Raw genomic sequence first — 129,235 nt, 5'->3', positions numbered from 1 at the left:
ATGTCCTTGTTGTCAGACTGGAGGGCTTAGTGTGTGCTAGACTGGGTCATCGGCCCTTTCGGTTAAGGATTGTCCTTTCCTCTCAGGGTATCGACCAGGCAGCTTGGAGAGCCATAGGCATGCGTCCAGTGACAGCTCACCTCAGGGCCTGAAGGGTAAGTTGTCTTTCCTTCTGGGCACTTTCCAGTGCCCTTGGATCTCGGCTCTGGGCTTTGTTTTATTTGTGTGATTTAAAGAAGACAATTAGCAAGTTCTTCACAGCATGATGCGTTTGCCTCCATAGGGCACATCATGCAGTTTCAGGCTCAGACCTGGGAGTTTCCAAGGATTTGGGTTCAGATCCCTTCTTCTCACTGACCAGCTCTGGGTACCTGGGCGAGCCACCCATCCTCCAAGTCTGGGTTCCTGCAGCTTCTGGATGGGGACAGGGCCGGGAGTTCCGGTCCATCGTGGTCAGAGGACACGGGTGAGTGTGATTCCTTTACAGCGTTTAAGTTTGTTAATGGTGCAGAAGATGGTCTGTCTATGCTGTCCCAAGGGCTATGGAGGGAGTTGCCTCACAGCTGTTGCTAATTTCAGCTTTAGCAGGAGCTCTGCACTTCCCTCCCACTTTATTTTGTTTTTAAACCCCACTGTGAACTTCTAGAGAATCCCAGCATGTCCTTGACATCCCAGTGCCAGCCTGGGAGAAGTGTGCTCTGGGTTCCCCAGCAGGGCTCCCTGTGTTCCGTGAGCCGGAGGCAGCACAGAGCCCACTGGAGGTAGGTGAGCGAGAGTGAGAGACTGACGTGTGTCCCTCTGTGTCCCCTCGCCCTGACACCAGGTTCCTCCGACCCGGCCTACTCCACCACAAACCCAAGAGCAGTGAGGACCTGATGCCCAGCAGGGACACAGCACTCTGCCCCGCCCCGCGATGCCAGCACCCCAGGCCACACTACCCTCAGCCTCCAGGAGTACCCGCCACCCAGGATGGGCCTCTCCACCAGGAAGCATCCAGTAGAGGGGTGTGGCCCAGCCCCAGGCCTGGGGGCAGCCCTGGGTCCCCCAGAGCAGAGGATGGTCACCCTGGGGGAGTTCCTGGAGGAGCCTGACTGGGTTCCCCCTACGCTGTGTGAGGCCTGGGAGTGCTCTTTCCTCTCTCTCCCCTCAGATGGACCTGGACCAGAGGGGAGACCTGGACAGCAAAGTCACAGAGAGGGATGGGGTGGGGCTGGCACCACCTGGCTGCAGAGCTGGCTTGGATGGGGAACATAACCACTAGCCAGAAAGTGACTGTGCTGGCAGCCCACCCAGACCTGGGAGGCTGTTCTCTCCATCCATGCAGGGAGCGGGCAGAAAGGCCAACATGGAGGGCTGAGCCATGCAGTCTCTGTGCAGTTACTCTACGCTGCCGCTGGGCAGGAGGCGGTCCTAGACCATCTGTCAATAAACGGAAAGGCTGTGCTCCAATGACATTTTACTTATGGACACTGTCCTTTGAATTCTATAGAGTTTTTACAAAAGTCTGTTCTTTAAAAATATTTTGTTTTAATCACTAAAAAATGTAAAGACTGCTTAGCTCACAGGCCATACAAAAATGAGTGGCAAGTCCTAGCCAGTTTGGATCAGTGGTTAGAGCATCAGCCTGTGGACTGTAGGGTCTCAAGTTCGATTCCAGTCAAGGGCATGTGCCTCAGTTGCAAGCTTGATCCACCAGTCTTGGTCAGGGCATGTGCAGGAGGCAACCAGTCATTGTGTCTCTCTCACACTGATGTTTCTCTCTCTCTGCCCCTCCATTAACCCCTTCCACTGTCTATAAAAATCAATGAAAAAAATATCCTTGGGTCAGGATTAACACAAACAAAAGAAGGGTGGCGAGCTGGAGTCGGCCTGCAGCACCAGTTTGCTGAGCGCTGCTCTGCAGCTCTGACCCCTGGACATCAGCGGCTTTAGGAAACCCTCCAGTCTCCATGTAGCTTTCCTGAACCTGCACGTGCACCTGTTACTGAGCTGTTGCCTCCGTGCACAGATGAAGGTCACTGCCTGACAGTTGAGACCCTTGGAGGATTTTAGTAATTGTCTCCTTCCCCTTAAGCATACACAGTGGAACTTTCTCCGGCCACATAGCGAATTCTCTGGCCTGCATTAGTGGAGCCTGGTGACATGGAATACAGACTATTTGTTCAGTAGATATGTACTGAGCGTGTACTCTGTGTTAGGCAGCACGCATGATGGCTGCTCCCCCCAAAAAACAAAGTAAACCAGGTGCCTAGTCAGGTGGGCAGTCCTGAAGGCAAAATGTACATGGTCTCTGCCTCTCATCATTTCTGTTTCTGTCTACAGAGCACTGTGCGCCGGGGCTGGAGAGAAACCAAAGCCCTGCCCTCAAGTTCATGGTCTGATGCGTGCTTCTCAGACTGCGGCCTGCCTCACGCTCACCTGGGCTGCCTGGACACAGGACGGACCCTGGGTTTCTGGCTCAGGGGCCGGGGGTGGGGCTCCCTGAGAGTCTGCATCACCACCAAGTGCCCAGAGGTCACCTGGTCCTTTTCAGCCTCAGTGAGACCAAAGCAGCCTCGCTGTAGGAGCTGGTTGTGGAAGCTGATACCCCCTCCTGAGAGCCACCTCCCTCCCTCTTCCCAGCGTGCTCACACCACTAACCTGACACCCCCGAGCAGGCCTGAAGAAGTGGAATTCACAACCGTGCCCCTGCCTCCACTCCCTGAGTGTTGATGCTGGGAGAGGGTGTCACAGTTGGGTCCTCTGGGTGGCTAGAGAGGGTGCACTCATGAAGATGGGTGTCAAAGATGTAGAACTGTGCAGAGAGGGGCCGGGTGGTGTGAAAGACGGCTGCAGAGCCGGGCAGCTCTGGGTTCAACCCCCACCTGCCACTCTCTAGATGTGAGACCTGCTGGACTGTGGCCTCACTGTTGAAGGTTGCCTTAATACAACCTTGCAAGATTGCTTTGATAATTGAATGAGTGGGGGCGGGGTGTTTTTATTTTGTTCTTTTGCAATTGCACCTGTAGTTTCTAGCATGGTGCCTGGCACATGGAAAGCAGGTGATACATGGTACCTATTGTATTAGTGACCGCAGGTCTTCCTGGACAAACTCCCAGGGTATATGACTCCTAACTGGCATGTGAAACAGCAGGCTGTGTCTCTGGCCAGTTGAGCATCCAGATGTCTTCATGGGCCAGGGAGTTGGTAGGTGGAGGTGTCTCCTAGGATGCTGAGCTATCCCACAGACTGATTCTGCCTGACACAGTCTGGTGGCCTGGGTCTTAACCCTGACTCACCTTTCACATGCCCTCCTTCCCTCTCCTCTTCTCCTGGTGGCCTCCACCTAGGAGATGCCTGTTACAGAAGACCGGAGAAGAACCAAGCAATGCTGAGAGAGATGGAGTTACATTTTTTATTATGCGCGGGCCCAGAGAAAAATGTCTCTAGAATTCTGGGCCCGCACGTAATAATAAATGTAACTCCATCTCTCTAAGCATTGCTTGGTTCTTCTCCAGTCTTCTGTAACATTATTGGTTCCCTGACCAAGAAAACCAACCCATGCTTGGCCTTTTGGCCTCCACTGATTGGACTAGGTTGGGGACCCAGGGGTGTCGGATAGGCCTCCGAGAGGCACACACACTGCTGATCTTAGCAGAATTAAACCTGGGGACTCTGAGCACTCCCGCACCTCAGCCCAGGACCTGGCCAGCATCTGGAGAGAGTGGACAGACACCTCTGGACCTGTCGACAGAATCAGTAAGGTAGGGGCCCCTATCAGTCAGGCCCACTCCAAGTGAGTGGAAGGGGGAGCTTGATCACCTCCCCGGAAGCCATTAATTGCCTACAGCTTCCTTAGCAGTTAATCAGGAATCAGATGGACTATTTAAACTCTGAGTAAATATCTGGTAAAGTAAAAAACTCGGATTGTCTGGTGTATAAATATAAGTGTGAAAGCCTGTGTAAAAGCGAAAGCTACTTTGATTTATTCTGCATTTCTGTTGATTCGTCTGGCTAAACGTTTGATTTATTAAAGGCTGAACCCGTGATAATCTGCAAAAGTCTTAAGCAGTGCTGCTGAGTTATTTTTCTCAGAGACGTTTGCTCTCTATCACGGAGGGAATCAGCCCACTTAGCTAATAAAAATTTCTGTCTAGTGGTTGCTCTTCCCTGAGTTGTGAATTTGCTGTATTAAATTGAAATTTTTGAAGTTCTGGGGTAAATTTAAAGGCTAAAACAAAGGCCAGCTAGGTTCCAAGATTGCTTGGTTCTGAGATTGCTTGTAAGAAAAGCAAGAGAGAAGTGTTTTCAAGTTAACTATTTGCAACAAAGTAGTAAACTTCAAAAAACAAAAACTTGTTATTTATGGCTTTTCTTATCTCTTTTGGTGGACAGAGACTTCCAGGGGCAGGGCTTACAGCTCCGCAGGGCAGAGAGATTTACGGGCCCTGTCCCTGCCTGTGACATCATAGTCCAACATGAGCCACCTGAGGCAGAACTAAGTCTGAAGTTATTATTAACTGTCTATGGACCCCATTAACCTTGGTTGTGTGTCTTGTGCAGTCTGTTGTCTTCGTGGTTGTGTGTTTTGTTTGACTTGCTGTTTTCAGTTACTTATTAGGCTCCTCATAGAGGACATAACCTGGTCTTTCCCTTCCTCCTTCATCCTGATTCTGACAACATCTATAACTGGATTAAAGATCTTTTCTTTCAGGAGGCCCTCCAGGCTTTCAGTTGCAAGAAATCTCCCTACACACCCTTATCCTCATCTGCTATCTTTCCAGGCTGACTAAAAGTCATTTTTCTCCACAGGTCGGACCCCAGCCTCCAGGAGGGAGGACTACTACAGTGGTAGTCTGTGGTTTTCTCCAAAACTCCCACTGTTTCTATTTCCCCCCTCTGTAGGAATTGTCTTCCTCTGACTCACAATAGGAGAGGGAGACAAGCAACGGGCCCTGGACTGGGGGACAAGGGGGGTGTCGGCTGTTAATTATGAAGCAGGGAGAGGTAGGTTTTTGTTGATTTTTACTGGCTGAAGACCACTCTGCTGGTGTAGGGGTCTGGTCCGTAGCCTACTAGGTGTCTTATCAGAACTTCACTAGATTCAAGGTCGCAAGTTTTCTGCAAGTACAATTAATCTTTCTCTGCCCCGGTTTATTATTTTTAACCCTTCCAATACTAAATTAGACCGATACAATATACTTTAAGTTCATAAATATTAATCTAAAAATGCTGACTAGGATGATGACACATTTGTAATTCCTTAACTAATAAAGAATTTAAAGATTTAAAAAAATAAATAAAAAAATAAATAAAAATGCTGACAATTCACTTTTGGTAATCATTAAAGGATTGAAATTTCTAAGAATAAAGAATTCTAATACATTAAAAAACAAAACAAAACAAAAATCAAAAACAAACAAAACAAAAACAAAACAGTAAATTCCCAGGAGCCAAGTGGAGGAGAAATGGAGCTGAAGTCCGCAGCTGCCCTGGTGATTTAGAACTGGTTGCTAGGCAGACTCAGCCCTGGAAAGCCAGGTGAAAGAAGCGGGGATAGGGGCTGGATTCGTGAGCTGCCTGCAGCAGCCCTGGAAGAAGCAGCAGCAGCTAGAAAAGCGGAGGACAGCAGACATTTACCTGACACTAGAGCTGCCCCACTGCCGCCCAGTGAGTAATGAGTGTTTTACAACAAGCAATACAACTTAGGCCTTTGGCTTGCTGGCTACAGCAGTTAAACCAGAAGCCAGTGACTGTTACTAGCCTTCCTGCAGCCCCAGGAATACAGCAGTGAGCTCAGGATCTGTGAAAGCAGCAGATAGAGCTAGTGAAAGCTCCCTGTTTGCAAATGTACTGAAAGGGTTCAGTACCTGTTGCTGCTGGAAGAAGAGGGGCTGATATCCCCTTACAGTGCACTCCCTTGGGAGAGGCCTGTTCGCTGCTATGCCACAAAGGTAACTGGTAGGAAGACAAGGGGCCTAATACCCAAGTCACTGCCACAGGAGTGTTTTGCAATATGCAAAGCTGTTTCTAACTGCAACTCTGGCTGTTTTGGACTGGCAGCTTAAAGTCAAAGGGCAAAGGAAAGACACTCTCCCTGGACTGTGGAGCCTTCAGGACTTTGAGATTCTCCAAGAGAGGAGGAGTCTGACTGAGGGACTGGCTGAGACCCCATTGGGTTAGGAGAACCGGAGTTTGCATATTGAACTTATAAACTACAGTTTCCTAGACAGAGATCCAGGCCCAGTTGTATAGTGGTTAAGCTGCCTGTGTGTAGCAAAACAACTCAGAATACATTTTAGGGAAATTGGACAGACTGTGTTTGTGGCTAGAGAAAAAAAGGAACTGGCCACCATACACATCCCTGACAGTAGCCTCCAGAAAACTGTATAATAGACTTCGATAATGCCTGCGTCTTCATGGACATGACTCCAGAGAGACAAGGACAGTTTTGCTTTGTGTGAGAAGGTCAAAAATAGAAGGTCACCTCCCTAAGATGTTTGTATAGCTCTACCATGTGTCATGTTAGTAGCAAAAGATTTAGCTGTCAGAAGTGGCCGCAGTGCCAATGTTATACTTCATTATGGGTATGTAAGACAAGGGGCATAGCCAAAGTGGTACTCACCCAAAGTCTCAGCCCCTAGAAAAGGCCAGTAACCTATTTGTCCAAAAGACTTGACCCCTTTACATTTGGGTGACCTACTTGCCTCTGGGCAGTAGCAGCCACAGCTATGCTTATCCAAAAAGCAAATAAGTTAACCATAGGGCAGGAACTAATGGCCCACATGCAGTCAAGGCTTTACTCCAGAACACACTGGAGCGCTAGATGTCAAACGCTCGAGTCACCCAGTTTCAGGTTCTCCAGTGGGCAAAAGAAAAATCAGTAACAATTTATAATGATAGCAGGTACTCATTGCAATGGCTCATGTACATAATGCTATTTACAAGGTAAGGAGACCCCACAGAAGCAAGAGGGAACCGGGCCACAGACAAAGCGGCCTGGGAGGCTGCCCTAAAACCACTGGGGCCTCGACAGATTCTAGTGACTCTTTCAGACGCTGACCTGCCCAATCTAGAAAAGCTGAAATCCATAACCAATCTTTTCTCGAGTTCTTGCAGGCTTTACAGTCCACCCAGAAAGCAGTCCAGAAGCACGTTCAACACGCTCTGCCTGTACCAAATTCTGATCTGGTCCATCCCTTCCAACCTGGTGACTCTGTTTAGATAAAGAAATCTGCCACCCAAGGACTGACTCCTACCTGAAAAGGACCACCCCCACGGCAATCAAGGTCGACGGGATCCTGAAGTGTCTTCATCACACCCGGCTTAAGACAGCCATGGAAAATAGAGAGTCCAGGACTCTTCAGACCCTCTAGAGATTATTCCTGGCCCTCATTCCAGGCCCTTATAAGCAAGCCCACTGACTTTATTTGGCAGAGAATTAATTCTATTAAGCTTATAGTCCTCAGGTGTCAATATAACTCCCTCCCCAACAATGACCCAAAAGAGTCAATGATTTGACTCGTGTATAGAAAACCAGTGGGGAATGAAGTATCCATCTTCCCCAGACAAAGTTATCAGTGCTGGCACCAGGTCAAGCCTTTGGTTGAGGTCTCAAAGACCCAGCACATAGGGGCTTTTTAAGAACTCGCAAAGGGGACCAGAAAACTCCATATTTGGGAGACAAAGAGGGTAAAAAGATACAAATACAGGAAACTTCCTGTGTGACTTCGCCCAGAATTCTAGAGGCATTTTTCTCTGGGCCCGCGCGTAATAATAAATGTAACTCCATCTCTCTAAGCGTTGCTTGGTTCTTCTCCGGTCTTCTGTAACACCTGCACTAGGCTGCTCCAGGCTGGGAGGTGCTGACAGAAGGTGGCAGTCCCCAGAGCAGGGTCAGAACTGGGCCTCCATGGGCTCTGCCCACCCCCCTTGTGGTGGGAAAGGACTGGTTGCATCGCCAAAGGGAAGCCCAGCTGGCACGCTGCTCAGCGGGGGGCAGCCTGAAGGGAAAAGTGGTGGGTGGCCATCCCCTGCATAGTCTTGGCCTTGAGTTCCCCTCACCTGCCTCACTCGTTCCCTCCCACCACCCCCTTTCCCAGATCAGGAGAAGGGTCTAGGTGGCTGCAAGGGTTTTGAGTGGGGCTGGTCTTCATGCATTTCTCTTCCTTGTGGCCTAAGATGAAACCCTCGCCAGGCGCCTGAGCTGGTGGACTGAGGACAGAGCACAGTCTGCCCAGTCAGCTCCGCCTCCCCCTCTACTGGGCGGGAAATGAGGAACAGAAGGAAACAGTGGGCTGTGCTCAGGCTTCCAGGTGTGACCTGCCCTGAGTGGATGAGTTTGTGGAAAGCCACTTCCCTCTCTGGGTCTGTTTTCTTGCTGGTGAAGTTAGGGGCTGCCTCGTGCCATCTGGCTTTTCTCCCTGACCCTGTGTTGCACCGGCCCCGCCATCCTCACCAAGGGCAGTGTGTGTGCTCTTGCCTCTCCCTTGCACAGCCCTGCACACTGGTCCCCAGGCCCCCGGGCAGAAGTCACCCATGGCCCACCAGTCGGCACGGTGGGAGGTACCCAGGGATCAGGGGCAGGCCAGTGCCCCAGGCATCCCCTCCCCCTGCTCCAAACCCCTAGACTGGGGGCATTGGCTGGGAGTCTCTTCCCCTCTGGCGCTTGTCTCCAGGAGCTTAGGAGACTGTGGTCCAGGCAGGTGGGCAGTGACCAGAGCCCTCCACACTGAAGCTCGTCCAGCCTCCAGGGCTCCCACCTCAGCCTGTGAAATACTCATCCCCAGAAATCAAGGTGCGGGCAGGGTGGGCTCCTTCTGGGCCACAAGAGAAAATCGGTCGAGGTCCACCCCAGCTGCTGGTGGCAGCCAGCTATCCTTGGTTCATGACTCGGAGACCCATCCCCCACCCACCCCTGAGTCCCAGTCACATGGCCTGTGAGTGAGTCCAAATTTCGTCTTAGAAGAACACCTGTCATTGCAGGTAAGGCCCACCCAATCCAAGCCCTCCTCTGAACTTAATTACATCTGCAAAGGCCCTATTCCAAATAAGGTCACGGTCACTATTCCCAAAGGCATGGGTTGGGGGACACTGTAGAACACACCCCAGGAGACGTATCACAGGCCACACGAAGGAGACAGAGGCCCAGGGTTGAGTCGAAACACAAGTCTCAGAGCAGCAAGTTGAGTATGAAATACCCCATAACTACTGGTAACACAAGCAGGAATAACTCGACACATTTTCCTATGGGTAGATGGGCATCCAGGTAGATGTGCCCACGTGTGAAAAGGTTCACGCCCTGCCGACGAGCAGGGTTCCTTCGGTGGCAGGTCCTGAAGAGGCCTCTTGTCCATAACCTGTAGGGACCTCCTGTACGAAGTGAGAACATATCCCTGCACTCACCACCAAGTCAGGGGACCATGTGTTCTGAGAGGAGACACATTGAGGCTGCTGAGCCTTTTCTGGCACTGCTGCCCTCCCGCCAACAGGGGGCGCCACCCCACCCCTCGCAGAGCGCTGCTCTCTACCTGGAAATCCTGCCCAGGCCAGAAGTCCACAGGCGAGGGAGCTTCTGCTGGTGGTTATGCACCACGTGGCCGCTGGAAGCCCAGAGGGGTCAGGGCCCTGAAGCGGCTAAGCCCACGGTGAGGAGTCCTTTCTGGGGCCTCCGAGGCCAGCCCTGCAGTGGAGCAGCGCCCATTGCAGGTGGTCCATTCCCTTCCCCCAGAAGGTGGCCAGGGCAGGCCGGGCTCATGTCCTCCCGTTGGGGCCCCCGCTCTGCGGGCACCAGCTGCTTAGGGAGCCGCCTTCTGAGGTCAGGGTTTCCCTTCATCCTCACCACAGCCAGGCCCGCTCCTCCCTGCAGAGTGTGACGGAGCCCAGCGCCTTCCTCGTGCCCTGTGCTGCCAGGACTCGGGGCTGTGCCAGGGTTTCCTAGTGCCCGCCCTCCCTCTCCCCCGCAGCCTGCACCCTTTCCAATCTGGGACCCCTCGGGGATTATCTGACTGCTGGTTTAGGCCTGATCCTGTAGTCAATCGCTGTAGGATCAGGCCTAAACCGGCAGTCAGACATCCCTCTCGCAATCCAGGACCACTGGCTCCTAACCGCTCACCTGCCTGCCTGCCTGATCGCCCCTAAGCACTCTGCCTGCCTGCTCACCCCCAACTGCCCCCTCCACTGGCCTTCTTGCCCCCAACCTCCCCCCCTTTGCCAGCCTGATTACCCCCACTGACCCCTGCAGGCCTGTTTTCCCCCAACTGCCCCCACACCAGCCTGCTCACCCCAACTGACCCCTGCCAGCCTGCTCACCCCCAACTGCCCTCCCCTTCTGGCCTGATCGCCCCTAACCGCCTCTGCCGCGGCTTCGCCACCATGGCTTTGTCTGGAAGGACTTCTGAAAGGTTTCCCGGAAGGTCCTGGTCTAATTAGCATATTACCCTTTATTAGTATAGAGGTCTGGTGCACAGGTGGGGGCTGGCTGCTGTGCCCTGTAGGGGGTCCCGCTTCAGGGTGGGGGTCCCTATGGGGGGGCGGGACCGGCCTGGGTGAGGGGCTGCCAAGGGTTTGCAGGCAGTCACACCCTGATGGGGGGGGGGGGGTCCCTGCTGGGGGGCGTGGCCTGCCTGGTTGAGTGGCTGAGGGCTGTTTGCAGACTGGCCATGCCCCCACTAGGGTGAGAGTACCTGCTTGGGGGCATGGCTGGCCTGGCGAGGAGCTGAGGGCCGTTTGGGGGTGGTTTGCAGGCTGGCCAAGCCCCCGGCTTTGTCTGGAAGGACATCCGGAAGGTCTCCGGAAGGTCTCCCAGTCTAATTAGCATATTACTCTTTCATTAGTATAGATGATTAAATACCAGTGAGCTAGATGTCAACTCAAAAGTTTAGAAAAAGAATATGAAAGAAACAAAGAAAGTAAAAGGAATGAAGTAGTAAAGGAACATCATGAAAGAAATAGAAAAAAATGAGAGGCTTGGCAAAGTTATTTATTGAATGAGAATAAGAAAATGGACAAATCTCTAGCAAATTGCTCAATTAGAAAAGAAAAGTTAAAAATCAATAGTAGTAATTTAAAATAAAATATTACTATAATTAAAAGGATAAAAAATAAGGAAATTCTATAAACAACATGGTGCCAGAAAATGTAAAAAGAAAAAATATACCATTTTCTGTAAACATATAACTTACCAAAATCCACTCAAGAAGAAATTGAGCCCTAACCGGTTCGACTCAGTGGATAGAGCATCGGCCTGCGGACTGAAAGGTCCCAGGTTCGATTCCGGTCAAGGGCATGTACCTTGGTTGCAGTCACATCCCCAGTGGGGGGTGTGCAGGAGGCAGCTGATCGATGTTTCTCTCTCATCGATGTTTCTAACTCTCTATCCTTCTCCCTTCCTCTCTGTTAAAAATCAATAAAATATTTTTTTAAAAAAAAAGAAGAAGAAATCGAAAACCTCCATATAACTAAAAATGTGTGGATGAAAGGGGTCACATGCTAACCTGACAAGCTCAGGGAAGGCCTGCTTGTCGGTCTTGCAAACTCAGACCTAAAGTCACCACAAAGGATGGTCTGAAATTAAACTTTAACTAAAACCAGTTATGGTGGGTAGTTACACCTAGGCCAGCCGAGGGCAAACTACGGTCCGCGGGCTGGATCCGGCCCATTTGAAATGAATAAAACTAAAAAAAAAAAAGACCGTACCCTTTTATGTAATGATGTTTACTTTGAATTTTTATTAGTTCACACAAACACTCCATCCATGCTTTTGTTCCGGCCCTCCGGTCCAGTTTAAGAACCCATTGTGGCCCTCGAGTCACAAAGTTTGCCCACCCCTGACTAGGCCCATATCTTCACTGACAAGGTCAACCTTTACCTTAAGTGAGCCTATGTGCCGTTGTGCATCTATAATAACTTACCCTTGAGATGTCTAGGTAACTTGTAACTTCTCTTTTCTGGACCCCTTGGGGCACAACCTAATGTGCTGGGCACCAGGACAGATACCAAAAATTCCTTCATTGTTATCACGTTAATTGTTTCTGCACCCACCTAAGTATGTGTCTATCATTTTACTTTTTATTCAATCCCAGGGGTTCCCGCCACCCCACCCCTTTGCTTTCTCCCGCCTCTCTAGTCTAGCACCAATGGATTTCATGTAACCCACCTACGTCCCTTTCCTTTGATTGCAATGTATAAATACAGATGTAACCCGCCATTCTCTGGAGCATTATCTCAATTCGTTGAGGTTCTGCTTCCCGGCATATGTCGACAGTTTGGCTCAAATAAACTCACAAAAATTCTTTACAAGTTTGAATGCTTTTTTATGTTAACAAATGTTTTTAAAATATTAAATCAGTATTTTAAAAGCCAATCGAACTCACCTAAGAGAGAAAAAAGAAAAGGAAAAAATGTACCCTGATAGCATGTAGAGGAATAGGAATAGGATCCCTGTCTTATATAAACTATTCCAAATTCATTTCATATAAAGCCATTACTTACCAACAGTGCTTCTGATTTTTTCTTTTTCTATACGCATCAATGTAAAAATTCTAAGTGAATCTTTAAATTAGTGGAACTAATATGAAGTCAGCAATATTGCTATGTACAAGATAACATTCCTACACTTTGTCAAGAAAAACTTAGATATTCTAACTTTTATAAATAGGAACGAAAACTATAACATTAACAGAAATAAATTTAATATATGTATGCAGCATTACAAAGAAAATCATAAAAATGTTATTGAAGAACATAGAGACAAAAAATGGGAAGATATAAATGTTCACTTAGGCAAAATCATTGATTGGAGGATTCAATATCCAAAGATGGCAGTTCTCTCCAAATTTACTTATAAATTCCATTCCACACTTCCTGTAGGGAAGCAAAAGACTGAGACTAGAGAAGATAGTGAAGGAGGAGGAAGTAGGTCAGGGGAAAGGAGAAGAGAATAGTAGGTAAAGAGTGAAGAGGAAAAAGATCTCACTGCCCAGCTGACATGGCTCAGTGGTTGAGTGTCAATCTATGAACCAGACGATCACAGTTTGATTCCTGGTAAGGTTATAGGTTCAGGTTGTGGGTTCCATCCCTAGTGTGGAGTGTGCAAAAGGCAGCCGATCAATGATTCTCTCTCATCATTGATGCTTCTATCTCTCTTCCTCTCTGAAATGAATAAAAATATATATTTTTTAAAAAGATCTCAGCTTTCCAGATTTAAGACCTAGTGTAAAATCATGGCCTTTAAGACATTTGGGTTTGACTTAAGGCGAGGCAAATAGACAAAAGGAATTGAATGAAGAGCCTAGGAATAGATTCACGAGCATGCATAGGAATCTGGCATATGACAGATTGAATTTTAAATCAGCAAGGAAAGGAATAACTGACAATTCAATGAAAGTTGGGTCAACTGGATTATCTATATAAAAAGAAATAAGATCTTCACCATGTTGTTTATAGAATTTCCTTATTTTTTAACCTCTTTTAATTGTAGTAAAATTAAAGTGTAGTAAAGTCAACATGCTAGAGATATGTCTATTTTATTATTATCATCCAATAAATAACTTTGTCAAGCCTCTTTATTTTTTCTATTTCTTTCATGATGTTCCTTTACTACTTCATTTCTTGTTCTGAGATGGGTCTCTTGTACACAGCATATAGTTGGGTCACATTTTTGTATCCATTCAGCTACCCCACAGAACAAAAGATACAGACAAGATGAGAGTAGTGGAATGATAGTAGAAATCAATCAGAGTATAAATAGCCAAAAGCAAACACATGAAGATTAAATAGCATGTTATTAAACAATGAATGGGTTATCAAGGAGATCAAGAAAGAAATCAAAAACTTCCTGAAACAAATGAAAATGAACACACAACAACCCAAAAATCTCTGGGACACAGCAAAAGCAGTTCTGAGAGGGATGTTCATAGTACTACAGGCATACCTCAAGAAACAAGAAAAATCAACACTAAACTATTTAACCCTGCAACTTAAAGAACTAGAAAGAAAACAAAAAGAAAAACCCTGAGTAAGTAGAAGGAATGAAATAATAAAGATTAGAGCAGAAGTAAATTAAATAGAGACAAAAAAAATCAATGAAACCTAGAGCTCGTTTTTTGAAAGGATAAACAAAATTGATGAACCATTAGCCAGACTCATCAAGAAAAAAAGAGAAAGGACCCAAATAAATAAAATCAGAAACAAAAGCAGAGAAGTAACCACTGACACCACAGAAATACAAAGGATTGTAACAAATATTATGAATAACTATATGCCAACAAGCTGGACAATGTGGGTGAAATGGACAAATTCATAGGAAAATACAATCTTCCAAAACTGAACCAGGAAGTATCAGAAAATCTGAATAGGCCAATAACAACTGATGAAATAGAAGCAGTAATGAAAAAATTCCCAGCAAACAAAAGCCCAGGTCCGGACAACTACACAGGGGAGTTTCTCCTAACATTCAAAGAAGAACTAACACCTATACTCCTCAAATTATTCCAAAAAGTCCAAGAGGAAGGAACACTATCAAGTTCTTTTAATGAGGCCAGGATTATCCTAATTCCAAAACCAGATAAAGATACTACAAAGAAAGAGAATTATAGGCCAATATCCCTGATGAACACAGATGCTGAAATCCTCAACAAAATATTAGCAAATCGGATCTAGCAGTACATTAAAAAGATCATACACCATGTCCAAGTGGAGTTTATTCCAGGAATGCAAGACTGGTACAATATTTTCAAATCAATAAACATGACACATCACATAAACAAATTGAAACAAAAATCACATGATATATCAATAGATGCAAAATAAGCATTTGACAAAATCCAACACCCATGTTTTATAAAAACTCTCAGCAAAGTAGAAAGAGCATATCTCAACATGATAAAGGCTATATATAAAAAAACCTACAGTGAACATCATACCCAAAGGGCAAAAACTAAAATCATTTCTCCAAAGAACAGGAACAAAACAGGGTTTTCTGCTTTCACCACTCTTATTCAACATAGTACTGGAAGTCCTAGCCACAGTGATCAGACAAGAAGAAGAAATAAAAGGCATCCAAATTGGAAAGGAGGAAGTAAAACTCTCATTATTTGCAGATGACATGATATTATGCAAAGAAAACCCTAAAGATGCCACCAAAAAACTACTAGATTTAATAAACGAATTTGGCAATGTAGCAGGATACAAAATCAATACTCAAAAATCGATGGCCTTTTTTATACATCAATAATTAATTCTTAGAAAGAGAAACTAAATAAGCAATCCCATTTACCATTGCAGCCAAAAAATTAAAATATTTAGGGTTAAACTTAACCAAGAAGGAAAAAGACTTGTACTTTGAAAACTATAGGACATTGAAAAATGAGATATAAGATATAAACAAGTGGAATAATATGTCGTGTTTATGGATTGGTAGAATAACATCATTGAAATGTCCATACTTCCCAAGGCAATTTACACATTCAATGCAATCCCTATTGAAATACCAATAGCATATTTTCACAGATCTGGAGCAAATACTCCAAAAATTTATATGGAATAAAAAAAGACACCGGGAGAAAAAAACAAGATGGCGGCATAGGTAAACACCGGAGATTGCTGCTTAGCACAACCACTTCAAGAATACAACTGAAAGACCGAACGGACATCATCCAGAACCACAGGAAGGCTGGCTGAGTGGAAATTCTACAACTAGAAAGAAAGAGAAAAGCATACTAAGACTCAGAGGAGCTGCGGAAGTAAAGTGCAGAGGTACGGAGGCGCACACGGAGAGGGCTGGCAGCTGAGGACATGATTGTCTTTTTCAATCAGTAGGGAGTCTCAAGCTCTGAGCTCCAGTTCCAGGCAAGTCTCTGGGGTCCCAGACTCATACGGGAGAAACTGGACTGTCTGGCATTGGTCGGAACTCAAGGGCAGCTTTCTCTCAGAGGCACTTGCAGCGATTGCCAGGACACTGAGAAACGGGGCCTCTGAGGGTAGCCATAGCTGCTTGCTCCGCCCAGTTGATCCCCTGGGACCCCGCCCTGCCCAAGCTGTGCGCCGGCTCTTGCATATGAAAGGCCTGGCCCTTTGCAATCTGAAAATTACCTAACAAACTGCAGCTGGCCCAAGGCCCCAGGGAAACTTGCATTGCTCCATAGCTGGGCTCCTGCTGGGTAGCCTCAGGAAGAGGCTAGATTAGCACCTCCTTAGAGACCCAGGAGCCAGTGTGCCTCGTGGTCAGAGTGGGACCATCCAGATTGCAGCTCCTCGGATCCATAAAGGACACACTCAGGGGGCAGACTCAGTGAGCACCAAAGCCCCATTGAAGCAAGTCTTGCCCGAGAGGGGTGTCTCCAGCACAGAAGTTCTCCCACTGCAGACACAGCTGATTCTCACAGCCAATTGGCCTGGAGGTCAATCCCTCCCAGTGATACCTACAACAATCAAGGCTTAACTACAACAAGACTGTGCACAAAGCCCACAAGGGGGTGCACCAAGAGTGTCCACCTCAGGTAATTGGGGAGGCTGAGCCACTGGGCCCTATAGGACACCTAGCACAGAAAACCACTCTATCAACACAGGGAAGCATAAAAAATGTGGAGACAAAGAAACAGGACACAAATGACAGAAATGGAGGAAAGCAAACTACTAGATATAGAGTTCAAAACCACACTTTTAAGGTTTTTCAAGAACTTTCTAGAAACTGCCAATAAATTTAGTAAGACCCTCAAAAAGTCTGGTGAGGCCGCCGATAAATGTAGTGAGATCCTCAAGAAATCTAGTGAGCCCCGCGAGGTTATGAAAAAGGACCAACTAGAAATTAAGCATACAATTACTGAAATAAAGGATATTATGCAGAGTTCCAACAGCAGACTAGAGGATCCCAAGAACCAAGTCAAAGATTTGAAATACAAAGAACCAAAAAACACCCAACTGGAAAAGCAAAATGAAAAAAGAATCCAAAAATACGAAGATAGTGTAAGGAGCCTTTGGGACAGCTTCAAGCGTACCAACATCTGAATTATAGGGGTGCCAGAAGAAGAGAGAGCGCAAGATATTGAAAACCTATTTGAAGAAATCATGACAGAAAACTTCCCCTACATCGTGAAAGAAATAGACTTACAAGTCCAGGAAGTGCAGAGAACCTCAAACAAAAGGAATCCAAAGAGGACCACACCAAGACACATCATAATTAAAATGCCAAGGGCAAAAGACAAAGAGAGAATATTAAAAGCAGCAAGAGAAAGACAGTCAGTTACCTACAAGGGAGTACCCATACGACTGTCAGCTGATTTCTCAACAGAAACTTTGCAGGCCAGAAGGGAGTGGAAAGAAATATTCAAAGTGATGAATGCCAAGAACCTACAACCAAGATTACTTTATCCAGCAAAGCTATCATTCAGAATTGAAGGTCCGATAAAGAGCTTCACAGATAAGAAAAAGCTAAAGGAGTTCATCACCACCAAACCAGTATTATATGAAATGCTGAAAGATATCCTTTAAGAAGAGTAAGAAGAAGAAAAAGGTAAAGATACAAATTATGAACAACAAATACACATCTATCAACAAGTGAATCTAAAAATCAAGTGAATAAATAATCTGATGAAAAGAATAAACTGGTGAATATAATAGAATCAGGGGCATAGAAAGGGAGTGGACTGACTATTCTTGGGGGGAAAGGGGTGTGGGGGATGCGGGAAGAGACTAGACAAAAATCGTGCACCTATGGATGAGGACAGTGGGCGGGGGGTGGGAGGGCTGAGGGCAGAGGGTGGTGGGGGAACCGGGTGGAGGGGAGCTATGGGGGGGGGGAGAGGAACAACTGTAATAATCTGAACAATAAAGATTTAATAATAAAAAAAAGACTCCGAATAGCTGCAGCAATCTTGAGAAAGAAGAACAAAGTTGGAGGAATCACAATATCAGAAAAGCCACCATAATCAAATCAGCCTGGTACTGGCACTAGAACAGGCAAATAGATCAATGGAATAGAACAGAGACTCCAGAAATCGACCCAAGCCATTATGCTCAATTAATATTTGACAAAGGAGGCAAGAGCATACAATGGAGTCAAGACAGTCTCTTCAATAAGTGGTGTTGGAATAATTGGACGGATACATGCCAAAAAATTAAACTAGACCATCAACTGTCACCATACACAAGAATAAACTCAAAATGATAAAAGACTTAAATGTAAGTGGCGAAACCACAAAAATCCTAGAAGAAACCATGGGCAGAAAAATCTCAGACATCTATCGTAGCAATATGTTTATGGATACATCTTCTAGGGCAAAGGAAACTAAGGAGAAAATAAACAAATGGGACTACATCAAAATAAAAAGCTTCTGCACAGCAAAAGAAACCATCAACAAAATGAACAAGTGTTTATGCAAGTACAAGGAGTCTCTTGGGCTTGTCATGGCAACCTGTTTTTGAGTGTTTTCGGTGTACTGGGCACTGTTCTGTGTGTTTTGTATATACTAACTTATTTAATTTCTAAGGCCAGCTTTATTGGGAAGATACTGATGCCTGTTTTACAAATGGGTACACAGAGCTACAAGGAGGTTACTTGTTGCGAGGCCCATAGCTAATAATGGTGGTGCTGGGATTTGCACTCTATTGACAAGCCCTTAATAGAAGAAAGGATGCGAAGGTGGTGTTTATTTTTGAGGATGGAGTTATACGTGTTGGGATCGTGTTTTAGATAATTTTATCTAGGGATGAAGATAGAGAGACCAGTTAGATTCCAAGTGTGCTGTTTGCATTAGTTTAAGAGGTGCAAAGGGAGACTGACCTAGGGCAGTACATTGGAAAGGAGGGGAGTGACACGAGAGGCCTGGAGAGGCGGGAAGACAGCGTTTGTCAGCTGGTTGGATTTGTGCTGTGCGGGGGACAGGTGCTGGGGAAGAGGCACCGAGTTCCCTGAGCAACCTGGGTGGATCCCCAGGCGGGCCAGGTTAGGAAGCCTGAGGAAAGCGGGCTGTGAGAGACATCTGAGAATGCAAAAAGGAATAAAGTTTCTTTCTCATTCACTTCTCAAGAAATACTTCATATGTGTTGTATCTATGATTTGTTTATATGTTGCTCTGCTATCCCAGTTCCAGAATGAAGGGATTCTTCAAAGCTTCACGATCCTCACTACAATGAGGATTGTACTTTCTTTCCACAGCTGGAACTTACATTCATTCTCTGAGAGACCCTGTCCGAAACAGAGTGACTCTAGCAAGTATATGTAGATTAGGTGGCTTTCTGGGAGATATGGCTGCTATTTCAAATTTGTCAGAATGCAGAATTTGTCTAGAAAATGAAAGCAAATATTTCTCATGATGTTTAAAATCTCTTGTAATGTGGGCCAACGAAGATAGCGGCATAGGTAAACACCTGAACTTGCTGCCTCACACAACCACATTAAAACTACACTAAAAGACAAAACGAATATCATCCAGAACCACGGGAAGGCTGGCTGAGTGGAAATTCTACAACTAGAAGGAAAGAGAAAAGTGCATTGAGTCCGGTAGGAGGTGCAGAGGTGTGAAGGTACAGAGGCGCGTGCGAAAGGGGCTGGCAGCTGGGTACGCTGTTGTCTTTTTCAATTGGGAAGGCGATATAAGGTCCCAACTGCTCTGAACTCCAGTTCCGGGTGAGATTTTGGGGACCCAGACTCATAGAGAGAGAAACTGGACTATCTCGCATCAGGCCGGAACGTGAGGGCGGCTTTCTCACAGAGGTGCTTGCAGTGGTCATTGTTCCTGCATGGGGCCATGGGACACAGACCCCGGGACCTCTCCAAGGCAGAGCAGACTGGCAGCCATTGCGGTTTGCTTCACCCTGGTGATTCCCTGAGGCTCAGCCCCACCCAATTTACAACCCCACCCAAGCTGTGTGCAGAAGCTTTTGCATATAAATGGCCTGGCCTTTCTCCACCTAAAAACCTGGGCAGACTCAGTGAGCACCAAAGCCCCACTGAAGCCAGTCCTGACCCATAAGAGTGTTTCCAGCACAAAAGTTCTCCCACTGTAGACACAACTGATCCTCACAGCCAATTGGCCTGGAGATCAATTCCTCCCAGTGATACCAACAGCAATCAAGGCTTAACTACAACAAGACTGTGCACACAGCCTACAAAGGGATGCACCAAGAGTGTCCACCTCAGGTGATTGGGGAGGCTGAGCCACTGGGCCCTATAGGACACCTAGCACAGAAAGCCACTCTATCAACACAGGGAAGCAGCCAAAATGTGGAGACAAAGAAACAGGTCACAAATGAAAGAAATGGAGGAAAGCAAATTACTGGATATAGAGTTCGAAACCACGGTTATAAGGTTACTCAGAATCTTCTAGAGCCGAAACCGGTTTGGCTCAGTGGATAGAGCGTCGGCCTGCAGACTGAGAGGTCCCGGGTTCAATTCCGGTAAAGGGCATGTACCTGGGTTGCAGGCACATCCCCAGTAGGAGATGTGCAGGAGGCAGCTGATCGATGTTTCTCTCTCATCGATGTTTCTAACTATCTCTCTCCCTTCCCCTCTGTAAAAAATCAATAAAATATATTTTTAAAAAAAGAATCTTCTAGAAACCTCTAAGAAATATAGTGAGATCCTCAAGGATATGAAAAAGGACCAATTAGAAATTAAGCATACACTGACTGAAATAAAGAATAATATACAGAAATCCAACATCAGACTAGAGGATCCCAAGAATCAAGTCAAAGATTTGAAATACAAAGAAGCAAAAAACACCCAACTGGAAAAGCAAAAGGAAAAAAGAACCCAAAAATATCAAGATAGTGTAAGGAGCCTCTGGGACAACTTCAAGCGTACCAACATCTGAATTATAGGGGTGCCAGAAGAAGAGAGAGAGCAAGATATTGAAAACCTATTTGAAGAAATCATGACAGAAAACTTCCCCTACCTGGTGAAAGAAATAGACTTACAAGTCCAGGAAGTGCAGAGAACCTCAAACAAAAGGAATCCAAAGAGGACCACACCAAGACACATCATAATTAAAATGCCAAGGGCAAAAGACAAAGAGAGAATATTAAAAGCAGCAAGAGAAAAACAGTTAGTTACCTACAAGGGAGTACCCATACAACTGTCAGCTGATTTCTCAACAGAAACTTTGCAGGCCAGAAGGGAATGGCAAGAAATATTCAAAGTGATGAAAAGCAAGAACCTACAACCAAGATTACTCTACCCAGCAAAGCTATCATTCAGAATTGAAGGTCAGATAAAGAGCTTCACAGATAAGAAAAAGCTAAAGGAGTTCATCACCACCAAACCAGTATTATATGAAATGCTGAAGGGTATTCTCTAAGAAGAGGAAGAAGAAGAAAAAGGTAAAGATACAAATTATGAACAACAAAGTGACAACAAATACATATCAACAAGTAAATACGATACATATCTAAAAATCAAGTGAATAAAAAATCTGATGAACAGAATAAACTGGTGAATAGACTAGAATCAGGGGCATAGAAAGGGAGTGGACTGACAATTCTCTGGGGGAAGAGGGTGTGGAGGGTGTGGGAAGAGACTGGACAAAAATCGTACACCTATGGCCGAAACCAGTTTGGCTCAGAGGATAGAGCGTCGGCCTGCGGACTGAAAGGTCCCCGGTTCGATTGCGGTCAAGGGCATGTACCTGGGTTGCGGGCACATCCCCAGTGGGGGGTGTGCAGGAGGCAGCTGATCGATGTTTCTTTCTCATTGATGTTTCTAACTATCTCTCTCCTTTCCTCTCTGTAAAAAAATCAATAAAATATTTTTAAAAATCGTACACCTATGGACAAGGACAGTGGCAGGGGTAAGGGCAGGGGGTGGGGTGGGAACCGGGTGGAGGGGAGCTATGGGTGGGGGAAAGAGGAACAACTGTAATAATCTGAAGAATATTTATTTTTTTTTAAAAAATCTCTTGTAATGTGTTATTTCTTTGGACTATTTGACTCTGAAGTAAGTCTCCCTCCTTATTAAAAGTTCCTATATTAAAAATTTATTGAGAACAAAACTTCTTCAATCAGTTGAATTTTATATTGATAAGAATTTTGTCTTTTCCTTAAAAGTCATCGGAGAGAAGAGTCCCCCTCCCTCAGCGTTCTGGTCACCTGTCTGGCTGCCACTGCCCTTGCTATTACTACGGTCACTAGCCTGCTGGGGCCGGGCGGGGAAGATGGAAAGCACACAAATAAGCAGGGTTTTCTGTGCGCTGGCTGTCGGGCTCGTTCCCATTCCCCACACCAGCAAGCGAGGCTTCGCCTGGAGATGTTGGTCCGTCTCCTGTGCAGTTCCCAGGCCCAGGCCGTCCCTGAGCCCGGAGGGAGGAGACTGGGACCTCCACCAGTTTGGTAGAGTTTGAGTCCTGGCTTCCTTCCCAAGCTCCCTGCTCCCATTTATTGCTCCGGGTCCTCAGATGCTGCCCAGGCCTCTGGCTGCCCTCAGAGGGAGGAGGAGGGGGAGGAGGCAGAGCCACCCTGTCTGACCAGAACCGGGCTGCCAGCCTGTTGTGATTCTCTGCACAGCACTGTCACCACCCAGTACCCCTGTCTATTGGTTCATCCGCTCTGTGTCCCCATCCCTGCCCCTCCCCAGGATGCTGGCTTCCAGAGAGCAGTCACTTGGTTCACAGCGAATACTGCCGGCACACAGTAGGCACTCAATTCATGCTTCAAATGATTGAATCTACGCTCTCAGGCATAGAGACTTTGGGACAACTGCCTTTATCTTTTATTACTCCTCCTCAAACTCTCTTCCCACCATCATTGCTTTACACACTTTTCAGAGAAGATTTCTTGGTCACCTGTTCAGGGGCAGGAGGCCAGGGGAAACCCTGAGGTGCCTGGGGGAGGAAGGGGCAGGTGTAGCCAGTGGGCGGCTTCCATTGAAGGTTAGAAGGACCCGTTCCGGTTAAGGAGGAGGGAACTTGCTACCTCGGGGGGCGGGGGCGTGCGGTTCAGAGGAATGTGGGCTCAGATGAAGCGGACCCAGTGATCACAGCGCCGCCAAGAACGTCCATCCTGTGTCCTCAGCTCTGCTCCTCACTGTCCCTGCAGTTGGCTTCATTCTCACCTCGCCCAGGGCTCCCCCCCACACAGGGCTGCCCAGAGGGTGGACTCGGAAGGTCACCCAGAGACGCCGACCTGGGAAGGGCTCGCAGAGCTGGGCGCCTGTCCTGCTTCCCCTTTGGAAAGGACAAAGTCTGCAAAGTAATCTTTGCTGGCAACGCCAGACACACGAACAGGTTAAGGTCCAGCCGCCTCCAGAGCCGGGAAAACGGCTACAAGACACAGGCCGGATCCTGAGGTTGAGCTGCGTCCACAGTGACTCCGCCTGGCATTGCGGCCACAGACACAGCTCTGCTCAGCCTGAGCCGCCGGAGTCGCAGCTCTGAGCCCTTCCCTCCTGGAGGCACAGCTCTTCCTCGGCCCTCACTCCCGACCGGAGGGAGTCGCGGGCGGGGAGGGGCCGCGGACGGGGAGGCACCGTGGACAGGAGGACCGTGGACGGGGAGGAATGCCCACTGTCGTGCGTGGCCGCCTACTCTGCGCAGGCCCAGGGCTAGGACATCCCAGGCCATAGCGCTGCTGGGTTTAATGTCACCGCAGCCACGAAAAGGCGATGACGGGCCCTGCAGTCGGCACCTGCCCTCTGGCTCCTTCCTCCGCGGTTCCTCTGTGGGTCCGTCCACCTGGGGCGCTGAGAGGACGGGAGCCTGTCCCCGCCACCCACCCCCTCCCCGCGCCCCTGCCTGGCGCTGTGCCAGGGCATCAGGTGCTCCGGGCACACGCCCAACAGGGGAGCGAGCAGCTCAGACGCCCGTGCGCAGGAAGCGGTGCTGCCGCTGACGCTGTTGTGAGGGAGCAACCCCACCCGCCAGGGCACAGCCGGCTGGACCCCCTCCGGACCCTCGGACGGACGTTCATCGCCGAGGAAGCTGAGCTGGCCATGCACAGGGCCTCCAGGGTGGCTGCCAACAGACAGACAGCCTCAGCCGGGACTCCCAGCTCCGCCCCTTTCATGCAGGCCCCAGGGGCTGCGGGTTCAGGCTCAAACCTGCTCCGCTGCCCTCTGTGGTGCGTTCTACACCTCAGCTGGCTCCTGTGAGCTCTGCCCGCATCTCACCTGAGACCATGAAACCATGAGGACAGAGGCTGTACCTGCTCTTTGGCACATGCATCCCCTCCGTCCCAGCACCCAGACCCGATAGACAGGACATGGCCAGGAGGTTGGGGAGAGTGGGCCCCTCGTTTACAGTTCAGAACCCCTGCCCTGACAGCTGGGCTGGCTCACTCCCCAATACCTGAACTTTGTTTTGTTTTGTTTTAATATATATTTTATTGATTTTTCACAGAGAGGAAGGGAGAGGGATAGAGAGTTAGAAGCATCGATGAGAGAGAAACATCGATCAGCTGCCTCCTGCACACCTCCTACTGGGGATGTGCCCGCAACGAAGGCACATGCCCTTGACCAGAATCGAACCTGGGACCTTTCAGTCCACAGGCCGACGCTCTATCCACTGAGCCAAACCGGCTATGGCTGAACTGTTTTTTGAAGGAGCACCTATTAAATGGACATGAAAAGACACAACTAGCTCCTTTCTTACATCTAATTAGGATAAATCACATTCAAATATTAGGCTGAGTGAAGTGGTTAACAACACAACTTTCTCAAATAGGTTGTGCTGATTTCCCCTTCATTTCACAACATCAATTTTATTAGCAATAATCATACATTTCTATATTCTGACTCTTACAAGACATATGACCTGGACATATCTCCTGCCATCCGCTGGGTTGTATAGTCACTTTCCTGAATAATCGTAATTCAGCTTTTGTTAAAAATCTTGCTTTTATACACATTTATAAATACAGTCAACTTACATTTGTTAGTTGGTTTTTGAAGAAATTTAAAATTAGATATAACTGTACTCCTTATAAAAACTTATTTATTAAAAGATTCACATGACCAGATGGGTATTTCTTATAGAATGTGGTCCACACAAGGACGAGTAAAGCTAAGTTCGACGAGACGGTTACTTCTGGCTGCACTTTATGGCGGGCAGCACGGTGGACCCGGAGGGCCGCGGGCCACCAGTCAGGCTGCTTTCTGTCTCATCTCACCCAGGAAGTCGTAGGTCTGCTCTGAAATGTCGAAAGGTTCATGGACACCCTCTGGTGACAGCAGAGCTGGGAGGGCGCCCTGGTTCTCTCGGGTTTGCTTCAGGAAGTCCGCGATGGCTTTCCACCGCGCGGCCTCGGCCTCTTCTTCTGCCCACCTGAACGGGGGCAGGAGTGTGGAGTGGAGAAGGGGCACCGCGCAGTCGTGGTAAACTAGGAGAAACGCAGCCTTCAGGAACTCTGTGTCTCTCTGGGAAAACACCACAAGTAACTGTGAGTGGATCCGCATCATTAAGCGTTAGATTCTGTGAACTCTGTTGACTAAAAGCCATTGCAGGTGGGCGGAGGCGCACGGTGCCTGGTGGGTCGGTCAGCGGCTCTGCACCAGGGACGCAGCAGGAAGCAGCCCCTCAGTGGAAAGGAGTCACTGAATCACGTGGAGCAGAGGGGCGGGCGACTCCTCGAGACCGGGGCTCTGCTAAGGCCACTGAGGTCTCACTTCCCACCAAGGAGAATGGGCGCTGAAGTCTAATTCTGGTGACAAGGGTGTGGGTCCAAGTAAATACAGCGAAAGCACACCGTGAAGCCAGCTGTGCCCCTCAATCCCATCACAGCACATCCGACGATTACGTGTACAAGGGAAGGGCCACAACCATGAAACCCAGAGAAAGGGCCCCAGCAGTAAGGACCCGCTGTCGGACTCTCCCCACCACAAGAGGACTGCAATGTAGACACTGCCATTCGGCTCCACCGGACAGGCTGGGTGGGAATCACAGGGCAGGGCACTCGGAAGGTGGAGGCGTCCACACACTGCGGAGTCTGCACAGAGATGTGCCCTCCAAGCACATCCTGCGCGCAAGGCAGTTTCCACAGGCCAACACCTTGTCCATGGCTACACCAGAATAGCATTAAGTCTCCACTTCTAGCCCTGCCCGTGACTCAGGGGTTGAGTGTCAACCCGTGAACCAGGAGGTTACAGTTCGATTCTCAGCCAGGCACATGCCTGGGTTTTGAGCTCATTCCCCAGTGTGGGACATGCAGGAGGCTGCCAATGGATAATTCTCTTATTATTTCTCTCTCTCTCTCTCCCTTTCCCTTCCTCTCTGAGGTCAATAAAAAAATATATTTTTTAAACTGCCAATTCTGGCAAAGGTCAAATAAGGATACAATATGGATACTTTTTTTAATGTTTAGGGTTTTTAGTTTGTAGATAATTAAGGCTTTAGAAGTCCAAACACCATGGCCCATGGGTCCATGTAGCCCCTGCTACTTTTTATAAACCAAGTTTTATAGAAGCAGCCACGCTCAGATGTTACAATGGCAAAGCTGAGTCACTGTGACAGAGAACATAGGGCCCACAAAGCCAAAAGTACCGACCAGGTGGCCCTGTCCAGGGCCAGGACCGTCTACTGGACCCTGGAGTGGACAGTCAGGGTGTTGCTCACTGACCGGGATGGTGCTGCTGGTGTGTGATGACCAGGCTTCTGTGGCAACGGGGCACACCTGCGTTTTCCAATGTCTGACATGGCTCAGCCGATTTTCCTTTTCCTTCTCCTTACCTGTTTTACACTTTGAGAGCAGGAGGAATTTTTTAAAAATAAGAGAAATTTGATAGTCAACTGGGAGCTTTGATTTAAAATCTCCCCTCAACTAAATGACACTCAGTGACCTGAAATGACTCTCAATCCAGCGTCGGTTCACATTAGGAATCGGCACCCAGACACTCCTGGAACGTGTCTTTACAAGCATAATGACACCATTTAAGAGAGTGGGAGGAGTATGACTATGGTTATTTTAGCAAAAAAAAGAGCCCATGTTAGAATGTGGGAGCAATGACACTGCGGATATTAAGTGCACGTGGAAAAGCACATTACCTTCTCCGATCTTTTTAATGTACTTTCTTTCTCAGCCCACGAGCTCTGAAAAGGAGACAAATGATATATTAATCTGAGGGTTCGCAAGTCTTTGCCACACGCCTGCAAGTTCACTGTAATTAAGCTGGTGGACGGGGTTGAACCCCGTCAGGACCACCGCCGTAAGAACGTCTGAGGGCGCCTGCTTCTAACCACGGAGCCAGACTGGCCAGGCGGGGAGGGACGCCCCAGAAGCCCGTGCTTCTTACACGTTAATCTAATTTACGATCGGAATCAGTGAAACGCGAACACTCACATTCAAACTGCACAGACACAGCACCTGAACAATAAAACACGAGCAAGCTTTGCAGGTGAGCCGGTGGAGACCTAGAAAACTGCCGATACCACACTTGTCTACAGTCTGCCTGGAAGATGACGATGGTCACGGGACACAAACGCAGTACAGCCTTGCAAGTCAATATTTCCACCTGCCCACGAGGCTTCACCAACGCTCTTTTACAGAAATAAAAACCCAGAGTTCAGGGAGCCCCACAGAGGTTGGGATTGAAGCCACTGGTGCCAGCTCAGCACACTGTACCCCAGGGGGTGCTCAGGCTCTAGCTGCTCGCTCCTGGGACTCACATGGTGCCTGTTGGCAGGTACCCTCCCACTGGCGCCTGGGTTCATGGTTTCTGTGGATGCATCGACTTACCTCAGTGGGGAGGCCCTGGGGTGAACATGACATGTGGCACCAAGAGAAGAGTGTCCATGAAACAAAGAAGCTCCCCACCGAGACCACAGAGGTGTGCGCCCCCCCCCCCCCCCCCCCCCCCGCCTTCCCTCTGCAGAACCCTCGCTGGCAGGAGCCACCCCCAGATGCTCACAGTTCCTCCCAGAAGAACTGCCTTAGGGGCTGTGCTCCTCCACTGCTGGCGGCTGTGCCTGGGGCCAGAGAGTTTGAAGCAGACCCTTGGAGGCCAGAGCGCGTCACTAACCAGATCAGGAGCCACCATCATCAAAGCGCCAACAACAAACTGAACTTGGCTAAGTTAATAGTAAGGGGCTCACACGTCACAAACTCTGTAAGGGATCTGACTTAACGCGAACGGCACTCAGCAACTTTAGACTCACGGCCGGAGTATGACCTTTGTAATGTATTGCTGGACCTGGTTTGATAATATTTTGTTGAGGAATCTAGCATCTGTATTCATCAGGCATATTGGCCTATAATTTTATTTCTTTGTAGTGTCTTTATCTGGTTTTGGAATTAGGATAATGCTGGCCTCGTAAGATGAGCTTGTCTTTTCCCCTTGAATTTTTGGGAATAGTTTGAGAAGGATACGTATTAGTTCTTTGAATGTTTGGTAAAAGTCACCTATGAAGCCATCCTGTCCAGAACTTTTGTTTGCTGAGAGTTTTTTTGTTTGTTTGTTTGTTTTACTGCTTCAATTTCATTAGTTGGTATTGGTCTATTCAGGTTTTCTGATTCTTCCTAATTCAGTTTTGGAAGATTGTATGTCTCTAGGAATTTATCCATTTCGCCCAGGTTGACCAATTTGTTGGTATACAGTTGTTCATAGTATTTTCTTACAGTCCTTTGTATTTATGTAATGTCGGTTGTTACTTCTCTTTCATTTGGATTTGGGTCCTCTCTCTTTTTTTCTTAATGAATCTGGTTAAGGGTTTGTCAACCTTGTTTATCTTTTCAAAGAATCAACTCCGAGTTTCATTAATCTTTTGTATTTTTTTTTGTATTTTTTTTTTTTAGTCTCTATGTGATTTATTTCCACTCTGATCATTATTATTTCCTTCCTTCTACTTACTCTGGGCTTTGTTTGTTGTTCTTTTTCTAGCTCTTTTAAATGTAGGGTTAAATTGAGATTTTTCTTGTTTCTTGGGGTAGGCCTTAATCCTGAGCTTTCCTCTCAGGACTGCTTTCACTGTGTCCCATAGGTTTTGGGTTGTTGTGTGCTCATTTCCATTTGATTCCAGGTAATTTTTTATTTCTTCCCTGATCTCACTGTTAACCCAGTCATTGTTTAATAACATACTATTTAGCCTACATGTGTTTGAATGTTTTTCAGGTTTTTTATTGTAATTTCTAGTTTCATACCATTGTGATCTGAAAAGATGCTTGATATGATTTCAATCTTCTTGAACTTGTAGAGACTTATTTTGTGTCCTAACATGTGCTCTTTGAGAATGTTGCATGGGTACTTGAGAAGAATGTATATTCTGCTTTTGGAATAAAATGTTCAGTAAATATCCATTAAATCAACCTGACCCAGTGTGCTGTTTCCTTGTTGTTATATTTTTGTCTGGACGATCCATCCATTGATGATAATGGGGGTGTTTAAAATCCCCTACTTTGACTGTATTGCTGTCAATCTTTCCCTTAATGTTCACCAAGATTTTCTTTACATATTTAGGTGCTCCTATTTTAGGTGCACATGTTTACAAGGATTATATCCTCTTGTTGGATCAATCCCTTTAGTATTATGTAGTAATATTCTTTGTCTCTTGTTATTACCTTGTTTGGAAGTATATTTTGTCAAATATAAATATTGCTACACAAGCTTTCTTTTTCCCTTCCATTTGCATGGAATAATTTTTTCCCATCCTTTCACTTTCAGTTATGTGACTATTTTGTTCTGAGGTGGGTCTCCTATAGACTGCATATACATGGGTCATGTTTTCTTATCCATTTTCAGCTACCCATGTCTTTTGGAGCATTTAATCTGTTTACATTGAAGGTTATTATTGATAAGCATTTATTTATTACATTTTATACTTTATACATATGTTCCTCTCTATATATATTTTTTCTTCTTACAGTAGGCCCTTTAACATTTCTTGCAATACTGGTTTAATGGTAATGAATTCCTTTAGCATTTTTTTTCTGGGAAGCTCCTTATTTCACCTTCAATTTTAAATGATAGACTTGCTGGATATAATAGTCTTGGTTGCAGGTCCCTGTTTTTCATCACTTTGAATATTTCATGCCAATCTTTCATGGCCTGATGTGTTTCTGTTGAGAAATCAGCTGACAGCCTTATGGGAGCTCACTTGTAGGTAACTGTCTCTTGATGCCTTTTTTTTTTCTTTTCTGTCTCTTGATGCCTTTAAGATTTTCTCTTTGCCTTTAACCTTTGCCACTTTAATTATAATATGTCTTGGTTTGGGTCTCTTAGGGTTTCCTGAATTTGATGGGGACTCTCTTTGTTTCCTGAACTTGTACAATTTTTTCCTCCACCAGGTTAAGAAAGTTTTCAGCCATTATTTCTTCAAACATTATTTCATGTCTATCCCTTGCTCTCTCTCTTCTCCTTCTGGTACCCCTATAATGTGGATGTTGTTATGCTTGATGCTGTTCCTGAGGTCCCTTAGACTGTCCTCATTTTTTTAATTCTCTCTTTTTTTTTTCTTTCTTTCTTTTTCTTATGCTCTGCTTGGGTGCTTACTGTAATCTTGTCCTCTAAATTGGTGATTTAATCCTCTGCTTTATCTAATATGCTATGGACTCCTTCTAGTGTATTCTTCATTTGAGATATTCTATTCTTCATTTCCAAATGGTTCTTTTTTTATGGTTTCTATGTCCTTTTTATTCCTTATTATCTCTTTAAGTTCTCACTGAGATCATCCATTCTCCCCCTAAAGTCCTTGAGCATCCTTATAACCATTGTTTTAAACTCTGCTTCTGGTATTTTGGTTGCTTCCATTTCATTTAATTCTTTTTCTGGGGATTTATCTTGTTTTTTCATTTGGGGCCTATTTATTTATCTCTCCGTTTTGTCTCTCTGCATTAGGTAGATCTGCTATGATTGCCAAACTTGTTATGATGTCTTTATGATGATGGTGTCTCATTGTGCTTAATGGAACAATCTTCTAGATCATCTGAGCTCCTTGCTCCAAAAATGTTTTGGGGTGTTTTTTTTTGTGGGCTATGTACACCCTCCTGTTGTAGTTGAGTCTTGAGTGCTGTTGGCCCTTTTGTAGATAGAGTTAATCTTTCAGCCTGGCTGACTATACAAGATGTTGTGTATGAGACACTGTTCAGAGGCTGCCCCTTGAGGCAGAGTTGTTTCTAGGAGGGTCTGGTGCTTGCTATAATTCCCCTTTGGGTGTGCAGCTTGTGTGGCTACTAGGGTTGAGCTCTGATCTGATCTGCAGCCCACCACTAGCTGAGTTGGTTCTGGGTCCACTTGGGCGGGGTTTAGGTACAGGTCACTGTCAGATGTTGTGTGTAACTGACTGTAGGCAACCTGTCTGGAGCTACCACTCTGTTCACTATTTGTGGCTGCATCTACTGGACCTGGGTGTGTGGAGGAGGGGTCAATTTCTATATAATGATCGGTTTCCGGGTTAGAGCTGGTGGCAGATCTGTAAAAGGACCAAGGCTCTCTGAGGTCCACCTCCACCTGTCAGCTACTCTGGCTCATCCTAAAGTTGCGTGGTCTTCCTCCAGCGCCTGCCAAAAAATGACTTTTGAGTGGGCCCAACAGGGTGGCCACAAACCACATCCCCTTCCACAGGTTGCAAGCTCAGTAGGGTGGGATAACTGGGGTTGGGAGGACAGGGCTAATGGGTCCCTACTTGGATCATGCAGTCAGGCACTCAATGAGGAAAAAGTGGCCCCTACTCCAGAGCCAAACCACTCAGTCTCTGTATGAGTCTCCAACTCTAATTCCCCCTGGAGGAGCTCACTGCAGGTTCAGGTTCAGTGCAGCCAGCTGTCCTCTCTGCAGGAGCAAGCTAAGCTGCCTCAGGTTCAGGCAGACATATCAAAGGAGTCTCTCATGGGGATGATGCCAGCACAGCCCACAGGAGGGAGCTAAGCACTTTGCCCCAGCCCCGGACAATAGCCTCCAAGGGACTTACACTTTTAATGTCCCAGCTCTGAGCTACTCTCCCTTCCCCTTACAGAACTGAGCCCAATGGGATGGGGTATCCAGAACTTGGCAGGGCTAATCCCAACAGTCTCCCAGTGGCGGGTGGGAGGATGCCCTGAAGTCTATAGGAGAGGGGACAGGCACATCTTCCCCTTCCTGGGTAGCAGAGACTGAAATCACTAGAAAGATAGGAGTAGCCACACACCCCAGCATCTGCCTGTCTGGTTCCTGGACAAAAGTTTCCCCAAGAGACTGGTCTGAAAGTCCCAGCTCTGCATAACACTCTGGTCCCCCTGCACCACTGAACTCAGCAGACCTGCTAAGTGATTCAACAAGTGGGGAAGGGGCGCTGGCTATGTGCTCAAGGTAGTGAGACCAGCATTCTTCCAAAAGTCACACAGTTTAGTCACTGTCTGAATCTTCACCAAAAGCCTTCCTAGAAAAAGAGGGCCCCAAAAGTTATTGCTGGGTACAGCCAGCAGATCCCTCCATAAGACCCAAGCATGACAGAGTGGTCTCACTAGCAGTGGGAGACCAGGTGGTGCACTCCCCAGACTGCTGCTGTTAACAATAGGATTGCTCATCCCTGTGAAGGTGGCATCTGGGTCTTTCAGGTGGACTGAAGACCCACTGATTTTCACCATCAGATGCTATGTGGGTTCCTGTTCCCATCTCTGATGCTCTGTGTTCTCTCTACATGGGGTTGAGACGCCATGATACTGGGGGGAGGAAGTTTTGTAGCCATAATATCCCTCCAGCTTCTCAGCCACTGCTGCACCTGGGTGTGGGGGCCAGCCCTTTCCACGTCTCCACTCTTCTTGCCAGTCTCTAAGTGGCTTCTTCTATAAATCCTTGGTATAATATTTCAGTTTAGCTAGCCTTCAGTTGGTTATTCAGGTTGACTGCTCTATAATTTAGCTGTAAACCCAGTTTGGGGTGGGGAGCAGATGAGTGTAGTTTCCATCTACTCTGTAGCCATCTTGGGATCTATTCTGTAATGTCTTTCACTCCCATCTCAGCATGTCAAAACCGGACTTGGCCCCAGCGTGTACTAGGTCCATCTCACCCAGGAGCTCTTTAATGGAACAGTCCTTGGTCCTCCTTTGCTGCCTTATTAAGTCTCCAAGGACCTGGTCATGCTTCCCCTGTGGCACATGCCATGGTATCTGAACATCTACCTTGTGGGCATACAGGTCTTCTAATGTTTTTGACCCTGTTATGATAAGTTGAACTTTATAAAATTGACATTTTGAAGGTCAAAAATGGCTGAAAATTGAAGAATTCATGTGGTTCAACCAGCTGCTATTTCGTGCAGCAGAAAGTATATGTTGAATTAAATAAAAAATGATATGTGTGCCCTGACTCTCCCCTGAGAACTCAGTTCATGTATATAACAAACCATTTTGGATTTTTGCTCTTAGGCCACAATTAGTGGCCATCTTAAGTTAACGAACAAAAAACAAATAAGAGATTGCAACAGTGTACATAGCATGCCCTTCACCTGCTTATTGGGTGCTGGGAAGCCTGGATAAGTAACACTCATGCTAAGAAAGGAAGGATGAGCCCAAGTCAGCTAAAAAGTGGACACAGATCAGGAGATGTCGTCCAAATAGGGGGGGGGGGGGGGGAGAATAGTTGTCAGAATGCACTAATGTTGTGTATTTAATTGCTTTCAGAACCCACCAGATTCCCATCATGATACTACCCACCCTGAGCGCATCCATCACGTCAGGCTGCTCCAAGAGCTTGGGGAAGGTGGCCAATACAGGATTACTGATTAAATCTGAAATACAAAGACCAAAAAGGATTTACACAAACTTTATCCAATATGTTTTACATATAAACAGACATAACACATATTCAAATTAGAATCACTGTCACAAGATTTGTTGACAACACATTCTAACACTTTAACCTCTAGGAGCTCAAAGCTGTCCCCTCAACTCCATCCCCCCCTATATCCACAACATAGAGGGTTCTGGAATGAGTCTTGTACCACGTAAACAGAGCTTTTAGGAGGGGAGTGAAGTGGCTCTGAACAGATTAAGACTAGAAACTTGTGTTCACCTTTCTGTGTTTTTTTCCAACCTCACTTTTCTCATGACCGTGGTCTCACCTTTGGAAGCAGAAGATACAGGCTGACATAGGTTGCATTTACTCAAAGCATGATGCATTACTGTACAAAAGGAAATTGCAAAGACCCCCTTACCAGCACTTCGCATGCTCAACCTGTCTTTTAGGAGTACATCTCCAAGAATTTGGCGATAAAATATCAACAAATGAATGTAGGACATGCTTCCAATTAATGTTTCCGGCAGTAAACTATTAAAGAAGAAAAGAAATGCATTCATTAAACAATATCTTACACTCCAACCTACAATGTTTTTAAATGTGTGTATTACTTTAATGAACTATTCCAAGTTTTGTTTCATCATTGGGAAAAATGCAACAATTATATGGGAAATTCCCACTCCAAAGTTGGTCACGTTAAACTTCAGATAATTTACATTTTTATGTGTACACTTTCAAGTCTCCACCCTGTGCTGCCATCGCTATGCTTCTATTTTAGCTATACACCCATGTTAAATGTCAAATTTTTAAAAAGCCATGAGCCCCAGCCAGTTTTGCTCAGTGGATAGAGCGTCGGCCTGCGGACTGAAGGGTCCCAGATTCAATTCCAGTCAAGGGCACATGCCCAGATTTCGGGCTTGATCCCCAGTGGGAGGTGTGCAGGAGACAACCAATCAATGATTCTCTCCCATCATTATTGTTTCTATCTCTCTCTCCTTCTCCCTTCTTCTCTGAAATCAATTTTTTTTAAAAAAGGCATGATTATGTGTTTTGGAAATAAAGAGACTAGTCAGCTACATGTTTTAACAAAGCCATGTGGCCATCCCACCTGATGTGATGAATGCAGAAGAAATGTGAGCTGATTGTTCACAGTACTGGGTGGAACATGGGAGGGCGTAGCAGACCTGGACTGAATTTTGCCTTTGCTACTTCCTAGCTATGTAACTTCGGGCTAATTAATTATTCTCCTTGTGTTTTGGTTTCCTCGTTTGTTGAATACAGATAGCAATACCTGAATTTCAGAAGGCTAATAAAAAGATTAAAATGAGGTAAGTGTGGAGTGTTCAATGCAATGCATGGTACACATTAAGGGTTCAAAAACAAAATAAATTTCAACATTAGCCGAAACAGGTTTGGCTCAGTGGATAGAGCGTCAGCTTGCGGACTGAAGGGTCCCAGGTTCGATTCCAGTCAAGGGCATGTACCTGGGTTGCGGGCACATCCCCAGTAGCAGATGTGCAGGAGGCAGCTGATCGATGTTTCTCTCTCATCGATATTTCTAACTCTCTATCCCTCTCTGTAAAAAATCAATAAAATATATTTACAAAAAATTTCAACATTAAAGTTTAATTATTATCAGTTTAAAATAGGTTCTTATAACTATGTAATCCCCATATTATCCGAAAAGAAAAAAAATCTATAGAATGCGCACAAAAAGAAATGAAAAGGATTAAGTGTATCACTACAAAAAAAATCACTTAAACACAAGAGAAGGACCCCCAGCTGGTTTGGCTCAGTGGATAGAGCACTGGCCTGCGACTGAAGGGTCCCAGGTTCGATTCCAGTCAAGGGCATATGCCCTGGTTGCGAGCTCAATCCCCAGGAAGGGGCATGTAGGAGGCAGCTGATCAATGATTTTCTCTCATCATTGATATTTCTATCTCTCTCCCTCTCCCTACCTCTCTTTAATCAATAAAAATGTATTAATAAACAAACAAACACAACAGAAGGTAAGAAGGGAGGAAATGAGGGACAAAATAAATCTGAGACATACAGAAAATCAGTAACAAAATGGAAATAATAAGTCCTCTCCTATCAGTAATTATTATAAATTAGAGGCCTGGTGCACAAAAATTTGTGCACTCAGCGGGGGGGGGGGGGGGGGGGGGGCATGGGTCCCTCAGTCCAGCCTACGCCTATTTGCAGTCCAGGACCCCTTGGGGGATGTCCACCTGTCAATTTAGGCCCACTCCCCGGGGGATCAGGCCTAAGCTTGCAGTCAGACATCCTTCTGGCAGCCAGGGAGCCCTTGGGGGATGTCTGACTAAAGGCTTAGGCCCCCAAGGGAGCTGTGATGAGGAAGCAGGGGTGACAGAGGAGCCACGCTGTCCCGCCCCGCCACCCTGGGTCGGATCGCACACAGGATGCCCGGACAGGCAGTTAAACTCAGAGCATGATTTAAAATGACAAAAGCGAACCCAACAAACTGCAGATTTCAACTCCTCGCATCCATAAGGGACACACTCAAGAAGCAGAATCAGGTTCGGAGGAAGCTGGAGCCAGACCCGGCTGGGCCGGCGACATGGAACCGCTGTACCAGCAAACGCACAAGCAGGTCCACCAGATCCAGTCTCACATGGGACGCCGGGAGACGGCAGACAAGCAATCTGTGCACTTAGTAGAAAACAAAACCCAAGCAAGCATACCAGATATTCAGCTAGAACGCCTGGAGATTCTGTCCAGCGAGGAACCGCCCAACAAAAGACAGTATGCCAAACTTTGTGTTGACCAGTTAAAGTATGATGTCCAGCCAGAACCGGTTTGGCTCAGTGGATAGAGCGTCGGCCTGTGGACTCAAGGGTCCCGGGTTTGATTCCGGTCAAGGGCATGTACCTTGGTTGCAGCACATCCCCAGTGTCGGGCGTGCAGGAGGCGGCTGATCAGTGTCTCTCTCTCATCGATGTTTCTAACTCTCTATCCCTCTCCCTTCCTCTCTGTAGAAAATCAATAAAACATATTTTTTTAAAAATAAAAAATAAAGTATGATGTCCAGCACCTGCAGACTGGTCTCAGAAACTTCCAGCATCGGCGATACGCAAGGGAGCAGCAGAAGAGACAGCGAGAGGAGCTTCTGTCTCGCACCTTCACCCCCAACGTGGGATGCGGCACCCCCTGCGAGGCTGAGACGGCCCCTGCGAGGCTGTGACGGCCCCTGAGAGGCTGCGACGGCCCCTGGGAAGCCAGTGGAACCGCACGGGCCACCCAGATGGCTTTGTCGATGGCCTGCGAGCCAGTGTGCAGCCCCACACACAACTATCACCCGAAGGGCAAGAGGAGCAAGAGCAGCTGTAATGTTGCTTTCTCCTCACTTTTGATAGCGAAATCCTCATTTTAAACATAAGAGGACACATTATTTTAAAAAGCCATTACGTGGTTCTGTACCCTTTCTGAGTAGATCGTGAACAAGTCGTGAGAGACTTTTCTGAACACCGGGACATGTTGTGGATGGAAACAGCTACATTTTCCATGTGTATGACCTTTGACCCAGCAACAAAAAGCATACACCTATGGATGAGGACAGTGGGGGGGGGGGGGTAAGGGCAGAGGGTGGGGTGGGAACTGGGTGGAGGGGAGCTATGGGGGGAAAAGGGGAACAACTGTAATAATCTGAACAATAAAGATTTATTTTAAAAAATAAAATAAAATGACAAAAGCAACCACTCAGAGAGGTAGGCCAAGTTCTCATTCATTACACTGCTTCTTGACAATCTGCAACAGCAAAAAGGTCATTCAGGGACAGTCAGGGGGATGCCCTAGTCATGTTCCCATGCCATGCTCCCCTTCCACCCATCCAGCGTGCACCTCTGTGGAAAGGCCCTTTCCTGACGTCTTCACAGGGCACATCTCCAATCCTTCAAACCCCATTTCAAATGTCCCCTGGTCTTACCAGCTTACATAGCTTCACTTAGATGAATGTTATGACACACTGCATCGGCTACCTGGCATTACATTTGCATTTATCTATACACTAGAGGTCTGGTGCACAGATTCTTGCACTGGTGGGGTCCCTTGGCCTGGTCTGCGGGGATTGGGCCAAAACCGGCTCTCAAACATCCCCTGATAGGTCCCAGATTGCGAGAGAACGGTTCTCAGGTGACGCATCCGGGAATTGGAATTGGGATCCCTCCTCTCTGGTTCCAGGTGTGTCACCCAAGAACCGCAGCTGCCAAGTCACTGCAGCTCAGCAGCTCCTGCATTAAGCATCTGCCCCCTGGTGGTCAGGGCACATCAAAGCTACCGATCAGACAGTCGGAAGGTCACTTAGGCTTTTATATATATAGATATAATCATAAGATTAGCCAATTATTAGAGCTCACACTGCTTAATTGCATGTACTATGAATACTTGCTAAGTGTTTTATATGTTTTTTTCATTAAACTTCATTACAACTTATGGGACTGATATTTCTACTGTGTCCTTTATAAAGATGTAGACATTGAGACCCCAAGAAAGATGATTCTATGATTTTTTCCAAGAGGTTCCTGAGTTTGAAATTGATAGACCTGGATTCTACTAGTATAAAAGCTCCCTGCAGAAAATGCAAAACAAAAACCATGAGATACCACTGCTTACTTATTAAAATAGCTAAAACAAACAAAAAGGCTGAGAATACCAAGTGTTGTCAAGAATATGGGGCAACTGAGCCCTGGCCGGTTTGGCTCAGTGCATAGAGCCTCAGCCTGTGGACTGAAGGGTCCTGGGTCCAATTCTGGTCAAGGGCACATGCCTGGGTTGTGAGCTCAATCCCCAGTAGGAGGCAGGCAAGATGCAGCCGATCAGTGATTCTCTCTCATTATTGATGTTTCTATCTGTCTCTCCCTCTCCCTTCCTCTCTGAAATCAATAAAAATGTTTTGTTTTTTTTTAAAGAATATGGGGCAACTGAAATGCTGATACACTGCTGGTGAGAATGTAAAATAGTGTAGTCATTTGGGAAATAGCTTGGCAGCTTCTTATGAAATAAACAAACACCAGCAACCCCATTTCTAAGTGTCTGTACCCATCAGAAATAACAGTACATTTACACATAAAAAAATTCATATACAAATATTTAGAGGAAGTTTTATCCATAATAGGCCAAAATTAGAAACAACCCAGATGTCCATCAACTAACTCATGGGTAAACACACTATGATACATCCAGCCAATGGAATACCGGAACACCTAGCTTTATTGTGCTTTGAAGATATTGTGTTGTGTGTATTTTTAATTTTTACTGACTTTTTTTAAGAGAGGAGGGGAGAGAAAGAGAAAGATGGACAGAAATATCAATGTGAGAGAGACACATCAATTGATGGCCTCCCATAAGCATCCTAACTGGAGATCAAATCCACAACCTGAATATGTGCCCTGAACTGGAATCACATGCAGCACCTACTGGCGCATGGGATAATGCTCTAAGCAAGTCACTCTAGCCAAAGCGATACTGCATTTTTTACAAATTGAAAATCTGGCCCTGGCTGGTGGGGCTCAGTTGGTTAGGTTTCATCCCATGCACTGAAGGGTTGCTAATTCGATTCCAAGTTGGGGTACATGCCCAGGTTGCAAGGTCAATCCCCAGGGGTAGGGAGTATTCAGGAGGCAACCAATCAATGTTCCATTCTCACATCAATGTTTTTCTCTGTCCCTCTCCCTCTCCCTTCCTCTCTCTCTAAAAATCAATTAAAAATATTATATTTAAAAAAAAAAAAAAAAAGCCCTGGCTGGTCTAGCTGGTTTGGCTCAGTGGATAGAGCAGCATGTGGACTGAAAGGTCCTGGGTTCAATTCCGGTCAAGGGCACATGCCGGGTTGTGGGCTCGATCCCCAGTGTGGGGCGTACAGGAGGCAGCCAATCAATGATTCTCTCTCATCATTGATGCTTCTATCTCTCCCTTTCCTTTCCTTTCCTCTTTAAAATCAATTATATATATATATATATATATATATATATATATATATACACATACACACATATATATATATATATTTTTAAATCTTATAAAGAGAAAAAAAATTGAAAATTTGTAGCAATCCTCAGTTGAGCAAGTCTACTGGCCTTTTTTCCAACAGGCTCAGATAATGGTTAGCATTTTTAAATTGAGGTATACACAGTGTTTTTTGTGGGTTTTTTTACACATAATGCTATTGAACACTTAATAACTAAAGTATGGTATAAACATAACTTTTATATACACTGGGAAGCCAAAAATTCATGTAACCTGCTCTATTGCGACATGTACCTTACTGCAGTGATCTGCAGCTGATCCCACAATATCTCCTGTACTGTTTAAAACAAAAAAGAACAAACTACTAACACAGGCATCAGCATGAATGAATCTCAGAAGCACTGTGCTGAGTGAAAACCAGACTCGCAAGCCTGCACACTGTAGGATCCGATGTATAGTGCAGGGAAAGGCAAAGCTGTTGGAAGGAAAACAGAGGAGGGACTGCCTGGGGCTGGGGCTGGGCTGGGCACTGAGGACAAAGACAAAGCCGCAGAGGTAACTCTTTAGAGTGATGGACACATTCTCTATCGTGACTGTGCTGATAGTTACATGACTGTGTACATTTGTTAAAACTCAAAGAACTGTAAACTAAAAGGAGTAAACTAAATTATACCTCAACAAACTTCACATTTTAAAAAGTTCTCTTTAGATAGACTCAGGGGTCAGTAAGCCCACTTAATAGAAGTTCTCGACTCTATTTTTGACCAAATCTGTCCTTTGTGCTAGCTAGTAAGTAGAAGAGTCATCTAATCTGATCTTGTTATTCCATTTCCCTGATCTTTGGCAAACAAGTTACTCTATATATATAAAACCCTAATATGCAAATAGACCAAACGGCGGAACAACCGAACAACCGGTCGCTATGATGTGCGCTGACTGCTAGGGGGCACATGCAGAACATGGCGGGCATTGGCCGCAGCGGGATGGTGAAGCAGGTGAGCGGGGGCGGCAGACCAAGGCAGGGTGCCAGTTGCTGTCATCGGGGCGAGCCTCTGGTGGTTATTGAAAATTCTTTGCTCCCGCACACTGCAGTTCCAGTGGGCACTTGCACTTGCTGCTGGCTCCTGCTACCGGCACATGAGCCACTATTCACATCCGCTGCAGGCGCCTGGCGCCGGCCCCAATCACTCGGCACTGTCAGCAGGTGCGAGCAGTGGCTGCTGGCCCCAATCATCCCTCAGGGCTTCTCCATCTCCCCCTGCTCCTGAGGGGCAATGAGGGCCAGCAGCCATTGCTCACACCTGCTGCTGGCAACGGCCCACTTGCACTCGCAGCTGGCGCCAGAGCCACCGCTCACACCCACTGCCGGTGCCCAGCACTGGCCCCAATCGCTCTGCGCCATCAGCGAGTGCAAGCCAGGAAGGCGCTATCAGCGTGTGGGAGCAGCAGCGGCAGGAGTGGGGCTGCTGGCAGACAGGGGACCGGGGGCAATGGAGGGAGGGGCCAGGCAGGAGCGCAGAGGATGGACCGAGACCCGCCCCTGTGCCCACCACAGCCTCACGGCCCACAGTTCCTTTCAAAGTGCACGAATTCATGCACTGGGCCCTAGTGAGCTAATATTAACCAACAAAAGATGACTAAGCAGGAGGGAAGCTGAGAGCAGAGATGGTCTACACATGTTGAGTGGCCCGAGCTCCCAAACAGAAGCCGCAGAAGGCATACCAACCTTAGTAGGTCTCTTGATCTTCTGTTCAAAGACCTCAGTTTTACTAGAAGCTGTGGCTGCCTCCTCATCATCATCATCTGATGGAAAACACTCCCTTGTGCTTAAAAAAATTAATAAATGTTACAACTTTAAGTGCTTGGGACAGTGCATATAACACAACAAAGTATTTTCATTTTAATTTAAAAGCATGGTATTTTGCTATAATACAACAGTCTTTTCACCACCAGTGCCTGCCCCTGACAGCTGCATTGTTGTGGCTGAATTACAAAGAAAAAAAGAGGAGTTTAAAAAGCATGTCTGGGGAGTGACATTAGAGGAATGGCAGCATGAGAGATCCCCTTGGCCTCTCCCCCTGAAACTTGTTAACAAGTTTATCAACTATATAACTCAACAAAGGATTCCATGCTCAATATAGAAGCATGCCTGAGAGACCCATGTATTGAATCATCTAAAGGTGGGCAACCAGGAGCAAATGGGGAGGCAAGAAAGGAGGAGAGCTCACATGGCCACAGATGCAGCCCTGCAGCTGGGAGCTGGCTGCTAGCTCAGCCCCAGAGAGAGGAGGAAGCAGATATTTCCATGGGCCAGGAAGAACAGAGTCTCGGTGGCTCTCCAGCAGGGCAAGTGGCACGAACAGCAGCTAAGCCAGCTGAGAGGCTGGGGTAAGGACACAGTGCCTGGGTTCTGTCGTGACTGTCTGCTGTTGGACAGTTAGTGTTCCAGGCAAAGATGGAGCCACAGAGGTCCATCACCCCCTTGGACTCCCAAAACTCACTTCCCATTGCCTTTGGTGACAGGTCAAGGAGCACATTATCTGTAAACTGAGAGATATTGCAGCAGAGTCCCTGTTTCCTCCAGTGATTGATCCCTATTTGGAGGGGGGGGGGCACCATGGAGGTCCGGGGGTCACCATTATGGTGAGGGCAAAACAAAGCCCACCCCCAAGCAGCACAGCTGTAATGTCTCATCGGAGCTACGGAGGGCAGCTCTGGGACGTCACAGAGCTAAAAATCTTGTGATTCAGCATCACCTACTAGAAAACAGTAGAAAGACCTGTTCAAAGAAAGATGCTAGAGAAGGGCCAATATAATACATAGATGCCTAGACAAAGGGGACCAGCAAATACCATGCATAACCATGGAAACAAGGAAGCCCAGAAAAAAATGAAAAATCTCTATAAAGCAAGCTGGAACACATGGAAATATATAAATGACAGAGAATTCAAGATTGCAGTTCTGAAAATACTCAACAAGATGTGAGAAAATATAGACAGGCAATGAAATACACTCAAAAAACAAATTAATGAACAAAATGAGTACTGTACCAAAGAATCTAAAGCGTTAAAAAAAGAACCAATCAGAAATCCTGGAAATGAAGCATGCAATTAAGGCGATTAGGAGTAAACTACTGAATATAGGAAACAGAACTGACCAGATGGAGAAAAGAATTAGTGATATCAATACAGTGGGGCCTTGACTTACGAGTTTAATTCGTTCCGAGACCGAGCTCGTTAAGGAGCTTGTTAAGGAGCTCGTTAACTCGAATTACTCTATCAACTCAATGCAAAAAATCAGCCAAGAGATAGCTGGTATCTCAAAAAACTCGTTAGTCGGGACACTCATAAGTCAAGGCCCCACTGTACAGGAATCTAGAAATGATGCATAGGGGAGAAGAGAGAGACCTGAGCATTAAAAAAATGAAAGAGCTCTATAAGAAGTGACTCCATCAGAAAAAGCAATCCTACATAATGAAAGCCAAATATGCTAAGTGTCCGGTCGGCCGGTCAGCCTTTCAACCAATCAAAGCGTACTATGCTAATGATATGCTAAGGCTGCTCAACTGCTCACTATGACATGCACTGACCACCAGGGGGAAAATGCTCCAACCAGTAGGTGAGCTTGCTGCTGGGGTCCAGCCAATCAGGACTGAGCGAGATGGGCCGGACACTTCCTGGAGCCCTCCCGCAGTCCCTCCCTGGCTGTCCAACCTCCCACATCCCTCCCCGGCTCCAATCGTGGACCAGTGGGGTCCCTCAGCCTGGCCTGCACCCTCTCAAAATCCGGAACCCCTCGGAGGATGTCAGAGAGCCAGTTTCAGCCCAATCCCACAGGCCAGGCTGAGGGACCCCAGTGGTGCACGAATTCATTCACCAAGCCTCTAGTATAAGAATAATAGGCATACCAGAAGAAGAAGAGAGGGATAAGGAAACAGAGAGCCTATTTAAACAAACAATGGATAAGAACTTCCCACACCTATGGAAAGAACTAGATCCTCAAATCTAATAAGCAAACAGAACACCTAGTTACCTCAGTCCAAAGAGGCCCTCTCCAAGTCACATTATATTAAAATTGTAAAAAGTGAATGACAAAAAATAAAAAGTTTCTCAAAGCAGCCAGGGAAAAGAAGAAAGTTATCTGCAAAAGAAAACCCATCAGATTATCATCGGACTTCTCACAAAAACTCTACAGGCAAGAAGAAAGTGGAACCAAATATTCAAATGACTGAAAGAGAGAAATTCTCAGCAAAAGAATAATATATCCAGCAAAGTTATCCTTTAAATATGAAGGAGAAATAAAGATGTTCCCAGATATACAGAAGCTGAGGGAATTTATCACCAGAAAACCACCATTGCAAGAAATACTCAAGGGAATTATTCTACTTAAAACAAAGAGCATACGGTCACAACACTATGAGTATGATCACCAAACAACTTACAGCATAAATAGGAATAATTTGTTATAACAAAAACATAAAAGAGGAGAGGAGTGAAGGTCTGAACTGGCGAAGGAGGATGGAGATTAGATGCACTCAAAAGAGAAAAAACTACAGTACATATGCAACTTTATTTTTCATAAACCTGATGGTAACCACACACAAAACCCCCAAAATTAAGACACATAGCTTAAAAAAGAGAAAGCAGAAGAAAGAAGTGTAGAATACCACCAAACAAAACAAGAGACAGAAACACACAAAGGAAAAGAACTACTGAAGGAACAGAGCTACAAGAAAACAAAAGATAAAATGACTATAGGAAATCCTCTTACACCAATAATTATACTAAACTAGAGGCCCAGTACACGAAATTCCTGCACTGGTAGGGTCCCTAGTGGCTGCCGGCTGCCAGCCGGGTACTCCCTCCCTTCCCCCGGCCGCCTGCCGCTGCCACCAGCCAGGGCCTCTCTCCCTTCCCCCGTTTGGCCCTGCCCCCGAGTCGAACTCCCAGACAACCTCCTGGTCAAGGGGACAATTTGCATACTATGCTTTTATTATATAGGATGTAAATTATCTGAATTCACCAATAAAGAGGTACAGAGTAGCAGAGTGGATCAAAAAACAAAACCCAACCATATACTGCCTACAAGAGACACATCTAAGCTGCAAAGACAAAGGTAGATTCAAAGTAAAAGGGTGCAAAATGATTCTCCAAGCAACATCCACAGAAAAGCAGGTGTTGTCATACTTATATCTGACAAAATAGATTTCAAGATAACAAGAGACAAGGATGGACACTTTATAATGATAAAGGGGACACTACATCAAGAGAACATAATACTTCTTAATATATATGCACCTGATCAGGGAGCAATGAAATATATAAAACAACTATAATTAGAACTAAAGGGAGAAAGAAATCAAAACACAGTTAAAGTTGAGGACCTTAATACTCCATTCGCAGCTCTGGATATATCATTCAAATAGAAAATCAATAAAGAAACATGGATCTTTAATGACACACTAGACCAAATAGACATAATTGACATTTATAGAGCTTTTCATCCCAGAACATCAGACTATACATTCTTCTCCAGTGCACATGGAGCATTCTCAAGGATAGACAGTATGTTGGGTCACAAAACTAGCCTCAACAAATTCAAGATTGAAATTATATTCTCTGACCACAATGCCTTAAAATTAGAAATCAGCTGGAAAAAGTAAGTAAAGAAACTCACAACTATGTGGAGATTAAATAACATACTACTAAAAAATGACTGGGCTAAAGAAGAAATAAATAAAAACATACAAAGAACTCATGAAATTCAACACCAAACAAACAACCCAATTAAAAAATGGGCAGAGGACCTGAACAGACACCTCTCCCAAGAAGACATACAAATGGCCAACAGCTATATGAAGAGATGTTCAACCTCACTAGCAATTAAGGAAATGCAAATCAAAACTACAATGAGATACCACCTCTCACCTGTTAGAATAGCTATTATCAACAAGACAAGTAATAAGTGTTGGGGAGGTTGAGGAGAAAAGGGAACCCTCATTCACTGTTGATGAGAATGTAGACTGGTAGAACCACTATGAAAAACAGTCTGGCAATTCCTCAAAAACTTAAGAATAGAGCTACATATGACCCAGCAATACCTCTCCTGGGTCTATATACCTGAAAAACTCAAAAACATATATTCACAAAGGTATATGCACTCCTAAGTTCATTGCAGCTGTATTCCCAGTGGCTGAGACATGGAGACAACCCAAGTGTACAGCATAAAGGGCTGGATAAAGAAATTGTACACACCCAGTCAGCGTGGCTCAGTGGTTGAGCATCGACCTATGAACCTGGAGGTCACGATTCAATTCCCTGTCACAGCACATGCCCAGGTTGTGGGCTTGATCCCCAGTTGAGGGCGTGCAAGAGACAGCCGATCAATGATTCTCTCTCATCATTGATGTTTCTATCTCTCTCTCTCTCTCCCTTCCTCTCTGAAATCAATAAAAAAAATATATTGGGGAAAAAAAGATGTGGTACAACACAGCCAGTGTGGCTCAGTGGTTGAGCATCAACCTATGAACCAGGAGGTCACAGTTTGATTCCCGGTCAGGGCACAAGCCCGGGTTGGGGGCTCCATCCCCATGGGGGGCATGCAGGAGGCAGCCAATCAATGATTCTCTCTCATCATTGACGTTTTTATCTCTCCCTCTCCCTTCCTCTCTGAAATCAATAAAGATATACAGTGGGGCCTTGACTTATGAGTGTCCCGACTAACGAGTTTTTTGAGATACCAGCTGTCTCTCGGCCGATTTTTTGCATTGAGTTGATAGAGTAATTCGAGTTAACGAGCTCCTTAACAAGCTCGGTCTCGGAACAAATTAAACTCGTAAGTCAAGGCCCCACTGTATTTAAAAAAAAAAAGATATGGTACATATACACAATGGAATACTTACTACTCAGCCATAAGAAAACACAAAATACAGTGGGGCCTTGACTTACGAGTGTCCCGACTAATGAGTTTTTCAAGATTCGAGCCGTCTCTCAGCCGATTTTTTGCTTTGAGTTGCGAGCTAAAATTCGGGTTACAAGCCAGCTTCAGATACCCCACTGCTAGTTGGCGCAGCGAATGTCACAGTGAACGCCACAAAATCAGCTCAGCATCAAGTGTCTCACTTGCTCACGATTGATTTGACATACGAGTAATTTGAGTTACGAGCTCCGTCACAGAACAAATTAAACTCATAAGTCAAGGCCCCACTGTACTGCCATTTGCGATAACATGGATGGACCTTGAGAATACTGTATTATGCTATGTGAAGTAAATCAGGCAGAAAAAGCTAAGAACTATATGATTTTACTCATATGCAGGATATAAAACTGAAACTCGTGGACACAAATAGCAGTGTGGTGGTTGCCAGAGGGAAGGTGTGGGGGTGAAGGAGGCCTAATATATGGTGATGGAAGATGATTTGACTTTCGGTGGTGAGTACACAGTGCAATGTACAGATCTTGTGCCATAGAAATCTACACGTGAAATCTATGTGATTTATTAACCAATGTCATCCCAATAAATTTAATTTTTAAAATAAAAAGCATGTTGCCCTAGCCAGTTTGGCTCAGTGGAAAGAGCATTGGCCTGCGGACCAAAGGGTCCCAGGTTCGATTCCGGTCAAGGGCATGTACCTTGTTGCAGCCTCCTCCCCAGTCTGGGCCCTAGTCGGGGCTCATGCAGAAGGCAACCAGTTGATGTGGTTCTCTCACATCAATGTTTCTCTCTGTCTTTCCCTCTCTCTGCCGCTCTCCCTAAAAATCAATGGAAAAATATCCTCAGGTGAGAATTAACAACAACAAAAAAGCATATCTAGCCCGGCCAGCGTGGTTCAGTGGTTGAGTATAGACCTATGAACCAGGAGGTCACGGTTTGATTCCCAGTCAGGGCACATGTCTGGGTTACGGGCTCGACCCCCAGTAGGGGATGTGCAGGAAGCAGCTGATGAATTTCTCTCATCATTGATGTTTCTATCTCTCTCTCCCTCTCTCAAATCAATAAATATATATATATTTTTTTTTTAAAAAGCATGTCAACCCACGTGCATCCCAGACCTCAAACACCTTCCCCTTCTAAGAAGAGAGACTGGTACTGCTGGGGCAACAGCAGTGTCCTGAGCTGTGAAACAAGGAGGGGGAGGTCTCAGGAGCCAAGGTGAAGTTCCAACACTGTCAGGCTCAGAGCTGCACGAGGCAAGCATCACCCCTGTCTGACTCTCCATGCCCATTGCCTACTGCAGGGCCTTGCCAGGGAACATACTGGAAGGTGCTCAATATTTCTGGAGGGCAATCTGACATATACAACACAACTGCACATGTCTACACCCTTGGACTAGCAATAGACAATCTCTGGATTAGCCTGTTTATGAATTTAGCCGAGTGTTCAATGAGAAGGAGCAAATGCAGGCTCCTCACACTTCCTCATTTCCCACAGTAGAGTCTCAGGTGTGCTAGCAAGAAAATAAGCACTCAGGAAAGAACCAAGATGGCGGCATAGGTAAACACCTGTACTTGCTGCCTCCCACAACCACATCAGAATTACAGCTAAAATACAGGACAACTATCACCCAGAACCACAGGAAAGCTGGCTGAGTGGAAGTACTACAACTAGAGAGGTAAAGAGACTGATATGAGGTGGGGAGGCACAAAACCGGCTGGTCCGGCACCCGGGTGTGCTGCTTTTTTAATCAGGAGGGAGAGAGCATCTGCAGAGGCCGCCTGGAAGAGCAAGGGATTCCAGCCCCACACCAGACCCCCAGCCCAGGGTCCCAGAGCTGGGGAAAGAAGTCCCTACAGGCTGTAAGCACTATGGACTGTAAAAACCAGTGTGGATTGGAGCTGAGTGACACACAGGCTGCTGGAGACCCAGCTGCTCCTCTTAAAAGGCCGGCACCATGAGCCGAATTTACAAGCTCCCACTTCCTCTGAGCTCCAGTGCCAGGTGAGGCTCTGGGGACCTAGACACAAACGGGGAGAAACTAGACTGTCTGTCATCGGAGCAGAACCTCAGGGCAGCTTTCTTCCAGATGGAGGTGCTCGAAGCAGTCATTGTTCCTGTGCTGGGACCTCCTCGGTGCAGGGCTGACTGACAACCATTTCTGTTTGCTCCACCCTGGTGATTCCCTGAGACCCGACTCCACCCAAGCTGTGATAGCTACTTTTGCATATGAATGGACTGTCCTTTCTCAGGCAAAAACTCTGTTTAACAAGTTACAACTGGGTCAGGGAGCTGCAAACCTATCAATAAAAGGCCCAAAAAACCAGCACCAGCAGCAGCCTGCCTTGCTTCACAGCTGGGCCTCATCTAGGCACTTCCAAACCTGATAGAAAGAGGAGGAATCTGCCCTAGCCCATTTGGCTCGGTGGATAAAGCGTCGGCCTGCAGACTGAAGGGTTCTGGGTTTGATTCCCGTCAGGGGCATGTACCTTGGATGTGGGCACATCCCCAGTAGGGGGTGTGCAGGAGGCAGCTGATCAATGTTTCTCTCTCATCGATGTTTCTCACTCTCTATCCTTCTCCCTTCCTCTCTGCAAAAAGTCAATAAAATACATATTTTTTTTAAAAAGGAAAGAAGGCGGAGGAATCTGCAGATCTCTCTGTAGCTCCTGCTGGTGGCCCCAGGCAGTGGTTGACTTTGCACCTCCCTGGAGACCCAAGAGCCAGTGTACCAGTGGTCAGTGTGAGACCACACCAGATTACAACTCTTCACATCCATAAGCAACACACTCAAGGGGCAGACTCAGTGAGCACCAAAGCCCCACTGAAGTCCTGCTCCATAGGTGTCTCCTGCACAGCAGCTCTCTCACTGTAGTCGCAGCTGGTTCCCACAGCCAATTGGCCTGGAGGTCAATTCCTCCCAGTGATCAAGGCTCAACTACAACGAAACTGTGCACACAGCCCACAAAGGGATGCACCAAGAGTGTCCACCTCAGGTGAATGGGCAGGCTGAGCCACTGGGCTTTATAGGACAACTACCACACAAGGCCACTCTATCAACTCAAGGAGACTTAGCAGCTACCCAATACATAGAAACAAACATAGGGAAGCAGCCATAATGTGGAGACAAAGAAACATGTCACAAATGAAAGAAATGGTGGAAAGCAAACTACTGGATATCGAGTTCAAAACCACATTATAAGGTTACTCAAGAATCTTCTAGAAACCTCCGAGGAACTTAGTAAGACTTTAAAAGGTCTTAGAAAGCCAAAAAAAATGGAAAAGGACAAGTCAGAAATTAAGCATACACTGACTGAAATAAAGAATAATATACAGGGATTCAACAGTAGACTAGAGCAGTGGTTGGCAAACTGCGGCTCAGCAAACCGCGGCTCGCGAGCCACATGCGGCTCTTTGGCCCCTTGAGTGTGGCTCTTCCACAAAATACCAGCTCTTCCACAAAATACCGACTTCTGTGCATGGGCCACGAAGTTTCAATCGCATTGTACGCATGCCCCTGCACATGGTATTTTGTGGAAGAGCCACACTCAAGGGGCCAAAGAGGCGCATGTAGCTCGCAAGCCGCGGTTTGCCGACCACAGGACTAGAGGATCCCAAGAATCAAATCAATGTTTTGATATATGAGGAAGCAAAAAACACCAATCAGAAGAGCAAAAAGAGAAAAGAATCCAAAAATATGAAGATAGTGTAAGGAGCCTCTGGGACAACTTCAAGCATACCAACATCCGAATTATGGGGGTGCCAGAAGAAGAGAGAGAGCAAGATATTGAAAACCTATTTGAAAAATAAGAGAAAACTTCCCCTACCTGGTGAAAGAAATAGACTTACAAGTCCAGGAAGCGCAGAGAACCCCAAACAAAAGGAATCCAAAGAGGACCACACCAGGACACATCACAATTAAAATGCCAAGAGCAAAAGACAAAGAGAGAATCTTAAAAGCAGCAAGAGAAAGATAGTCAGTTGCCTACAAGGGAGTACCCATACGACTGTCAGCTGATTTCTCAACACAAACTTTACAGGCCAGAAGGGAGTGGCAAGAAATATTCAAAGTGATGAATAGCAAGAACCTACAACCAAGATTACTCTACCCAGCAAAGCTCTCATTTAGAATTGAAGGTCAGATAAAGAGCTTCACAGACAAGAAAAAGCTAAAGGAGTTCATCACCACCAAACCAGTACTAAATGAAATACTGAAGGCTGAAGGGTATTCTCTAAGAAAAGGAAGAAGAAAAAGGTAAAGATAAAAAATTATGAACAACAAAGTGACAACAAATACATATCTATCAACAAGTGAACCTAAAAATCAAATGAATAAAAACCTGATAAACACAACAGACTGGTGAATGTAACAGAATCAGGGGCATGGAAAGGGAGCAGACTGACAATTCTCAGGGGGAAGAGGTTGTGGGGGGTGCAGGAAGAGATTGGACAAAGAGCTTACACCTATGGACGAGGTCAGTGGGGGGGGGGGGGGCGGGCGGGGACGGAAGGCCTGGAGTAGGGTGGGAACCGGGTAGAGGGGAGCTATGGGGAACATCTGTAATAATCTGAAGAATAAAGATTTTTTTTTAAAAACACGTGATTTTCCTATTTGTGTTAGAACATAGCTATCTTCTCAGATGCCTCCTGTTTGCTTGATCTCTAAGGCAGGGAAGGGAGGTGCCCCGTGAGAGCTGTACCTCTTCTGGAGACGGAAGGGTCCACTTCCACACCTTTTTCATAAGGGGTGCCACCGTTCAGGAGGAGCTCATAAGTCCTACAAAAAGAAGGGTGTGCTGTGACCGAGACCTGCGGTGGACACCTGTGTCAATCCCTTTTCAGCACAGATACCTTTGCAGACATTTCTGTGTCACTTATGACTGATGACTGAGAATGGAAGCTGATCCTTCTGTGGGGCATCAGCTCAGTAAATAAGTTTCTTTCTTACCTATGAACCGTAGAAATACCATTTTCCACATTAACATGAAAAAGATTATTAATGTCGTTAAAATGTTTTGAATCATCATTTAAAATAAAGCCACTATGGCCTGGGGGAGGGGATGCAAGGGAATGGGTGTGGTGGAGGGGTCAATGGGGGGAAGGAACATCTGTAATACTTTCAACAATGAAGATAAATTTTTTAAATAGCCAATATGAGTTTATATGATTTTTAAAATATAAAAGTAATAAATAAATAAAATATAAAAGTAACATGCAGATTGTAGTAAAAAGTTTCAATGGCCTAGAAATAATAAGGAAAAAACGACAGCCACCTCCCTCCCCTCTAGTTTAGTAGTCCCTTGCCCTATCTTGTTCTATGCAAATGCGAACAAATACATTCCACAATGAATCTCAAACTGAAGACCTTTTCTTTGAAAGTTGCAAACTGCAGAGGTGTAGAAGCAGGAGGTAGAAGGCCTCTCTAATCCTGCTGCCAGTCCCCACTCCCGCTCCTCGGGGCAGCCTTGGGAACAGTTCACATAAACCCACCCATGAAGGTGCACAAACGCAGCTCTTCATGGACCAAAGTGGAGTCACAGTACGCATCCTATCCTGCCACTTGCTTTTTCATGTAAAAATATATATTGGAAATGTTTCTGTATTAATTCAGAGGCCTCTGGCCTCCACCTCATTTAAAAAAATAAATAGCTGTGACTTTAGGAAAGATTGAATAGACACACCATTCCTTCCTACCAAGTACAACTAAAACCCTGAACATTAATAAAAACAAAACCCCCAAAATCATAAGAAGCCTGGGCTTCCGCATCTACCGGGGGTAGGAGGGCCAGGGTAATAAAGTGCCCCGTCTCCTTCTGCCTGGTGACATCAGAGGACTAGCACAGTCAGGACTTCTACCTCTGTCCTGTGGTAAGGAGGTTCCATCCACCCTGAGGTGTTAGCAGAGGTGGAGGGGGGAGCATTACCTGAATTAAACATTTGAGGTTAGAAACTATGATAATTCCCCATTCTAAAATTGGGGGAAACTGTGGCTTGGAGACTTACAGTTACAAGGCACAGCAGGACTAGAGCCCTGAATTTTATGGGATCTTCATCATCCTCTTCCTGACTGCCCACCTGTATCTCTCTGTGAATTTCCTATCTATATCCTAGACTTAGATTTACGGTATGTGTGTGTGTGCCCATTTTAAAAGGTAATTGTCTTTGCCCTGTCAGTGTGTTCAGAGGTTAGAGCGTCAGCCCCACACCAAAGGGTCACAGTTTCCCACTCAAGGGCATGTACCTGGGTTGCAGGTTCATCCCCCAGCCCCAACTGGGGCACGTGCAGAAGTCAACCAACCGATGTATCTCTCTCACATCAATGCTTCTCTCTCTCTCTCTCTCTCTCTCTCTCTCTCTCTCTCTCTCTCTCTCTCTCTCTCCTCTCTCCCCTCCCTCCCTTCCACTTTCTCTAAAAATCAATGGGGAAAAAAATATCCTCAGGTGAGGATTAAGAAAAGAAAAAGAAAAAGAAAATAATACAATAATGAATAAATAATGCAAGAATAAATCGTTTTGCATATGCAACACTATAAACCTACTTTTCCCCATCCTGTATTATAAATATTTGCTACCAGTTTGCCATTTGGTCTTTTTTTTTTGCCATTTAATCACTTTTATTATTCATTACAGCTGACATACAGTATTATATTAGTTTCAGGTGCACACACACCCCCACCCCAGTGATTAGACATTATACAACTTCCTAATTGATCATCCCAATATATCTCATACCCATCTGACAACATACATAGTTATTAGAATTTTACTGACTACATTTCCTATGCTGTACTTTACATCCCCATGACTACTCTGTAACAACCAATTTGTACTCCTTAATCCCTTCATCTTTTTCACCCATCCCTCGATCTCTCCTCCCATCTGGCAACCATGAGTGTTCCCTGCAACTATGAGTTTCTTTCTGTTCCACTTGTTCACTGATTTTGTTTTTTAGATTCAATTGTTGATAAGTATGTATTTATTGCCATTTTATTATTCATATTTTTTTATCTTTTTTCTTCTTCTTTTCTTAAAGAAAACCCTTTACTATTTCATACAATACTGGTTTGGTGGTGTTAACTCCAACCTTTAGCTTTCTCTTGTCTGCGATGCTTTTTATATGACTTTCGATTCTAAATAATAGCTTTGCTGGGTAATCTTGTTGTAGGAACTTGCTTTTCATCACTTTGAATATTTCTTGCCACTCCCTTCTGGCCTGCAAAGTTTCTGTTGGGAAATCAGCCAACAGTGGTATGGGTTCTCCCTTGTAGGTAACAAACTATTTTTCTCTTGCTGCTTTTAAGATTCTCTCCTTGTCTCTAACCTTTGGCATTTTAATTATGATGTGTCTTGGTGTGGGGCTCTCTGGGTTAATCTTATTTGGGACACTGTGCTTTTTGGGTTTGTATGTCTATTTCTTTCACCAGGTAAGGGAAGTTTTCTGTCATTATTTTTCCAAATAGGTTTTCAACTTCTCTTCTCCTTACAGCACCCCATGATGCAAATGTTGGTACACTTGAAATTGTCCCAGAGGCTCCTTACACTCTTCATATTTTTTTATTCTTTTTTCTTTTTGCTGTTCTGATTGGCTATGTTTTGCTTCCTTATACTATTCCAAATCACTGACTTGATTCTCGGCTTCCTCTACTCTATTGTTGAGTCCCTGTAAATTATTCTTCATTTCAGTTAGTATATCCTTCATTACTGACTGGTCCTATTTTATGGCTTCTAAGTCCTTTTTCATGCTGTTTAAGTTCCCACTAAGTTTTTTGAGCATCCTTATAACCATTATTTTCTGTTAGTTTGTTCGCTTGCCTCCATTTCATTTCATTCTTTTTCTGGAGATACCATCTATTCTTTCATATGGGACCTATTTCTTTGTCTCCACATCTTGGCTGCTTCCCTGTGTTTGTTTCTGTGTATTAGGTAGAGCTACTATGTCTCATGGCATTGGTAAAGTGGCTTTGTGTAGTAGGTGTCCTGTAGGGCCCAGGTGCACAGCCTCCCCAGTCACCCGAGCTGGAAGCTCCAGGTGCACCTCTGTGCATACTGTATGCACTGTCCTGCTGTAGTTAAGCCTCGATTGCTGTTGGCATCACTAGGAGGGATTGATCCTGCAGGCCAACTGACTGCAAAGACTGGCGGCGACTACAATAGAGGAGTTGCTATGCAGGAGCTAACGCAATAAAGCAGGAGTTGCTTAAGTGGGGCTTTGGTGCTCACTGAGTCCACCCCTTGAGTGTGTCACTCATGGAGGTGGTAGGGTTATAATTGGCATGGTCTGAAGCTGTCTGCTGGGTGCACTGGCTCTGGGGCTTCCCAAGAGGTGCAAGGTCAGCCACCACTTGTGCTCTGCCTGGCACCACCCAGCACAAGCTATGGATCTGCAGATGGCTGCTACTTGTGTTGGGCTTAAAAGTCCCCAGGAGAGCCCTGACCGGTCTGTCTCAGTGAATAGAGCATTGGCCTGCAGACTGAAGGGTCCCAAGTTCAATTCCAGTCAAGGGCATGTACCTTGGTTGCGGGCACATTCCCAGTGGGGGGTGTGCAGGAAGCAGCTGATCGATGTTTCTCTCTCATTGATGTTTCTAACTCTATCCCTCTCCCTTCCTCTCTGTATAAAATCAATAAAATAAATATATTTTTTAAAAGTCCCCAGGAGAGGCCAAGCTGCAAACCAAGACCAGCTGCCACTAGTGCCAGGCTTGGGGCCACTTAGCAAGAGGTATGGGACACAAGGCCAGATGCTGCCTGTCTGCAATTTGTGAACTGTTGAGAGACTTTAGGAAAATCGACAGCAGGAGCCAAGAAGGCAGTTTGTGTAAAAAAAAAAAAAAAAAACACTGGAAATGGCTTGGGTGGGCCCACAAGTTGGGTGTGGGGTAGTCTCAGGGAATCACCAGGGTGATGTGAACAGTGTTAACCAGGTTGATGGAGACTCAGGTATGGCACCTGCCTGACAGCTCCTTGGGGGTCGGGGGTTTTGGAAAAGGAACAATGGCCTCTGCCAGCACTTTTGTCTGGCAGAAAGCTGCCCCTCAATTTCTTGCCCTGATGATAAACAATTCAGTTCCATCCCATACATCTATGATGGTTTTCCAGCTGCTGCCCCAGTGTTAGAACTCACAGAGAGCAAGTCTAAGTAAGTCCATGCACAGACTCTTTAAGAGGAACTGCCTGGGCCCTAACTGGTTTGGCTCAGTAGATAGAGTGTCAGCCTGTGGACTGAAGGGTCCAGGGCTCAATTCCAGTCAGGGGCATATGCCCAGGTTGCGGGCTCGATCCCCAGTAGGGGGCATGCAGGAGGCAGCCGATCAATGATTCTCTCTCATCATTGATGTTTCCATCTCTCTCTCCCTTTCCCTTCCTCTCTGAAATCAATAAAAATATTATATATATATATCATATATATGATATATATATAATATATATAATAATATGTGTGTATATATATACATATATATATTATATATATATATATATATATATATATATGTAAAAGAGGAACTGCCTGGGACTCCAGCAGCCTATGGCTCACTCAGCCACACTCTCCACTAGTTTTTACAGCCAGAAGTAATGGGGACTTCTCTTCTGGCACTGGAACCTGGGCTTTGGGGCCTGGTGCGGGGCTGGGACCTCCTCTCCTCAGGGGGGACCTCAGCAGCCAACATATGCCTCCCAAATTATATCCAGCACACATAGGGTGTGGGACCAGCCTATTCTGCATCTCCATCCCTCCTACAAGTCTCAATACGGTTTCTTCCTTAAGTCCCTGATTGTAGGACTTCCATTAAGCCAGATGTTAAGTGGTTCTGAATGATGGTTGTTCTGTAGTTTAGTTATAATTTTGATGTGGTTGTGGGAAGAGGAGTGTGCCATGTTTACCTACACCACCATCTTGACCAGAAACCCACCTTTTGGTCTTAAGTATTAAATTTGCTTACTGTGGCTGCCATAACAAGTTCAATGTCCCACCTACAGAAGAAATGCAGAATCACAGAGGCCCTGGGGACCCTGGACTTAGCTCTCCCTTGTTTTGGAGGGAACTGAGCTGTTTCAGCACTGTGAAAAGTACTAATCCCACACAAAATTACTGAAGAACATTCTCGGCAGACAGTTTGTACAAATATCTTTTAAAATCCCTTTTCTATATGTCACTTCCCCTCCCTAGCATGAGACTTACATGCTGTTTTCACACCCTACCTGAAGGAACATAAAAGCAAGATTCAAAGCCTTCTCCCCATAAGCTATTGAAATGCTAACAGAGCATACATTTGGCAAATCTGAGGTATCTAGATTCTAAAAACTGATCTACAAAGTTACCTGTTTAGAAGGAACTTACTTTGCTGGAATAGGAATTCCATTGGCATCAAAAAGTTTAAGAAACACCCAGCCACAGCTTAGTTCTCCTCTTTCACCAGTTGACTAGGAAATAAAAACATAGATGAAACAATGTCTGAAACAGTCAAATTTATTTATTTATTTATTATTTTTTAAAATATATTTTTATTGATTTCAGAGAGGAAGAGAGAGTGAGAATGAGAGATAGAAACATCAATGATAAGACAGAATCATTGACTGGCTGCCTTGAGCCCGAAACCCAGGCATGTGCCCTTCACAGGAATCAAACCCTGGACCCTCCAGTCCGCAGACCAATGCTCTATCCACTGAACCAAACGAGCTAGGGCTGAAGCACATACCAGGTCCTTTTAAAGGTACAAAATTAGTATTCACTTTAGAGTAAAAACTCTTCACAAGAAAATAAAGTGAAGCACAGAAGAGTCCCTTTGTACTTGCAGAGCTCATGGCGATATGCAAACCCCTCTGAAAATCTCTACACCTGAGAGGCCCTGGCCAAGTAGCTCCATTGGTTTGAGCATTGTCCCAATACACCAATATTGTAGGTTTGATCCCCAGTCAGGGCACATACAAGAATCAACCAATGAACGAATAAATAAGTAGAAGAAATCAATGTTTCTTTCTCTCTCTCGTTCTCTCTCTCTCTCTCTCTCTCTCTCTCTCTCTCTCTCTCTCTCTCTCTTTCTCTCTCTCTCTCTCTCCCCACCTGACTGATGAGGTGGCAGCTGGTCCTCGAGTCCCCTGAGTGACAGGTGATGGGATGAGCTCAAATCACATTGACAGCACCTGAGGTCAGGAAGCCTTGTCTCCCTTGCAGATAAATGAACAAGTTAAATCGTTCAAGGGTCTTTCCTGCTCAGAACTTTGCCCAACTGTTAACTGTCAGAGGCCACTGGGGGACACTGGGGCCCACTCGCGGACCTGCTCCACTCCAGTCCTATCAACACTACACAGATGGATGGATTTGCCTTAAGAAATTAAAGGACGGTGTAAGACCACCGATGTAAGAACAGTGGGCTCACTGGGTTATCATGATGCCCAGTATATATACTACACCTTTCAAGCTATTAGACTATAGAGACATAAAACTACTATCACAAACCCACACCCACTGGTTCAATAGTTTAAATGATGTTAAACTAATCCAAGTTCCCGGTATTCCCTTTAAAAAGGTCCCTTAATTTGAACCCACATTCACAAGGCTAAGTGCCCTCTGCCTCTAGGACAGGGAGAAACTGCTGTGCTGGAACGCCACCAACATCTACCACTTTCTGCAAAGTCCCATCCTTCCCACATCGTCATTCTTCAAAAGCACTGGACTTCACTCAAGCTATAACTGTAAACAAATACACTCTTATCTATTTGTTTATTTTTAATTTTTTTTCCTGCCCAATATTTTTCCCTTTTCTTCGCTACTATGATAACCTCACTTTTTTTTTCAAGGAGGGAAGGGCAATATGCCCAGCTAAAATATACTTTCTTTTCAGCGAGGCGTGGCCATATGTCCCTCCTAGCTATTGAGATACAGATGAAAATTTTGAGCAGAGCCTCAGGAAATTATTTTATGGGAATAGATTGCTTTGTTGTTGCTGTTTTTCACCTTCTAACCTCATAGTAATATTTAGGACTATAGTAATAGCTGTGGAATTGTGGCATTCTTCATTTATATTATCTGCCAGATAACCCTTAGAACTTGAGATATGACTGTTGCCACTGTTTAGTTTCAACATATATGCAGCATATATCCTATTTGAGGTTGTTTTGCTTCTTTGAAAGAGGGGTTTTTTTTCTTTCGGTCACAAATCACTACACAGTAGTAAGGTTTTCTGGTGTTGCACAGAATACACCACATTTTTTTTTTTCTTTTCATCTTCCCACCCGCCACCCCTGGCAACCACCAATCTGTTCTCTGTATCTATGAGCCTGTTTGTGTATTTTTAGATTCCATGTATAAGCGAAATCATATGGTATCTGCCTTTCTCTGGCTTATTTCACTTAGCATAATGCCCTCAAGGATCATCTATGTTGTTGCAAATGTCAAGGTTTCATTCTTTTTTATGGCTGAGTAATATTCTGTTGTATATATGTATCAAATCTTCTTTATCCAACAGTCTACTTATGAGCACTTAGGTTGCTTCCATATCTTGGCTATTGTAAATAATGTTGGAATAAATACAGGGATACATACATCTTTTCGAAATAGTGTTTTGGATTTCTTTAGATTAAATACCCAGAAGTGAAACTGCTGGGTTATATGGTAATTCTATTTTTAATTTTTTGAGGACCCTTCATAATGTTTTACATAGTGGCTACACTAATTTACATTACCACCAACAGTGCATGAGAGTTCCCTTTTCTCCACATCCTCACAAACATTTTTTGATAGTACCATTATCAATTATCTTTTTGATAATACCATTCTGACAGTGGGAGATGATATCTCACTATGGTTCTGATTTGCATTTCCCCAGTGATTTGTGATGTTGAGCATCTTTTACACTTTAATTTTAAGTGCTACTGAATAAGCAGCTCTATATATAAAATTAAAATCACTGCCATTCCCATTCCTCGAGGATTAAAATTCTATAACAAATCTCTCAATTATTTTACTTGTAAATACAAGCTTTTAAAAATCTTCCCTTTCAAGTGATACATGAGAAAGCCTTATTTGTTAACTGACATACATTACGAATATAAGAAATTCCAAGTTCAAATAATATTCCAAGATCGGGAGATGCAGAATTGGACCTGATAAAACAATCACCATCAAGCAAGCACGGCAAGGTCCCAGTAACCTGAAACAATAAGAAAACTAAAGTCACCAATAGAAATTCAAACTGGGGGGAGTGTTCAGCTCCATTCACCTGTAAATGCTTCATTACTTTGTAGCACAGTAAAGGTCTCTTACAGGAAACAAAAAGCAGATGGACTGGACTCATCTGAACCAATGATTTGAAATGCAAAACTTTAACTTTGTGTTAAAGGGAAATAACTTTACGTTCACTTACCCTTTCCTTAGAGAGGCTAAGTAAAACAAGTACTACACCTACGCGCCCAGAGGTGTGGTGGATGTTATTTGCACATATAAGATCTTTATACTGGCCACAGTTCCTTGTGAACAGAGCTAAAATTAAAGACTTCATACTCGAAGAAACCAAGATGGCGGCATAGGTTAACGCTGGAGATTGCTGCCTCGAACAACCACTTCAGAGATATAACTAAAGGACAGAACGGACATCATCCAGAACCACAGGAAGGCTGGCTGAGTGGAAATTCTACAACTAGGAGGAAAGAGAATACCATACCCAGACTCAGAGGAGGCACAGTGCTGAAGTGAAATACTAAGGTGTGGAGTGCGCACGCGGAGCGGGCTGGTGGCGGAGGGCGCGGTTGTTGTTTTCAATCGGGAGGGAGTTTCAGACTCTGAGCTCCAGATCCGGGCGAGTCTCTGGGGACCCAGACTCAAACGGGAGAAGCGGGACTGTCTGGCTTCGGTCGGAACTCGAAGGCAGCTTTCTCTCCGAGGTTTGCAGCAGTTGCTGGGACTCTGAGAGGCAGAGCCCCTAGGGACGGATATAACTGCTCGCTCCGGCCTGCCCTGTAGATCCCCGGGGACCCCGCCCCGCCCAAGCCCTGCGCAGAGCCATTTGCCGGATAGCCTCAGGCAAAGGCTAGATTAGCACCGCCCTAGAGATCCAGCACAGAAGCTCTCCCACTGCGGACACAGCTGACTCTCATAGCCAGTTAGCCTGGAGGTCAAATCACCCCTGGTATTACCGACAACAATCAAGGCTTAACTACAAGATTGCGCACAAAGACCACAAGGGGGTGCACCAAGAAAAGATATAAAAATGCGGAGACAAAGAAACAGGGCGCAACTATCAGAAATGGAAGATATAGAGCTCAAAACCACACTTTTAAGGTCTCTCAAGAACTGTCTAGAAGTTGCCGATAAACTTAGTAAGGCCCTCGAAAAGACTGGTGAGAGCGCCGATAAATGTAGTGAGATCCTCAAGAAATCTAATGAGACCCTCGATGTTGTGATAAAGAACCAACTAGAAATTAAGCATACACTGACTGAAATAAAGAATATTATACAGACACCCAACAGCAGACCAGAGGAGCGCAAGAATCAAGTCAAAGATATGAAACACAAAGAAGCAAAAAACACCCAACTGGAAAAGCGAAATGAAAAAAGAATCCGAAAATACGAAGATAGTGTAAGGAGCCTCTGGGACAGCTTCAAGCGTACAACATCAGAATTATAGGGGTGCCAGAAGATGAGAGAGAGCAAGATATTGAAAACCTATTTGAAGAAATAATGACAGAAAACTTCCCCCACCTGGTGAAAGAAATGGACTTACAGGTCCAGGAAGCGCAGAGAACCCCAAACAAAAGGAATCCAAAGAGGACCACACCAAGACACATCACAATTAAAATACCAAGAGCAAAAGACAAAGAGAGAATCTTAAAAGCAGCAAGAGAAAGAAACCCAGTTACCTACAAGGGAATACCCATATGACTGTCAGCTGATTTCTCAACAGAAACTTTGCAGGCCAGAAGGGAATGGCAAGAAATATTCAAAGTGATGAATACCAAGAACCTACAACTAAGATTACTTTATCCAGCAAAGCTATCATTCAGAACGGGAGGTCAGATAAAGAGCTTCACAGATAAGGAAAAGCTAAAGGAGTTCATCACCACCAAACCAGTATTATATGAAATGCTGAAAGGTATCCTTTAAGAAGAGGAAGAAGAAGAAAAAGGTAATGATACAAATTATGAACAACAAATATGCATCTATCAACAAGTGAATCTAAGAATCAAGTGAATAAATAATCTGGTGGTCATAATAGAATCAGGGACATAGAAAGGGAATGGACTGACTATTCTTGGGGGGGAAAGGGGTGTGGGAGATGTGGAAAGAGACTGGACAAAAATCATGCACCTATGGAAGAGGACAGTGGGTGGGGAGTGAGGGCGGAGGGTGGGGCGGGAACTGTGAGGAGGGGAGTTATGGGGGGGAAAAAAAGAGGAACAAATGTAATAATCTGAACAATAAAGATTTAATTAAAAAAATAAATAATTAAAGACTTCATACTCACATTGGTATGTGAGCCCTGTGAATTTCCCTTTGCTCATTCTCCTCCCTCTCCTGGGACAACCACATACCTCTTTCCTGCCAATAGAACCCCACCATCCTTCAAGGTCTAGTTCTCCCTCCTCTGTGCTTCCACAGCACAGGAGGCCCATAACTGCTACATTCTGCCATTGAGACAGTTCTAACAGTACCCACCCCATAGGGTGCTCTAAGGATTCCATGAGATAATGCGCATGGTTAGAGCTGCATAAACACAGGTGTTTAATTATGTGTGCATAGGTTTCTTCTCTAACACCATGTAAGTTCCCTCAATACCTAGGAAGAGTGCCTTGTACCTCACAGATGCTTAATTTCATTCAACATACTTATCCTTCCAAACAGTTCACCTCTATGTCTGAGAAAACATTAGAAAACTCTACTCCAAACACTTCACATACACAGACACGCCATAACAGGACTATGAAGTGTTGTGCCAAAATACCAGCAGGAGGGAGCTTAGGAGATCGCAGGGACTTTCAGGAGTTGTACTCCAGACACGTGTGCACACACAGCACACAGCGTGCAGGCACCTCTGCCAGGCACCTGGTGCCCTCTCACTGAACCTCTGTCCTGCTTTAAGGTCTTTTGATGCCATAAGAGGAAGTTAATGAAGGTTCTTAGGGTGCAGGGACACACGGGAACTAGTGTGGCAGGGAAGTAAATACTAAAGCAATGAAAACGTGAGGGAAGAAAAAAATTAAGTGAAATAAACTACATGATCCTAAATATGGTTACATATTCATGTACATATATTTAAAGAGAGAGAACGAAGAAAGGAGCCCTGACAGCTGTCAGCCGGGAGCTGGGTTGGCCCCACAGCTAGGCCATGGCTTCTCCTACTGAATGTAAGCCATTCCACAGAACACCAGCTTTAGAACAGACTTCTCTGTGACTAGGATGGAGCAAGACAGAGACAGGACCACTTTATAATCATGTCTCAACACAGACTAAAAAAAAAACATTAAAAAAATGATCAAACATGGCACTCTCCCAGCTAACGTCAGTGACTGCGTTCCCTACCAAATAGTTTTATTTAATTTTTTTTTCCTTTATTGAATAAGATATTACAAATGTGTCCTTATCCCCCCAATGTCGCCTCATCCCCCCAATCCTGCCCTCACCTTCACCCCCTGTTGTCCACATCTATCACTTATGCTTATATGTATGCATACAAGTCCTTTGGTTGATCTTTCCCCCTCACCCCTCCCCTCCCCTGCTTTCCCTCCGAGTTTTGAGCATCTGATCAATGCTTCTCTGTCTCTACATCTGTTTTTGTTCATCGGTTTACGTTGTTCATTATAATCCACAAATGAGTGAGAGCATGTGATATTTATCTTTCTCTGACTGACTTATTTCACTTAGCATAATGCTCTCCAGCTCCATCCATGCTGTTGCAAATGGTAGGAGTTCCTTCCTTTTTACAGCAGCATAGTATTCCATTGTGTAGATGTACCACACTTTTTTAATCCATTCATCTGCTGATGGGCATTTAGGCTGATTCCAAATCTTAGCTATTGTAAATTGTGCTGCTATGAACATAAGGATGCATATATCCTTTCTGATTGGTGTTTCTGGTTTCTTGGGATATATTCCTAGAAGTGAGATCACTGGGTCAAATGGAAGTTCCATTTTTAGTTTTTTGAAGAAACTCCATACTGTTCTCCACAGTGGCTGCACCAGTTTGCATTCCCACCAGCAGTGAATGAGGCTTCCTCTTTCTCCGCATCCTCGCCAGCATTTGTCATTTGTTCATTTGTTGACGATAGCCAATCTGACAGGTGTGAGATGGTACCTCATTGTCGTTTTGATTTGCATCTCTCGGATGATTAGTGACTTTGAGCATGTTCTCATATGTTTCTCAGCCTTATGTATGTCCTCTTTCAAAAAGTGTCTATTTAGGTCCGTTGCCCATTTTTTGATTGGGTTGTTTATCTTCCTTTTGTTAAGTTGTATGAGTTCCCTATAAATGTTGGAGATTAAACCTTTATCGGATATATCATTGGCAAATATGTTCTCCCATGCAGTGGGTTTTCTTGTTGTCTTGTTGATGGTTTCTTTTGCTGTGCAGAAGCTTTTTATTTTGATATAGTCCCATTTGTTTATTTTCCCTTTAGTTTCCAATGCCCTAGGAGCTGTGTCAGTGAAGAAATTCCTTCGGCATATATCTGAGATTTTGCTACCTGTGGATTCCTCTAATAATCTTATGGTTTCCTGTCTTACGTTTAAGTCCTTTATCCATTTTGAGTTTATTTTTGTGTATGGTGTAAGTTGGTGGTCTACTTTCATTTTTTTGCATGTGTCTGACCACATTTCCCAGCACCATTTATTGAAGAGACTGTCTTGACTCCATTGTATGTTCTTGCCTCCTTTGTCAAATATTAATTGAGCATAGTGGTTTGGGTCGATTTCCGGGTTCTCTATTCTGTTCCATTGGTCTATATGTCTGTTCTTGTGCAAGTACCAGGCAGTTTTGAGAACAGTGGCTTTGTAATACAGCTTGATATCTGGTATTGAGATCCCTCCTACTTTGTTCTTCTTTCTCAGGATCGCAGCACCTATTCGGGTTTTTTTTTTTATATACCAGATGAATTTTTGGAGAGTTCGTTCTAGGTCTGTGAAATATGCTGTTGGTATTTTAATGAGGAGTGCATTGAATCTATAGATTGCTTTGGGTAGTATGGACATTTTAATGATGTTGATTCTACCAATCCATGAACATGGTATGTTCTTCCATCTGTTTATGTCTTCCTCTATCTCTTTTTTCAATGTCCTGTAGTTTTCTGGGTAGAGGTCTTTTACCTCCTTGGTTAAGTTTAACCCTAAATATTTTAATTTTTTGGTGCAATGGTAAATGGAATAGTTTTTTTAATTTCTCTTTCTGTAAGTTCACTGTTAGCATATAAAAATGCCATATATTTCTTGGCGTTAATTTTGTATCCTGCTACACTGACAAATTCATTTATTATGTCTAATAATATTTTGATGGAGTCTTTAGGGTTTTCTAAGTACAGTATCATGTCATCTGCAAATAATGCCAATTTTACTTCTTCTTTTCCAATCTTGATGCCTTTTATTTCTTCTTCATATCGCTTTGGCTAGCACTTCCAGTACTATGTTGAACAGGAGTGGTGAAAGTGGGCATCCCTGTCTTATTCCTGTTCTTAAGGGAAATGGTTTTAGTTTTTGCCCATTGAGTATGATGTTGGCTGTAGGTTTTTCATATAAGGCTTTTATTATGTTGAGGTATGATCCCTCTATTCCCACTTTGCTGAGCGTTTTTATCAGAAAAGGGTGTTGGACTTTGTCAAATGCCTTTTCTGCATCAATCAATATGATTATGTGATTTTTGTCTCTCAACTTGTTTATGTGATGTTATCACGTTTATTGATTTGCGGATATTGTACCAGCCTTGCATTCCTGGAATAAATCCCACCTGGTCATGGTGTATGATCTTTCTAATGTAATGCTGAATCCAGTTTGCTAGAATTTTGTTGAGGATTTTAGCATCTATGTTCATCAGGGATATTGGCCTGTAATTCTCTTTCTTTGTGGTGTCTTTATCTGGTTTTGGGATTAGGGTAATGCTGGCTTAGCTTCATAGAAAGAGCTTGGAAGTGTGCCTCCCTCTTGAATTTTTTGGAATAGTCTGAGAAGGGTTGGCTTTAGTTCTTCTTTGAATGTTGGGTAAAACTCCCCTGTGAAGCCATCTGGTCCAGGGCTTTTGTTTGCTGGAAGCTTTTTGATTACTGTTTCAATTTCATCAGTAGTTACTGGCCTATTCAGGTTTTTTTATTCTTCCTAGTTGAGTTTTGGAAGCTTGTATTTTTCTAGGAATGTGTCCATTTCATTGAGGTTGTCCAGTTTGTTGGAATAGAGTTGTTCGTAGTATTTTTTGACAATCCTTTGTATATCAGTAGGGTCAGTTGTTACTTCACCTCTTTCATTTGTGATTTTGTTTATTCGGGTCCTCTCTCTTTTTGTTTCTTGGTGAGCCTGGCTAGAGGCTCATCAATCTTGTTAATCCTTTCAAAGAACCAGCTCTTGGTTTCATTAATCTTTTGTATTGTTTTTTTGGTCTCTATGTTGTTTATTTCTGCTCTGATCTTTATTATTTCCTTCCTTCTGGATACTGTGGGCTTTTCTTGTTGTTCTGTTTCTAACTCTTTGAGTTGTAGGGTTAGATCATTTTTTGCCAGTTTTTCTTGTTTTTTGAGGTAGGCCTGTAGAGCTATGAACTTCCCTCTTAGGACTGCTTTCATTGTGTCCCATAGATTTTGGATTATTGTGTTTTCATTGTCAATTTTTTCCAGGATGCTTTTTATTTCTTCTTTGATCTCTCTGGTAACCCAGTCATTGCTTAATAGCATGCTATTTAGCCTCCAAGTGTTTGATTTCTTTTCAATGCTTTTATTGTAGTTGATTTCTAATTTTATGCCATTTTGATCTGAGAAGATGCTTGTTACGATTTCTATTCTCTTGAATTTGAAGAGACTTTGCCTGTGTCCTAATATATAGTCTATCTTTGAAAATGTCCCATGTGCACTGGAGAAGAATGTATATTCTGTATCTTTGGGGTGAAATATTCTGAAGATGTCAATTAAGTCCATCTGATCTAGTGAGTCATTTAGGATTGCTGCTTCTTTGGTGATTTTTTGTTTAGAGGATTTATCCAGTGGTGTCAGTGGGGTATTAAAGTCTCCTACTATGACTGTATTACTATCAATCTCTCCCTTGATATCTCCCAGAAGCTGTTTTATGTATTTGGGTGCTCTTGTATTGGGTGCATGTATGTTTACCAGAGTTATATCTTCCTGTTGAATTGCTCCCTTTAGTATTATGTAGTGGCCTTCCTTATCTCTTGTTATGGCCTTTACTTTGAGGTCTATTTCGTCAGATATAAGTATCACAACCCCAGCTTTTTTCTCATTTCCATTTGCCTCAAAAATTTTTTTCCATCCCTTCACTCTCAGTCTGTGTGAATCCTTTGTTCTGAGGTGGGTCTCTTGCAGACAGCAAATATATGGATCATGTTTTCTTATCCATTCAGCAACCCTGTGTCTTTTGATTGGAGCATTTAATCCATTTACATTTAATGTTATTATTTTTTTTAACAGTCTTCCCTCAGATATCTACATGGTTTGATCCTTTACCCCCATCAATTCTTTGTTTCAATGAATATTCTCAATAAAAATTTCTCTGTCCATTCCACCATCCATGCAATATAAAATTGTAAACTGTTCCACATTCTCTACATATTTGCCTGCATTATTATTGCTCATATGAACTTCTAATATTTAATTTAGTTTTTAGTTATTATCTCTTTCTCCCTAATAGAATGTAAGTTCCAGGAAGGCATGAATTTTTCCTGTTTGGCTTCCTGGCATAAAACCAATAGAGTTGAACAGTGTCTTGTATATTGCATTTGGTTAATAAAAATTTGTTGAATTAGCCCTAGCCAGTTTTTCTCAGTGGATAGAGCATCAGTCTTTTGTTGGGGTCCAACCCCAGCAGGTCCAGGGGTTCCCAAAGGTGTGGACGGAGTCAGGGAAGAAGAAATAACACAGAGACAGCGTTCAGTTGATCAGCGTAGCGAGGTTCTCCTACATTTGATGTTATTATTGAAAAGTATTTGTTTTGGTCATTTTTATTCTTAATGTTTGTGTTTCTTCTTGTCTTTCTGTTTCTTCTTTTTACAGCAGTCCCTTTAGCATTTCTTGCATTGCTGGTTTGGTGGTAATAAACTCTCTTAGCCCTTTTTTGTCTGTGAAGTTCCTGATTTCCACCTTCAATTTTGAATGATAGCCTTGCTGGGTATAGTATTCTTGGATTAATTCCCTTGCTTTGCATCACTTTGTATATTTCATTCCATTCCCTTCTTGCCTGGTATGTTTCTGTTGAGAAGTCAGCTGATATTCTAATAGGAGATCCCTTGTAGATAACTTTCTGTCTCTCTCTGGCAGCCTTTAAGATTCTTACTTTGTCGTTGGTGTTTGCCAATTTAATTATGATGTATCTTGGTGTTGGTCTTTTGGGGTTCATCTTGTTTGGCACTCTATGTGCTTCTTGGACTTGTGTAGTTTTTTTCTTGCCGGTATCAGGGAAGTTTTCTGTCATTTTCTTCAAACAGGTTTTCTAATCCTTGTTTCTCCTCCTCTCCTTCTGGTATCCCTATTAAGGGAATGTTGTTTCATTCTGCATTGTCCCAAAGCTCCCTTAGGCTCTCCTCTTGCTTTTTTAAGTTTTTTTTTCCAGTTGCTCCTGTGTTTGTGTGTTTTTTTCCTACCTTGTCTTCTAATTCACTGATGCGGTCCTCAGCCTCTTCTAGTCTGCTGTTTAAGCCTTCCATTATGTTCTTTATTGCAGCTATGTCGTTCTTCATTTTCCCTTGGTTCCTTTTCATGTTGGTGACATTCTCATTCAGCTCCTTATAATTCTCATTGAGTTGTGTGCATTTGTCATCCAGCCGTTTGAGCATCCTTATGACCATTACTCTGAATTCTTTCTCTGATAAGTTAGTAGCCTCAATTTCATTTAACTCCCTTTCTGATGACTCCTCTTTTTCTTTCCTTTGTGGGTTGCTTTTTTGTCTTCCCATGTTTTGCTGTAATGTTTTAATTGTAATTCCGATTGCTTTGCTACAAAGTTTCTTTATGGTGTGGTGCTACTGGTGTGACCTCTCAGGTCTCCTGGGCTTGGTAGTCTAGTGGAGCTCCCTACTTGGGCTATTTGAGTTCTCTTGACGTAGGCCTGTGAGCTGGAAAGGCACAACTGAGGTGTCTAGAAGTCAGCAGCCGTGGAGGGGGTGTTCCAATTTTTGCTGTCTTATGCCCTTGATTAAAATCACGTGTGGCCCGCAGAAACTCACAGTGGCACCCAGGAACCGTCTATTGGGGTGGTGGGGCTCAGAAAGCCTGCGTTCTAGCAAAGTGTGACTGCGGTGTTCAGAGTTCTGTCGTTGTGAGGTGGGTAGACTCAGCTTTTGCTGCTGCCTCCGTGGTTGGATACACGCGATTCCAGCAGCAGCTCACAGAGGCCCCTGTGGTGTGTTTGCCAGCAGGGTGTACTGACACACTCTGAAGGGCCCTGGCCCTGAAGCCACTGGATTGCAGTGTCTGTGGGCAGGTATCCCAGAAGAGGGAATTCAGCGTTTCTACAGCCCAGCAGTGCAACCCTGTTTAAGTGCACGACCAGCAGGGCTCACAGCGGGGCCCCAGGGCTGCCTGTGTAGCGGTGGTCTTGGGAGACCTACACGCTGGAAAAGCATGCACCTGTAGTGTCCAGAGTTCTGCAGCTGTGGGGTGGGGAAACTCAGATTTTGCTGGTGCACTTGTGGTGGATAGGCTTGTGTTCCCCATAGCAGCACACAGGAGCACCCACAGTGAGTTTGCTAGCACAGGCGCACTGAAGCACTCTGAAGGGCCCTGGCACACTTTGGGCAGGTATCCAGGATGGGTGAATTCCGAATTTCTACTGCCCAGGGGAGTGTGTCCCTATTAGTCCAAGATCGGACCCAACAGAGCCTCACCACGGCTTCCCCAACGTGCCCTGTGGATAGATGGGCTGAGGGGGAGTGAGCAACTGTGGCGGTGCAGTTCGCAGGCGCAGTTCCCCGGCGCTGAGCTCTGACGCACAGTGGGGCCCTGGCGCTTCAGCCGCGCAGCTGGGTGTGTAGGGGCAGTTATTCAGGCAGAGGGAATTCAGAATTTCTACTGGGTGGCAGTGTGCCTGTGTCTGTACAAAATCACACCCAGTTTAGTCTCCCAGTGACTCCTAAGAGGAGTCTATGGAGTGGTGTGCCTCAGAGACCTGCTCGCTGGAGACACGCGAACCCGCACAGGCAATGTCAGAGGTCTGCCGCTGGGGAGGGGGAGACTGCACTTACTGCTGTCGGGGTGCGTTGCTCCTTTGGCGCAGAGTCCCAGAGTCTGCAGGTGTGGCTGCAGGATTTTTGCCGGAGTGGCTGCCGGATCACGGGCAGTGTCCAAGGCCTGTCTGGGAGGTGGTGCTGCTGAGTTGCTAGTAGAGGCCGCTCTCCCCTTTAAGATGGTGTGGGTTCCGTGTCCGGGTCCCGCAGTCCGGGGAGTGTCATAGTGGTGATAGTCTCTCCGTGTCCCAGAGAGCCTGGTCTGTCAGCCGCTGCTGCTCCTGCCGGATTTAACTGTCCCTCACTCACTCACACACCACACACCACACACATCCACACACTCTCCATTCATCCCCTCACTCACTCACTTCCTATCCCTCACCTCCATCCTGCCAGCCACCATCTTACGCTGGAATCGAATCCCAAATAGAGTTTTAACCTCTTTGTTTCTCCTGCTTCCCAGATTAAATTTATGAAGATACCAAATTATTGCTCCAGTTTCTGAGAGCACCCAATTCAAAATTTCTCTAGATGCTCAAAATCCTAACACAAGGTCTAATCCCATAATAAGCCCTTCCTAACATCCCTTTACTGGTTCTCCATGTTGGATGGTCTCTCCTCTTGCAAGTAGCACCAATAAATACAACTTAAAAAAAAAAGAGAACATAGACATCTTTGTCTTCACTGCCCCCTATGCAGTACTGACTCAGTGGTGTGAAATCACTGAGCTAAATGCCAGTCCTTTTTGTTCCAGTCTTGACAGTCCTCAATTTTATCTGAAGAAAGTACAGCCCTCATTAACACATTTCATTTTTGAAAAACATTTCCTAAACGTTACCTTTATGTTTTCATTTTACATCAGAGGGCATTTTTTTTAAAACCTCACCTGAGGATATTTTTTCCCATTGCTTTTCAGAGAAAGTGTAAGGGGAGAGAGAGAGAGGGAGGGAGAGGGAGAGGGAGGAAAAGAGGGAGGGAGGGAAAGCAAGAAAGAGAGAGAGATGTAAGAGAGATGTATCGACTGACTGCCTCCTACATGCACCCTGACCAGGGATGGGAGCACACCCGCAACCCACGACCCTCTGATGTACAGGCCAATGCTCTAACCACTGAGAAACACTAGCCAGGGTCATCTCTTCACTTTCATCTTGTGTGAATCTTTTGTTCTGAAGTGTGTCTCTTGTAGACAGCATGTATATGGGCCATGTTTTCTTATCCATTCAGCTAACCTATGTTTTTTTCTTATTAGAGCATTTAAGCCATTTACATTTATAGTTATATTGATAGGTACTTATTTAAAGCCATTTTTATTCTTTATGCCAGTGCTCCTCTCTCTATTTCTTCTTTTTCTTGCAGCAGCCCCTTTAACGTTTCTTGCAATGCTGGTTTGGGGTTAATATACTCCTTTAGACTTTTTTGTCTGGGAATCCGCTTCACCTTCAATTTTGAATGATGGCCTTGCTGGAGAGAGTAATCTTGGTTTCAGAGCCTTGCTTTACATTACTTTGAATACTTCATGCCATTCCCTTCTGGCCAGTAGTGTTTCTGTTGAGAAATCATTTGACAGCCTTATGGAAACTCCCTTGTAAGTAACTTACTGTCACTCTTGCTGCCCTTAAGATTATCTGTTTTTAACATTTGCCATTTTAATTATGATGTGGATCTTTGTGTTCCTCTTTACTGGGACTCTGTACTTCCTGAACTTGAGTGACTCTTTCCTTTACCAGGTTAGGAAAGTTTTCTGTCATTATTTCTTCAAACAGGTTCTAGCCCTTGCTCACTTTCTTCTCCCTCTCATACCAGTATAATATGGATGTTGTTCTGTTTCATGTTGTCCCAAAAATCCCATAAACCATCCCCATGTTTCTTAACTATTTTTCTTTTTACTTCTCTGATTGTTATTTTTCTACCTTGTTTTCTAATTTGCTGATTCAATCCTCTGCTTCCTCTAACCACTCTTAATGTGTATTCTTTATTTCAGCTACTAGAGGCCCGGTGCATGGATTCATGCACCAGTGGGGTCCCTCGGCCTGGCCTGCACCCTCTTGCAATCCGGGGTCCCTCGGGGGATGTTGGATAGCCAGTTTTGGCCTGATCGCTGCAGACCTGATCCAGACAGGAGGGAACCTGATCCCCGCAGGCCCGATCCAGACAGGAGAGAGCCCAATCCTGTGCGTTAAGCATCTGTCCCCTGGTGGTCAGTGTGCATCATAGCGACTGGTCATTCGGTCATTCAGTCGCTTTGGCTTTTATATATGTAGATGTTAGTCTTCATTTCCGATTTGTTGTTTTTCATTATTTCTATATCTTTTTCATGCTGTTGAGCATTCTAAAAACTATTACTTGATACTCTGTTTCCAATAAATTGCTTTTCCTCCATTTCATTTAGCTCTTTTTCTGAAGATTCCTCCTGTTCTTTCATTTGGGCCTATTTCTTTGTTTTCCCATTTGTGCTGTTTCTTTGTGTTTATTTCTGTGTATTGGATAAGGCTGCTATCCTCCCAGTCTTGGGGCAGTGGCCTTCTTGTGGGACCCAGTAGTGCAATCTCCTTGATCTTCTGAGCTGGGTGCTCTAGGAATGTCCCTTGTGCGGGTTATGTGGGCCCTACTGTTGTATTTGGGTCTTCATTGCTGTTGTCCCATTCATGGGAGGGTTCAGCACTCAGGCTTGCTGACTGGGAGGCTCAACCCCAACCATGTCATGCCACCCGGGACTGACACATCATGGGGGCAGATTCAACAGCATTGGAGCAAAATCCAACAAGCTCCACAAGTAACAGATCCAAAGATTTTTTTTCCTTTTGTTCTTAACTTTTTTCTTTCATATCTTTTATTTATTTATTTCCTTTCATTCTGTTCTTTTTTTCTATTTCTTTCCTTTTTTTAGTTTTTATTTTTATTTTTTCTTTTCTCTTTTCTTTTCCTGTTTTTCTTTTCCTATTCTAGATTTATTTTATTCATTATTATTACTGCTTAGAACTTAGTATTTCATTAATTTTTTTTTTTATTCTTATTCTATTTCTTTTCCATCTTTCAGATTCTCTTTTTTCAGTTCTTTTTTTGTTTGTTTGTTTCTTCTAATTCTTTTGGTCTTGTGTCTTTTAGTATGGTTTTTTTTAGTCTTTTGTTGTTGAGTTTCATGTTGTTTCAGGTTTGGTCTTATTTTGTTCTGTCAAAACCATTGTGACGCCCTGGCCAGTTTGGCTCGGTGGATGGAGCGTCGGCCTGCAGACTCAAGGGTCCCGGGTTCGATTCCAGTCGGGGGCATGTGCCTCGGTTGCAGGCACATGCCCCCTGGGGAGTGTGCAGGAGGCAGCTGATTGATGTTTCTCTCTCATCGATGTTTCTGGCTCTCTGTCCTTCTCCCTTCCTCTCTGTAGAAAATCAATAAAATATATTTTTTAAAAAAAACCATTGTGAGTCACTGTTCCTGCCTGGCCCTAGGCAACCTGACTGAACCATGCCAGGGCAGAGCCACAAGTAGTCCACGGGGTAGGGCCTCCATAGGACAGAGGCTGGGTCTGCCTCAGGTCTTGTACCTTGAATATGTCTATTGTGAGCTGCTCTCACTTCCCCCACAGAACTGGGCTCTGTAGGGGTATCTAGGTTCTGGTCAGGATGGTTTAAACAGATTTGTGTTGGGGGTGGTACCTATACCTTGTAAGAGGCGGTGGCAGGCACTTCCTCTCCTTCAAATGCTTCAGCTCTGCCTGGTTCACTGGCATCCCCTTTCTGCCACCCCAAGCAAAAGGCATTTTAAAAAAAATAAAAATCATCCACACTACACACGCCAATCTTTCAGCAGGGCCTCCGCCCAGGCTCAGACCTGGCCCAATATCCAAGTCCCTTATGCTGCCAGACGCAGTCACATGGACACAGATATCCAGCCCAGAGCCATTCCCTCTGGTCTCAGGCTATAGCAGGATGGGGCAGAACCAGCCGTTGCCCTAGTGGGAGAAGGGGCGCCTGTCCTACACTCGAGGTAGACAGGACTGATCCTCTTCCATGGGATCACAGAAAAGGAAAAAATAAAATAAATAAAAACTAAAAAGAAAGGAAAGAAAAAAACAGAATGAAAGGGAAGAAAGAAACAAACGTTATGAAAGAAAAAAAATAAGAAAGAAAAGAAACTTTGGATCTGCTACTTGTGGAGCTCATTGGATTTTGTTCCAATGCTGTCCAGCTCCCCACCTGAACTCCACACAAAGTTCTTCCGCAGAATGCAGGGTCCCTCAGATTCACTTCTGGGTGTACTGGTCAGACCCTTCTGCCAGTCCCAAATTCCAATGCACGGCTCCTCCCATAGACACAGACAGAGGTGAACTTCCCAGGCTGGTGTTATGACAAAGCAATCACTCTTTGCATGTGGTGGTGTGGTCTGAGACTCTCAAGTGGACTGATACACCACTGCCCAATGATACCAGAGGACGGGGGCTGGACTGCCACACCTTCCCTCTGGCTTCCCAGCCACGCAGCTCACCCTCTCCTCATCTCTTCCTGTCCCCTCTCCACACTCCCCACTCACAATAATTCAGATCAGCTACATTTCAACTGGCTTTTCAAGTTGAATGCTCTTCAATTTAGCCACAAGCCCAATCTGGTGCTGGAAGCAAGTGGACAGAGCTTCCTGCTAGTCTGCAGCCATCTTGGAATCTTCCTCCAGCGAGCATTTTTCAGAATTGAACCCTAAAATCCACTGAATGAGATGATTCAAGGAATTATAACTTTGCTGAGTCAGAAACATGAGTAATTTTTGTCGAAGTCCTCAAAGAACATTAAATAATCTAAAGATTTAAATATTATCCCATATAGTCTGTGCTAAACATTATAGTATATCATTTCAGAAATACACTTTGACAGCCTCACCTTAGAAATTAATTGCATGACACTTAACAGGTAAAAGAAATTCATCTTTCATTCCATTCACTCAGCAGATGACTCACCTGGGGAGAAAAGGTCCATGTTTTGGGCTTTTTAGGCTGCCATGTGGCTCTGACTGTATGAATGTTGCTCAGAACCTGAAATGAGATTTTCCCATTAGAAATAATGTAGAAAGCTCTCTGAAACACCACTACTTCCACACCCTAAACAGTTAACAGTGTCTAAATTGCGTGGAGCAGAGGGAGAAGGGACCTTTCACTTTTTACGTTGTGCAATTCTGTCATTTCTGATTTTTTAACATCAAGTACATATATAATTTTTTAAATGATTAACAAAAAACAAATGTTAAAGTACTTTATAAAACAGAGAAGGACTAATAAAATGAATTCAGACTCATATCTTTCCATTGGTGATAAATTATATTAAGTGAAATACTTAATATCTGAGATAGAAAAGTAAGTTTCAGGTACAAAATGACCTTTTAAGAAACGTGACCCATAAGAGCATTTCATGTGTAGTCACCCTGCCCCTGAGACAGACAAGGCTAACAGCTCAGATATATGGTTCCATCTTCTTCAAGATCTCAAGGCCCATAAATTATATTCTTCTGCAACTTAATCTCATAAAATGCTACTGAAGAAGTCAGTCACACAATATACATAAAACAACGAAACATAAAAGGAGCCAAAACTATAAAGAAAAGTTCAAATTCTGTAAAGTTACAGTCAAAATTGACATCTTCCAAAGAACAGGTAACAATTTTTATCTTCAATAAAAAATATTTTAGTATAGCACTTCTAAAACTAATCTTTAAAAGTAATTATAAATTATCCCAAACATGTCATCGGAGGTCAAATTCAATTCACTGCCCTCTAAGTCCCCACTGTAGGCAGTTAGCAGTACAGACGTGCAGGAGGCAGCCAATCAATGATTTTCTCTCATCATTGATGTTTCTATCTCTCTCTCCCTTTTCCTCTCCCTCTCTAAAATCAATAAAAATATTTTTTTTTTAAATTCCTGGGAGAACGGACATCACCCAGAACCACAGGAACACTGGCTGAGTGGAAGTCCTACAACTAGGAGGAAAGAGAAACGCATACGGACACTCAGAGGAGGCGCAGTGCTGAAGACAAAATCTGAGGTGCGGAGTGCGCGGAGCGGGCTGGCGGCGGAGGGCGCGGTTGGCGTTTTCAATCGGGAGGGAGTCGCAGACTCTGAGCTCCAGATCCGGGCGAGTCTTTAGGGACCCAGACTCAAACGGGAGAAGCGGGACTGTCTGGCTTCGGTCAGAGCGAGTGCAGCTTTCTCTCCGAGGTTTGCAGCGGGTGCTGGGACTCAGAGAGGCAGAGCCCCTGGGGACAGGACTGAGAGCTGCCACAACTGCTCTCTCCGGCCCACCCTATTGATCCTGTGCGACCCGCCCCGCCCAAGCCCTGCACAGAGGCATTTGCCGGATAGCCTCAGGCAAAGGCTAGATTAGCACCTCCCTAGAGAACAGAAGTTCTCTCACTGCAGACACAGCTGATTCTCATAGCCACTTGGACTGGAGGTCAAACCCTCCCTGGTATTAGCTACAACAATCAAGGTTTAACTATAAGACTGCGCACAAAGACCACTAGGGGGTGCACCAAGGAAGCATAACAAAATGCGGAGACAAAGAAACAGGACAAAATTGTCAATGGAAGATATAGAGTTCAGAACCACACCTTTAAGGTCTCTCAAGAACTGTTTAGAAGCCGCCGATAAACTTAATGAGATCTACAAGAAAACTAATGAGACCCTCGATGTTATGTTGGGGAACCAACTAGAAATTAAGCATACACGGACTGAAATAACGAATATTATACAGACTCCCGACAGCAGACCAGAGGAGCGCAAGAATCAAGTCAATGATTTGAAATGCGAGGAAGCAAAAAACACCCAACCGGAAAAGCAAAATGAAAAAAGAATCCAAAAATGCAAGGATAGTGTAAGGAGCCTGTGGGACAGCTTCAAGCGTACCAACATCAGAATTATAGGGGTGCCAGAAGATGAGAGAGAGCAAGATATTGAAAACCTATTTGAAGAAATAATGACAGAAAACTTCCTCTACCTGGTGAAAGAAATGGACTTACAGGTCCAAGAAGCACGGAAATCCCCAAACAAAAGGAATCCAAAGAGGACCACACCAAGACACATCATCATTAAAATGCCAAGAGCAAAAGATAAAGAGAGAATCTTAAAAACAGCAAGAGAAAGAAACTCAGTTACCTACAAGGGAATACCCATACGACTGTCAGCAGATTTCTCAACAGAAACTTTGCAGGCCAGAAGGGAGTGGCAAGAAATATTCAAAGTGATGAATACCAAGAACCTACAACCAAGATTACTTTATCCAGCAAAGCTATCATTCAGAATTGAAGGTCAGATAAAGAGCTTCACAGATAAGGAAAAGCTAAAGGAGTTCATCACCACCAAACCAGGATTATATGAAATGCTGAAAGGTATCCTTTAAGAAGAGGAAGAGGAAGAAAAAGGTAAAGATACAAATTATGAACAACAAATATGCATCTATCAACAAGTGAATCTAAGAATCAAGTGAATAAATAATCTGATGAACAGAATGAACTGGTGATTATAATAGAATCAGGGACATAGAAAGGGAATGGACTGACTATTCTTGGGGGGGAAAAGGGGTGTGGGAGATGCGGGAAGAGACTGGACAAAAATCGTGCACCTATGGATGAGGACAGTGGGTGGGGAGTGAGGGCGGAGGGTGGGGCGGGAACTGGGAGGAGGGGAGTTATGGGGGGGAAAAAGAGGAACAAATAATAATCTGAACAATAAAGATTTAATTAAAAAAATAAAAAAAGAAAGAAAAATAAAGAAAAATTAAAAAAAAAAATTCCTGGAAACAAATGAAAATAAACACATGACAACCCAAAATCTATGGGACACAGCAAAAACAATCTTGAGAGGAAAGTTTATAGCACCTCAGGCCTATCTCAAAAAAACAAGAAAAATTAATAATAAACTATTTAACCCTACAACTTAAAGAATTACAAAGAGAACAACGAGAAAAGCCCAGAGTAAGCAGAAGGAAGGAAATAATAAAGATCAGAGCAGAAATAAATGGCATAGAGACTAAAAAAGAAAATACAAAATACCAATGAAACCAAGAGGTGGTTCTTTGAAAAGATAAACAAAATTGATGAACCTTTAGCCAGATACATCAAGAAATAAAGAGAGAGAGAAAAGAAGAAAGAAAGAAAGAAAGAAAGAAAGAAAGAAAGAAAGAAAGAAAGAAAGAAAGAAAGAAAGAAAACCCAAAGAAATAAAATCAGAACCAAATGAGGTGAAGGAACAACTTACACCACAGAAAGACAAAGGATTGTAAAAAAAAAAAAAAACAAAAAAACCTATGAACACCTATATGCCAACAAGCTGGACAATGTGGATGAAATGGACACATTACTAGAAATATACAATCTTCCAAAACTGAATCAGGAAGAATCAGAAAACCTAAATGGGCCAATAACAACTGATAAAACTGAAGTAGTAATCAAAACACTCTCAGCAAACAAAAGCCCTGGTCTGGATGGCTTCACAAGGGAGTTTAACCAAACATTCAAAGAATAACTAATACCTAGCCTCCTCAAACTACCCCAAAAAATCCAAGAGGAAGGAACACTTCCAAAATCTTTTTAAGAGGCTAGCATTATCCTATTCCAAACCAGATAAAGACACTACAAAGAAATACGGGCCAATATCCCTGATGGACATGAATGCTAAAATCCTCAAAAAAGTATTAGCAAATCAGACCTAGCTGGTTTGGCTCAGTCAGCCTTCGGACTGAAGGGCCCCGGGTTGATTCTGGTCAAGGGCAGATGCCTAGGTTGCAGGCTCAATCCCGAGTAGGCAGCAGTGCAGAAGGCAGCCAATCAACGATTCTCTCTCATTATTTTTTTTTTAAATTAAATCTTTATTGTTCAGATTATTACATTTGTTCCTCTTTTTCCCCCCCATAACTCCCCTCCTCCCAGTTCCTGCCCCACCCTCTGCCCTCACTCCCCACCCACTGTCCTCATCCATAGGTGCACGATTTTTGTCCAGTCTCTTCCCGCATCTCCCACACCCCTTTTCCCCCCAAGAATAGTCAGTCCATTCCCTTTCTATGTCCCTGATTCTATTATAATCACCAGTTCATTCTGTTCATCAGATTATTTATTCACTTGATTCTTAGATTCACTTGTTGATAGATGCATATTTGTTGTTCATAATTTGTATCTTTACCTTTTTCTTCCTCTTCCTCTTCTTAAAGGATACCTTTCAGCATTTCATATAATACTGGTTTGGTGGTGATGAACTCCTTTAGCTTTTCCTTATCTGTGAAGCTCTTTATCTGACCTTCAATTCTGAATGATAGCTTTGCTGGATAAAGTAATCTTGGTTGTAGGTTCTTGGTATTCATCACTTTGAATATTTCTTGCCACTCCCTTCTGGCCTGCAAAGTTTCTGTTGAGAAATCAGCTGACAGTCGTATGGGTATTCCCTTGTAGGTAACTGAGTTTCTTTCTCTTGCTGCTTTTAAGATTCTCTCTTTATCTTTTGCTCTTGGCATTTTAATTATGATGTGTCTTGGTGTGGTCCTCTTTGGATTCCTTTTGTTTGGGGTTCTCCGCGCTTCTTGGACCTGTAAGTCCATTTCTTTCACCAGGTAGGGGAAGTTTTCTGTCATTATTTCTTCAAATAGGTTTTCAATATCTTGCTCTCTCTCATCTTCTGGCACCCCTATAATTCGGATGTTGGTGCGCTTGAGGCTGTCCCAGAGGCTCCTTACACTATCCTTGCATTTTTGGATTCTTTTTTCATTTTGCTTTTCCGGTTGGGTGTTTTTTGCTTCCTCGCATTTCAAATCATTGACTTGATTCTTGCGCTCCTCTGGTCTGCTGTCGGGAGTCTGTATAATATTCGTTATTTCAGTCTGTGTATGCTTAATTTCTAGTTGGTTCCCCAATATAACATCGAGGGTCTCATTAGTTTTCTTGTAGATCTCATTAAGTTTATCGGCGGCTTCTAAACAGTTCTTGAGAGACCTTAAAAGTGTGGTTCTGAACTCTATATCTTCCATTGACAATTTTGTCCTGTTTCTTTGTCTCCACATTTTGTTATGCTTTCTTGGTGCACCCCCTAGTGGTCTTTGTGCGCAGTCTTGTAGTTAAACCTTGATTGTTGTAGCTAATACCAGGGAGGGTTTGACCTCCAGGCCAGGTGGCTATGAGAATCAGCTGTGTCAGCAGTGAGAGAACTTCTGTCCTCTAGGGAGGTGCTAATCTAGCCTTTGCCTGAGGCTATCCGGCAAATGCCTGTGTGCAGGGTTTGGGCGGGGCGGGTCGCACAGGATCAACAGGGTGGGCTGGAGAGAGCAGTTATGGCGGCTCTCAGTCCTGTCCCCAGGGGCTCTGCCTCTCTGAGTCCCAGCACCCGCTGCAAAGCTCGGAGAGAAAGCAGCACTCGCTCTGACCAAAGAAAGACAGTCCCGCTTCTCCCGTTTGAGTCTGGGTCGCTAAAGACTCGCCCGGATCTGGAGCTCAGAGTCTGCAACTCCCTCCCGATTGAAAACGCCCACCGCGCCCTCCGCCGCCAGCCCACTCCGTGCACTCCGCACCTCAGAATTTGACTTCAGCACTGCGCCTCCTCTGAGTGTCCGTATGCGTTTCTCTTTCCTCCTAGTTGTAGGACTTCCACTCAGCCAGCGTTCCTGTGGTTCTGGGTGATGTCCCTTCCGTCTTTTAGTTTCACTTTTGAAGTAGTTGTTCAAAGCAGCAAACTCCGGCGTTAACCTATGCCGCCATCTTGGTTCTCCCGTTTTTTTTTTGTTTTTTTTTAAATACATATATTTTAAACATATTTTTATTTTTTTACAGAGAGGAAGGGAGAAGGCTAGCGAGTTAGAAACATCGATGAGAGAGAAACATCGATCAGCTGCCTCCTGCACACCTCCTACTGGGATGTGCCTGCAACCAAGGTACATGCCCTTGACCAGAATCGAACCTGGGACCTTTCAGTCCACGGGCCGACGCTCTATCCACTGAGCCAAACCGGTTTCGGCCTCTCTCATTATTGATGTTTCTATCCCTCTCTCCCTCTCATTCCTCTCTGAAAATCAATAAATATATATTATTTTTAAAATTATTAGCAAGTCAGATCCAGCAATACATTAAAAAGATCATACTCGAGAGAAAACCAAGATGGTGGCATAGGTAAACACCAGAAATTGCTGCCTCCCACAACAACTTCAAAATACAACTAAAAGACCAAACGGACATCATCCAGAACCACAGGAAGGCTGGCTGAGTGGAAATTCTACAACTAGAAGAAAAGAGAAAAGCATACCAAGACTCAGAGGAGATGCGGTGCAGAAGTAAAGTACAGAGGTACGGAGGGGCACACGGAGAGGGCTGGTGGCTGAGGACACGGTTGTCTTTTTCAATCGGTAGGGAGTCTCAAGCTCTGAGCTCCAGTTCCGGGCGAGTCTCTGGGGACCCAGACTCATACGGGGGAAACTGGACTGTCTGGCATCGGTCGGAACTCGAGGGCAGCTTTCTCTCGGAGGTGCTTGCAGCGATTGCCGGGACACTGAGAAGCGGGGCTTCTGAGGGCAGCCATAGCTGCTTGCTCCGCCCTGTTGATCCCCAGGGACCCCCGCCCCACCCAAGCTGTGCGCCGGCTTTTGCATATGAAAGGCCTGGCCCTTTGCAATCTGAAAATTACCTAATAAACTGCAGCTGGCCTAAGGCCCCACAGCAACTTGCATTGCTTTACAGCTGAGCTCCTGCTGGGTAGCCTCAGGAAGAGGCTAGATTAGCACCTCCTTAGAGATCCAGGAGCCAGTGTGCCCGGTGGTGAGAGTGGGACCATCCAGATTGCAGCTCCTCGGATCCATAAAGGACACACTCAGGGAGCAGACTCAGTGAGCACCAAAGCCCCAATGAAGCAAGTCTTGCCCCAGAAGGGTGTATCCAGCACAGAAGTTCTCCCACTGCAGACACAGCTGATTCTCACAGACAATTGGCCTGGAGGTCAATCCCTCCCAGTGATACCTACAACAATCAAGGCTTAACTACAACAAGACTGTGCACAAAGCCCACAAGGGGGTGCACCAAGAGTGTCCACCTCAGGTAATTGGGGAGGCTGAGCCACTGGACCCTATAGGACACCTAGTACACAAAGCCACTCTCTCAACACAGGGAAGCATAAAAAATGCGGAGACAAAGAAACAGGTCCCAAATGACAGAAATGGAGGAAAGCAAACTACTGGATATAGAGTTCAAAACCACACTTTTAAGGTTTTTCAAGAACTTTCTAGAAACCGCCAATAAATTTAGTAAGACCCTCAAAAAGTCTGGTGAGACCACCGATAAATGTAGTGAGACCCTCAAAAAATCTAGTGAGACCCTCGAGGATATGAAAAAGGACCAACTAGAAATTAAGCATACAATTACTGAAATAAAGGATATTATGCAGAGTTCCAACAGCAGACTAGAGGATCGCAAGAATCAAGTCAAAGATTTGAAATACAAAGAAGCAAAAAACACCCAACTGAAAAAGCAAAATGAAAAAAGAATCCAAAAATACGAAGATAGTGTAAGGAGCCTCTGGGACAGCTTCAAGCACACCAACATCCGACTTAAAGGGGTGCCAGAAGAAGAGAGAGAGCAAGATATCAAAAACCTATTTGAAGAAATAATGACAGAAAACTTCCTCTACCTGGTGAAAGAAATAGACTTACAAGTCCAGGAAGCATGGAGAACCCCAAACAAAAGGAATCCAAAGAGGACCACACCAGGACACATCACAATTAAAATGCCAAGAGCAAAAGACAAAGAGAGAATCTTAAAAGTAGCAAGAGAAAGACAGTCAGTTACCTACAAGGGAGTACCCATATGACTGTCAGCTGATTTCCCAACAGAAACTTTGCAGGCCAGAAGGGAGTGGCAAGAAATATTCAAAGTGATGAATACCAAGAACCTACAACCAAGATTACTTTATCCAGCAAAGCTATCATTCAGAATTGAAGGTCAGATAAAGAGCTTCACAGATAAGGAAAAGCTAAAGGAGTTCATCACCACCAAACCAGTATTATATGAAATGCTGAAAGGTATCCTTTAAGAAGAGGAAGAAGAAGAAAAAGGTAAAGATACAAACTGTGAACAACAAATACACATCTATCAACAAGTGAATCTAAAAATCAAGTGAATAAATAATCTGATGAACAGAATAAACTGGTGATTATAATAGAATCAGGGGCATAAAAAGGGTGTGGACTGACTATTCTTGGGGGAACGGGGTGTGGGAGATGCAGGAAGAGACTGGACAAAAATTGTGCACCTATGGATGAGGACAGTGCAGGGGGGAGGTGAGGCGGAGGGTGGGGGGAGAACTGGGTGGAGTGGAACTATTGTGGGAAAAAAGAGGAACAACTGTAATAATCTGAACAATAAAGATTTAATTTTAAAAAATTTTAAAAATTTTTTCAAAAAAGAATAAACTCAAAATGTATAAAAGACACAAATGTAAGTTATGAAACATAAAAATCCTAGAAGAAACCATAGGCAGCAAAGTTTCAGACATCTCTCGAAGCAATTATGTTTACGGATACATCTTCTAGGACAAAGAAAACTAAGGAGAAAATAAACAAATGGGACTACATCAAAATAAAAAGCTTCTGCCCAGCAAAAGAAACCACTAACAAAATGAAAAGGGAGTCCACTGAGACACTGCTTGAGAATATATTTGGCAATGACACATCTGATGAAGGTTAATATCCAAAACATATAAGGAACTCATACAACTTAACAGAAGGAAAACAAAAAATCCAATTAAAAAATGGACAAAGGACCTAAATAGACACTTCTCCAAAGTAGACATACAGATGGGCAAGAGACATGAAAAAATGTTCAAAGTCACTGATCATCAGAGATGCAAATTAAAACAACAATGAGGTATCACCTCACACCTGTCAAAATGGCTATCATCAACAAATCAACAAATGACAATTGCTGGCAAGAATGTAGAGAAAAGGGAACCCTCATGCACTGCTGGTAGGAATGCAGACTGGTGCAGTCATTATGGAAAACAGTATGGAGTTTCCTCCAAAAATTAAATATGGAACTGCCATTTGACCCAGTGATCCCACTTCTAGGGATATATGCTAAGAATCTTGAAACACCAGTCAGAAAGAATACATGCACTCCTATGTTCATAACAGTGTTATTTACAATAGCTATGATCTAGAACAGGGGTGGGCAAACTTTTTGACTCGAGGGCCACAATGGGTTCTTAAACTGGACCGGAGGGCCGGAACAAAAGCATGGATGGAGTGTTTGTGTGAACCAATATAAACTCAAAGTAAACATCATTACATAAAAGGGTACGGTCTTTTTTTTTTTAGTTTTATTCATTTCAAACGGGCCGGGTCCAGCCCGCGGGCCGTAGTTTGCCCACGGCTGATCTAGAAACAGCCCAAGTGGCCATCAGTAAATGAGTGGATAAAAAAGTTGTGGTACATTTATACCATGGAATACCATACAGCAGTAAAAAGAAGGATCTGCCGAAACCGGTTTGGCTCAGTGGATAGAGCATCGGCCTGCGGACTGAAAGGTCCCAGGTTCGATTCCGGTCAAGGGCATGTACCTGGGTTGCGGGCACGTCCCCAGTAGGGGATGTGCAGGAGGCAGCTGATCGATGTTTCTCATCGATGTTTCTAACTCTCTATCTCTCTCCCTTCCTCTCTGTGGAAAATCAATAAAATATATATTTAAAAAAAAAGAAGGATCTATTACCGTTTGAGACATCATGGAGGGACCTGGAGATGATTATGTTAAACAAAATAAGCCAGTCAGAGAAAGACAAATATCACGTGATCTCACTTAAGTGTGGAATCTAATGAACACAATAAACTCATTAATAAAATAGAACAGAGGCATGGAAACTGATTCTCAGATGAATCTCAGAGGAAGGGGCCTGGGGAGGAAAAGCTTAACCAAAGAACATATATGTGTATATACACTGCCCATGAACACAGACAATCAGGTGGTGAAGGCCTGAGGCGGGGCGGGAACTGGGTGATGGTGGGCAAGGAGGTTAAAAACGGGGAGGGACATTTGTAATACTCTCAAGAATAAAGATTTTTTTAAAGAAAAAAATAGATATCACAGAGGCCAGAAGAAAGTGACACAATATTTGTCAAGTGCCAAGGAAAAGAATCACCAACTCAGAATTCCATCTCCACTGAAAATATCCTTCAGGAATGAGGGGGAAATGGAGACATTCTCAGATAAAGAAAAACTAAGAGTCATCGTCCTATTTGAAAAGATGGGTTTAAAGGAATTTCTCTAAACAGGGAGGATTGAATAAAAGAAGGAAATTTCTGAACATCAGGAAGGAAAGAAGAACAATGGGAAGAGTAAAAAGGTGAGTACAACAGATATTCTCTTGAGGTTTCTAAATTATGCTTGATCTTTGAAGCAAAAATTAGAATACTGTGCAATGTGGTTCTCAGTGTATGTATGGAAGGGAAATATTTAAGATGATTATATTATAAAGGAAAGAGGGTAATGACAATCAAAGGGAGGTGAGGTTTCTACCCAAGACTCAAACTGGAGTGATGACATTAGCAGACTGTGGTGAGTTATGTGCCTATAACGAACACCCAAAGCAAGCAGTAAAACGCTGTACAGAGATCTTCTCCATAGCACTGCAGGTGATTCAGAGGGTCTGTGAGAGTAGTATGTTCAAGTAACACACTAAGGTCATAAAAAAACACAGATGAACGAAAAAGAGAGGAAATAAAGAGAAAACCCCCAGCAGACTACGATTTCCGACTCCTCTCCAGTATCTGCCTGCTTTCAGATGCTTTTCAGTACCTTCAGACAGTTGCTTTTTGTACATTGCCCAGAATTTACACTTGTCACCACTGGGCAAGCTGTTCCGAGAGGAGCTTACTCAACCAGTATTAGAAGCAAGCAGTGTCTCAATCAGTTTTACAAACATGCTTTTTATTTGGAATGAGGCTTAGATTTATTAAAGAAGCACTCAAGTCAATAGCATCAGTATTTGTTCTATAACTTCTCAAGTTGGAAAGTTGACATAAATAGGTTTCAAAAATCCTATTATTTTATGTAAAATTACTTTTATTATTCAGAATAAAATTTCAATTTTTGTGTTATGTTCTCATATAACAGGCAATTCATCTTTTCTTGGCCAATGACGACACCTGCTGGCTCATGTATGGCAGTGGCTGGTATTGTGCAGAGTGTGGAAGTGAGGCAGGGTCTCTGTAACACAAATTCATTTACTCCCGATTCAGATGAACGGACAACACTTTTCTTGAGTCATGAGTTAGATGTCTACCAGGGTAAGCAAAGCAAACCCACACCCCTTCAGAGCTGATCTGCTTTCAGTGTCCCCACCAAACTGTACATCAGCACCATGGACAGAACCCGTTCTCCCTCACCAGCCACATCCAATCCATCACCAAATCCTGTTGTTTTTACCTCTCTCATCTCTACCTCCACCTCCCTAATCTACGTCATCACTATCGTCTCTCACACGCCTACTATGTCCCATGTGTTTATGCTAACTCATTACATAACCCTCACACCGACCCTAATAGGTATGAACCAGATGAGAGGGAGAACAAGGTCAAGTTCTCTGGTCAGCGTTCCATACTCAGCAGCTGGTAGAGCCAGGGTTGATCCTGGCAGGCTACTTCCAGTTTTGTTTTCCTGAAAGCCATACTTGCTGCCCACTCACCACCACTGTCTCACAATCCCCAAACTGTCTACTCATGTCCCTTCTGTTCCCTCTAATCCATCTTCAGAGAGGCACCAGACATCTGCCCAAAACATATATCAAAATCGTGTCACTTCCCCCAGTAATTCTCCTGCTTTTAGCATAAAGACAAAAATCTTACACCATAGCTTACAATGTCCTGACATCTCCCATTTTAAACCAATCTGTACTTCCCCTCGCTCTCTTCACTCAGCCACACCGACCCACTTCCCAAGTCCTTTCCCACATAACCTTTGCTTGCACTGCTCACCTGCACTGCTCCTTCAAACAGATACACAGTTCTCTTTTTGCACCTTGTTATGGCCTATTCACCAGACAGATCTCAACTCAAGCATCACGTCCTCAGGAGAGTCAGACTACCCATCTCTAACGTAAGCATGCAATGCTATCAACTTCCCTGAAAGCACAGCTTTAGCCAGCATCCCACTCTTTATATGCGGCATTTTCATGTTTTGTTCAGTTCAAAATATTTTCTAATTTCCCTTGAAATTTCCTTTTAACCCTTTGATTATTTAGAAACCCATTTCCAAATATGTAGGATTTTCCATTTATCTTTCTGTTACTGATTTCTAATTCAATTACATGGGATCAAAAACCACACCATCGGCCCAGCAGGTATGGTTCAATGGTTGAACATCAACCCATGAAGACCAGGAGGTCATGGTTTGATTCCCAGGCTGCAGACTCGATCCCCAATAGGAGGCATGCAGGAGGCAGCCAATCAATAATTCTCTCTCATCATTGATGTCTCTATCCCTTTCTCTCCCTTCCTCTCTCTGAAATCAATAAGAACATATTAAAAAATACACTGTATTATTTCAATCCTTTTATTTTGTTCAGAAGCATCTACATTGCTGAACGTTCCATATGCACCTAAGAGAATGTCTATTTTGGAGTGAAGTGTGCAAATGTCAGTTAGATCCAGTTTGTCGGCGGTGTTATTGGGTTCTTTTCTATCCCTACTAATTTTCTATCTGCCTGTTGCATAGATTTCATATATATATGTTTATTGATTTCAGAGAGGAAGGGAGCGACAGATAGAAACATCAATGACCTGCCTCCTGTACACCCCACACTGGGGATCGAGCCCACAAACGGAGCATGTGCCTTTGACCAGAATCGAACCTGGGGCCCTTCAGTCCACAGGCTGACCACAGGGCCAAACCAGCTTGGGCTGTATAGATTTCTGAGAGAAGAAGTGGTAGAGTTTCCAACTGTAAGTGTGGCTTTGCCTGTTTCTCCTTTCAGCTCTATCAGTTTTCACTTTGTGCATTGTGACGCTCTGATGCTAGATGAACACTTTGGGGACTGTTACATCTTCTTGGTGAACTGTCCCTATCATGCAGTGTGCCTCTCTATTCCTGGTAACTGTCTTGTTCTAAAGTCCACTTTATCTGATATCAATATATCTTAAGTGCTACATGTTTTTCCACCCTTATTACATTTAAGGTAGGTTTCTTATACGTAGGCTATGGTTAGATCGCTCTCATTGTGGTTTTAACTTGCATTTCCCCAATGATTTATTATATGTTGACTATATCTTTATATGCCTCTTAGTTTTTCATATATTTTCTTTTTTTAAGTGGTTTTTGTCCATTTAGAAAACTGAGTTATATTTTTGTTTCTTGGACATCCTTGACTTGTTCATGATCTTAGGGGACAAGTGTTCAACATTCCATCATTAAGGATGATGATGCTAGCTTTAGTTTTCTAGTTGCCCTTTACCAATTTGAGGGCATTCTCTTTTGTTCCTAGTGTGTTGGGATTTTTTTTTAAATCATGAATGGGTTTTGAAATTGGTCAAATACTTTTTCTACATCTATAGTTCTTCTTTAGTTCTTTAGTTCTGTTAATATGGAAAATTACAATGATCTGAATTTAAATGTCAAATGTTGGTTACACAGGTGCATAATTTGAATTCCTGAAATTCAAGTTCAATATTCCCCAATGTGCTAATATTTTGTTTAGGATTTTAGATTTTATATTCATGAAGGACACTGCTCTTATCATTTTTCTCTTGTAATGTCCTATAGTATTTTGGCATCACATTTTTCCTGGCCCTACAAAATGAGTGGGGAGATTTCCTTATCATCTTTGGAAGAATTTGTGCACTATTGGAATTATTTCTTCCTCAAATGTTTGGAGGAATTCACCAGTGAAGCCATCTAAGCCTAGGGTTTTCTTTGTTGGAAGATTTTTAATTACAGTTTCAATTTTTTTAACAAAGGTTATTTAAATGTTCTATTTTTTTCTTTTTTTTTTCTTTCTTTTTTTGTTTTAATTAAATATTTATTGTTCAGATTATTACATTTGTTCCTCTTTTTTTCCCCCCCATAACTCCCCTCCTCCCAGTTCCCGCCCCACCCTCCGCCCTCACTCCCCACCCACTGTCCTCATCCATAGGTGCACCATTTTTGTCCAGTCTCTTCCCGAATCTCCCACACCCCTTCCCCCCCCCCCCAGGAATAGTCAGTCCATTCCCTTTCTATGTCCCTGATTCTATTATAATCACCAGTTCATTCTGCTCATCAGATTATTTATTCACTTGATTCTTAGATTCACTTGTTGATAGATGCATATTTGTTGTTCATAATTTGTATCTTTACCTTTTTCTTCCTCTTCCTCTTCTTAAAGGATACCTTTCAGCATTTCATATAATCCTGGTTTGGTGGTGATGAACTCCTTTAGCTTTTCCTTATCTGTGAAGCTCTTTATCTGACCTTCAATTCTGAATGATAGCTTTGCTGGATAAAGTAATCTTGGTTGTAGGTTCTTGGTATTCATCACTTTGAATATTTCTTGCCACTCCCTTCTGGCCTGCAAAGTTTCTGTTGAGAAATCTGCTGATAGTCGTATGGGTATTCCCTTGTAGGTAACTGAGTTTCTTTCTCTTGCTGTTTTTAAGATTTTCTCTTTATCTTTTGCTCTTGGCATTTTAATGATGATGTGTCTTGGTGTGGTCCTCTTTGGATTCCTTTTGTTTGGGGTTCTCCGCGCTTCTTGGACCTGTAAGTCCATTTCTTTCACCAGGTGGGGGAAGTTTTCTGTCATTATTTCTTCAAATAGGTTTTCAATATCTTGCTCTCTCTCATCTTCTGGCACCCCTATAATTCTGATGTTGGTACGCTTGAAGCTGTCCCAGAGGCTCCTTACACTATCCTCGCATTCTTGGATTCTTTTTTCATTTTGCTTTTCCGGTTGGGTGTTTTTTGCTTCCTCGCATTTCAAATCATTGACTTGATTCTTGCGCTCCTCTGGTCTGCTGTCGGGAGTCTGTATAATATTCGTTATTTCAGTCCGTGTATGCTTAATTTCTAGTTGGTTCCCCAATATAACATCGAGGGTCTCATTAGTTTTCTTGTAGATCTCATTAAGTTTATCGGCGGCTTCTAAACAGTTCTTGAGAGACCTTAAAAGTGTGGTTCTGAACTCTATATCTTCCATTGACAATTTTGTCCTGTTTCTTTGTCTCCGCATTTTGTTATGCTTCCTTGGTGCACCCCCTAGTGGTCTTTGTTCACAGTCTTATAATTAAACCTTGATTGTTGTAGCTAATACCAGGGAGGGTTTGACCTCCAGGCCAGGTGGCTATGAGAATCAGCTGTGTCAGCAGTGAGAGAACTTCTGTCCTCTAGGGAGGTGCTAATCTAGCCTTTGCTTGAGGCTATCCGGCAAATGCCTGTGTGCAGGGCTTGGGCGGGGTGGGTCGCACAGGATCAACAGGGTGGGCCGGAGAGAGCAGTTATGGCGGCTCTCAGTCCTGTCCCCAGGGGCTCTGCCTCTCTGAGTCCCAGCACCCGCTGCAAAGCTCGGAGAGAAAGCTGCACTCACTCTGACCGAAGCCAGACAGTCCCGCTTCTCCCGTTTGAGTCTGGGTCGATAAAGACTCGCCCGGATCTGGAGCTCAGAGCCTGCGACTCCCTCCCGATTGAAAACGCCAACCGCGCCCTCCGCCGCCAGTCCGCTCTGCGCACTCCGCACCTCAGAATTTGACTTCAGCACTGCGCCTCCTCTGAGTGTCCGTATGCGTTTCTCTTTCCTCCTAGTTGTAGGACTTCCACTCAGCCAGCGTTCCTGTGGTTCTGGGTGATGTCCGTTCCGTTTTTTGGTTTCACTTTTGAAGTAGTTGTTCAAGGCAGCAAACTCCGGCGTTAACCTATGCCGCCATCTTGGTTCCCAAATGTTCTATTTTTTTCTTATGTCAGTTTCAGTATATTGTGGTTTTTCAGGGAATTGATGTATATAAATTATCAAATTTATTGGCATAAAAATGTTTATAATATCCCCTTACTATCCTTTTAATGTCTGGGGGATCTGTGATGAGGTGCCATTTTCATGTCAAATATTGATCATTTGTTTTCTTTCTCCCTTTTTAAACTTTCTTAATCAGTCTTACTAGTTAGGCATCTCTCAATTTTACTAATCTTTTCAAAGAATAAACTTTTGCCTTTTCTGATTTTCTCTTTTATTCATCTGTTTTCCATTTCATTAATTATTATTCCTACCTTTATTATTTCCTCCATTCTGCTTTCTTCTGGTTTAACTCACTCTTCCTTTTCTAGCCTCTTGAGTTAGTTTAGAGCACCAATTTTAAATCTTTCTTCTTGTCTAGTAGTATATCAATCAAAGCTATACACTTCCAGCCCAGCCGTTGTGGCTCAGTGGTTGAGCGTCAACCTCTGAACCAATTCACGGTTGGATTCCTGGTCAGGGCGCATGCCCAGTTGCAGGCTCAATCCCCAGTAGGGGGCATGCAGGAAGCAGCTGATCAATGATTCTCTCTCATCATTGATGTTTCTATCTCTTTCTACTTCTTCGCTTCCTCTCTAAAACCAATAAAAAATATATATATTTTTTAAAAGCTATACACATCCACCTGAGCATCATTTAAAGATATTGACTCACAAACAAATCAATTTTTTTAATCCTCACCCGAGAATATGTTTTTATTAATTTTAGAGAGAGGAAGGGAGAGATAGAGAAACTTCAATGTGCGAGAGAAACATCAATCAGTTACCTCCCATACACAGCCCAACCAGGGATCGAACCCACAACCTAGGTATGTGTCTTGACCAGGAATCAAACCTGCAACCTTTTGGTGTATGGGACAGCGCTCCAACCAACTGAGCCACCCAGCCAGGGCCAAATCAATTACTTTTTTAGGAGTCATTCAAATTCTTTGTTTGGTACTGGATAAAAAATATTCTCCTAGGAATCAGGGAGGAGTCAAGTGGAAAAGAACACAAGGAAGCTCCATAAGCGGAGGTAATGCTCCACTTCCTGATGGGGGTGAGGGTTACACAGGAATGTGCGTTTGACAGAAATGCAACTCTGTGCGCCTAAGTATTGAGTTATACAATACTAGAAGGCAAGCATCAGTACCTTTTTGTAGGTGAAAAATCTATGGCTGAAAGGCTTTAACTATGACGATTAGCCAACATCACACATCTGGCCACTGAAAGAGCCAGAGTGAAGCCCATGTCATCAAAACCCATGTAGTTGCACTCTGCCACATATTACTTTATATGTATGTACACATGCCTATACATACACATACACATGCACATATAATGAAACAGAGACACAGAGACAGACAGACCCCCGCCAGGACGTGTTTAACGTGTTGACTAACAAAATGTTTTCCATCCTGACATGAAGCCCTGTGCTCTGCAGTAAGCTCACCTTACTGCCATCAAACAGAGAGAAGCGCACGTGTCTGCTGAGGAGCTGGATGCTCACTCCCGGCACAGGAATCATTTTACAGCTCCAGAGGGTCAGGATCAAGGAAACACGACTTGCTCTTGGCCTAATCTAAAAGAAAAATTAGTTATGAAAAAGGTTTACTTTTGTGACTGATAAGACAAAGTAATTTTCAAAGCATCTTTTATAAATATGTAAGAAAATATACATAAGAATAATGTACAAATAACAAAAGGAAGAATTTTACAAACAAATATGCACCCACAAGAAAACTGTCAATAGTATGATTAATTTAAGTCAAACTTTTAGGTACATTTTTTATGATGATTTATATTTGAATTATTTGCACTTTGGTGGAAATGTATAAAACTGTGATGGGAGGAACTGCCATACAATCAGGTAAGATGTATGAGCTTATTCACACAGCCGCTCCTCCACAATGGGGGTGAGGGCAGACGGTCACAGCATGTGTAGCTTCCAGCCAGCTCCTCTTGGTTTAATTCTAAGCACTTAGCTACATTGTTCCTTGGCTTCTTAAACAGATGTTTTGACAGAGAGAAGTCACTGACCATGGGATATGACTGCTTGGTTCACCTTCACAGGTACAGTTCAGAATGTCCATAAACAAATTTCATCTGGTTTCTAATTTAAGAACATCTTCCATTCTTTTTTTTTTTTTTTTTCCCCCTTTTTTTTTTTCCCCTTTTTTTTTTAATTAAATCTTTATTGTTCAGATTATTACATTTGTTCCTCTTTTTTTTCCCCGCCATAACTCCCCTCCTCCCAGTTCCCACCCCACCCTCTGCCCTCACTCCCCACACACTGTCCTCATCCATAGGTGCACGATTTTTGTCCAGTCTCTTCCCGCATCTCCTACACCCCTTTCCCCCCCAGGAATAGTCAGTACATTCCCTTTCTATGTCCCTGATTCTACTATAATCAACAGTTCATTCTGTTCATCAGATTATTTATTCACTTGATTCTTAGATTCACTTGTTGATAGATGCATATTTGTTGTTCATAATTTGTATCTTTACCTTTTTCTTCCTCTTCCTCTTCTTAAAGGATACCTTTCAGCATTTCATATAATCCTGGTTTGGTGGTGATGAACTCCTTTAGCTTTTCCTTATCTGTGAAGCTCTTTATCTGACCTTCAATTCTGAATGATAGCTTTGCTGGATAAAGTAATCTTGGTTGTAGGTTCTTGGTATTCATCACTTTGAATATTTCTTGCCACTCCCTTCTGGCCTGCAAAGTTTCTGTTGAGAAATCAGCTGACAGTCGTATGGGTATTCCCTTGTAGGTAACTGAGTTTCTTTCTCTTGCTGTTTTTAAGATTCTCTCTTTATCTTTTGCTCTTGGCATTTTAATTATGATGTGTCTTGGTGTGGTCCTCTTTGGATTCCTTTTGTTTGGGGTTCTCCGCGCTTCTTGGACCTGTAAGTCCATTTCTTTCACCAGGTGGGGGAAGTTTTCTGTCATTATTTCTTCAAATAGGTTTTCAATATCTTGCTCTCTCTCATCTTCTGGCACCCCTATAATTCTGATGTTGGTACGCTTGAAGCTGTCCCAGAGGCTCCTTACACTATCCTCACATTTTTGGATTCTTTTTTCATTTTGCTTTTCCGGTTGGGTGTTTTTTGCTTCCTCGCATTTCAAATCATTGACTTGATTCTTGCGCTCCTCTGGTCTGCTGTCGGGAGTCTGTATATTCGTTATTTCAGTCCGTGTATGCTTAATTTCTAGTTGGTTCCCCAATATAAGATCGAGGGTCTCATTAGTTTTCTTGTAGATCTCATTAAGTTTATCGGCGGCTTCTAAACAGTTCTTGAGAGACCTTAAAAGTGTGGTTCTGAACTCTATATCTTCCATTGACAATTTTGTCCTGTTTCTTTGTCTCCGCATTTTGTTATGCTTCCTTGGTGCACCCCCTAGTGGTCTTTGTTCGCAGTCTTATAGTTAAATCTTGATTGTTGTAGCTAATTCCAGGGAGGGTTTGACCTCCAGGCCAAGTGGCTATGAGAATCAGCTGTGTCAGCAGTGTGAGAACTTCTGTCCTCTAGGGAGGTGCTAATCTAGCCTTTGCCTGAGGCTATCCGGCAAATGCCTGTGTGCAGGGCTTGGGCGGGGCGGGTCGCACAAGATCAACAGGGTGGGCCGGAGAGAGCAGTTATGGCGGCTCTCAGTCCTGTCCCCAGGGGCTCTGCCTCTCTGAGTCCCAGCACCCGCTGCAAAGCTCAGAGAGAAAGCTGCACTCGCTCTGACCGAAGCCAGACAGCCCCGCTTCTCCCGTTTGAGTCTGGGTCCCTAAAGACTCGCCAGGATCCGGAGCTCAGACTCTGCGACTCCCTCCCGACTGAAAACGCCAACCGCGCCCCCCGCCGCCAGCCCGCTCCGCACACTCCGCACCTCAGAATTTGACTTCAGCACTGCGCCTCCTCTGAGTGTCCGTATGCGTTTCTCCTTCCTCCCAGTTGTAGGACTTCCACCCAGCCAGCGCTCCTGTGGCTCCGGGTGATGTCCCTTCCGTTTCTTGGTTTCACTTCTGAAGTAGTTGTTCAAAGCAGCAAACTCCGGCGCCAACCCATGCCGCCATCTTGGTTCTCTCCAAGAACATCTTCCATTCTTAACTTTCTGCCTTATGATCATGGTCCTTCCATTTAAAATCCTTATATCATTGATAAAATAAGGCAACATCTAAAAGCCTCACCTTTTCATTTTAAGAAATGAGAGCGGGGTGTAAAATTCATAAAATGAAATGCCATTTATCCCAGTATTCCAGTACTAGTATACTAAACATACCAAATACGACATCTTTGTTGACTTGCAATAAGAGATATTTAATACAAAGAAGGTTCCAGGCAATACTCTGGTTGAGAGGAAAAGCAGCACTAAAATTCTGCACTACTCCTCTCCACAACACCTGACCACAGTAGGTCTGTTCACTCCTTGAGGCCCTGGGGCAGGAAGTGGAAAAAGTGGAAGTTAAACAGGAAGGGGAGTGATGCACTCCAACATGGTGTAGATCTGCTAAGGAGTTGGAGAGTACAATGAAATGAAGAGTGTGCCCTACTTCAACTGGGGATACAGGAATCCTTTACTCTAAGGAATCCCAAAAAAAAGTATAATCAGAAAGTACTCAGTCTTACTTAATTAACATAATATTAATAATTATAATTGCTGAGGCTGACCAGCAGACCCTGAGCAACGGATGAATGATTACTCTGACACATGTTTCTGTGAAAGAGAGGGCTAAGGGATTGCTTGGCTATAGGAACCCAACAGCCCCATTCACCTGCCTCCTTAGGCTTTTATTGTAGCAACAGTTTGACCTAAAATTAACTTCTAGATACTATTAGTAGGGTAAGTAGCCTTGAGAAGATACATGCATCTGCAGTGTCCTTTAAGCAAGGACATCTGAAGATGAAACATAAAGATTTCAGTAAACACTGGGGTCTCAGACTTGTTTGCAAAAGTCAAGGCAGGGGCTGCCACCTTCGGCAAGGTCCCTTAGAGGCCCCCGACCTTTCAGAGAGTCCTCCTTACAGACTTTCCAACCAAGTCCAGTGCTTCCCCACAAATGATGATGATGATGATGATGATGATGGTGACACTGCCTAACATTTCCTGAGTTATCATCATGAGCCAGGCACTATTCTCTGCCCTTCACACACATAATCCTCGCAATAACCCTATGTGGCAAGTATTGCTATTATTCCCTTTATATACATGAGAAATTGAGGCAGAGAATATGACTGAGATAGGTACTGTTTCCTTTGTAACAATGGGAGAAGAGAGCTGTGGAGAAGAGAAACAAAATAAATCACAAACCCAAGTTTTGTCTTAGTTATGAAACTCATTGAGTATTTCAAAATCACAGAACAGAAACAATTTCTTTGTTTTCCATAATGCATTAATCAATTTACATGTTGTTGGTATACTTGCAACCAGGACACATCTGGAAAGGTTGTAACTTAGTAGCTACACTTACAGTGCCTGTCTTAGCATCCCACAGGAGATCCCTGAAGGCCAGCTGTGAAGGAGTGAGCTCTGGCTGTAAGAAGTAACTTGCTCGAAATTGATTCCCTGAAAAAATAATGTTTTATTTATTGCCTTACAAATAAAGGAACTAACTTCAAAGCCAAAAGTCCATTACTCTATGCTATAAACTTAAGAAACAGACATCCAAAAGTCCAGCTGCTTCCTGGGAATGGGCTTCCTAAGACAGAGGCATCAACCGGGATTTACAGACAAACAATAGAGGAAACATAAAAATAGAAACACATAAGAGCTGATCACCAAGCAGCTTCAAGAAATATCTGAAAGCCTCTTAGGCCGATAACATACATGGCCCGTGATGAAAATGATCCATTCAAATATTTTTGTAAGATTCAAGAAATCTGTAAATATTTTTTTGGAAATTTAGAAAAATATATAATCATTATTGTTACTTCTTAACACAAAACCATTTTGATACTATTCTCCCAAATTTTAGTCATGAAGAACACTTATTACAAAATCATGTATTCATTGGAGAAATCATCTTTGACTTCCTACTCTGTGCCAGGTGCTATGCTAGGACCTGGAAATCCAAATGAGAACAGAGAAATGAGGCCCTGCCCTCATGCATTTACAGTTGAGTGGGGAAAACCATTTAAAAGTTAAGTAGATTCCCAGCCAGCGTGACTCAGTGGTTGAGTGTTGACCTCTGAACCCGAAGGTCGTGTTTTGATTCCTGGTCAGGGCACATGCCCAGGTTGTGGGCTCAATCCCCAGTAGAGGGTGTGCAGGAGGCAGCCGATCAATGATTCTCTCTCATCAATGATGTTCCTATCTTTCTCTCCCTTTCCTTCCTCTCTGAAATCAATAAAAATATTTTTTAAAAAAATAAAATAAAATGTTCTCATGGACAAATGTTGCCAAGTACAGGGAAATCCAAGCATAAGTAAGACAACAGGAAAGACGAATGAAGGAAACTCTTTGGAAAAGTTTTGCTGTGAAGAAAAGCAGAGAAAGGGAGGCTTGGCCTGGAAAGGGACAAGACTGAAGAGGCTGGTTCTCAGAGGCGGGAGGCACTAGGCTTGCCAGTGTTACTGATGAGGGAAGGAGTGGTGGGCCCAGCTGAAGATACAGGGAGGGGCTGACAATTAAGAGCCATGTTTCTGGAGCCCAGAGTATAGGAAGACAGGCTGGCCTCTGATTGCATAAGGGGTCCTTCCTCCACTGTCACGGGAAAGATGAGGAAAAGATGAGTGAGCACCAATGAGATGTGAGGTTCACCATCTTTTTAAGCAACTTGTTTGGGCTAAAACAAGAAGTCAGACATAAAGCTTAACTAAGGTCTGTGGCACTGAGAGACCCCGGACTGTTACCTTCCTCCAGCAGCTGGAAGAGCGTGGATGGCCTGAACCCAGCAGGAATGGCTCCCATCGTGGTCAGCACATCAACAGTGTTTATCTGCTGAAGATGCTAAAAACAATTGATTCACTGTTTTCATTCACGTTTCCCTCACCTCTACAATATTGTCGTTATCATTATAGCAACTGCAGCCCAGAAAGGAAAGCTCAGGGTACAGATGTTAGTGAACAAGCACAGCAATTTACCCCAAATTCCTGCGAGGAGCCTTTACTGAATCCTAGCATCTCCCAAGGACCTAAGCCTCAGCTTGTGCCCAGTGGGCTGAGCCCTGTGCTCCTGCACATACATCCCTCATCAAAACGTCCCCCTCCTGTCCCGTCCCACAGTGTACGGCCATGTAACAGATGAGCTAATATCATTAACTCATATGCACTGACAATGGCTATATATATATATATACCACACACACACTCACAAGCATGTCCATGTAAGACCCAGGGTAAAAAGTCAGAAAGAATAATTCCTAAACTGTTAATGGTGGTTATTTATTGGGGGAGTGAATTTTCATTTTGCTATGTAATTTTTTAAGTGATAAGATTATGAATAATTTCTTACTTTTGGAGGTTTCTGGAATTTTTCCTATTAACTAAAATTTAACAGCAGTCTTTACCTAAATGATAGAAAATGCAGGCAGAAACCCTAACCGGTTTGGCTCAGCGGATAGAGCGTCAGCCTGCGGACTCAAGGGTCCCAGGTTCGATTCCAGTCAAGGGCATGTACCTTGGTTGCGGGCACATCCCCAGTAGGGGGCGTGCAAGAGGCAGCTGAGCGATGTTTCTCTCTCATCGACGTTTCTAACTCTCTATCCCTCTCCCCTCCTCTCTGTAAAAAATCAATAAAATGTATTTAAAAAAGAAAAAAAAGAAAATGCAGGCAGAAGCAGTGAGAGAGGTTACTCTTCCTACAGAAGAGACCTGATGGGAAATGCTGCTTGGCGCGCAGGCTCGATAACCAGAAGCGCATGTTTCTGCTCCGCCCAGGCCTGCACCCTGTCTCACATCCAGCGCTCTCTTCCAAAGCCCCATCCTGTTGTGCATCTGAACTCTAGCAGGACTGGTAGGTAACAGAGTGAGACATCATTGACAAGACAGGCGGTACCAACCTCTGAGAGAGCTTTTTGGACAGCACTCCAGTGAGAATCAGTTCTGGAAGACAAATAGCACCATGAACGCACAGACAGGTCACGCTTATTCACTTGGTTAGGAAACTTCATTAATCAAAGAACAAAGTACATAACTATCAGTAAGTCCTTTTTTTCCTTTTCCAAAACTGTGAGAGAAAAGGTTTTGGGGTGTGTTTGTTTGTTTTTTAGGGAGAGGAAAGAGAGGGAGAAAGGGAGAGAGAAATATCAATTTGTTTTCCACTTATTTATGCATTCATTGGTTGCTTCTTGTATGTGCCCCTACCAGGGACTGAACCCACAACCTTGGCCTATCAGACGATGCTGTAACCAACTGAGCTACCCAGCCAGGGCTGTCAGTAAGTTCTGAAAACCTAACAGTATCCAGATGAAACCAAGAAAGAATAATCAGGGAGAACCAAGATGGCGGCATAGGTTAACGCCGGAGTTTGCTGCTTTGAACAACTACTTCAAAAGTGAAACCAAAAAACAGAAGGGACAGCACCCAAAACCACAGGAACGCCGGCTGAGTGGAAGTCCTACAACTAGGAGGAAAGAGAAACGCATACGGACACTCAGAGGAGGCGCAGTGCTGAAGTCAAATTCTGACGTGCGGAGTGCGCGAGCGGGCTGGCGGCGGAGGGCGCGGTTGGCGTTTTCAATCGGGAGGGAGTCACAGACTCTGAGCTCCAGACCCGGGCGAGTCTTTAGGGACCCAGACTCAAACGGGAGAAACGGGGCTGTCTGGCTTCGGTCAGAGCGAGTGCAGCTTTCTCTCCGAGGTTTGCAGCGGGTGCTGGGACTCAGAGAGGCAGAGCCCCTGGGGACAGGACTGAGAGCCGCCATAACTGCTCTCTCCGGCCCACCCTGTTGATCCTGTGCGACCCGCCCCGCCCAAGCCCTGCACAGAGGCATTTGCCGGATAGCCTCAGGCAAAGGCTAGATTAGCACCTCCCTAGAGGACAGAAGTTCTCTCACTGCTGACACAGCTGATTCTCATAGCCACTTGGCCTGGAGGTCAAACCCTCCCTGGTATTAGCTACAACAATCAAGGTTTAACTATAAGACTGCGAACAAAGACCACTAGGGGGTGCACCAAGGAAGCATAACAAAATGCGGAGACAAAGAAACAGGACAAAATTGTCAATGGAAGATATAGAGTTCAGAACCACACTTTTAAGGTCTCTCAAGAACTGTTTAGAAGCCGCCGATAAACTTAATGAGATCTACAAGAAAACTAATGAGACCCTCGATCTTATATTGGGGAACCAACTAGAAATTAAGCATACACGGACTGAAATAACGAATATTATACAGACTCCCGACAGCAGACCAGAGGAGCGCAAGAATCAAGTCAATGATTTGAAATGCGAGGAAGCAAAAAACACCCAACCGGAAAAGCAAAATGAAAAAAGAATCCAAAAATGCAAGGATAGTGTAAGGAGCCTCTGGGACAGCTTCAAGCGTACCAACATCAGAATTATAGGGGTGCCAGAAGATGAGAGAGAGCAAGATATTGAAAACCTATTTGAAGAAATAATGACAGAAAACTTCCCCCACCTGGTGAAAGAAATGGACTTACAGGTCCAAGAAGCGCGGAGAACCCCAAACAAAAGGAATCCAAAGAGGACCACACCAAGACACATCATAATTAAAATGCCAAGAGCAAAAGATAAAGAGAGAATCTTAAAAACAGCAAGAGAAAGAAACTCAGTTACCTACAAGGGAATACCCATACGACTGTCAGCTGATTTCTCAACAGAAACTTTGCAGGCCAGAAGGGAGTGGCAAGAAATATTCAAAGTGATGAATACCAAGAACCTACAACCAAGATTACTTTATCCAGCAAAGCTATCATTCAGAATTGAAGGTCAGATAAAGAGCTTCACAGATAAGGAAAAGCTAAAGGAGTTCATCACCACCAAACCAGGATTATATGAAATGCTGAAAGGTATCCTTTAAGAAGAGGAAGAGGAAGAAAAAGGTAAAGATACAAATTATGAACAACAAATATGCATCTATCAACAAGTGAATCTAAGAATCAAGTGAATAAATAATCTGATGAACAGAATGAACTGGTGATTATAATAGAATCAGGGGCATAGAAAGGGAATGGACTGACTATTCTTGGGGGGGAAAGGGGTGTGGGGGATGCGGGAAGAGACTGGACAAAAATCGTGCACCTATGGATGAGGACAGTGGGTGGGGAGTGAGGGCGGAGGGTGGGGCGGGAACTGGGAGGAGGGGAGTTATGGGGGGAAAAAAAAGAGGAACAAATGTAATAATCTGAACAATAAAGATTTAATTAAAAAAAAAAAGAAAGAATAATCACAAAATTAAAATAGCAATGATCTTTAAGCAAACAGTAATATGAAAAGCACTGTTCACAAACTGCAAGTTGTCTCTCACCAAAAAAATCCTGAATTATTTACAATGATAAAAATAAACAGTTTCCCAAACCTTTCATCTATTTTACTTTGCTATCCCCTCAGGCCTTGGTACCTATGCTCAACTTGTGCTCCCTCTGCTCTGTCTTCCGCCACCTCCACATCGCCTTCACTGCCTTCTTCACATGACTCGTGGCCTTCTTCTTGATGATGGGGCTGAAAAATGAGGGAAATATAAGGCACTTTTCTTACCTAGTGAAAAAATCAACCAATAAAATGATTTTCAAAAAGACTTGAGTGTAGATGCGAATTTGCATGAGGGGCATATAAAAAAGTCAGTGGTAAGAAGATTTCAATATGTAGTTGATCATTTTACTATTTGGAAAATTACAAGGACAGAGGTAGAGAGAACATTTAATCAAAATACATTCCAGATAGAATTTATTCAAATAAAAAAAAAGGAAGTAGCCAAAACCGGTTTGGCTCAGTGGATAGAGCGTCGGCCTGCGGACTGAAAGATCCCAGGTTCGATTCCAGTCAAGGGCATGTACCTGGGTTGCGGGCACATCCCCAGTGGGAGATGTGCAGGAGGCAGCTGATCGATGTTTCTCTCTCATCGATGTTTCTAACTCTCTATCTCTCTCCCTTCCTCTCTGTAAAAAATCAATAAAATATATTAAAAAAAAAAAAAAAAAGGAAGTAAAGGTACAAACAAAAGAACTCGAACAGCGTGAGAAGAAAATAATCCTGAGATGGGGAGCCATTTCCAATTACGACGCCCAAACCAGAAATCATACATGAAAAGAAACACTGACAGACTTAGCTACATAAAAAATAAACATAGGTGAAAGTCAACAAAGAAAACATCTGTCACAAATTTTCAAGAGTTAATATCCTTATTATTAAAATATTACAAAAATGCCAATAAATCAATAAGAGTTTTAAAAACCCCTTATAAAAATGGTCAAAAGAACTGAAAAGGCAATTTACAAAGAAGAAACAGAAATGGTCATAAAGCATGTGACATGGCCCTGACCGGTTTGGCTCAGTGGATAGAGCGTTGGCCTGTGGACTGAAGGGTCCCAGGTTCGATTCCAGTCAAGGGCATGTACCTTGGTTTCGGGCACATCCCCAGTAGGGGGCGTGCAGGAGGCAGCTGGTCGATGTTTCTCTCTCATCGATGTTTCTAACTCTCTATCCCTCTCCCTTCCTCTCTGTAAAAAATCAATAAAATATATTTTAAAAAAAAAAGCATGTGACATGAAGCTCAGGCCCATGAATGCAAATGAAAACAACCACAAGCCTTGCTGGTGTGGCTCAGTGGTTGAGCATCTACCTATGAACCAGGAGGTCACAATTCGATTACCAGTCAGGGCACATGCCCGGGTTGCAGGCAATACCCAGTAGGGGGCATGCAGGAGGCAGCTGATCAATGATTCTCTCTTATCACTGATGTTTCTGTCTCTCCCTCCCTCTTCTTTCCTCTCTGAAATCAATAAAAATATATTTTAAAAAATAATCACAAGCCTTTTTTGCCATCACATTGGCAGGAAGACTGATGATGGCTACGACTGAAAATGTGTGGGGAAGCATGTTTTCTTGACACTGGGGTGGGGAACAAGTAGGCCTAACTTTCTGAAAGACAAAACAGCAAATTCAGTCCAAATGTAAAGGTGCAAACCCTCTGACCCAGCACTGAGCATCGGGCTCTACCAGGGGGCAAGGAGGGAGTCTACAAACTCGCCTGACAGACGGAGCGTCACAGGGGCTGTGAGGGTCTGCCGCTGAACCTCTACCGCCTCCTTTCTGACAGAATCCCTCCCTTCAGCAAGAGCCAGCAAAGAGACTACGTTTCCAAGCCCTTCTTGCCAGTAGATGTTGAAAAGAACTAATACAATTGCAAGTTTTTTGAGTAACATCCAGGAAACCGTCTTAAAAAGATGGAAGTTTGGGCGTTTTGACATCTTGTTCCCTTTCCTTCTCTTCTGCTGTTAGGAACTGTTCAAAGATCTAGCAGCCAGCTTAAGCTACAGAGGTACCCCTGAGAGGGCTGCCCCCACCTGCCCAGAGGGAAACATTCGCTGGGCCTCAGCACCCTTTGACTGCTACCTCCACCGTCTGCCAAGTACGAGAGAAATCTGCTTCTACCTCATTTAAGCCACTATTTGGGGATCTCTTGTAACTCATAATGGAAGCTAACCATAGGTTCTTCACCACAAAATTGATGGCTGTGACAGGCAGAAACAACCTGAATGTCCACCTGTGGAGCTGGAAGACTGTGCTGCCACCGAAAAGATGAGCCAGACCCATTGTGGGATAGGACAGCCACTCGCCTCCTGTGGCTGCTGCGACTCCTCCAAAATGAGGTGCGCTATTTAAGTGTCAAATACACACAGGAATTTGAACTTAGCATAAAAAATCATTTTTTACTATTGATCAGATGTTGAAATGGTAATATTTTTGATATGTTGAATAATATAAAATATATTATTAAAAATCATGTCACCTGTTTCTTTTTTACTTTTTAAAATATGTGGTATATGCCGAAACCGGTTTGGCTCAGTGGATAGAGCGTCGGCCTGCGGACTGAAGGGTCCCAGGTTCGATTCCGGTCAAGGGCATGTACCTGGGTTGTGGGCACATCCCCAGTAGATGATGTGCAGGAGGCAGCTGATCGATGTTTCTCTCTCATCGATGTTTCTAACTCTCTATCCCTCTCCCTTCCTCTCTGTAAAAAATCAATAAAATATATTTAAAAATAAAATATGTGGTATAATGAAAAACATATATTTGGTCTTTATTCCCAGTTCTTGGCAAGAGTTCCTAAAACCTTTGGAACGTCTTGACTGACAGAAGTGTCCTGTTCTTCATAACTGTACTTGAGTCTATGCTAATGCGGTGATGGGAGGGGGTGCTGTTTGCCAGAGAAACCAACCCTGTGATTAGAGGACTGGAACTTTCACCGCACCCTCCCCCATTCAGGAAGGGGAAAGGAGCTGGAGAGGGAATTCGGTCCCCAACGGCCAAGGCTTTAATCTCATGTCCACATAATGAAACCTCTATCAACCCCTAAAGGACAGGGCTTAGGGAGCTTCCAGGCTAGTGACCACGTCCAAGTGCTGGGGGGAGTGGCACACAGAGGGGGCATGGAAGTCCCAGGTCCTACTCCCTCCGCCTCGCACACCCTGGGCACCTCTTCCTGAGTCAGGTCCTTCATAATAGCCTGATGAACACAAGTAAGGTGTTTTCCTGAGGTCTGCGAGTCCCTCTAGCAAATTCTCAAACCTGAGAAGGGCTGTGGGAACCCCTGAGTTTATAGCTGTCACTCAAATACAGGAGGCTCCCAGGACTTGAGACTGGCATCTGAAATCGGGCAATTTGCGGGCCGAACCCTTAACTTGTGGGGTCTGCTAACTCCAGGAGTTAGTGTCAGAACTGAATTGAACTGTTGGACACCTGGTTGGTTTCAGACAATTGGTATGGAAAACAACACATATTTGGTGTCAGAGAAAACCACACAGTTGGTTAGAAGTGGTGTCAGGGGGGAAAAAGACATCTCAGTGTGGTTACTAGAAAAATTTTAATTATATTTATAGTTTATATTAGGTTTCTATTAAACAGCACTGATCCCAATAGATTATCTATATGTATTGTCACAGAAAATGACCATGCTATTTCATGAAATATGGAAAACAATAGGTCACAAACATGAATGTAGAGTATGTTCATATCCTAGTTGGGATCATATATGCGTGGAAGTAAACACAAGTTAACTGTGGTTTTCCTTTACAACAAATAATAAACACCTATTAATTTTTATGATCAGCACGAACCCATACAGCATCTTTATTATGAGATGACATTGTAGGGCTCACCTGCATGAGAACACTCACAGGTCCCAGGACTGTTAGCACACAGTATTTCTCCATGCTTTGTCCCTCAGAATTAAAGCAAATTCTATACCTCAAGTCATTTAATAGTCAGTTGATCCAAGAATACAGCTTAACTTTTATGAAAAGTGAAAAGGTGTTGAAGGAGGAAAAGGAAAGAAGAAGCAACAAATACTAACCTCCAGGTAGGTTCTGGGAACGAGACCTTTGTTTCCTTTGGCATTTTTAGCCATCCACCAACCATCAGGGTGTTTTTCAATTATAAGGAGAATTTCCCCTTTCTTAAAGAAAAACAAAGTAAAATTTTTAAATTAAATTTTGCTCTTAAAATAAGAATTACTAACATTAAAACTATTTTTTTAAATATAATGAAGGATAAAAATCATATGGTCATATCAATAGATGCAGGAAAAGCATGTGACAAAATCCAGCTCCCATTTATGATAAAAACTCTCAGCAAAGTGGGACTAGAGGGAGCATATCTCAACATCAGATCAGACACAGCAAACTCACAGCCTACATCATACTCAATGGGAAAAACTAAAAGCATTTCCCTTAAGATCAGGAACAAGACAGGGATGTGCACTTTTACCACTCTTATTCAACATAGTACTGGAAGTAGCTAGCCACAGCAATCGGACCAGAAGAAATAAAAGGCATCCAAATTGTAAAGGAAAAAGGAAAACTGGCATTATTTGCAGATGACATGATATTGTATACAGAGAACCCTAAGATTCTATAATAAAACTACTAGAACTGATAAATTAATTCAGTAAAGTAGCAGGACACAAACTAAATATTCAGAAATCAGTTGTATTTTTATACACCAACTAGAGGCCCAGTGTACGAAAATCATGCAGTGCGGGGGTCCCTCAGCCTGGCCTGTGCCCTCTTGCAGTCTGGGACCCCTCCCAGATGTCTGACTGCTGGCTTAAGCCTGCTTCCTGCGGGAACCAGGCCTAAGCCAGCAGTCGGACATCCCTCTCGCAGTCCGGGATCCCTCGCTCCTTATCACCCGCCTGCTCGCTGCTCCTTACTGCTCTCTCGCTGCTCCTTCCTTAGTGCTACCATGGAGGTGGCAGAGGCTCCTGCCACCACTGCTGCACTCGCCCGCCTGAGCCCGGCTTCTGGCTAAGCAGTGCAGTGGGAGTGCACTGACCACCAGGGGGCAGCTCCTGCACTGAGCATCTGCCCCCTGGTGGTCAGTGTGCATCATAGTGACCGGTCATTCCACCGTTCAGTTGATTTGCATATTATCCTATTATTATATAGGACTAGAGACCCCACTGGGCTTTTATATATATATAGATAAGATAATGAACTATCAGAAAGGGCAACTAAGAAAATAATCCCATTTACAATTACATCCAAAAAAAAATAACTAGAAATAGCCCTAGCTGGTTTGGCTCAGTGGGTAAAGCGTTGACCTGCAGACAGAAGGGTGCCAGGTTCGATTCCAATCGAGGGCACATACCTGGGTTGTAGGCTTGATCCCCAGTGTGGGGCGTGCAGAAGGCAACCAATTAATGATTCTCTCTCATCACTGATGTTTCTATCTCTCTCTCTCCCTCTTCCTTCCTCTCTGAAATCAATAAAAATATGTAAAAAAATTAAAATAACTAGAAATAAACTTAACAAAGGAGGTAAAAGACCTGTACTCAGGAAATTATTAGAAACTGAAGAAGATACAAATAAATGGAAGCATATATTGTGCTCATGGATAGGAAGAATTAATATTGTTAAAATGTCCATACTACCCAAAGCAATCTGTAGATTCAATGCAATCCCCATCAAAATACCAATGGTGTTTTCCATAGAACCAGAACAAATAATCCCAAAATTTATTTGGAACCACAAAAGACCCCAAATACCCACAGCAATCTCAAGGAAGGGGGTGGAAACAAAGTCAGAGATACCTGATCTCAAACTATAATACAAGAAAGAACAAATTTTTAAAAAAAAAAAACACATTAAAAGAAACTATCCTACAAGGCTATATTAATAAAAATAACATGGGCCCGGCTGGCATGGCTCAGTGGTTGAGCATCAACCTAGGAACCAGGAGGTCACGGTTCAATTCCAGTCAGGGCACATGCCTGGGTTCCAGCTTGATCCCCAGTGTGGGGCCTGCAGGAGGCAGTCAATCAATGATTCTCTCTCATCATTGATGCATCTATCTCTCTCGTCCTCTCCCTTCCTCTCTGAAATCAATAAAAATATATTTTTTAAATAATAATAATAAATACAAGAGAATATTTTTTTAAAAAAGACTTAAATGTTAGACTCAAAACCATAAAAATTCTAGAAGAAAACATAGGCAGTAAAATCTTGGACATTTCTCAGAGTGGTATTTTTTCTGATATATTGCCTCAAGCAATGAAAAAATAAATCAATAAACAAACAAACAAACAAATGGGACTACATCAAATTAAGAGGGTTTTATACAGAAAAGAAAAACCATGAACAAAATGAAAAGACAACCCACTGGCCCTAAGCAGTTTGGCTCAAGTGCATAGAGGTCGGCCTGTAGACTGAAGGGTCCCAGGTTTGATTCCGGTTAAGGGCATGTACCTTGGTTGTGGGCACATCCCCAGTAGGGGGTGTGCAAGAGGCAGCTGATCGATGTTTCTCTCTCATCGATGTTTCTAACTCTCTATCCCTCTCCCTTCCTCTCTGTAAAAGATTAATAAAATATTTTTTTTAAAAAAAAAAAAGACAACCCACTGAAGGAGAACATATTTGCCCATACATCTGATAAGGGATTAATATCCAAAATTTATAAAGAACTTATGAAAATCAATACCAAAAAACAATCCAATTAAGAAATGGGCAAAGGACCTGAATAGACAATTCTCCAAAAAGGACATACGGATGGCCAATAGACATATGCAAAGATGCTCAATGTCACTAATCATCAAAGAGATGCAAATTAAAACCACAATGCAAATTAAAACCTCACACTTAACTGAATGGCTAACATCAATAAATCAACAAACAAGAGTTGGTGAGGATGTGGAGAAAAGGGAACCCTTGTGTACTGTTGGTGGGAATGCAGAATGGAAAACAGTATGGCGTTTCCTCAAAAAATTAAAAATGGAACTACCTTATGACCCAGCAATTCCCCTTCTGGGTATATAGCCAAAGAAACCCAGAGCACTAATTTAAAAGAATATATGAACACCTATTTCACTGTAGCATTATTTACAACAGCCAAAACATGGAAGCACCCCACGTACCCATCAATAGATGAGTGGATAAAAAAGCTATAGTACATATATACAATGGAATATTACTCAGCCATAAAAAAGAACAAAATCTTGAGACAGATCTTAGAAGACAGAACCTAGACACAGAACCTATACTCAGAACCTACACAGAACCTAGAGACAGAAGAACTTTGCTGGAGAGAACACGGCAAAAGATCCTGGACAGAAACTGGCCACAGAACCTAGAGACAGAACCTAGCGAGAGAACCTGGCTGAAGAACCTAGAGACAGAACCTGGCTACAGAACCTGGATAGAACATGGCAAGAGAACCTGACTAGAACCTGGTGACCGAACCTGGCTGGAGATCCTAGATAGAACTTGGCTGGAGAACTGGCTACAGAACCTGGCTGGAGACCCTGACAAGAGAACCCGGCTATGATGATCACCTGAAAAAAGTAAATAAATAAAAAATAAAAATAAAAATAAATTTTAAAAAAAAGAGCAAAATCTTACCATTTGCAACAGCATGGATAGACATAGAGGGCACTGTACTAAGTAAAATAAATCAGTCAGAGAAAGAAAAATACTTTATAGATTCCACATAGATTCCATATATATGGAATCTAAAGAACAAAATAAATAAACAAAACTGAAACAGACTCATAGACACAGAGAACAGACTGATGGTTGCCAGAGGGGAGAGGATTCAGGGTACTGGGTGAAAAGAGTGAAACAGGATTAAGAAGTACAAAGTAATCATTACAAATAGTCATGGGATGTAAAGCACAGCATAGGGAACACAGGCAATAATATTTTAATAACTATGTACAGTGCCAGGTAGGTACCTGAAATACCAGGTTGGCCACTTTGTAAAGGCTACGATTGTCTGACCACTATGCGGTACATCTGAAACTAATATAAAAGAATACTGAATGTAAACTGCAATCGAAAAATTAAATTAACAAAAAGTCTTAAAAGGATAATAAATAAATAAATAAAATAAAAAGTAGAAGAGTAATATTGCTCTTTTACCATTTTACTACCATGTAACTTTGATAACAATTTCACATGACTACTTATTAAATCATAACTATTACTTATTTTATTTAAATGGATTGAGCATTCAAAAACTTAGTATCAGGAATATGTAACACAGGTACCCAGGTAGAATCTCCTTATCCTGTTAGGTATGCAAATTGGTCCTGAGCTTAGGTTCCAGTCTTGTTTCTACCTGCCTTAAATGTAAGGTCCCCAGCCTGCTGAGCAATAAAATCTCCAACAGCAATGCATTCTTCATCTTTTGCCTGCCGCTGAGACTCATTTTCCTGTTCCTCTTCCTCTTCCTCTTCCTCTTCTGTTTCTTCTTCCTTCCCACTACTTTCTTCACTTTCTTCTTTGTCATCATCGTTGTCTTCTTCATCTTCTTCAGCAAAATCATTATCTTCCTCTCTTTCGGTAAGTGCCTCAATTCTGCAAAAAAATAATTCTATGACAAGGATCACTTGAAATAGTACTTAAGAGCAGATGAAGTATGAGTGTAACTTCTCTACATAGAAGAACTGGCCATATTTGAAAATAGCAAATAAAGAAAATAAGGAAAAAGCACGGCTAATGGTTTCTACCATCCAGCTAAGAATATGGGACTTGAGGAACTGCGTGGTGAAGGAGTTATATAGCAGGAAGGTAAGTGACAGGGAGAGCATGCACGGGACTAGAGGCCAAGAGACGTGCACTCTGGTCCTGGACTCATCTACCCAGCAAACTGCTTGAGCATTAATCAGCACACAGTGCTTAGAGCACGGGCTGAGTTTAAATTCTGGCTCTATTCTTGCTTGTTCAGGAATAACTGTGATTTACAGGCAGTAAATCATAAGCTCCTCATTCCTCATTGATAAAGTGGAGATAATAACAGCACTTGCTTCATGAGGAGTATATGAGTTACCGACTCGCAGTGTTTGGAACAGTGTCTGCCCCACAGCACGCTTGTAATAAAGGTCGGCGCTGACGACGCTGGTCCGTGTCAGACACAGTGGCTACACAGGTGAGCCAGACTCAATTCCCCGTTCTCAAGGAGAATCTAGAAAATGGATAATTACTCCAGAGCTCAATAGGTACTAGCCTGGAGACACACACGGGATGCTAAGGAAACACAAGAGGGACACCTAACCTAGACCGCATGACGGCGGATCAGGAAAGACAGAAATAGGTCTTGAGAGATGAGTTGGAGTTAATCAGGTAAAAGGAAGTAGCAAGGAGGAGGAGGAAGGGAGAAAGGGGGCTCAAGATCAGGGAGCCTCAAGTAGGTCACTAACGGCAGGACAGGCTTGGAGAAATGGGGGAGGGGAGGCTGCGAAGAGGTGAGCATCATGCAAAGATGTCAAGTCCCTAAGATGAAGTAAGAGAAGGGCAGGATCTGCTCCGCACTTTAGAAAGATGGCTACACATGGGGAACAGACTGGAGGAAGGGCTAAAGGAAAGATGGCTGTTATGAGTGACACAGGGCCACAGTATGGACTAAGAAAACAGGATTAAGGAGGAAGAGAAAGACTTTGGAAAGATATGAAGGAGGTAAAATGGAAGGTGAGGGAAGGGAGAGGAGTGTAAATAATACTGGCTGGGATAAGTCACTAAAACTCTGAGTGTTACTTATTCATTCAACATTCAGCAAAGTCATCAAATGTTTACAGGACACCTACTGCGCGACAGACACTGTGTGCTTGGGAGACTCCTACAGCTTATGTTGTAGAAGCTTACCTTTAAAGTGGTCGTGTTTAGGATTTCATTTTATTGTTTATGTTGGTTTTCTTAGCTACTTCTTTCCCTTATTTAGTAGTGATTGCTCTAGGTTTTACAATATGCATCCCTAACTTACCATAGTCTAACCTGAATTAATCTTACATTTCACCCAAAATGAAAGACCTTTAAGATGATATCATCCCATGTACCCTGCCGGCCCTTTAAGCTACTCCTGTGCCTCTGTTGTCACATATTGATTTCTGCATAGAGTTGATCCTTACTACTTGCAGATTCCATATTTGTAAATTCACCTACTTGCTAAAATGTATCTGGTAACCCCAATCAACACTTGCAGTGCTTCTGTGTTCTTGCACAAATGAGTGCAAAGCAGCAAAAAATTCAAGTTGCCCGATCCACACGCTCACAGCAGAGGCTGAACAAGGCGACACTCTGCCTTCTCTTTTCGGCTCTTGGTCTGAAAACAAGTTTCCTTTTTACAATCTATTTAGTACCAGGAATTTCGCATTTTTGTGCTTTTTGTTGGCAATTCTGTCATTTAAAGTGGCCCCAAACATACTGCTGAAGTGCTGTGTAGTATTCATACGAAGACTGCAGCAGAAAGTGTCAGGTCCCATGGGAGGGGGAAAGAAGGGAAGTCACAATTTTGCCCTCAGGTAATTTATCATCTAGTTGGAGAACAAAGTCGAGATCTGAAAAGCTAAATAAACAGATGTATGAAAATAAAGATGCTGCCTTTAATGTCAATGTTCGTATGTAAAAAAAAAATTATTTGGATCATCTGCTTGCATACGCTCTCCTTGCATAACTATTCTTTGAAAGCTGGAGGCAGGAACATGCCTGCTTCCTGCTGGAGGGTGGGTAACAGCCTTTGCAAAGTGGAAGGAACCTGATGATCTAAACAAGCCCAATTTGTGGGAAGCAGAAAGGAACACATTAACCATTCCGAGTCCTCAAATGCTGCTCCCTTATCTTTATGCTGTATCCTGGGAAAATGCTAAGGATGGAGGTGCAAGGACTCTAGAACTCCCACTGATTTCCAGTACTGAGAAGGATAAAGTAGCTGGTATTGAACTTAACCCTCAAACCAGAAACAGCTCTAAAATCTGGACAAATACACAACACGGCTGTTTGACGTCACTGAACATCAACCAAGCAGGACTGCGGTCTTCTGCGTGACTGCTGGGCTCTCACACTGTCTACTGTGCCCTGTGACCAGTGTCCACTGACTATCCTGCTACGGCCACCTGTTTATAGCTGTACTGTTGTGTCTGTATCCTGAGTGAAACATTAAAACTGGTGGCCTCACATCTGAAAGGAAGGGAAGCGGCATACTCAGTTCTACTTTCTCTACTTATGGACACGGCGAGTTCCTGCAGTTGGCGGGTCAGGTTGTCCAAGAGACTGAGCTCCTCCTCCTTTTTCTGATGATAGTTTCCAACAGGTGCGGGTTCATCGGCCTGGAGAGAACATGAGTCCATTTCACTGAAAAATGTATTTGTTTTCTATTGTATTTACTTTAAAAGAAAAGACAACTCCTATATGTGCTAGAAGACAAAGTAAATAGCAGTATGAGACTAGGCCTCCGTTAGGCAAATAAGATGAAAAGAAATGTAGATGGTTAGAATGTAAACCAAACAAAAAATTAAATTACTTGCTTCTTCTTGTGTTCCCTTCTAGGTCCTGCAGATGCTCTGCAGTGGGAAGGGCTACCTCCCAGGCAGATGGCTCTGTCATAAAGGCGGGCCCCTCCCAAGCGCCCCCTCCCAGGCAGTGAGCCAGGAAAGCTGCTCCACCTCTGGAACCTGTTTCCACATCTGGGAAACGCATCCGCAGGTTCCCAAATGGAGAGTCAGTCTGCATGGAAACATCTGTGAGACAGATGTTCTGGGATATGAGTGTCTGTAATACTTACTTTGCTTAATTTTTGAAGAGCATTTTTATTTTCATCGATTGCCTGTTTTAATTGGATACACCTAAATTTTTAAAAAGAGAGAAAAATATATTGATTTTTCTATTGTCAAAACCAAAAAGTTAGTCTATAAAGTCATGCATAAGACTTTAAGCAGGCAAGGCAGTTAGTGATTATATGGCTTATGTTTAAAAATACACATGTAGCCCGCTATTGTGGCTCAGTGGTTGAACGTTGATCCATCAACCAGGAGATCCCGTTTCAGGCTCAATCCCCGGGGGGAGCAGAGAGGGAGGCAAAAGGAGGCAGCCAATTGATGATTCTCTCTCATCATTGATGTTTCTATCTCTCCCTCTCCCTTCCTCTCTCTGAAATCATTAATAACATTTTTAAACTGTAGAAAACCTTATGTGAATAAGCAAATATATCATAAATATTTTAAATAAATAAAAATACACATGTAAATAAAATGCACATGTAAATGCTTTTCCACCCATTAGCCTGGCATCCTCACAGCCCAGCTCTGAGGCGCACAGATGTGATAACCAAAGCTCAGAAAGCTAAGTGGCCCCGGGCTTCAGGGTCCTGCCTCTAAAATAAGGACAGCACCGGACTTGAAAATGCTCCTCCACCCACACTAAAGCCCACAAGCCTAGGACCCAGCCAAGAGGACCCTGAGAATGAGGATACGGCTAACAGGTGGTGTGCCCCAAGGGGGAAGCTAACAGTTCACAGGCACCGCCTCATTCGACCCTCAGAGCCACCCTCCCTCCAGATGGAGAAAGTGAGGTTCTAAAAGGTGAGCACAGTCCGTCAATGGGAGAGTAACTACATGGAGGCAGAGCCGAGGACCCCACAGCGGTCTCTTCCCATCACAGTGCTCGTCCCCTTGACCTCGGCCTGTCCATTCACCTAGGGTTTAGTTATTCCACAGACAGCTCATAGCATTTAGCTTAAGTCTTAGACATCCAAGTGAGAACTATAAATACAACCAAAAGTGGCTACAGCTGGGCTTGCTATATATATTGGGGTGTTATTTGCATTATCGTGTATTATATAAATTAAATCATGTCCATAACATCTAAGCTATGAAGAGGGAAATCAGTCTTAGGGCAAGCCAAGGTCTTTCTATTATGCAAGGAAAGAGTAAAGACGCTGATTAAGCTCAGATTTAGTTAAGGCCCTTGTATAAGTCTTTGACTATTAAATAAGCCTGTTTATGTACAGAAAGCCTGACAGTTAGCTCCCCTTTCTCTTACCTCCCCGCTCCCTGCTCTCCCTCCTTACCAGGGCACTCTTCTCTAAAAAAAAAAATAATGAATGACCTGGGGAGACTTCTAGGTGCTAAAGAACTTCCCTGTACACCAGGGTACAGGCCACCTACTCTACCACTGCGGGCTCCTCAGGTTAAAGGCTCACTCCCAGCCCCTGCAAATCCCTGCCCACACACAGAGAACTCCATTCTCATAAGGGAGTACCAGTAGGAAGGAAACTGGCTACACAACAGTAGAAAATTCTATAAGGCTCTCTAGACTAATCAGCCTAGTCCCTCATCTATAACAATAAAAGCTTAATATACTAATTAGCCCGGATGTCCTTCTGGACACCTTCTGGATGAAGCCGGGGCTGCAAGAAAAGCCCAGGTCCCGGGTGCCTGCCAGCAGCCGGAGGGAAGCCCAGGTCCCGGGTGCCTGCCAGCAGCCGGAGGGAAGCCCAGGTCCCGGGTGCCTGCCGGCAGCCGGAGGGAAGCCCAGGTCCCGGGTGCCTGCCAGCAGCCGGAGGGAAGCCCAGGTCCCGGGTGCCTGCCAGCAGCCGGAGGGAAGCCCAGGTCCCGGGTGCCTGCCGGCAGCCGGAGGGAAGCCCAGGTCCCGGGTGCCTGCCGGCAGCCGGAGGGAAGCCCAGGTCCCGGGTGCCTGCCGGCAGCCGGAGGGAAGCCCAGGTCCCGGGTGCCTGCCGGCAGCCGGAGGGAAGCCCAGGTCCCGGGTGCCTGCCAGCAGCCGGAGGGAAGCCCAGGTCCCGGGTGCCTGCCGGCAGCCGGAGGGAAGCCCAGGTCCCGGGTGCCTGCCGGCAGCCGGAGGGAAGCCCAGGTCCCGGGTGCCTGCCGGCAGCCGGAGGGAAGCCCAGGTCCCGGGTGCCAGAGGGAAGCCAGTGCCGGCAGCCGGGGAAAGGAAGGCCTATTCTTGCATCAATTTCATGCATCAGGCCTCTAGTTCTTAAATAAAAATGGATAACCCAAAGACCACCAGATGTAATAAAGAAAACCGGCAACATGGAAGATAAAATTTAAGACTCACCGACATTAAATAAAGACAACTCAGAGAACAGAAGAAAACTTTTAAAAAATCTCCTAATCATGAAAGTAGTAAGGAGATCATCTGAAAACAGGAGCATGATGTTATGAAAAAGAGCAAGAAAAAACACTTCTAAGTTGCCAATGTGTCTGTTAAAAATCAAACATTCCATAGGAAGTTAAAGAAAAATCAAGAGCATCTCCCAGGCAAAAACAAAAAGACACAGAAACAAAAACTATATATTAATGGGGAGACAAGAGACCAAAAAAATAGTCCAGGAGGCTCCCTGACTCAAAGCTGTTTCAGGAAGAAAAAGACACACAAAAGTAAAAAACTCATCTACACTAATAAAAGAGACTGCGAGAGGGCACAGGCTGGGCTGAGGGACCCCCCCCCCCCCCAGTGCACAGATTTTTGTACACCGGGCCTCTAGTCTTTTAATAAAAGAAAATCCCCTAGAGCTCATGAGAGACATGAGCAAATTAACCATCACTCTGTCACTCCGCTACACCCACAAGCCACGCCCACCAGCCAATCAGGAGCGAGTATGCAAATTAACCCAACTAACATGGCGGCAGCCATGGAGCTGGAGAGAGCAGGAGGCTTGGGTTGCCCCAGCGATGGCGGAAGCCAAGCTTCCCTCCTGCCCTGGCCGGCCCTCGGCTCTGCTCAAGGCTACAAAGTTTCAATTATAGAAGATAAATAAATCCCAGATACCTGCTTCCAGCCCGCCCGCTGAAAAAAAAGTAAAAGAAAAAAAGGAGAGAGAGGCTGGGAGCTTGAGTCACCAGGGGGCATGGCCAGCCTGAAAATGGCCATCAGCCCCTCACCCAGGCTGGCCAGGCACCCCAGCGGGACCCTCCCCGCCCTGAAGGGCGTGTGGCTAGCCTGAAAACGGCCCTCAGCCCCTCACCAGGCTGACCAGGCACCCCAGCGGGACCTGATCCGGGACACCCTTCAGAGAAAGCCAGCTGGCCCCAACCCGTGCACCAGGCCTCTATCCTATATAATAAAAGGGTAATATGCAAATTGACCCTAACAGCAGAATGACTGGGAATGACTGGTCGCTATGACACACACTGACCACCAGAGGGCAGATGCTCAATGCAGGAGCTGCCCCCTGGTGGTCAGTGCACTCCCACAGGGGGAGCTCTGCTCAGCCACAAGCCAGGCTGATGGCTGCCAGCACAGCAGTGGTGGCAGGAGCCTCTCCCGCCTCCTCAGCAGCGCTAAGGATGTCCAACTGCAGCTTAGGCCTGCTCCCTGCTGGCAAGTGGACATCCCCCAAGGGCTCCCAGGCTGCCAGAGGGATGTCTGACTCCCCCCCAGGGAGCAGGCCTAACCCAGCAGGTGGACATCCCCCAAGGGGTCCCAGACTGCGAGAGGGCACAGGCTGGGCTGAGGGACCCCCCCGAGTGCACAAATTTTTGTACACCGGGCCTCTAGTCTTTTAATAAAAGAAAATCCCCTAGAGCTCATGAGAGACATGAGTTGTCAAACTGAAAAGATGCACTGGGCCCTGGCCAGGTGGCTCAGTAAGTTTGAGCATTGTCCCATGCACCAAAAGGCTGCCAGTTCACTTCCTGGTCAGGGCACATAACTAGGTTGGGGGTTCGATCCCTGGTTAGGGCACATATGGGAGGCAACCAATTGATGTTTCTCTCTCTTTCTCTCAAATCAGTTTTTAAAAAACATATTGTCATGTGAGGATTTAAAAAAAAGTAAGGGGGACTTCCACCTTCCTCCTCCTGGCGGGCATTTTGACCTCTTCAGTTCAAGGACTCACAGGCTTCAGCCCACTGGTCCTGAGTAGGAGGAGGCCTAGGAGGCAGCGTCCTTGCTGTGCGGGGTGTGTCTGAGGCTTGTTGAGCACCAACAGGCTGGGAGTGGGGCCTCCGTGCCTCCAGGACTCCTCTCTGCCCACAGCGTCCCTGCAGCCTGACCCCATTTAACCCCCCAGCCTTGGGGACCGGCGCCTCTCAGGTCCCGCCGCCCAGGAAGCCGCATCCAGAACAACATCGGAGCTCCTGGTTCTCCAGCCTTCAGACTCTGGGACTTACACTAGCAGCCCTGGTTCTCAGGCCTTCACATTGGACTGAATTATACAACCGCTTTCCTGGTTCTCTAAGCTTGCAGACGGCAGATCATGGGACTTCTCGGCCTCCATACCATGTGATTCTCAACCTGAACTGCGCGTTAAAATCACTTGGAGAGTTTTTAACAAAAACCTGGCTGCAACCCAGGTCAACTCAACCAGACTCTGCGGTAAGACCCAGGCATCGGCGGTAAGCAGCCAGAATAAAAATAAATGAAGAATTCAAAAATAATAAAAATGAAGCTTCTTCTAAGAAAATAGAAGAGCTAATAAAAATAGGTTCTGATGTGGAATTGTTGCTCAGAACATCTGTTGTACAAGGTATTCACACAGACCACAATACACTGAAATTGGTTCCTAGGAAAGACCTTCTTTTAGAAAATGTGCCATATTGTGATACACCAACTCAGAAGCACTGAATTTCTAGGATAAAATCAAGTCTTTATAATTTTTAATTTCAAAATATATAACTGCAACATAAGTCCTAGAAATGCAGATATTTTTCTCTGAACTGGCATGTTGAAAATTAGCCACTTAAAGTCAACAGCTCCCGCAACCTCAACCTCCAGCTCAAGTGGAAGAGCCCCCCGGAGAATGAGGCCCCGCCAGTGCCCTTCCTGCACGCCCAGCGGTACGTGAGTGGCTCCGGGCTGCAGAGCGGGGAGCGGAGCACGCTGCTGTACAACACCCACCCGGACCGGGCCTTCCCCGTGCTGCTCCTGGACATCGTGCCCTGGTACCTGCGGCTGTGTGTGCACACCGTTACCATCACCTCCAAGGGCAAGGAGAACCAGCCAAGTTACATCCACTACCAGCCTGCCCAGGACCGGCTGCAGCCCCACCTCCTGGAGATGCTCATTCAGCTGCCGGCCAGCTCGGTCACCAAGGTCTCCATCCAGTTTGAGCGGGCGCTGCTCAAGTGGACGGAGTACACCCCGGACCCCAACCACGGCTTCTACGTCAGCCCGTCTGTCCTCAGTGCCCTCGTGCCCAGCGTGGTGGCGGCCAAGCCCGTGGACTGGGAAGAGAGTCCCCTCTTCAGCAGCCTGTTCCCAGTCTCCGACAGTTCCAGCTCCTTCCTGCGGCTCTACACGGAGCCGCTCCTGGTGAGCCTGCCAACGCCGGACTTCAGCATGCCCGACAACGTCATCTGCCTCACGTGCGCGGTGGTGGCCGTGTGCTACGGCTCCTTCTACAGCCTCCTCACCCGGACCTTCCACACCGAGGAGCCCAGAACGGGCGGCCTGGCCAAGAGGCTGGCTAACCTTATCCGGCGTGCCCGCGGCGTCCCCCGCTCTGAGACCCTGAGACCTGACCCTCATGGCCCGGCTGCTCTTTCTCTCTGGGGAGGGGTGCTGTGACCCCAAGGACTGTTTCTGGTACTTGCTCTCTCCAAAGTGCCCCTGGGCTAGGCCAGAGCTTAGAGCTGCACTGTGTAGTACAGTAGCAACCAGCCAACGTGGCATTTGAATTTAAGTTAATTTAAATTAAAATTTCACTCCCCCCACTGTGCTAGCCACATTTCAGGTGCTCAGTAACCAGAGTGGTTAAGTGGCTACTGTACTGGGCAAACATTTCCATCAGCGCAGAAAGTTCTCTTGGGCAGCACTGGCCTTGATCCCGGCTGTGCTACCACGGTGGTGTGGTAGATGGGATTTACTGGTTGTGAAATAAAAAATGACTGTTTCCTTGAAAAGAAAAAAAGTATAGTTTTATAATTAAATTTCCCATTAAAAAGACATTGCTGAAAACTTCAGGCCATAGCTAAGTATTTCTAAAGAACATTAGATAAGAAGATATTTCATTTTCATTGAAAAAAAAAAAAACTTTACCAAATGATACAAATGCTTAGGGAAATATACTTATTTTTCTTTGACCTTGATGAGTATTTTGCTCTTATTATAACTATTTGAGAATGCAGTGTTTTGACAAGTTGATGGGTTTTCCTCCCATGTGAAATGAAACCATTAGATTAAATTATTACGTTAAATTGATGTTGAGTCCCAAACATATTGCATTGGTCAGAATATCACAGTGTGTGGCCCTAGCCAGGTAGTTCAGTTGTTTAGAGCATTGTGTTGATACTCCAAGGCTGCAGGTTTGACGCCTGGACAAGGCACATACAATAATCAGCCAGTGAATGCAAATATACGTGGAATAACAAATTGATGTTTCTCTCTATCTCTCTCCTTTGCTTTCTCTCTGTAAAATCAATAAAAAGTATTTTAAAAATCACAGTGTGTGCCAACTCTCACAGAAAGTGGCCTTTGTTTCCAGAAGCACTGTAATGGTTTCTGTCCCTAACAAGTAATCGTTCCTTTTTACAGATAGAGAATATCTCTGTGTTCCTAAAAAGACACTTTTTAATCAGTCTTCTGAAAATAGATGATAAAATATCAAAATCACCTAGTATCACTGTGGAATAAAAAAATCCTAACTTTTTAAATAAATAGTGGCCCTTAGTCAAACTATAGCCTTCGCAGAATTAGCTGTCCTTAGACCACAGCTAGGCTTTATTGTAAAAATGTAACATATGACTGCATCGTCTTCATTTTTAATCAATAAAACTTAAATGGCTTTTCTACATTTCTCATCCCTGAAGAGATTGGCAGTATTATAAAATAGTTTAGCATTCTACCATTTGATGGTGGTAACTATAAAATTGTATTTAATATTATTTTTGTTTCTCTTTCATGGGTATCTTTACCATTTTGTTTTACTCAGTGAACAGTGTGTTTTCTCCCATTCACTGATTGATTCTCCCATTCAATGATAACACAGAATTTTACAAGATTCTCAATGCTTTGTTGGCAAAACATATTGATATATCCATACTGGATATAAAATTTCATACTTAATCTCTGGCCAGTGTGGTTCAGTTGGATGAATGTCATCCTGTGCACCAGATGGTTGCTGGTTCGATTCCCAGTCAAGGGCATATGCCCAGGTTGCAGGCTCAATTCCCGGTAGGGGTGTGTAGGAGGCAGCTGATGGATGTTGTGTTCTCATAGTGATGTTTCTCTCTCTCTCTCTCTTTCTCTCTTCTTCTCTCCCTCTCTTTCCTCTTCCTTCTTCCCCTTCCTCTCCCTCTGAAAATCATTAAACAACAACAACAAAAATTCATACTTAAAAATAATTTTAGGAGATCAGAACATTATCAAAATTATTTAGATGTAGAACACTTAAACCAGAGACTACCCTTAATGCTTCCTAATACTTTTTAGGAAATTAGTAGTCTGTGGAATGGATTATACATGTCAAAAGGTTTGCTACTTCCCATGTGTATTATTGTATATATGGAAATTATACCTATATAAAAATTAAATATACTTGTGTTCTGGATACTAATCCTGTGTTGGTTATCTGTGATGTGAATGTCTTCTTCCAATATGTGACTCATCTTTTAACTCTGTTTATGATAAACCTGAAGCATAGGAGTTTATTTTAGTGTATCCATTTTTTAAAATACTTTCCTTTATTAATTTTGCTTTTGTATCTTTTTAAGAAATTCTTCTCTACTCCAGAGTCATAAACATGTTGTAATACAAAAATTAAAAATAAATAAAATAAATAAATAAATAAATAAAATTTAAAAAAGTAAGACACAATGAATGTTGAGCAAGATAAAAACCACAAAGATATCATGATAAAATTTCAAAACACCCAAGCTGAAGAGAGAAGCCCAACAGGTCAGTTAGAAAGGAATGGTCATCAAACTTAGCATCACTGGGTGTGAAGAAACCTGACAATGTCTTCAAATGTTTAAGTAGAAATTATTTTTACTTTATCTCCCTCCAGCCAATTATTAATCAAACATACAGGCTAAAATACACTTTCAGACATGCAAATCTCAATGTGAATCTTTAAAATGACTGTGAGGAGGTCTTTTTATACACAGAGAAGACTATTTTATGGTTATTTGGGTTTAAAAATAATTAGTTTATTAAAATAACATTTTTAAAAAAATATATTTTATTGACTTTTTACAGAGAGGAAAGGAGAGGGATAGAGAGTTAGAAACATCGATGAGAGAGAAACATCGATCAGCCGCCTCCTGCACACCCCCTAACGGGGATGTGCCTGCAACCAAGGTACATGCCCTCGACCGGAATCGAACCTGGGACCTTTCAGTTCGCAGGCTGATGCTCTATCCACCGAGCCAAACAGGCTAGGGCTATTAAAATAAAATTTTAAAACCCAGTTTTTCCTGGAGCTTCAAATTCAGCCTATAAATCTTATTCTATTTTTAAGCCTAGTAAAGCAAGTACAATCACCTTCACTTTTTCTTTCACTATTGTTTAAAACTTGACCTAAATTCCTTAATCAATCAATCCTACTAATAAATGTAGTTAATTAAATCCCCTTAGACACTTTAAAATTCATATAAACTTAATTTTGCTTTTAAGCACTTTGCCTGACTTCAGTAAGTTTTTCCAATGATTCTAGTAAATCATTTAAACTAGTAGAATGAATCTCTAATGTTCTTCTGAATGTTATAAACTCTTTAAATACCCCAAACACACAGATTATCCTAATGATGTCCTAAACAATACAAAAGTATTAATAATCTAATTCAATTTAGTTCATTATGACTATATAATTTTAAACTCTATTTTATTTTAAACTTTTCCAGGGATTAAAAAAAACATGTCAAAACAAAACAGAAACACTTATCCACCAAGAGAACCGTTTTCCCACCTTAAGGAAGCTGGAACTGTTAGTAGAGATGTCTGACCAGGTCACAGGACCTGGGCCTACACAGGCCAAGGACCTCCCACAATCCTGCCTCAGCCACCACGTTCACTCAGCAGTTTCTTTAGTTGCTGTCACAACAGCAAGCCCACCACCTTCAGGTTTAGGGTGGTTTCTCCTAGATCCAAGTGAGGCCACCATGTAATTCCTCCACTGGATTCAAATGGGCCAAAGCCCGCACCTCCATGGCAACTTCAGCAATGCTCTTCCTCTTGCTTCACTGAACCCTGCGTTTCTCAGCAAACTTAAGGTATTTTTATTGCCCCTTCACTCTAATGTCTCAGAGCAAAGTAATGTTAGAGAAGTTAACGAACCACTGTGAACCTCAATTTTCTCCCGGTGTATTGTGAGAATTAATCAGGAATAGTTTTCAGGGTGTAGACCACACTGCTTGGTACATGCAGAATACAAAATAAATTAAGTTATCTCTTTTTAAGATTTGTAATTCTCAATTTAATCTTATCATTCCAATATTTAGACCTGATAGATCTAGATAATTGCAAGAAATCTTTTTAAATACATTTTGAAAAATTTCATTGGTACCTCAATATTTCTCATTATCAGTTTTTTTAATTTTACTAATAAAAACAGAAAGAAATAATGCCGTAAACAGTTTCAATTCTGTAAACACAGCTCATTGCAATGCAAGTACAGTTCTTGGAAAGCTTATAACATTGAGTATGCTTTACCTTTGGTAAATATCTCGCCTTTTACTGGTTTCTAGAGTTCCTTTCAATTGACTCTCAGAAAGCAAACTATCAACCTATAACAAAAAGAAATTTTAAAATATCATATTCTTAAATACCATGTAACCTTAGGAAATAAAAGTTTAATCTTTTCAACAATATTTTAGGATGAACACACACAACAAAGTGGAAAGCACTGTACAGTGAACTCCCACCAGCTGGATTCCACCACTGACATTTTACTGTACTTATTCTTATTTGACCCATCTATTCACCAGTCTCATTTATGAATTTCGAAGTAAACTGTAATCACCAATACATTTCTCCTTAAATAATGCACCATGGTATCACTAACTAGAGTTCAATAATTGGTGTAAAATGTACATACAATGAAATGCACAAACCTTATACATTTGTATACACCTGTGTAACCCAAACCCCATCAACGTACAGAAAAGCACCTTCGCCCCAGGACGTGCCCAGGAAGTATGTGCTCTTTTGTGTAATCCTTTTACACAGCGTGTTTCTGGGATGCTGCCATGTTGTTTGTGGTGTGTATCATTAGTTTGTTCCTTCTTATTGCTGAGTAGTATGCACTGTCTGGATATATCACATGTTTGTTTATCCTCATTCTTATAGCTTACACCGTGACTTAGTATTTTCCAAACACATGTAACTTTGCCAAAGTACCCACAAAAGAGCCAAATACTTCTGTTGGGTTCTTTTCTATAAATGATGCGAAGACAAAGTGGGTGGAGAAAGAGAGAAGTTCACTAGCTTCTTCTCTACTCGTGCTATTTTGCATCTTGTCTGAGGCATGAATGAGCTGCGCTCTTGTTCCCTGGACACCACATCTGTTCCATTTTTTGCTTTAGGTGTCCTCTATAGAGACAGGGAAGAGGAGCTCACACTATCCAAGAACCTTTCCCATTCAGGATACCAAAGGCTTCTGAGCTAATTCTTCTCCAGGTTGGACAATCCTTGTTAATAGTTTGTTTTGTTTTAATAACAATTTTTGTTATTCTCCCAATCGCACTAAATTATAATTAGATACAGAATCATATTACATATCTAGACAAAGCTTAGCTTAAGTTCATGCCTCAAGTTTTATTTTAATTTCTACCAGAAGAGTATTTTGTGTTTGTTGTACCACTACAATTCCAATAGGGTCACTTAAGAAATATTTATCCACCCCAGCTGGTTTGGCTCAGTGGAAAGAGCATCAGCCTGAGGACTGAAAGGTCCCGGGTCCGATTCCAATCAAGGGCACTTGCCCAGGTAGTGGGCTCGATCCCCAGTAGGGGGCCTGCAGGAGGCAGCTGATCAATGATTCTCTCTAATCATTGATGTTTCTCTCTCTACCTCTCCCTTCCTCTCTGAAATCAATAAAATATATATATATATATATTTATTTTTTTTTTTAAATGTTCAAGAGGCCCCGCTGGTGTGGCTCAGTGACTGAGTGTGGAGCTATGAACCAGGTTATCATGATTGGATTCCAGGTCAGGATTACCAGCTTGATCCTCCGTGCAAGAGGCAGCCAATCAATGACTCTTTCTCATTATTGATGTTTCTATCTCTCCTTCTCCATTCCTCTATGAAATAAATAAACAAATATTTTTAAAAAATAATGTTCAAGCCCTAACCAGTTTGGCTCAGTGGATAGAGCGTCAGCCTGTGGACTCAAGGGTACCAGGTTCGATTCCGGTCAAGGGCATGTACCTTGGTTGCGGGCACATCCCCAGTAGGGAGTGTGCAGGAGGCAGCTGATCGATGTTTCTCTCTCATCGATGTTGCTAACTCTCTATCCCTCTCCCTTCCTCTCTGTAAAAAATAAATAAAATAAAAAAAAAAAATAATGTTCAAGAGCCCTGACCAGTGTGGCTGTTATTTGAACTTCCTGTGGACCAAAAGGTCGCAGGTTCAATTCCTGGTCAGGGCACATACTTAGGTTGTAGATGTGATCCTCGGTCAGGGTGCGCACTGGAGGCAACCAATCAATGATGGTTTTTTTCTTTCTTTTTTCCTTCTCTCTCTCTTTTCCCCCCACCTCACTCTCTCTCCCTTTCTGTCTAAAATCAATAAAAACACTTAAAAAATAAATAAGTGTTCGAGATATCTTTCCCTTGCAACTACTTATCTCTGAAGTTAACTTTTCTCATGTATATTAGTTACTTGTATTTCTTCTTTATTTTAAGTCTTTGCTCACTGACTAGTCCTATTTTGCTTAAGTTCACGGGAAGCAATAGCGGCTTCCATGGAGGAAGCTGGGGGGGGGGGGGGGGGGGGGGGCGGGGGGAGTAGTGGCTGGAGGGGGGAGAATGGTGCTGGGCCCAGATGCGGTTGGTTGGCCATGGTCCCTGTTAAAAGGTTAGATCGGAGGTGAGGGGGTTAAGGGAGGTGTTAGGTTCGGGGACTGAAATGTTAGGGTGAGGCCGCGCAGTGAAAGGTCAACATTTCGGGAGTCCCCGGGGTCTGGTGGGGAGGCTGAGGGTCAGACCCGGCTCCCAGGATTCGCCCGCTAGAGCCCGGGCCGCCCCACGACGCGGCCCCGTGACAGCCAGATGTACCTGCAGCTTCAGCTCGCGGCCCCGACGCCGCAGGGACTGCAGAGGGTCTCGCGGCCGCCGTGGCAGCATCTCTTCAGCTCCGCGCCGGGCGCACCGGTCGCCAGGGAAACCGCCTGAGCGGCCCCGGCAGGTGACGTCACCGGATGACGCCATCACCGCGCGTCCACCTCGCAGCCCGCAGCTGCAGGGGCTGGCGAAGACTGTAAAGGCAATGGTCGTCTATCGCATACCCCCCGCAGCTGCCCCGCAGGCCGGAGCCCTCAGCCCCCGCGCACGTGATCGTCTGCCACCGGCACCCAGAGGCGGGGGGAAGGGGCATGGGGGGGGGAAGGGGCATGGGGGGGGGAAGGGGCATGGGGGCTCCCCACGGCGTCGGAAACTGCCTGTCGCATGACCGCGGTGTTGCCACGTGGCTGCGGCGCCTCGGTGTTATGCCCCTAGTTTTCTGATGCCAGTTTTGCTGAGCCATTCCTTTTTTTTTCTTTATTGATTAAGGTATTACATATGTGTCCTTAAGCCATCCTTAAGATACCGTTCAAGTATCTTAAACCGCAAGGACAGCGTCCCTCTGCGCCCTCATGGGATACACAGTTCTGTTGCATACTCTTCTTTCAAAAGGCAGCTTTTAGTTCTTTGCTATCTGGTGTATTGCTGAAGTTTCATTTCATTCCAGTTTCAGTTTGTGAGGCTGGTGATTCTGTCTGTTCTACAGCAAGCCTGTAAGCAAATAATTATCACCCCCATTTTGTAACCATGAACATATACCTCATTTTTTAATGTACTTTAACTCATACAGGACTAATAATACTAAACTTGGTCAGAATATAGAGTTAAAAAGAATACTAATATGAATTAAGTGATAGCAAAAAAAAATATTTTAACCCACATAAAACTATATTAACTTTAGGGAAAACTATAACATTAACTTGAGCTAATATAGGTTCCTACAATAAAAATATGAAAACTTAATATCAAACCAACTGACTATAAAATAAAAATGAAAATCAAATACACTAACAACAAAACTCATAAAAATGAAGTTATATACTAACAGTTTCCTTATGAGCACCGAGTACCCAGCAGGACTCAGCTGTCCCTGTCCCATGTGAACAAGAAATGCCCTGACCCCAAATCACCCAACCACAGGAATTTGGCTGATACTGACCAATTCCAGAATGCTGACAGTAAAGATCTATATTGGGACCCTCAAGAAGGCAGCCTGCCTATCGGCAGTTTCTCTGCATGTCCACCCGCCCCCTTCCTTCCACCCTGTAAGAATTGCTGGCTTCACCAAGATGAGAAGATGGCTTTTAGGACCAGAGTCCACCATCTTCTCAGGTCACCCACACTTGAATAAACCACTTTCCTTCTCACAAATACCTGTCTCAGGAGTTTGGCTTTTGTTGAGGCAGGCAGTTGAACCTGTATTCAATTTTAATTTTATATCTGTCCTCTGAGATTGTAATAACATTTCCCCAAGTGGGACTGGATCCTATAAATCCAGTTCCCAAACTCCACTACAGTGAGTAAGAAAAATGATGTGAGCTTACTTTTCAAATGATGAATTACACTAATATAAATGTTCTTCAGTACGACACACAATTTGATTCCACAGGCCCAACTGCCATGCTATATATGTATGGTTTTTATCTTCAAGTATAATATAAAGAAAAGTGACAAGTGTCCACCTCACTGAATTTTCACACTGAAACACCCCCACGTAACATCACCGAGATTAGGATACAGAACATTACCAGTACCCTAGTAGTCTTCTCCTCCTAGGCCCCACCCACTTCCACTCCTTCAATGTCAAAAGTAAATACTAGTTACTAACAGCAAAAACTTGTTTTGCCTTTTTGAACTTTGCGTCCTGGCAGCTTTGTCTGGCTTTTATTCAACGTGTTTGTGAGCACTTGTATGACTGTGTTGTTGTAGTTTGTTCATCCTGATATTTCATGTGTGATGTACTCAAGTCATTTCTTCTGCTATTGTAGACATGTGAAAAGTTTCCAGTTTATGGCTATTATAACTGGCTACTATTTACACATGTACACAGTGGGAACATAGGTGCACAATGCTGGGCCACAGGCCATATTTTATGTTCAGGTTTAGTAGATAATGCCTATTTTCTCAAAGTTGTACTGATAAATCAGTACTTCTAAGTGATCTTGTAAGTGTTAAGGGGTAAAAAATGCTCTAAAGACAATCTATCATTTATGAAATCCTTATTTATTTTAAATATGTCCATAAATAAACTAGGCGCCCTAGCTGGTTTGGCTCAGTGGATAAAGCGTCGGCCTGAAGGGTCCCGGGTTCAATTCCAGTCAAGGGCACATGCCTGGGTTTCGGGCTCAATCCCCAGAAGGGGGCGTGCAGGAGGCAGTCGATCAATGATTCTCTCTCATCATTGATGTTTCTATCTCTCTCTCTCCCTCTCCCTTCCTCTCTGAAATCAATAAAAATAAAAATATTTTTAAAAATTTTCAGGGGGAAATCCTATATCTGATTTAAAGAAATTTCCCTATTTTAAATGAAAAAGTCATGGATATAGTTTAGTTTAACTCTATGTTGGGAAAAATAAACAAACTCCCAACATATGTGTATACATATGAGCAATGAGAAGAATGAAAACAGTTTATTACTCTTGTTCACCTCAGGTGACTTTGATTTTATACATTTTTGTACCATATTCAGAGTTACAAGCATTTATTCCTTGTGAGTCCTGGAACATCATCACCACCAAAATGGTGGGGTTGGGGGCAGGGGAGAGAAGGTATATTTTGATGAGTGAACAATGTCATTTCCAGGGCACATGACTGGCATCAGAACCCATCTCCCAACTTCCTCATTGCCCATTTTAGCTAACGTGGGAAAAGTAACATCTCCACATGAGATAACGTTTTTAGGGGGAAACATTTTAAGTAGGGCAAAGGGTAGAAGGCTAGAGAAATGACCACAGAGGCAATGTCAAGGGGAATTGCCCACCACAGAGCTGGGCACACAGCCACGGTGTAGAAAGGCAGTAAGCAGAAAACAAAGGAATGACTAGGAGGGGCATGGGGTGGCTAAAAACCACAGAAGCACCTGCCTAGATAGGACTTGGGGGTGAGCAGCACATCCCCGGAGGGACAGGGATGACAGAGCACCCAGGTGAGACAGGAGAGGGAGATGAGTGGGCCAGGGGGCGACACATAAGTAATGGGAAAGGAAGCACCATTGGGACGATCAGGTCCACAAGTAACAGCACATGAACAGGCCCAAACAGGCAGAACTGGCCATAGTCCAGACACTTAACTAGGCACAAATCAACAGTCTGGGAGCACCATGTGCCTTAAGAAACCTCTCTTGTCTCAAAGAGCCTCAACTCCTGGAGCCCCAATGAGTAACGGGAACTAGGATACTTCAACAAACTGCCGCCCAGATGGGATGTGTAAGGACAAAAAAAAAGGCCTTTCTTTTTGTTTGCTGTAGCCTTCCACAATTTATGAGAAGCACCTGGTAATTAAACCCCAAGATTGTTAGCTCCTCCGATTCAAACAGGCTCTCTGTTCAAACTACAGGGCAAGATAAGTTACTTTCAAGGCTACATTCTTTTTTTTTTTAATATATTTTATTGATTTTTTACAGAGAGGAAGGGAGAGAGATAGTCAGAAACATCGATGAGAGAGAAACATCGACCAGCGGCCTCCTGCACATCCCCCACCGAGGATGTGCCCGCAACCCAGGTACATGCCCTTGACTGGAATTGAACCTGGGACCTTTCAGTCCGCAGGCCGACGCTCTATCCACTGAGCCAAACCGGTTTCAGCAAGGCTACATGCTTGCATTCCCCTCCTCCCTGCTATGTTTTCAACT

The 129,235-nt window shown here is 44.1% G+C and overlaps 3 protein-coding genes across 4 annotated transcripts; 2 read left to right on the top strand and 1 right to left on the bottom strand.

Moving 5' to 3' along the window:
• Window positions 1–24,409: 24,409 nt before the first annotated feature.
• On the bottom strand, window positions 24,410–125,503 carry NPHP1 (nephrocystin 1). 2 transcript variants are annotated; one of them, XM_036302254.1, is made up of 20 exons: window positions 125,381–125,503; window positions 122,814–122,887; window positions 112,990–113,050; window positions 112,410–112,534; window positions 109,556–109,790; window positions 105,293–105,394; window positions 101,339–101,439; window positions 98,819–98,861; window positions 97,671–97,767; window positions 96,290–96,384; window positions 92,281–92,409; window positions 74,826–74,900; window positions 59,563–59,673; window positions 56,862–56,944; window positions 51,223–51,299; window positions 41,316–41,415; window positions 34,023–34,135; window positions 33,523–33,596; window positions 26,946–26,990; window positions 24,410–25,321 (listed from the first exon to the last, which is right to left on the bottom strand). In XM_036302254.1, the coding sequence occupies exons 1-20, from the start codon at window positions 125,447–125,449 to the stop codon at window positions 25,049–25,051; spliced, it is 2,082 nt and encodes a 693-aa protein (XP_036158147.1). In that variant the 5' UTR covers window positions 125,450–125,503; the 3' UTR covers window positions 24,410–25,048. The 2 variants fall into 2 exon arrangements, with proteins under 2 accessions (XP_036158147.1, XP_036158148.1); XM_036302255.1 differs by lacking the exon at window positions 92,281–92,409.
• Window positions 115,210–117,968, top strand: LYRM7 (LYR motif containing 7). Its single transcript, XM_036302187.1, is given in 4 exon segments — window positions 115,210–115,234; window positions 117,148–117,404; window positions 117,406–117,449; window positions 117,521–117,968. Coding segments are annotated over 4 exon segments (597 nt in total). The 3' UTR covers window positions 117,792–117,968.
• LOC118652475 (GPI transamidase component PIG-T-like) lies at window positions 117,903–119,068 on the top strand (the record flags this gene model as incomplete). The annotated part of the gene is made up of 1 exon (XM_036302256.1): window positions 117,903–119,068. A coding segment is annotated over one exon (831 nt), but the record flags the coding sequence as incomplete, so codon positions are not given.
• Window positions 125,504–129,235: the final 3,732 nt, after the last annotated feature.

The sequence above is a fragment of the Myotis myotis genome, unplaced genomic scaffold (genome assembly GCF_014108235.1).
Source record: "Myotis myotis isolate mMyoMyo1 unplaced genomic scaffold, mMyoMyo1.p scaffold_m19_p_30, whole genome shotgun sequence".
NCBI lineage: Eukaryota > Metazoa > Chordata > Mammalia > Chiroptera > Vespertilionidae > Myotis > Myotis myotis.
This window is presented reverse-complemented; position numbering and strand designations above follow the sequence as displayed.

Excerpts from the sequence above, each read along its gene's own strand:
- NPHP1 (XM_036302254.1), bottom strand. The coding sequence starts at position 125,449 with ATGCTGCCACGGCGGCCGCGAGACCCTCTGCAGTCCCTGCGGCGTCGG. Across the intron at positions 113,051-122,813 it reads AGGCGAGATATTTACCAAAG|GTGTATCCAATTAAAACAGG; the intron begins GTAAAGCATACT and ends TTAAAAATTTAG. Across the intron at positions 112,535-112,989 it reads CTCTTCAAAAATTAAGCAAA|GCCGATGAACCCGCACCTGT; the intron begins GTAAGTATTACA and ends TGTTCTCTCCAG.